General features: G+C 42.3%; 1 pseudogene; it reads left to right on the top strand.

The window, feature by feature from the left end:
• Positions 1 to 47,046: 47,046 nt before the first annotated feature.
• LOC147436061 (omega-hydroxypalmitate O-feruloyl transferase-like) lies at positions 47,047 to 138,974 on the top strand (annotated as a pseudogene).
• Positions 138,975 to 144,179: the final 5,205 nt, after the last annotated feature.

Raw genomic sequence — 144,179 nt, 5'->3', positions numbered from 1 at the left:
CCCGGAACCTTAACAGTTTGCCTCTCTATAGCCTAGGATAATCACTCCACCCCAATTCACTAGAGTTCACCTTCAAAACTCACACAATTGATGGCAATCCACACAGGTTTGGCTCGTTTACGATCGTGCCACGACACATACCACTCTCTCTTTCTCTCTCTCACACAGAGAGGCCCAAGGAGGCATGCACATCTCAAACACCGACACCATGTTGTCGGAACGGAGCAAAGAGAAGAGGGGGGGAGCGAGGGAAGAAACGACACCCAAAATTGGCATGCTTTGCTTCAATCGCGACGAAAACCTTTCTACAAACGCCATAAAAACTTGACTACAACCTGCTCGGCATGGAACCTCGAGCATCAAGAACACTGGCAATCCCGGCTTCACAGCTTGTGCGACTCTCCTCGCTGAGAGCACGGCAAAAGAACCTCTTTGATGACACCTCTGTTCCAAAAAAGAGTGTTAACCCTCACAGCTCACGGACACCCCATCACCTACGACGGACGTGTATTATGTATTTGGTAGAGTCAGGTACCGGGCTTGTCGGACCAATAGGAAAAGGGTAAGAGTGATCGCCGATGAGAGGTGCACTCTAACTGGTACATTCAAGGGATTAGTTGGCTAAGCATGGGCACCCAAGTGTGAATGGGGTGAGCTCATATAAAAGCCAACCAAACCTAAAATTCACTCATTCTCTCATTTGTGCAATAGAAGAGTGCTCTTGCTCCATCTGCATCTCCATCTCCATCTTCTTCTTCTTCACCTCCTCGTGTGTGTGTGTATGTGTGTGAGAGAGAGAGAGGGAGAGTGTGTGTGCGATCGAGCATTACGAAGGCACGACGGCGGCGAAGCGGTTGAGCGTGGCACGACTGCAGCTTCTTCTTCATCGCGGCGAGGAATCCACCACGAAGGAGAGCGTAGAGCGGTGAGTGACACACCCTTTGCTCTCTTGAGCTTGCTAGATTAGTCTTGTTGTGTGCTTGGAGCCATTTGTGGCTCGCACACGGTGTATCGGCAAGTCCCTTGCTTCGAGAGTGCGGCAAGGAGCGCACATTTTTGGCACCACTGCCGGGGAAACGCCCTGCACTAAGCCCAAGAGGCACTTTGTGCTTCTCCTATGAGTTGTTTGTAGTAGGAAAGAAGAGGAAGAGGAAGAGGAAGAGGAATGAGTTGTTTTTCTGTAAGTTGTTAATTTCTGTGTTGTCTGCAAGTTCTGTGATTTCTGCATAATGTTGTGTTTTCTGTTTGCACACAGTCTTTGCACAATTAGTAGTCGTTAGCTTGTTTGCAGTGAATGAATAAGTAGGAAGGCAGTTAGCAATTTCTGCTTGCACACAGTCTGCACACAGTTTCTGTCAAGGTTTGCCTGCACACAGTTTTTGCACAGTAAGGTAGTGAGAAAGGAAGTAGGTGGACAGTTAGCTCACTGTCTGTAGGCAGTTAACAGATTAGTTAGTAGATTAGTTAGTGGGTAGCAGCACTGTTAGTAAGTAGATAAGGTAGTGAGCTATCTGTGAGCTGTGAGCTGTTGACTGGGAGGTTAGGTAGGTGACAGCGTGTGTGGCCAAGAAAGGGTCACCAAAACCGCACGCGATCGTCGCCACAAAAAAAAAAAAAAAACCGAAAATATTTAAGTGTGAGTGACTGGGGGGCTACACTAAAATTTTGATCGGGATCGGGATCATTTCCCCAAGCCCAAGCCCAGGCCTCAGCCCTCTGATATATACTAGACTCACTCTTATATATACCCTACCCCCTCAAGAGGGAATGAGAGCATGTGGGGCAAGTCCTCCACTCTCCTCCCTTCTCTTCCCACTTGCACCCTTAGACTTTCTAATTCGGGCCTCGTTCCCTACTAGAAATTGACGGTTTTAGGGATTCCGAAGGCATAAAGTGACCAAACGGAGGGATGTAAAGCACGGCACGTCCCTCTGACCGAGACGCTCGTTTTGAGCTATCATACGTTCTATTCTATAGCTGGGTCAGAAAAAAAAAGGACCAAAAAATCAAAAAATAAGAAAAGACTTGGGTTGCAAAACACCCAAAATTACTAGGTAACCAGCCTTCACGGGCCCTCACTGACACTTCTAGGGGATCCAAGTCATATGAACCTACGCTCTAGATGAGTGTTAGAGCACGAGCATATTGGTAGTGCCTCCATTTACGCGAGCACCCATTATTCCTCCACCCTAGGTTCTGGACCTTCGGCCGGGACTCAAGGTAGCGCGACCCAAGATCCTCATATCGCGTCTAGTGATTCTTCCTCTGACTACGAAGTCATGGAGGGGTATCCTACACCAAACCCTGATAGTTCAAGTCAAGATATGCATGTCATGGGCCCAAGGCCCGGGTCTAGCGTGTTTAGCCGCTTAAAAGAGACCCTTAGTAGAGCTACTCGCTCCGAACATGCGGTTAATGAAATAAATGAAGGGAGTGGGGAAGTAAATTCGTCATTCATGCCTAAAATGGACCCTATGCTTCTTGAGAGTGTGCATGTGAATGTTCCATCCACTGCACCTCCTGATCCTTTAGGACTATCTCCCTCTGAGGTTTTACTACCCGATGGTAGGAGTCTTGCCGAAGTGCAAGAGATCGAACGCTATATGCAAGCAACAAGGGAGAGGGAAATTGAGAACCTACGAGGGCTAGAACAAAGTCGAGCCCTGAAAGCAAAGGCTCCTATGACAACAATCATGCCAGCCGAGCAACCGAGTGCTCCCAAGGTAGCAGTCACGGAGGGGCAAGCTATGGGGAGCAATAATGCTTCCACTTCAAGGGAAACCTCCAGCACGCCAGGCCTAGATGGGATATTCCTAAACAAAAATTGGGAGTATGACCTACAAGCAGAGGCTTTAACTAATCGGTACACAAGACACACCTATCATGTGGGTTGGTTAGATGTTCTACAATCCACATCGGGTGCTACTAGCATAGATGAGCAACAACAGAAAGTCTGTGATGTCCTCCATAGGATTGTCGAGTTAGAAAGACAGAACACAGGGATCAACATGCCTTCAACAGGCCTAATGAGATTCTTGGATACGAGAAAGGCCAACCAACCAACCCTGTCACAAATGGAGACTCCCTCAGTGAGCCCCATTGATCCTCCATATGTTGTTTCGCCAGGAGCCTCAGTACAATCTGAGCCCACAAGTGGCAGCTTTACCTTCCCAGATCTAGCTCATCTTTCTCTTAATGACACTACGGCTACCATGCATATCCAGTGGTGAGCATGACAAGAAGTACACCATGGAGTTCATTTGTTAATACTGCGCCGATGCCTAGTAGCACAGTGCCCCCAACTATACCTACATGTATGTATCAATCATGTGCACCTGTCGTACCTCAGCCTCATGTAGCTCCTACACCTCCGATTATCCCAAGAGCTTACAATCCACAATGGAATTATCCAAGCTCTTATACAAGTGGAGCCATGCCATTTAATAATAACATGCCATATCAGGCACCCCCTATGCCTAGGGCCACGCCAGTAAACTTTGGACCACCCTCCGGTACACCACCATACAAAATTTGGGACCCAAGAGCCGTGCGTATGCCAAGGCCAAGGCCAACTTCCATCTCACATGTGGTTCCAGGAGCACATACACCCATTATACCTGCTCAAATAGGAGATTTGGCAGCATTTGCTCAAACTATCGGTCGCTCTATTGCGGAAAACATACGTGGTGCACCTGATAGAGAGCCTAGGAGCAAGGCAGTTCAAGTAGCTAAGCTCACACAGAAATTCAATGGAGACGGAGATGCTAGAAAGCATATGGAAGTCTTTGAACATGTGTGCAATTCCTTGGAAGAGCACAATGAGCTACATAAGTGTAAGGCTTTGAGTTTGACCCTAAGCGGAAAGGCTGGAGATTGGTATAGAACCTTAAGAGTAGAAGAAAAAACGATCTACTCTACTCTTAGGAGACTGTTCTTAAAAGAATACATACGAGAGGGAGTACTTTGGGGTGTAGCCTCTCAGCTCCAGAAAGCCCAACGAGAAGAAGGTGAATCCACGAGAGACTTCATTAGTCGCCTAAAGAATTTGAATTCTCGATGCAATCCAAACGAGCGATTCAACAACAACCAATTGCTCGATAGATTCATTAGGGGACTACGACATGAAAGTATCTATAATGGCCTAGTCATTAGAGGTATCACTACTTGGGAAGCAGTCACCATGAATGCAATCCAATTGGAGGATAATTTAATGATTGCAGGAGAAAGAGTGTCTGCCGAGCCGAAGTCAAGTAGCTCGCAAGCATCAGGGCATGAGCCAATGAAGATAAAGCCAATCGTGAAAGAGCAAACGATATCTGAGATGACTTTGGCAGATCTCACAAAGGCCATCCAAGAAAGCCTTAGGGGTAATCGTGCTCCACAAAACACTCATATATATCCAAGAAGGGAGCAACAATGGTGCTCAATTTGCTTGGGCCCACATACTACGAGTGAATGCCCTACTTTCAGAGTAAAGTTTAATGGGACTTGTAACGCGTGTGGTAGGTATGGCCATCAAGCGAAGGATTGCCTAATGCTTAAACGCATCATGGAAAATAGACCGCCTATAGCTTGGGCAGACTCACCTCGAGTTCCTGCATTGATGCCTACCCCACCCATGGAGCAACAGTTGCCATTACAACACATGGTCCCTAGAACCCAAAATGTGGTCCAAACCACACCGTTGCCACCTCCAGTGCTAGGACCGCAACCCCCTCATCCAAGAGTTACACCTATGAACCAAATAGGTTGTGAGTCATCTAATACTTATGTAGATTGCGAAGAGGACATAGACTCTAGTATCACCTATGGAGTCGACATGCTTGAGGAGTGTCCCATGTACTATATGGAAGACCATTGGGGACAAATCAAACCGGTATATCAAGCTACTGCGCTAGCAGCAAGAGGCCAAAACATTAATAGTTTTACCAAGAGACCACCTCTTCAGTGCTACGAATGTGGTGGACCACATCGAGTAGCTGAGTTCCCCATTAGAATGCAAAAGAATGCCGCACTAATGCAAACAAGTCAAGGGAGTGCATTGGAAATGCCAATACTCACTTGTAATCGTTGTGGCATAGATCATTTGATCGCACAGTGTCCTAACAATCCAAACGCACCGAAAATCACACCATTGAACATAATAGAGATTGTTGATGGGACACCACCAACTATAAACATAGCACCAGTGTATGCACTCACACGGTCGATGCTCCAAAAGCAAAATTACATCCTCGAAGAGAGAGATGCTGCATCCATTGGCCGAGCGAGAAAGAAGAAAACACGAAGAAAGAAATCCCTTAATGCTTCTAGCTCAAAACCTAGTTCAAAGACTAACATAGGGACAGGAAAGGATCCCGTGTATATGAATGACCCTGAGGATGACTCAGATTCGATAGAGACCACGGAGACCAAAACTATTACTACAAAGGAAAAAGCCAGTGAGGAGGATCACGAGAGGGAATTACCACGAGCACCAAAAGAGTATTCAAAGTTAAACCACCCAATTGCGAACCCCCAAGATAAGCCACGAGAGACGAAAAATGAGGATTGCAAGAGAAAGATTGGAACCTATCCAAACACAACAGTGGAAATTGAACGAGTCCAACAACTGAGGGGTTTGGTGAAAGAAACTCAACGAACATTAGAACCTGAACCCAAACATATCCAGATGTCGGACACAGTGTTTCCCACACAAGTTCAACCTCACAAGAACTACAGGCCGTTAGCTATACCCAGTATCATTCGGGAAGAGAGTGAGGGTAGGACATCTGAAAGTGGACACACACCTTTCCTACTAGAGAGAATGTTTGGTGAGGGAATGCCCGACCCCCTTGAGTAAGTGGAGATTCCATCTTCACCATTCTCTTGTCAGGGTCCTACGTCCCACAAGATGCCATTAAATGTTGCCAAATTGATGGATTTCATGTCTTCAGAAGTTAGAACCACCATCATGTCCAAACTATATAAAGACCCCGAGCTAGTCTCAGCTCTTCGAGCCTTCCTCAATGGAGAATTACAGGCCGGATTAACACAGTTTGCACATATGAACAAACCTGACTCGGTAATGAATGATGAGGAACATTTAGCACCACCATCTGACCTAGCAGGACATGAATCTGTAATTGAAGTACCCGTTAACAAGTTGGGGCAATACTTTGAAGGTGATGAATCTAATGCTACTCTGCCAATCACTACTAAAGGATTAACTGTAAAGGGAGTCCTTGACGGTGGTGTGGGAGTCAGCATGGTGACAAAGAGTTGTTGGGAGTCTATGGGGCGACCTCACCTTGAAGCCACAAGCGTAGTGGTAAAAATGGCTAATGGATCTATTGTTACGCCTATTGGAATGCTTAAGGATCTCAGGATCAAGGTCTTGGGACACAAGGTAAGGCAGACTTTCATTGTTATGGATTTTTCCAAGCATCCTATGTCATTTGAGATGATCTTAGGGCGTCCATTCATGAGGGAAGCAAAAATGGTGCATGGCTGGTCCAAAAACCACGTCTACTTACAGTTCCAAGACTCTGTCATTCGAGTTGATCTTTTAAGTGGTCGAACGCATCCTCTAGGAAATAAATTCATCATTGATAATCGATCAGACACAACAATTCACTCAGCTCCATTACAGTATTGTTACACGTGTAACGAAGACACGGATATTGGGGAGAACTCTCCTTATATGGATATCCTACCCGGAATGGCTGAGTCAGACAATGTCGATTGGCTACACCTAGCGGCAACTATAGATACATGGGGAGCTAGAGGAACAACCTGGCTAACACCAGATGGGGAAGAGATACCACACATTGCACCAGTAAACATGTTAGGTGTAGCGCATGTACCATCCGATGATAAGAAAGAGACACACCTACCTGAGAGTGAAACCGATGATTCCTCAAAGGCTTCAGGCCAATACACATCAAAAACGGAATCTCAAGGAGAAATGGATTCAGAACCTGAGGAAACATCGAGTGAGCCAAGTATAGAAACTGAACACTGAAGGTCTAGTACGACCATCTATGGTAATTTATATGAGAGTGAAGAAGATACAAGCGAAGACCTATCAAGCGAGTCAAGTTCAAACATTTACCAAAATCAAAACCTTAACAAGAAACAAAGGTCATATAAGAGACGACGATATCGAGCAAATGTGAGAGCTAGGATAAACAAGGAAAGATCTACTGCAGAATGACTTAGCTATCTAGGGGCATGTGATGCTCATCGAAAGCTAGTAGACAATTGGGGTGAACATCTCCAGAGTGTCATGTGGTGCAGCCCGCGACCCATTGACCTCGCTCAATTGGAGGTTACAGAGCCGAAATTGAGTCGAACTATAAGAAGACGTCAAAACTGAGAGTTAGCACAACAACGAAAGGAGGCAGAACTAAAAGAAAGGTCTCCGTCAGGACAAGAGCCTGCTGACTTACATACGGCTCCTGAACATTTTAAATCTTATACCACGGGGGAGCGAAAGGTTGTGTATGCCAAGGCCCAACGAATACCTACCAATGAAAGCAATGGAGTCTATGATGGTCCAGCGATAGTTAAAGAGATAGAATTAGCAGAACCAGGTGAGGAGTCTAAACCAGTCTTTATTGCTCAAGACCTTACCGAAACTGAAGAGGCTGTACTTAAGGAGCTCCTCAAGGAATACAAGGATATCTTTGCTTGGACATATCATGACATGAAGGGCGTTCCACCTTCTGTGGTGCAAGATATAATTCCCATGATCAATACTGCTAAACCCGTCCAGCAACGATCCTATCCAATGAATCCTAAGTACGCCAAAATTGTACAAGAGGAGATTGAAAAACTTATCCAATGTGGATTCATATACCCTATTGAGCACTCAGAATGGGTTTCTCCAATAGTCATTGTGCCAAAAAAGAATGGAAAACTAAGAGTGTGCGTGGACCTCAAGAAAGTTAATGCAGCTACTAGGAGAGATCATTATCCCTTGCCATATTCAGAACATGTGCTTGAAAGAGTTGCGGGCAAGGAAGCTTATAGCTTTTTAGATGGGTACTCTGGTTACAATCAAATCACAATTGCATTAGAGGACCAAGCTAAAACTGCTTTTATCACAGAGTTTGGAGTGTTTGCATTTCGTGTTATGGCTTTTGGCTTAACGAATGCCCCTGCTACATTCCAACGATTAATAAACACTGCGTTTAAAGAATTTCTAAGGGAGTTTTGTGAAGCTTTCCTAGACGACCTTTGTGTTTATTCTTCTTGGGAGAAGCATTTGTTATATCTACGAAAAATATTTGAAAGGTGCAGATTTTATCGCATCTCATTGAACCCTTTCAAATGCCAATTTTGGGTTAAGCATGGAGTCATTCTAGGGCATATAGTGTCCAAGAACGGGATATCCACAGATGAGAGTAAGATTAAAGCCATTGCCGATTTTCCACCACCTACGAACTATAAAGGAGTTCAAAGATTTATGGGCCATGTTGGTTATTATCGAAGATTTATTTTAAACTTTGCCGAGATAGCGCGTCCATTGTACAAGCTTCTTATCGAGTTTCACTGGACGGAAGAATGTCATCAATCTTATGAGTTATTAAAGAAGGCCCTAACAAGTGCTCTAATCCTGCGAACACCCAATTGGAATGTACCTTTTCATGTGCATATTGATGCATCAAATTTTGCTATTGGGTGTGTTCTAACTCAACCAGGAGAACATAAATTGGACTACCCTATTAGCTTTGCAAGTCGCCAATTAAATGATGCCGAGATGAACTACACTACTACAGAGCGCGAAGGTTTAGCTATGATTTACGCAGTAAAGAAATTTTGCTATTACCTTCTTGCTACCAAGTTTGTGTTTTATGTTGATCATCAAGCATTGCTATATTTGGTAAACAAACCGTGTTCCACAGGTCGAATTACACGATGGTTGTTAATTCTTCTTGAGTTTGACTTCACCGTTGTTGTGAGGCCTGGGAGGAGACATGTCATGGCGGATCATTTATCTCGTATCCCTAATGGCGAAGCTCCTATAGGGGTTGATGATGAATTGCCTGATACTCCTTTGTTCATTGTTGAGACAATGCCTGAATGGAGTGAAAAGATTGTTAACTTCTTAGTTAATGGTTTTCCACCCAAAGAACTGCGAAAAGATATAGCTCGAAAATTAATCAAGGAATGTGAACCCTATTGCTTACTGGCTGGAACTCTCTATAAGAGAGAAAAAGATGATGTTCTTAGACGCTGTGCCCGCGAGGATGAGTATTTATATATTCTACAAGAGGCACACATGGGCGTAGCTGGTGGTCACTTTTCAGGAAACTTGACTGCCCGAAAGATCTTACAGTCAGGCTATTGGTGTCCCACTCTGTTTAAGGATGCATCACTTTTTGCAAAGGGATGTGATGAATGCCAACGCTTCAACAAGCCACAAAGAAGGGATAGGATGCCTCTACATCCCATCAAGGTAACCCAACCATTTGAAAAGTGGGGCTTAGACTTTGTAGGACCGATTAGTCCGGCTGCACGTAACACGCAATCACGATATATCATTGTGGCTACCGATTATGTAACCAAATGGGCTGAAGCAAAAGCAACACGAAAGGCGGATGCAAAAACAACAGCTAAGTTCCTCTTTGAGAACATTATCACACGTTTTGGATGCCCCTTTGAACTTGTGAGTGACAATGGAACTCATTTTATAAATGAAGTAATAAAAGAACTCACATCAAACTTCATGATATCTCACCACAAGTCTACACCCTATTATCCCTAAGCAAATGGCCAAGTTGAGAGTACCAACAAAACTCTCATCTCCATTTTGACAAAGACAGTTGAGGCTCATCGCACTGATTGGGACCTAAAGCTTACATCATCTTTATGGGCTTATCGTACTTCGTATAAAGTTTCTATTAATTGCACACCGTTTAAGATGGTGTATGGCCAAGAAGCAGTTATGCCATGGGAGTTTGTCATTCCTAGTCTTCGAGTAGCTTCTCAAGAAGGTTGGGATGGTAACCCCTTAATGGAGCGATTATATATCCTGGAAAGGCTAGATGAAGAGAGGCAATTAGCTGTGCGAAATGCTCTAGTGGAGAAGGATAGGAGAAAGAAGTGGTTTGATAGCCATTTAAAGGATAAAGACATCAAAGTTGGTGATAAAGTTCTTATGTACGGGGTACGTAATGAAAAGAAGAAATTGAAATACGCTGGTAAGGGGCCATATCGAGTGTGTGAAATTACCCCGCAAGGTACTATTCGTGTGGAGACTCTAGATGGAGTTGAAACCATTGGATTCCTTAATGGGAGTAAATTCAAAAGATATTATGATCCTCTAAGCCAGGAAGAGTTGCAAGCCATCCATCAAAAGAAGGCTGCCAAGAAACAAGCAGAGCTTTAAAAAATCCAAGCAAGAGTTGAGGCTTGAGAACGACAACAACGTCTTAGACGCCAACGAGAGGCTAATCTGGGAATCACGCAAGCATTTTTCGAGGACACAGATAACGACTCATTAGAATCTGAGCCACCCCTACGATACCCAATTGAGCTAAATAGCCCCTATGGGAAAGTACTATACAATGCCTTATTAGATACGGGAGCTAAACACAATTTGTTATCTTATGGAGTTTGGTGTCAATTAGGGAAACCGACCCTATCCCCGAGTACGATGCAAGTCAAGGGAATTAATAAAAAGAAAACTGCTATCCTTGGAGTCCTTCAGACCCCTGTTGTCTATGAAAATGGAAGCATAGTGCAGAGGTTTCTAGTCATGCCCGCGGGAGCTATGGAAGGCAACGTAAACCTGGGACGCACGTGGATGTTGGCAACCAAATGCACTATTGATTGGGATACTGTTAGTGTCACGACGTGACCACCGACTCTTACCCCTATCATTCAAGCAAATTCACCTACGTTGCAAACTCTAGCAAAGTTGAAGGATAGCCAACATTCACAAGCCAAGGTGGTTAACTCGTCTTTGCCAGCTACCCATGAACCTAGCACTTCAACACTTGTAGTTGCAGCAAGCAGTAATATTGCAAGTCCTCATCCACGACCTAAGAGTACATATCAATGGGTCCCCAAGGCCTTACTTCCAACTACCTCAACCCTCCCATCCATTCCAAGAAAAAATTTCCTGGGAAAACCAAGAGCGCGCCCTAGGAGAGTCAAGACCAAATCACGATGGATTCCAAAACAACTATTAGAAGCCCAATGCTACTATGATGGAAATGAGAAAATTTGGGTACCTAAACGTAAAATGTGTCCTTCCATATCGACAACAAACCCATGTGAGTCAAACAGTGTAACGCTAAAGCCAATGGCAGACTGTGGGAAGGGAAAGATCACAGAATGCTACACACCTAGTCCAGAGCTAGTTTGGCCTTCAAGGCAAAACCAATTTATTCCACCTAGCTCAGGAAGGGGGGAGTTCCATGAAGCTTCTAGCTCCTCATGTAATACATCCATAGAGGTAAAAGCTTCTACACAGCCTCCATCTATAGTAATGGACCTCCATGAAGCTACAAAAGAATCCACACCTCCCAGTGTTCAAGAATCACCTGATGAACCACTTCAAGTTCGATCCTGGGAGAGTACCTTACCACCCTTGCAACTTGACGAGGCACCTAGGGTAATAGAAAACTACTGGCAAAAATCCTCACCTATTACCAACTGGAAGGTTTCAAAGGGTGACGACATCATTTCAAACGGTATGATCTACCCAAGGAAGGGGGGAGTGTTTGTGGACATCCATCATTCACTTGCTTCCCTCTCAACCTTTCTCCCTGACCTCTTAATCTCCGATCTGAGGGAATGTATATATAAAGCCTTATACTCACAAAAACAAGATAAAAAAGTAAAAGAGCAAGAGCCATAACACAAATCATAAAAACAAATTATGCACAAAAACACGACCCTTGTAATATTTGCACTCTAACCATCATTTATTTGCGTGTATAGATATGGCTAGTACGCTAGAGTCATCCACTCCTGCCTTGGGTGAGAGGTACCCTCGTTACTTTTCATAAATATTTCACATGGTCTTTCCAGTGCTTGCATGTGAATGGGATTTGATAGGTACGCTAGCATGTGAGAGGAATTTTGAGGAGTTAGAATGGCTGATATGTCTCTTGACCACGTCTGATCCATACTTAGTAGAGAGGTTTCTCCCATTGCACAAGCCTACCCTTTTGACCAAGATGACTATAGGCGTCTAGTGACCTTCTTAGTAAACATGGGCACCTATGATGAAGAAGAAAATTTACACGACTACACGGATGGCACATATGGTCTCATGGATGATGACTTTGTTTATCTCGACGACGAGGATAGGGGTTTAGCCTTAGGGTTTCCCCCCAAACTCTACAATATCCTATTCCCTTGACTCTCTAGGGGGAGTGCAAATAATTAGGTTAGGGTTCCTTATGTTTTTTGTTGTGTTCAATAAGTGTTGGTACCTTTTTTCACTAATGTGCCTCCTGGAGGTATTCCTTTTGTTTCCTGGTGTGTACAGAAGCGTGTTGCTATTGGTAGGATTTGGACCTTCATGGAATCTTTATCTCAACTCACTCTTCAAATCAAGCGTGACCATCGACACAAACAGGTGTTTCTTGTCCATTAGCATTGCCCCTTATCTTTTTTGCATCTATGATTGTCAGCTTTAATTGTGATTGGTAGCCTAATATTCACCGCATTTGCTTAGTATCAAACATTTAATTCAATGTAATTTTTTGTCATAATCACTTGTTTAGGTTTAAAAATCAAGCAGTCCAACAAACTAGTTTGACCAAGTTAGGTGTTAGAAATCTTCTCTTAATACCATGGGGAATGCCTTCCTAATAATTAATGGTTACTTAGGTTCTTAATCCGATTTAGGCAGCATTGTGTGAAATGTACTAGGGCTTTCTAGTGGGCTTGACCCTATTGACCTTTAGCTTAAGTATTATAAAGGGAGTTTACTAGTGTGATGAGCCTGGGGAGGTGTATCAGTGTTATATGACCCCCCAAAGTTACAAAATTAAAATGCGGAAAATGAACAAACAAAAAATCAAAGTGCCACACTGTAAAATCTTAAGCTGGAAGAGAAATCTCAGCTTGATTTGGTACTTCACTCACATGTATTGCCTATGGTACTAGAGCCCTAGAGGTTCCAAGTATGGGCGCTTTTACTTGAAAAGCAAAAAACCCAAGGCATACAAAATAAGCACACACATCAAAATTGAATCACTGTGAAAAGACTTTGGGGGGTCAAAGAAAAAGTAATCAGTCAGGCGATGATTTCGTGAGAAATTCCTTTTATGGTAGCTTAACTACAAGGTCTTCTAGATATAGCCTCTAGTCAGCCCTCGAACATGAATATTTGGCTCTCGCGATTAAACAACTTAATTGACCACAGAAAATTAAGAAGCTTACCCATGGTATTAATATTCGATCTCTAGTGCCTTTCGACCGTCAAATTAGCGACCCCAGACTTGTTTAATTTTTTACCTTTATATGTGTTTATGCATTTGATTACATTGCAATTTAATGTTCATTGCTGACAAATTGTTGTAAATTATTTTACCAATCAATTTGTCTACCTAAAACTGCATATGCTTTTTAATCACTTATGAGAATGCAATTATTGTGCCAATGTTGTTTGATTTTGCAGTGATTGAAGAAGGCTAAGGACATTCATCTCAAATGCTCTTCCACCTCAACGAACGAGCTTCAACTCAATAGCTTTCGAGGACGGAATCTACATCAGGAAGGGGGGCATGTTAACCCTCACGGCTCACGGACACCCCATCACCTACGACGGACGTGTATTATGTATTTGGTAGAGTCAGGTACCGGGCTTGTCGGACCAATAGGAAAAGGGTAAGAGTGATCGCCGATGAGAGGCGCACTCTAACTGGTACATTCAAGGGATTAGTTGGCTAAGCATGGGCACCCAAGTGTGAATGGGGTGAGCTCATATAAAAGCCAACTAAACCTAAAATTCACTCATTCTCTCATTTGTGCAACAGAAGAGTGCTCTTGCTCCATCTCCATCTTCTTCTTCTTCACCTCCTCGTGTGTGTGTGTATGTGAGAGAGAGAGAGAGAGGGAGAGTGTGTGTGCGATCGAGCATTACGAAGGCACGACGGCGGCGAAGCGGTTGAGCGCGGCACGACTGCAACTTCTTCTTCATCGCGGCGAGGAATCCACCACGAAGGAGAGCGTAGAGCGGTGAGTGACACACCCTTTGCTCTCTTGAGCTTGCTAGATTAGTCTTGTTGTGTGCTTGGAGCCATTTGTGGCTCGCACACGGTGTATCGGCAAGTCCCTTGCTTCGACAGTGCGGGAAGGAGCGCACAAAGAGCTTGCCCTCTTCCTGCCTTGAGATCTCGGGAACACTCCCTCCGAGGCCTTCTCCTTCGATCGAAAGCCTCTCCTTTTAACGTAAAAATAGGGGCCTCTTCTTCCTCCTTGGCTCTCTCCAAGGAGCTCTTCCCAAACTGTTCAAAAATTGCCCCTTTGGGCATGAGAGCGCCTCCCAATTTAGCACACCCTTCCTATTTTTGGCCTCTACATGTGACCACCCCTTTTCTATTTCGGGCCTGGCCTTGCCTTGAATCTCAAGCTTCCACATGAACCATCCCTTAGGAGGGGCACTGACAGCACCGTTGGTGCTCCCCATCTCTCTCTCAAAAAGCATTTGCCCCTATGGGCACAGGACAATACCCCAACGGGGCGCCGCTTCAGCAACAACCTCACGCCATTAGCTCTTACTCAAGTTGAATTATCACCATTGATCTCTTGCCCATGTGATGACATATGGTCGACAATCCTGGATCCTTAGTTACTTGCAAGCTAAAATCATACAATAATTTTATGTGTAGCATGTTATCGTCTTCTTTGTTGCACTTCATGCTCAATTTAGTCCTTGGTTGAAGTCAACATCTACTTTTGTGTAAAGGGATGTAACCTTAAGCAAAATTTCAAAATGATATAAAATCTTACTATCTTTGGGTATTCTCATGTGACATTAAGGATTGCCAATGATATGTAAGTTTTTCTACTTGATTGGATGGTATTGCTTATTGCTTGATTTTCTATTCACTCGAAAAATCTCGCTCGATGTTTATAATCACTTCGTTGGAGGATTAGTGCAAGCGATACACCATTGGACTACCATCACCGTTGCAGGAATATTGCATGTCCAAGCAAGTCTCAACTATGCAAGAGCTTATAGACCATGCTGCGGTCGGCTACAAATTAATGAAAGGTAAACTAGAGTTTACTACAGAAGTAACTCCGGCCAATAATCAAAACTCTCGACATCAACGAATAAATTCTCGAGATTCTCATGAAAGTCAACCGCAAAGGCCTCATTTGACGCCTCAAAAACAAGACACCTTATTACAAGAAGGCCGATTCTTTGGATGTTTTCAAACATTGCATAACTATTTTGGTTGTCCCCAATACAGTGACAAACCAGTGGAGCTGATGTCCATACCGACGTTCAATAGAATCCCGTGACCATCTCCATCCAAACGAACTAAAGCAGCCATTATACTTGTACTTGACATCTATGGCATACACCTTGAAAGCACAAATGAATTGTGTCGAGCGTATGGCAAAGTCAATGGCTTGAAAGACCTAATTTTCTTTGACCCAAAAAATTTATCCATCGAGAATTCTTGAAGCAGATGGACTTTGATTATGATCCACAAGGTGGTTGTCCGAACAAAAACTCGAATGAATTATCTGGTTGTTTTAATACTTTTGAACTCTGTTGGACGACGTACTGTTTAATTTTTTTTTGAAATAGATGGTATTTAATATTTTAACTCTGTCTTGGTGCCGATTTGAATTATTTGATTGATTTGAATACCGGTTTCAATGCTTGGTGATATAATCGCGGGTGGAGTATATCACTCGGGTGATATACTCTCGGGTGGAGTAGTAAGAATTGATGTTTGAGAATGCTTGCACATACTCATGGCTCGGACCCTTGTGGTTATGTATAAAGGGAGTATTGAATGTTTGAAAAGTGTTGTTTTTACTCATGGCCCAAACCCTTGTGGTTATTTGCGGAGAGAGTATTGATGTTTGAAAAGTCTTGTTTTTACTTATGGCCCCGATCCTTGTGGTTATTTACGAGGGGAATATTGTTGTTGTTACTCATGGCCCAGACCTGGATGGTTATATACGAGGGAAGTATTAAGAAGTCTGAGAAGTGGTTACTCTTAACACCTCTAAACAACATGGGTTGCAGCCTGAGGGGCATTTGGTTGTAAAAGACCTCTATATCTCATGGCCCATACCTTTCTAGGTTAGTTGCGAGAGGAGTGATGAGGGAGTCGTGGAACAACTCATGGCCCGGACCAAGATGATTTTTTGCAAGGGGAGTGTTCATCGGTGGCTTTATGTTTCTATGTCTTGTAACATGCACAAGTGATGTGCCAACCATTGAATATTCCTTATTGGACGACATTGCACTTTTATGTAATTTTAGTGCATCAAGACACCCATTGGAGATCAGCGTGGTCAAGATGTGATGGCTAATTTTACTAGGCAGGAATATCAAGACCTCCAATCTAGAATGAGAATATACTCTTTATTGGATGAGAATTTTTTAGAGAAGCCAATGACCCAGGATATCAAGAGATTTAATTTGGAATGAGAAAACTAATTTTCCCTCGGAATGACCCTCGAAAAAAATTTGAGCTAACTTGAACTGGTTTGCCGATATGTTGTAATCGCGGACGATTACTTTCTTTCTAGAAGGGGAGATGTCACAAACTGCCATTGTATCAAGCCACTAAAAGATCATAGTCAACTTGCAGATCCCGGTCGAGGATCTTAAACCCTAAGAGAAGAAGCAATAGGAGAAGCAAAAGCAACAGAAGAAGTTTTACCAACTTGTAAAGTCTTACCGAGTGGCCTAATTTTCAAGAAGTTTCCACCAACTTATGGAACCCCATCCGATGGGGCCCAAGTGACACAAGATGTCAAATAAAATGACACACACACACACACACACACACACACACACACACACACACACACACACACACACACACACAAAAATCGCGTGGAGCATGATGACATGGCAGCTATATGGACTTTCGCGAATCGCACTGCTGATATGGCAGGTGTACGGATTTTTGTAATTCACGCTGACAGCTTTTGGGCGACAGCTTTTGGACCATATGTTTATAAAACTTGAAAAGCTTTTCATTGTAACTTCTTTTAGAGTCCAAGGGACTTTAAATATGAGCCCTTTGGCAGACTTCACTGTGGAGGTGTAGAGTTTGGAGTACCAGCATTGTACTAAGTTCAAGGAGTATAAAGAAATACCAAAAAAGGCGCCAATGTTTGAGGCCAGTCCTCTCTTAGGGTGGAACTCCACCAATCCCCGTCTTGTGTGTCGTGCATCTCTTTTAGCTCAATGTTATTTGAATTTCTTAAAGTTGTTCACTTTATTGTTTTCCGTTGGCACATGGTGCTCGTCCCTGTTTACACCCTGGCAAAGGCACACTCCAGCCAAGTCGTGGAGGAAGAGGACAAGAAGATCTTGTCGTAGGGCTTGATGTGTTGATAACCAAGCAGAAGATGACCTCACACCTTACCAAGTCTACAGGTTGCGCTGCAATGAAGTTGTTCAATGGTGTTAGAAAGCGACAGTGGCAGTTAATCAATCAGTCTTTGGAAAGCGCCACATATGGGGTCTTAAAAGTGAGGCAGAGTTGCTTAGATTAGCTAGTGCTTAGGATGACATCAAGTCTGAGAACTGCACAACGTGCAACAATATCTAACAAGTAAAGAGGGGCACTAGCAATATTTAATAGCTCTCTCTCTCTCTCTCTCTCTCTCTCTCTCTCTCTCTCTCTCTCTCTCTCTCTCTCTCTCTCTCTCTCTCTCTGCCCCCGCCTCTTCCATGTCTCTCCCGCCCCCTCTTCCCTCTTTCTCTTTGCCCCCCACCACTCCCTCTCCCAATCTCTCTCTCTCTCTCTCTCTCTCTCTCTCTCTCTCTCTCTCTCTCTCTCTCTCTCTCTCTCTCTCTCTCTCTCTCTCTCTCTCTCTCTCTCTCTCTCTCTCTCTCTCTCTCTCTCTCTCTCTCTCTCTCTCTCCCCCCCCCCCCCCCCCCCCCCCCCCCCCCCCCGGCCGTTTATAAGTGACATGGGGTCAAAGTAAAGGGATTGACGGCAAGGGAACTTTATCACCGACGCGAGGAATTGGGACCGTCGGATCGATGCAGCAGGGGGAACAGGATTTTTATAGCGCAATAGTCGCATATATTTCAACGTATCGCGCTTGGCAAGCTAGATAAGATGTGAGAGCGTGTAGTGGCAGGTCTGGGGTTCGAGACGCGAGCGGCGATGGTAGGGAGCCCTTTTTTTTCATCCCATGTAGATGGAATCAACGGTGGATTAAACCCCCATCGCTAATCCCTCTACTTTGGGCGTGTCACTTATAAACAACAACCCCCCCTCTCTCTTACGACGTTAAAATACAACGTCATAAAATATTCATCATAAAATACGCCCGAAAAGAAAAGCATTAGTGTCAAAAGCATAGTACCCCAAAAGCTCACGCTGAAGGCTACAAAAGTTGCTCGTGTAATTTTCAAAAATCTGTACAGTTCTCCCATGTTAGCAAAAAAACTTTAACTTAAAAAATTATACAATATTGTTACATCAGTAGTCCGTACAATCTGCCACGTTAGCATGTCAGCGCATTTTATGAAAATCTCTTTCAGGGTTTACGCTTTTTCCTTTTAGGGTTTCGGGCCCCACGATCGGTGCTTCATAAGTTCTTCAAGTTAGTCCATTCAATTTCTCTCATAGGCCAATTCTCTTTCAGTTGGTCATGCCACATCATCACTTTGTGACATTTCCCCCTTTTGAAAGAATTGTGATCGCCCTCGATTACAATTTTGCAAGTGTAATCGCTCTCAGTTGCGCTTGCAAAAACATGCCACATCATCACTTTGTGACATTTCCCCCTTTTGAAAGAATTGTGCTTGCAAAAAAAAACCATAGAAGAAACTTTCTTCAATAGAAACTGACTCTATGTACTCATGCACCAGACTCCACCAATCCAACAGTTCTACAAAGACACTAATCAATGATCAAGCACATTTCTCTCGAGGGTCTCAAACACAAATCCTGATGATTGTAACCATTTAGTAATCACGTCTAGACCACACTAATCTTTTCTCGGATGTCTTGATCTACTAAATCTTCTTACAATTAGATTCATGTCCTTTCACATTTCAATCAACCAAACCATGCCCATGACAATCTCCACAAGAGAATACATCCACATAGGAAGTTCACAAATCATACACTTAGTTCACATTTGTTGGAATTAGGGTTGCAGAGAAACACACACAGCTTGGAGAAGATGAAGGAAGCTCAAGGCACACAATAGAGAGTGTATTACTTAGTGTGCAATGGAAAGATAGATAGCCCTAGAGTGATGGGCGTATGTACAATGCTCGGGGGAAAACACCTCCTAAAGAGGGAAAAAATGCCCCGGCGGTCCTAGTGTGTTCACACACATCACTACCACATGTATATGGTAACAAATCCCGCCTGGAGTGATGCAGTGAACGAGAGTTGGCACATGAGTAAAGGGAAGTGCCATGCCCTGAGGACAGGATCAATCCACAAAGGGGAGTAAGCCCAAAGCTTTGCGAAAAGCTTCTAGCTTCTCACAAGACAATGCCTTTGTGAAAAGATCTGCAATGTTGTCCTGTGTTGACACATAAGCCAAGCTGATCTCTTCTGCTCAGACCCTCTCCCTGACATAGTGGTAATGCACCTCAATGGGCTTTGTGCGAGCATGAAAAACTGGGTTCCCCGCTACTGCCAATGCGCTCTGACTGTCAGTGTAGATAGTGTTGGCAGTGTCATGTCCAACACCCAAATCAGCCATAAGGTGTCTGAGCCATACACACTCAACCGTAGCTGAGAAGACTGCCCCGTACTCAGCCTCACAACTTGAAGTGGCCAAAATAGGTTGCTTCTTGCTCAACCATGATATACATGAACTGCCAAGCATGAAACAAAAACCACTTGTGGACACTCGCGTGTCAAAACAACCAGCCCAATCTGAGTCCAAAAAAGCATGTAAGTCTGGCGGCAATGATCCCTCCTTGGGATAAAACAAGCCAAGATGTAAAGTGCCACTAAGGTAGCGGAAAATCCTCTTGACAGCTTGCCAATGCTTAGACCCTGGGCTATGCATAAATCTGCTGACCTGTGAGACTGCAAACTGAATATCCGGCCTCGTGTTGCATACATAAATGAGGTAGCCAACTGCAGTTTGATAAAGAGTAACATCAGCAGGATCGCCACCATCATGTAGACTCAACTTCAAACCTCTTTCCATGGGAGTGGCAATAGGTTTGCAATCCTCAAGTCCAAACGTACATAGCAATGTCTCTATGTAACTTTTCTGACACAAGGCAATACCACCATCACACTGCTTAAACTGTATACCCAAGTAATGATGCAACAGCCCCAAATCTTTCATCTTGAAAGTAGCATTCAAATCAGCCTTAAATTCAGCAATATGTCTCTCATTTGGTCCAGTGATCAACAAATCATCAACATAAAGAACCACAATGAGAAGTACATCACCCTCACGCTTTACATACAATGTGCTTTCTGTTGGACTGTTACGAAAGCCTTGTTTGACCAAATGAGTGTCAGCTTTCTCATACCAAGCACGAGGAGATTGCTTCAACCCATACAAAGCCTTGTTACATTTTGCACACTTTGTCCTCTTGTCCTTTTATGACAAAACCACGAGGCTGCGTTACATAAACTTCCTCAAATATGTCACCATTCAAGAAAGCAGTAACAATGTCTGATTGATGTACATCCCAACCAAAATGAGCTGCCAATGCACATAGAAAACGCAGAGTAGTCATACGACAAGTGGGTTTAAAAGTCTCTTCATAATCAATGCCTTTTTGCTGTGCATAACCTTTTGCAACAACTCGAGCCTTATGCCGATTGATCTCACCATCCGGTTTGCGTTTCAACTTGTAAACCCACTTCGTACCAATGGCCCATCTGCCAAGAGGCAAATCACATAATGTCCATGTGTCATTTTCTATAAGTGCATCATATTCTGATTGCATGGCAGCCATCCATATTTCTGAATTCTGTGCTTCATCAAAAGATAGAGGCTCCTCAGCATCATGTAAACTAGACACAGCCAAACCATAACAATCTGATGCATAAGATGCATGGCGAGAGCCTGAACGAGTATGACTAGACAAAGGTGCATCCAATTTACTGTCATGAAAAGTGTGCACCAGCCATTTTGGCATACCTCTAGCCTACTCATTTTCAGCCCTTTCCTTATCAAGTACATCATGTACATCTGCATCAGTAATAGGCTGATCTAAAACATTTCCAGAACCCCCATAGGCTGTACATTTTCCTCATTGGAACTTACATTCGTATTTCCACCAGTGAAAAGAGGCAACAAAGTGTCATAAATGTCCTGTGAGCTTACATTATTGTCTCTAGTACATGACAGCAAGGGCTGAACAGAATCTTCCACAAACACTACATCCCGAGAAACCAGAATACGTTTTGTTTGCGGATGATACAACCTGTAACCTTTGCTTTCAGCACTATAACCAACAAAAATACATTTGACAGCCTTATCATCCATTTTTCTGTGCTGCACTTTTGGCACCAAAGCAAACCCTAAACAGCCGAAAACACGCATGTGCTCAATAGAAGGCTTTCTATCATGCCATGCTTCATATGGAGTAATAGACTGCAAAGCTTTCGAAAGACACCTGTTAAGTACATAAGTGGCACACATGATGGCCTCAAGCCAAAAAGAATGTGGCAAAGCTTGACTTTTGACCATACATCGTGCCATTTGCATCAATGACCTATTTTTCCTCTCAGCAACTCCATTTTGCTGAGGTGTATAAGGCACTGTACATTGGTTTTTTATCCCATGACTAGCCAGAAATGCATTAAATTCCTGAGACATATACTCCTCCCCTCAATCGGAACGGAGGGTGCCCGTAGTACATTTCGAGACATTTTCAGCCATAGCCAGAAATTGTTTGAAGCACATAAAAACTTCGGACTTCGCTTTAAGCGGAAATACCCATGCATGCCTGGAGTAATCATCAATGAAAGTCACGAAGTACAGGTAATTGCCCAAGGACGGAGTTTGCATGGGCCCACAAACATTACTATGCACAAGCTGCAACCTGCATGTGGCCCAAACTGAACCATCCTTTGGAAATTTAGAACCCTGCATCTTACCCAAAATACAGCCTTCACAAACATGTTTGACAGGTGCTTTAAGAGGCGGCAAAGAAGCAACCATATCAGATTTCTACAAACGCAGCAAACTGGCAAAATTCAGATGACCAAAACGTGCATGCCAAAGTTTTGCATCTGAAATAGCCCTTGAATCTGTAACAGCATTTACAAAATTTTTTCCACACTTGTCATACAAAGTGAGCTTATACAGCCCACGGCACAAAAGGCCAGATGCAACAATTTCAGCACCAAAACTGAGATCATGAACTGTACATCTGTCATCCACAAATTTGACTACAAGTCCAAGTCTAGCAAGTGCGGATACAGACAAGAGATTCTTCTTATAAGGGCAAGGGAACTGACATGCTCATCACCACCCAGCCATGCCCTATATAGGCCCTTGGCCTTCTAAATATAGGGACCCCCTTGACTGCATGTCCATCCTGGCCCTTGGCCCGGACTGGTCCTACCCTTGTCCTGACATTACTCCCCCCTTGGAGAAGCGTTTTTGTCCTCGAAAACACAAGTGGTAGCATCTTCATAAGAACACTAATGTTTTCCAACATGGCAGACATAGTTATTTGAAGCATGGCTTCTCTTGAGTAATTTCATAGCACAAAGGCAAGGACAAAGGGCCAAATTTTCAAAGGCAAGGACAAGGGCCAAATTTTCAGTATCTCAAGGAGATAGGCATGCCAAACTCCTTGTCACTGTTTCTACAACCCGACATAGGATGCTTGCCACACAATACTGATTCATTTCACTTGAAATTGCTCGACAAGGTCGATTCTTTTGGTCATGCAGTTTTGCAGCCACATCCGTTGGCTATTAGCACTACCAAATTTAAGTGAAGCAAGGCTTCTATTTATGCATCTTACATAGTGACTCACCACGTTTGGCATATGCTATGAGCATATAAACTTGGGAAGGCTTTGGAAAATGGTTTACAAATTATTTCATTCCGTATATGACGGATGTATAGGATACAAGAGGGCGTATATCCATATGCGACAATTCTATCTCGCACGGCAGATTTGGCTATGAGCCACCTTTACGCAAGCTTTCCCTTTGGCATCTCATGACAACCGGTTTGCAACAACAACTACCAGGTTAGCCAAGTTTAGGTTTTTATTGTTTTTTCCATGTTTACACTTTGCTCTGGCAATTTTACAGGAAGCAAGGCTTCTCCCTTGTGCCAAGGTACTGCCCAATGACTTGGACTCAAGGGTATTGGCACACAAGTTTGGGTGGCGATTCGCTCACGGAGTCCCTACCAGTTTAAATTGTGCAAGGCACTTATGCTTGTGGCTCTCACATTTGAGGCCATCACTTTTGCCAAGGGCTTAAAATTATGTATGCACGGCATGCTTTGTCAAAGACAAGATACGTTCTGCATTGTTTTTGGGTTGCTGTCAACATACAACTACACTTATTTCATCGGCAAAGTGCCAATGCTAAGTCATTTTCATACTATCACGACCCCTGCAAGGAAGGTAGGTCAACATGTGGTTGTGTTTTTCTGTTACCTCTCTCGTTGAGAGACTCATAGCAGAAACTTGTTGCATGCTTATAGGATAAGCTGCACGTTACGCATAAGATGCACAAGAGCATGCCAATCAACTATACAAGTCATAGTCGTTTAAGGAAAGTTCCTCAGCCCAGCATGCTCTTCTTCTCTCGTTCTCTCTTTATCTAAGGGAAAAATGAAAATCTTTTAAGAAGTTTTTGATACGTGTTTTGCTCATGAGTCAGCCTGAGCCAAGGTGCTCTAACTCGCAGCTAAAACGTGGCTACGATGCTACTCAAATTAGTCTTCATCGGTTCGTCCATTGAACACTAATTTGCACAAGGGCTATGAGCCCCTCAGGCTAAGAGCCATTGTCGGGCCAAGGGTAAGACCCAACTATTGGCATTCTTTGGGTGATTGTTCTCAAGATTGAACAGATCTACCCAGGGGAGTACACATCGACATTAATGGACAAGCAAGAGTCTTGTCATTACGGATGTTTAGGGTGTCATTTTTGCACTACATATTTTCAATGCGACACTCAAGTTGAGTTTTTTTATAATCTTCAACTCACATCAGCCGATCTCTACAAGGAAGTATAGATGCAGCCATCAGTTGCGACAGCATGGCTGACCATCAGAGCTAGGCAGTTCACTTGTGTGAATTCCCTGCTCTCTCTATAGCACCACGGAGTGTCTATGGACATATTGTTTGGGGTACGACCCGGCGGGTGACTGCTAAATCACCCCATAGGCATTGAGAATCACAATTGATTTGCATTGAGGATCACAGTTTGATCTCTCCCAGTTAGCCTTTCAAGGAAAGAATTCCGCAATCTACCACGCGGTAGCGGACACACTCAACTTTTCAAGTTCATTTCAATCATTATCTACACAGTTAACTATGTTGGTTACTGTTGCCTGCTAGTTTAGCAATTTTTACAAAGGGTCTTACCAAGGGGTTTGACTGCGTAAATTTTAACCAAAGGGGTTGGATTGCGAAGGCAACGCCCACGGTTTCCAGTGCAATATTGTTTGTTTTTTCAGGTAGGAGACGTGCTCCTCTACGCTTGAAGACGGGTAAGTGAACATTACGTTCAAATTTCCAGGTACGCATCTATTGATTTGGTGTTATTTCATTTTTAGTATGCTTTGCTCGGTTTTTTCAAGACGTATACGTATGCTTGAATGTTACAGAGCCATGCCAAGAGCATGACGGCACAAAGTATTTTGGGCCAAGAGTCCAATCTATCTTTCTGTCTTTTGCTGTTACGAACCTACTTGTAGGGTTCGATTTGGCACATGTTGTCACATGGGATACAACATGGTCTAGGAACTCAAGGAGTTCAGTTTAGCCAATGTGGAGCATGATAATGAGGGTCCCTCTCACTCTTGTCACAGAGTGTTTGTATTTACCTCCACACACAAGTACCAGCTCGTACTTGATGGATGTCTCTTTTCTTGATATCCTTGTTTGAGACATATTCCACATGTGGAGAATATGAGTCTCTGGGACTGACACTGGCGCTGATGGGGGCTTTTCACAAGCCAAGCTCCCATACCCCTCTTCTCTCGTCCCCACCCCATGAAAACCCCTCTTAGGGAGGGAGTGATAAAAGACATTGGAAAAACGTAAGAAAAAAATAAAGTATGATTATGTAAATATATGAGAAAGGTAAAATAGGCCACCTCATGCCTGCGGGGTAGCCCATCCCCACCTTGCCTCTTTTTTCTTCACTGTTGCCCCGCCGTGTGTCCCTTTTCCTCTCCTCCACTCAAAAGGTCAACCCCCTCTCTCTTCCCCTTGTCCTTTCTCCTTTCTCTCTCCCCTCAAGCTACCCCACCTCTCACCAATAATGCATTATAACTCACCAATAATGCACCCTAACTCACATGCAACTTATGCTATCTTCCAAAACAGTATACCCCACCCCCCTTTTCTCTCTCCTACACTCTCCCATGATCCAAATACCCCCCTCTCTCTCTAAAATTCGAAATCTCTCTTGTCTTGTAGCCAGATGGCCTCCCCCACACTCACACACACTTAGTTTCACTGAAAAAGGTGCCCACAGACCCATCCCCACCCAGTGGTTACCTGATTTTCTTGTGTTCACACACATCTGCACATAGATTCACCTCTTAACACACTCCCCTCTCTCCCCTCTTGTAATTACTTTATTCTCCATGTCACCTCTCACTTTTTTTCATCAACCCATCTCTCTCTCTTAGTCTCTCTCTCATGAGACTGCTGTTCTGGCACATATACACACAGCTAGACAAGTCGGGCCCATAGTCACATGGCCTATGTAGATAATGATTTCTTCATTTCTAAATTCTAGAATTTCTCCCCCCCCTCCTCCCCTATATAAAGAGGGGTCACCATCACACAAACACACACAACATCACCAAAGAACACACTATTCACTGTGTGTGCCTAGTGCACACACACACACCCACACCATCACCATCACCGCAATCACCATGCTTGTCTTGAGCATGACCTCTACACCCTTGGCTATGGAAGATGAAGGGCAACTAAATGAAGGATGATGGCCATAATCCTCATGCGAGTCTTCGCCATCAACTCCCACCTATCCGCCATGTGCTCTACCACTCTCTCCCTTCTCATTCGCCTACCCTATGCTCCCCATTTCATCGCCTAATTCTCTAAATAAAGCTTGAGGTTTTGTGAGTATGTTTTCTTGCAATGTTTTGCCCATGTGAGGTGTGCCGAATCGCCACCTAGTCTTGTGTTTTGGAGTGAGCTTGTGTATGTGTGAAGGGTGTGCGGATTCGCCATCCTTTTGTGATGCCTAAGTACTAAGCCGCTATACCCCCTCCCTCACTCTCTCTCTCTCTCTCTCTCTCCCACCTTAATCTCATTCCCTTTCCTTTTCATCATTACTCCCAAGCATCCATCTCTCTTGGATGAAAACTTTGTTATGGTGGTGTGTTGTTTGCGTCCTAGCCGCTGAAGCTAGGTGGTGCCCCCTGTTTGCTTTACCATGACAGGCTCGATGCGCGCCATTCGGTCCCCGGTGTTTTAGAGGCCATCGGGGTTCGGGGTTCGCTTTGCTCCCGTCATTTGGTGCCCCCACGGAGGATCTTTTCATGAAACCCTTCAGTTTACAAGACTGAAACCCTTAAACTATTTTGAATGGATGAATGGCTAGCAGGATTTGCTAATTGGACGACAGAAGAAGAAGAGCTCCAAGCACAACTAGACGAACTTCGCATCTCCATCGAAGCTCGAGTTCCAGGCGTAACGGTAATCGATTTGCAGTGGGAGAGTCAACCAACACGCCAAACCCAGTGGATATACATAGGCCAAGTGCCAAGAAGAAGAAGGAGAAGGGCGAAACCATGTCCGCAACCTACAACCAACCCACAACAACAAAATGGAAGGAGCTCTACACAATAGAGGATCAACACTTTCTACTTTGAGAATCGGGTAACTCAAGTCACCGAGGTAATTATCACAGTCAGTTTTCAAGTCGCACCTGATGATGCAGCATAGATAACGGAATCATTGGCTCACACTCTCACTAGAGAAACTAGGGATCTACTGAGTTTGTTTCAGGAAAGAACACCACCCTCTCCCACAAGCTTGGACAGTGACTAAGCACCTCTAAGCTTCACATGAATCAGTACAACCTACCTCAAGACAGATCACACATACTAACACGTGTATGCTCAATCAAGGTAATACTGGATTTGAAGGCTCACTACCAGCACGTCATTGACACTATGCTGGGTGGGGAGCGATTTTTTGAGGTTCTGGCATCAGATCAACCATTTGTCTTACCTTTGGTACAAGGCAATGTACCGTTTGAAGTTTTAATCTATGTCTAGTATAAGAGGGTATACACGCCTCCTTGTAAAGGAAAAAAAAAACTTTTGCAAGTTAAGCAGTGTGTCTTTCTAGCTCTCTCTCAGTAATCATGGCAAGTGTAGCATTTCCAACATTTAAAGGAAAGAAGGGGGAGGATTTGGTAACAGACTTCCTAGATGACTTTGAAGTAGCATGTGTAGTGAGCAACAAAGATACGGATGAATCCCGGGTTAGAATCTTTAAGCATCTCATGAAGCTAGAAGCTAGATCATGGTACAATGCACTTCCACAAGCAACCAAGGATGACTGGGAACCCTTAAAAACCGCTTTTAAGAGGCGCTTTGGGGGAGGTACCACTTCAGAAAAGTTGTGGGACAAGTTGAGAGACTTGAAGCAGGAGGGTCTTTTAGAATATGTCACCTATGAGTCCAAATTTGTGGATTTGTGGGAACGGTGGGTTGAGTCACTGGCTAGGGGGGAAGTTGCACCCGATTTCCTAAAAAAAGATCGGTTCACGCATGGCTTATGGCCGCTTCTCAAGGAGAAGGTGAAAGGTAGATTCCCGGCTACGTACGAGTTAGCCGTTGAGATTGCTCGCCTTAAAGACAAGAAGCTGCGAATGAAAGCCAAAGAAACCGAGTCAACAGAATCAGGAACATCGCGTCGACCAGCAACTACGACAACCACCATTCCACCCCCACCACCGGCTCTTGGGGTAAGAGATGACCAACAAGATATGTTGGCCCATATTACTGACCAACTGCAGAATTTGTCTGTCCACTTAATACAACAAGGGAGGAGTCAAGAAAGAGATCAAGACCCTGGAAGAGCACGACGACAAAACAGGGAGTATCATTGCTACAACTGCGGAGAAGACGGTCACGGTATGTACTACTGTCCCAAACCACGACAAAACTATAATAGAGGAGGTAGGAGGAACCAATTGTCACCCCCTAGAGAAAGAACACCCCTACCCCGAGCACCACCCCCACCAACACAAATTCTACGTCCACCCCAGACACCACTACAAGCATCCATCCCACCTCTTCCACCAACCCCACCACTTGATCGCCCTGTAAACATCATAAGGCTAGAAGAGAAAAGAAAAGCCATAGTAGTGGATCCACCCAGAGCAAAGGAGAGGGACAAGGGTAAGGAGAAGGTAACCTTTTTAGAACCACTTGAAGCCATGACTGTGAAAAGAGCTAGGAGGGAGAAAGCTACACAATCAGATGATGAGAGAAGCATGAGAGGAGAAACTAGCAAGAGGCCATCCAGGCCACGACGAAAATTGGGCATCACCGACTTCCAGCTAGGGGAAAGTTCTAAGCCCTATGATCTAACATTGGATGTGGCAGAGCAAGGACCGAAGATTACATGGCCACAGCTGCTACATCTTGCACCAAAAGTAAGGCGACAATGGTCTAAAATGGTAAGTACAAGACGCTCCAAAACAAAGGTAGCCGGAGCAATTTCGGGATGCAACATGGATGACATCCTTCCAATTGTCGATGTAAACATAAAAGGAAAGAGGGTTGGAAACACCTACATTGATGGAGGTGCACAAATCTGTGTAATGAGCGAAGCTATGATGCTTCGATTAGGGCTCGAGGTTGACAGGCCTTCTCCATGCAAGGCAAAGATGGCAAACAATGCAAAAGTAAAGTGTGTGGGTGTGGTAAGTGCCGTGAAAATCAAAGCTTTCAACACTGAGGTAGAGGTAGATGTTTTTGTGATGCCTACTAAGGGGGAGGGCTATCCACTAATTTTGGGAAGGCCATGGTTGATGGCCATGAAGGCAAAACAGGACTGGGGTACTGGCCTTCTACGCATGACCGGTAAGAAAGGGGAGACAATCTACTACGACATGAGGATTGGCAAGCAGAAGCAAATGAATTTGGAAACATCGGCAGATGAAACCACTAGCGAATCTTCCAGTTCTAAGGAGGAGACCACATCCACCGACGAAAGTGACAGTTCCATTGATGTGATGGGTATAATTATGAAGGATCCACAAAGGGTAAGCACAACTGGTGATCCATCACCAAAAGGGCAACCCAATGAAGAGGAGAGCAAATCACCTGGCCTAGGAGGAAGTAGGTTGAAGGGTATGTTGTCTACGGAATTAACACTTGAGGAGAAAGATAGTTTTTTGCAAATGTTGATGGGATTTCCTAACCTGTTCATTGACAACTATGAAAGAATCACAGGCATTACAGTGGTGGAACATCATATTAAGCTGAAGGAAGGGGTAAAACCAGTTGTGCAAAAGCTACGACGACTGGGGGTCATACAAGAAAAGGCACTCTTGGACGAGGTAAGGAAAATGCTGGAGGCGGGATTCATCTATCCTGTAGAAAACTCAGAATGGGTGTCACCCGTAGTGGTGACGCTTAAAAAGAATGGTAAGTGGAGGGTCTGTGTTGACTACAAACCACTAAATGCAGCTACAAAGAGAGACCACTTTCCTCTCCCTTTCTTGGATGAAATTCTGAATGAAGTAGCGGGTTTTGAATGCTATACCGTCTGTGATGGTTATTCTAGATACTTTCAAATACGCATAGGCTTGGAAGATCATCTAAAAACCACTTTTATCACGCCATGGGGTTGTTTTGCATACAGGGTTATGCCATTTGGTCTCACAAATGCACCTGCCACATTCCAGAGATATGTCACGTATGTTTTTCAACCGTTCTTTGGAACATCCATAAGAGTGTTCATTGATGATTTTTGTATATATAGCTCCCGTATTTCACATTTAGAAAAGGTAACTGAAGGTTTGGCCAGGTTGCAGAGCCTAGGTGGGCAATTAAATGTGGATAAATGCCACATTGGGGAGAGTAAAGTCATTCTACTAGGCCATGAAATTTCAGCAAAAGGTATCAACGCCGACCCAAGTAAGGTGTCCGCACTCATAGCCCTACCTTCACCAACGACCGCACGTCAACTGGTCTCTTTTCTACAGAAGGTGAGGTACTTAAGTAGATTCATACATCTACTATCACAACTTGTTCTACCACTGCAACAACTCACTCAAAGATCAACTTTCACTTGGGACCAGGAAAACGAACATCACTACAACAAGGTAAAGGAGGTCTTAGCCATTCTGCCAACTATCTCACCACCTAAGTGGGATGAAAAATTCTATGTCACCTCAAGTGTTGGTGATGACTCATTGGGGGCTGTGCTACTCCAAAAGGATACGACAACATCTTTCATGAGGCCAATCTACTTCTCTAGTCGAATGATGACAGCAGGAGAGAAAGGTTTCACCCATGTGGAACACTTAGTCCTAGCTCTTAGATTTGCAACTACAAAGTTTAGGTCATATTTGCTGCCTAAGCAATTTGTGATTCTAACCACGGATGAAATATTTCCCTATGTTGTACAACACATGGATGTGTCTGCTAGAATTACTAAATGGCTAGTTCGCCTGCAAGAGTTTGACTACACGGTACAGGTAGAAAGCACGACAAGGGCAAGTTTGGGGGGACTCATGACCTACCAAGTCTTTGAAAGGAAGGAGAAGCAATCTAAGGAAGGAGAAGTCCGATTACCTCCAGTACCACCGATGGTAGAAGGAGCATACTCTCTCTACTTTGATGGAGCCTACAAGCGAGCGTCCGACAAAGCAGCTGCAGGCATAGTGGTCTTTGATGACAAAGGGGAAAAGGTATTTTCGTTGGGCCAATTGTTAGATTCACATTCTAACAATGAAGCTGAGTATGCAGCACTAACCAAGGGTCTACAATGGTGCGTCTCGCAAGGTGTACAATGCCTTAATGTATTTGGGGATGCTCTACTTCTGGTAAGGCAAGTAAATGGAGCATGGACATGCAAGAATCCTAGTTTTAGGACTCACTTAAGTGGTGTAAAAACCTTGTTGGGTAAGTTTGAAGAAGTTCAAATACACCATATCCCAAGGGCTCAAAACCAAGAAGCAGATGCCCTAGCAAGTGAAAGACTACAGGAAGTGGTGGTTGGAGCAATAAAACTAAAGCTCCCTCTATTTCAAGGAAGTGATGCCTTGCCTAACATCATGCATTTTTTGGAAACAGGGGAATGCCCATCAGATTTAACAAAGGGACAGAAGCAATGGCTGACGCGGAAGGCCACAAGGTATTGACTCATCAATGACGGTTTGTACTGTAAGGGTAAGGACCAAATACTCAGGAAGGTCCCTCTCTCTCAGGAAATCACGGGAGTAATTGCTAGCTGTCACGACGGGGTTTGTGGTGGTCACTTTGCCCTAGACATAACAAGTAGGAAAATCTTGCAGGCAGGCTTCATATGGCCTAGCCTCAACCGTGATGTACACCACTGGTGCAAAACATGTAATTTGTGTCAAAAGGCCGGCACTAGGTCACTTATGCCTGAACCACAGACACCTATTCTCTCATATGGCCCATTTGAAAAATGGGGTATCGATGCCATTGGGCCATTACCTAGGGCCAACTCAGGAAAATTCTACATTATCATGGGGGTCGACTACATGACTAGATGGGCAGAGGCTACAGCCACCACTAGAATCACAATGGTAGAGGTAGCTAAATTTATCTACGAGCACATATGCTGTAGGTTTGGCACACCTTTAGAGATCATCTCTGATAGAGGGCCAGGTTTCAGAGCAGACTTGGTAGGAGAATTAATGCAGAAACTGGGCATTACAAGGAGGCACTCTTCACCATATTACCCTCAATGTAATGGCCTAGTTGAAAAGGTAAATGGAATGGTTTCTAAAATTATTACCAAGCAGGTAAACAATCATCCTGGAGACTGGGATAAGTATCTACTACCAGCTTTATGGGCCTACAGAACTTCATTTCGTACATCCTTGGGATTCACACCGTATCATCTAGTATTTGGTAAGGAAGCAATCTTGCCCATTGAAGTGCAACTACAAAGTCTCAGAGTAATGGCAAGCCAGCTTCAACAGCCCAACATGCATTTGAGAGATCACATCATCAACTTGGAAAGACTGCAGCTAGACAGAGAAGAAGCAATAAAATATTATGCAGCACAAGCAGAGCATAGACGGCTTAGCTTTAACCAGCATCTCCGAAAAAAAGAATTGAAGAAAGGAATGTTGGTGCTCCGCTACGACAATCGCTTCGACACGCGCAAGGATAAGAAACTCCTACTCCGATGGGAAGGTCCTTTCATCGTCAGGAAAAAGTATGCCAATGGAAGCTACCAGCGTATGGAGGCTGATGGAAAACTTCATAAAACCAGGGTAAATGGTTGGCGACTTAAACCTTATTTTCTTCGATTTGACCAGGCTCCACCTATTGACATTCCAAATGAGGACACACCATCAGCCGCCACCTCCGACGATAATGATCAAACAGATGAGCTAGAGACATGAATGCCTCTAGCCAAAAGGGGAGGGCTAATGATGGGGGCTTTTCACAAGCCAAGCTCCCATACCCCTCTTCTCTCGTCCCCACCCCATGAAAACCCCTCTTAGGGAGGGAGTGATAAAAGACATTGGAAAAAAGTAAGAAAAAAATAAAGTATGATTATGTAAATATATGAGAAAGGTAAAATAGGCCACCTCATGCCTGCGGGGTAGCCCATCCCCACCTTGCCTCTTTTTTCTTCACTGTTGCCCCGCCGTGTGTCCCTTTTCCTCTCCTCCACTCAAAAGGTCAACCCCCTCTCTCTTCCCCTTGTCCTTTCTCCTTTCTCTCTCCCCTCAAGCTACCCCACCTCTCACCAATAATGCATTATAACTCACCAATAATGCACCCTAACTCACATGCAACTTATGTTATCTTCCAAAACAGTATACCCCACCCCCCTTTTCTCTCTCCTACACTCTCCCATGATCCAAATATCCCCCTCTCTCTCTAAAATTCGAAATCTCTCTTGTCTTGTAGCCAGATGGCCTCCCCCACACTCACACACACTCAGTTTCACTGAAAAAGGTGCCCACAGACCCATCCCCACCCAGTGGTTACCTGATTTTCTTGTGTTCACACACATCTGCAAATAGATTCACCTCTTAACACACTCCCCTCTCTCCCCTGTTGTAATTACTTTATTCTCCATGTCACCTCTCACTTTTTTTCATCAACCCATCTCTCTCTCTTAGTCTCTCTCTCATGAGACTGCTGTTCTGGCACATATACACACAGCCAGACAAGTGGTGCCCATAGTCACATGGCCTATGTAGATAATGATTTCTTCATTTCTAAATTCTAGAATTTCTCCCCCCCCTCCTCCCCTATATAAAGAGGGGTCCCCATCACACAAACACACACAACATCACCAAAGAACACACTATGCACTGTGTGTGCCTAGTGCACACACACACACCCACACCATCACCATCACCGCAATCACCATGCTTGTCTTGAGCATGACCTCTACACCCTTGGCTATGGAAGATGAAGGGCAACTAAATGAAGGATGATGGCCATAATCCTCGTGGGAGTCTTCGCCATCAACTCCCACCTATCCGCCATGTGCTCTACCACTCTCTCCCTTCTCATTCCCCTACCCTATGCTCCCCATTTCATCGCCTAATTCTCTAAATAAAGCTTGAGGTTTTGTGAGTATGTTTTCTTGCAATGTTTTGCCCATGTGAGGTGTGCGGAATCGCCACCTAGTCTTGTGTTTTGGAGTGAGCTTGTGTATGTGTGAAGGGTGTGCGGATTCGCCATCCTTTTGTGATGCCTAAGTACTAAGCCGCTATACCCCCTCCCTCACTCTCTCTCTCTCTCTCTCACCTTAATCTCATTCCCTTTCCTTTTCATCATTACTCCCAAGCATCCATCTCTCTTGGATGAAAACTTTGTTATGGTGGTGTGTTGTTTGCGTCCTAGCCGCTGAAGCTAGGTGGTGCCCCCTGTTTGCTTTACCATGACAGGCTCGAGGCGCGCCATTCGGTCCCCGGTGTTTTAGAGGCCGTCGGGGTTCAGGGTTCGCTTTGCTCACGTCAGCGCCAACTAGCTAACAATGTGTCGCGACGAAGTCCCTAGGTGTTGGTCGCATCCATGGATTCGACCATTTTGAGCACACAGTATCAGGAGCAATTTCAGTGGCCAGAAATTGTCGGGTGCTAAGTACAAACTTGTTACGATTACAAGTGTAGTGAAACCACCTTAACGGAGGGTTGTTTCTACATATAGCTAAGTATGCTATGTCCATTAGAATGTCTCATGGTTGGTACCTAGGTGTGACCGGGTTGTCACATTCTGTTATGATCCAAAGTCTCGTCATGGAATTGCGGCTCGGATATGTTTGTGTTAAATGCATGCACACTAGGTGTTATGGGCCCTAGTGTTTAACACAAATTTATTCGGAGCGGCATGCAACTTCATGGACATTATTGTTTCTGCAATTATTTGCACTGCCAGTGCAATCTCTCTTGCAGACTTAGTATGAGTTTACATCCTGCCATACAAGGTGATGGCTGCATATGGGTGTTTGTGATTGGCTGCTTGAAACTCCAATCTGCTTTCAACCTAGTTGGTTGTCTCCATTCCATATTGAGTATATGGCTGGATACTCAATGATTGATTTATAGTTGTCGTCAGTCGTGGGCGACTGTCTGTAAGTGGTAGGGGGAAAGCACCTCACTCTTACTGCTGCTATGCATCCTGCGTAGGATGGGCAATTTACAAGCATTCTATTTAGTACTAAAGGATATGCAAAGTGCATACGTTAGTAAACCACGCTAAAGGATATGCTAAGTGCATACGTTAGCAAGAAGTGAAACAACTGGATCGGTTGCCTTTCTGGTTTGGAGTTTACTTACTATCAGTTAACGCATGTTGCGACTAGGTAGTCTCTTCATGTATAACTCAGGTTCTCAACCTTGAACACTCGTTAGGGTGGGTTTGTTTACTGATAATGAAAATTGAGACAAAGTCAAGGACTTAAAATTGGCTGATAAGTTATGTCAACGTGCTACTTTCATGGAAAGTGACAAGAGGTACTCTTTTTGGTACACCTGTGTTGTGATAAACTTGTTTACCATGCTCATGAGTGTTCTAAATGGAGTCTACACACTACGTTTGAATAGGGACCGGTACCATCAGATGGTTATAAATGGACGACAATGTAGAAAATCAAGATGTTACTCTTGGTTTCATTGAACCTCCTACTGAACCGGGTTTCGATTCAATGAGCCGTTGGATCCATGAGGGATGCCACGTTGGAAAACATTAGTGTTCTTATGAAGATGCTACCACTTGTGTTTTCGAGGACGAAAACGCTTCTCCAAGGGGGGAGTAATGTCATGACAAGGAGTTTGTCATGCCTATCTCCTTGAGATATTGAAAATTTGGCCCTTGTCCTTGCCTTTGAATATTTGGCCCTTTGTCCTTGCCTTTGCGCTATGAAAGTACTCAGGAGAAGCCATGCTTCAAATAACTATGTCTGGCCTCATTGCCAATAAATGCTATTGATGACAGATGTCATAGGGAATAGAGTCAATTGTGTCGACCATACACAGATAATGGACCTTGTCCAATTGCACCTTGTATGGAAGAGTAGAAAAATACTGATATGCATACCTGCGTAACTGAATCACTGAAAGCAAAGAGACTCCTGTCTGTTTGGCAGGCTATGACAAATGGTCGGCCATGCCGAGCACTTGTGCCTGCTGTGCAAAGAAAAGATAAGCAAATCATAGGCATTGCCTACAGTTGCCATACGATAATGAAAATTTGTCTGATGCACTCTCATGAAATGGGCATACCATACAGTTGTAAAAAAATTCCCAAATGGATATGCTCCTAGCATACTCCAGATGCTAGCAGGACAAAAATGAAAGCTTTGTTTCGGGCATTGCCCTTGTAAGTATATACATGCCATGCATGATAAAAAGTCGCAACGGTTAACTCTGGAGTGGTGTACTCAACACCACAGTGGTGTATGCACTTAATGAGCCTTGCTCAATGAGCAGAACAACACGTTGAAGAGACCAAGTGAGCCGTGCTCGAGCATACATTTAACAGTTGCATATTGAGAACGAATTAAACAAGAAAAGTCCAACAATTATGCATACCTTGTCTTTGAAGTTTAGAGATGAATATTATAGATGCCATCATCGTCGCAGCTTCTTGAACGCAAGAACTGCATCACCAGTGATGCTTCGGCAACTCAAAAAGCTTACAGAAGTTTCTAGAAAACACGACCTTGTCGTGCGTAGTGTGCGGTTCCGTTTCGTGCATGGTTTATTTGCCGATGGCGAGGCGAAGCTTGTACGAGATGCATGCGTGCCATACGGTAGGCCTTTCTTGAGGCGGCCCCCTTGGGTGACCCCTTGGGCCAAGCAATGGTGGGGCGGCCCCCTAAGCTGGGGTGGCCCCCTTGGTTATTGGAGGGCGCCCATGACCACAGTAAAAAAATAAAAACTAAAAATAAAAAGGCTGTCGAACCTGGCTATGGCGGCAAACAGAGCCGCAAGGAAGAGCTAAGGGAACCAGTCATCGCGCGATGCACAAAAGCATGCCGTGCAGTGACGACTTCGACTCCCTAGCCCAGCGCGAACCCGATGACGGCATGCATGCACGATTTGGTGCAGGTCGTCGTTCTTCCCCATCCCGACACACGGGTTGCTTCCCGCGCTGCGCCTTTCTTCCTCGGCTCTTGCACAGGAGTCTTTTCCTGCGGCCATGCCATTTTCGAGCTCCAATTCCTGTGCATACATGTACCTTGCATGCATGTTGCATATCTTGCACCGCCTGTTCCTCCCTGGCTTGAGAAAGCCTTCCAAGGCAGCACCTCTTCTTCTTCTTCTTTGAGATAGAGAGATCGAGAGAGAGATCTTCGAGAGAGAGAGAGATTGAGAGAGAGAACGAGAGAGAAGGCCCTGCCTCTTCCCCTCCTCCATGGCTGCTCCTTCCCCTGATCTCTGATACCAATATAAGGGCAAGGGAATTGACATGCTCATCACCACCTAGCCATGCCCTATATAGGCCCTTGGCCTTCTAAATATAGGGACCCCCTTGACTGCATGTCCGTCCTGGCCCTTGGCTCGAACTGGTCCTACCCTTGTCCTGACACTTCTTGATCCCAGGTACATAAAGTGCATCAGCAAGTGTGAAGGAACTGCCATTAGCAGCAATGAGCACAATCTTTCCAACTCCCTGAACTGGATAAGAGGCATTGTTGGCACAAGTGACTGAATTCCCATGAGGGACAGACTCGAGAGAGGTAAACAATTCACGATGTGAGGTAATGTGCTTTGTATCACCACTGTCAAAATACCACACATGTGAATCTGTAGCAAACTGAGAAGCATGCATCATGGGCAGCAGGATTGTAAGTGCACTCTGTACTAAAAGCCCATTCTGCATCAACATCAGCATCACAGTCTCCTTTCACAGAAGACTCAACAATGGCTGCATTTGTAGTGGAACCAGCATTTGTAGTGGAACCACCCTCTTTCTTCTTAGCCTCTTTGGCTTTCAACTTAGGACACGACTTGATCAAGTGATCATTAGCTTTACAATAATGGCAACGCATCTTCTTTTTGCCCTTATCACTTAAATTTCCAGACAAATTGCTGGCAGCAGAAGCATTAGGAACAGAATTTTTGCCACTCGCAGCAGAACCATAAGAAGTGGCTGCATTACTGTTACCCCCCTTTCTTTGAGAAGCAATAAAAGCCTGTTCAACTGTACGCTGCCTGGTCTTGTTTTTTCTGGAAAGTGACTCTTGCAACAGCAATGTGCATAATGCATCAAACTTGACAACTTCTGGATTTCCTTGGGTCATAAGTCTCCAAGTACTAACAAAATTTTGGTAAGAATCTGGTAAGGCATCAAGAACAGTCTGCACAAGTGAACTGTCTGAAATGACTTCACCTGTAGAAGTAAGTTGCTCATTGATATCCTTGACACTAGCAAGGAAAGTGTCCATTTCATCTTCCTCATGCATAATCTTCGACTCCAGCTCTTTACGCAGCAAAGCAATTTTAGCCTCATTGCGGCTTGCATAAAGACCTGCTAGAATATCCCAAGCCTGTTTTGCAGATTTTGCTGAACGGATGTGAGGAACAATGGTGCGCTTCACAGACAACGCAATCAATGCATGAGCATGTGCATCCTTTACATCCCAACGAGCTTGTTCTGCGGTAGGCAAAACAACTCTAAGAGCAGCAATCCTTGCAGCAAGACCTGCAACATCCTCAGCATCGCCTACATCCTCAGAACTAGGATGTACATCAATGCCTTGAACAATGTTCCAGACACCCTTTGACACAAGAACATGTTGCATCATATAAGCCCACATAGGATAGTTTTCCCCATCTAACCTGTGCTCAGCAGCAAACATCTTGAACACATCTGTGTTGTTGTTGTCAGCCATGGTAAATGCTACACCTGATGTGAAAACTGCCCGAAAATAGGAGAAACGGAGCGGGAACAACCTGTGCTATATAGCACAAACCGTAGAAGACTATAAGGCACCTGTTATGCAGACAACGGCACTGACAGTAATTCTGCACAAAATGACGAAGTAGCCTGTGCAGTACTGCCTGTAGTGGAAACGGAGGCCGAAAATAGCCCAAATCAAAAATCTGAGCAGACCAAGCTCTACAAGTCCCCCCGAAATATTTGTCGACCTACGAACGCTCGCCAAAGCTCACTGAAATCGGAGAAAGTGAGCAGGCGTGTGCTGGAGCAGCTAGCGACTAAGCCCGCGAGGACGTAACCTGCTCTGATACCAATTGTTGGAATTAGGGTTGCAGAGAAACACACACAGCTTGGAGAAGATGAAGGAAGCTCAAGGCACACAATAGAGAGTGTATTACTTAGTGTGCAATGTAAAGATATATAGCCCTAGAATGATGGGCGTATATACAATGCTCGGGGGGGAAAACCTCCTAAAGAGGGAAAAAATGCCCTGGCAATCCTAGTGTGTTCACACACATCACTACCACATGTATATGGTAACAACATTGAACACTTGTGCGTTGATCATTCAATCTAGCCATCTCATTCCATCCAGAACTCTCCATGCACCTAGATCACTGTGTAGCCATCTCATCCTTCCGGAACTCTTGATGCACTCGCAATAGTATCTAGTCATCTCATCTACATAGACATCTTGATACACTAGAATTTCATTCACTTAGGCATACATCCAAATTTCATCGATCCCTAACAGTTATCTAGATGCACTAAGTTCAAATCGTTCATCAGATAAAATGTTGTAGACATTTCATATTTCTCTAAATGTCTTTAACAATACACACATGAAAGAGCACAAGTTCATTTTAGGAGTTCCCATTTCAAAGTACTTCTTTCATAAAGTCATACAGCAGAATAATGTCACCCCATCAATATCCTTGGAATCACAAAGGAAGTCGGTGACTTTATTCCATCTGGGTAATTTGAGACAAAGGAGAGGAGGAACTCCCCACGTGCAGACCCGACTACACCAGATTCAACCTGCTGATCATTGAGAACTCTTGGAATAGTCAAAGCTAGAACAAAAGCCTCAAGGTAAAGTTCCAAAATTTGAGGAGTATCTGCTAGGTCTTCCTCCTCCATCCACTTCGCATCCAATGTCGGATAGTTCTTGAATTAACTAAGAACCACGGTATCACTCTCCTTTCCTTGTGCCATGGGACCTGTGGGGAGCTTCACTAGCCTCCCTTGTCCACTGGCACATCAGTCTCAATCGCCAGTACCGCAAGATGCATTATCATTTGATCCCCTTTCTTCTCCAAAATTCTCGCATGAACTTGCATATGGTTCCCTTATTTCGTCGGAACCCTTGGATGCGCTACCATCAAATTCTCTTATTGCTCCAAAATCCTGTGAGACGAGCCGTCATTTGGTTCCCCATATTCATTCTCTTTAGTGGCACACTTTTGCCCTGTTGAGGTGGATACTATCCTATCTGTAGGATAAGTCAATTAGTTGGCATGCATTCCAAATCCTTGCGCAGCATATCCCATAAGTCTTTGAATAGAGTCATTTGGTTTAGACAATACTCTTGAATCTCTTTTGGCAATCCACAGCAAAACCGCTCAATTTGGTCTCTCAAAGTAATCTTTTGAAACAAAGACACTGGTAAATAAGTATCCCAAAAGCTCTGGCAGTAATCATATAATGTATCTTTCTTAGTCATTCTCAAGAGATGATGACATCTCTTTCATATTTGTCTGATATCCAAGTCGACATGAATTTTTTTAAAATTTTAACCACGTCATATGTGCTCATCTGCGTAACAACAGACTAGACCACCATGTCTGTGCAATTCCTTTCAAATAATATACCGCCCTTCATACCTTGCAGTGTTCTGTGAATCAACCTTGAGAGAAGGTGATGTTGGATCAGGGGAAAGGAGAACACACCCGGAACCCTAATAGTTTGCCTCTGTATAGCCCAGGATAATCACTTCACCCCAATCCACTAGAGTTCACCTTCAAAACTCAAGCAATCGACAGCAATCCACACAAGTTTGGCCCGTTTACGACCGTGCCACAACACATACCACTCTCTCTTACTCTCTCACACACACAGAGGCCCGTGGAGGCATGCATATCTCAAACACAGACACCAAATTGTCGGAACGGAGCAAAGAGAAGAGGGGGGAAGGAAAGAAACGACACCCAAAATTGGCATGCTTTTCTTCAATTGCAACCAAAAACCTTTCTACAAACGCCATAAAAACTTGACTACAACCTGCTCGGCATGGAAACCTCGAGCATCAAGAACACTGGCAATCTCAGCTTCACAGCTTGTGCGACTCTCCTAGTTGAGAGCATGGCAAAAAGAACCTCTTTGATGACACCTTTGTTCCAAAGAAGAGCTCGCCCTCTTCCTACCTTGAGAGCTCGATAACACTCCCTCTGAGTCCTCCTCCGGTCGAAAGCCTCTCCTTTTCACTAAAAACGGGGGCCTCTTCTTCCTCCTCAGCTCTCTCCAAGGAGCTCTTCCCAAACTGTTCAAAAATTGCCCCCTTTTGGGCGTGAGAGCACCTCCCAATTTAGCACACCCTTCCTATTTTCGGCCTCTGCATGTGACCACCCCTTTTCTATTTTGGGCCCTGCCCTTGCCTTGAATCTCAAGCTTCCACATGAACCATCCCTTAGGACGGGCACCGACATCACCGTTGGTGCTCCCCATCTCTCTCTCAAAAAGCATTTGCCCCTATGGGCAGGGGACAATACCCCAGCAGGATGCCGCGTCATCAACAACCTCACGCCATTAGCGTCGCCTCAACCGCCTACCACGCTGGCAAACCGCCCAGAGCAGCCCTGCAGCTCACGTACAGCGCCGCCACAGGCCCGCCATAGCCCACGTCAAGGGGAGCTCCCCTCTTTCCTGTCTGTCACTATGGGCTCATGCCCCGGAATAAATACCCCATAATCGACTAGCCCGCATACGCATATGGGATCACCAGAGCCACCACATGGCACCCCATCGCTGCCTGGGCCTCAAAAGGCCTCCAAAAACCTTTAAGGGAACTTTTTTTTCCCCTTTAGACCTTTACCCTGCAACTTCCAAGCCCTTCCATTTGAGGACCCAACCGACCATTCATAAAGTCATGCCCGCAGACCCGGTTCCAGACTTCATCTTCGGCAAGCACCACCCCAATCCGACTTTGTCTGGCCTGTCAACCGATGCACTCAAAACGAAGAGAATTCTATCTGGCATCACACCTCCTTTACTTTTGGCAGAAACTTCAACTCCCACAACAACTTGCCCATCCGGAATCCGTTTGATGCACTATAACTTCCTGTCTACTCCATACGCCGCATAGAAGGCATAGAATCCTTGGCAAAGCTCCAAAATTATCAGATGGCACATCTACCAAGTCGACCAACCCCAAACCTAGCCCCCGGCAAAACTTCCATCGGCCGTATCTTGGCATTCATGACTTGATTGCCGATCTGAAGAGACTAGCAAGCTCCATAAACTAAGCACTACACACCCATAACTTTACAATGGCTCCGAACACCTGTCATCACCGAGCCTATCCGTCTTAGATCTGCAGCCATCTCCAAGTTCAAACTCAAATATCTTGCAGTCTACAGCTCCGTTTGACAAGCCATCTGGACTTGTTCCTTCAGCACTTCAAGCTCTACATATCCAAGCCAAGAACCAACACCTCGGACATTTTTCCCCTATCACCCTGTCAGGCCCTATCTGGAGCCTTTTGGCCTTTAAAACCACATAAAGCATACGTTTTTGTTGCCACTTGCCCGCCCAAGTTCTTCCCATCTGCTCTAGCCCTCTGCCATGCATCTATAAGCATACACATCACTGTCTGTGCCCTCTGCTAGGGTCGACACACTTTGGCTTCACCATCATTGCCCTACCCCCTGAATGTTCAACCAAAAAGCATCTTTATTCTTCTACCAACTGCAAAAAAACTGGCAAACTCTATTCAAAACTATGAGCAAACCACAAAAAGTCTATCATATCTACATTATTGCCAAACCTCAAGTGGGTTTTCCCACCCCCTGCATCACATAGTCTCTACCTAAGCCTTGACACTAAGTCCTTCCATCCATCTGCAACACCCTCCAATAGTGCTTTACCCATGTCCGCAACCATCCATGCACACAATATGCCCAAAGCACTTTAACATTTCATCGCACCTTTACCTGCCTCATCAACACACGTGGCTCTATAAGCATGCCATCTGTATCGACCAACAATTTTGACCCTCCCTCCCAACCAAGTAAAGCAGAGTTCATCTCCATGGAACTCTGTATCTGGCAGATAACATACCTCACTGCTACTGCACTTATAACCATACACTTCATCCATGAATTGCATACCTCTTTAAATAGCTTGGACTCACCCTCGACCCCTCTTTTCTTGTCCATAGAACATGTTTGATGCACTGGACTCTCCACCCGTAGAGGGGCTAACCCTCGCATCATCTACACCCTGGTCAAAGCCTTATCCACAAGAACTTGCATCTCTTTGTCCATGGCATCCTCAGCATCATCAAAGTCTCAATCAAATTCACTTTCACAGCATACCTGATCCAAAAGGCCTGCATCTATAGAATCATCATGGCGATCCATAGGTACCGCTAGCTACTCTTCTCTTTGGTCAGCATCCATCACATCATGAGCTTCAGAAATATGCCCAACCCCCTCGGTTTCATTTCATCATCTCCTTGTAGACTTGGTAGGCCAGCTTGGCTATCCATAGACTCAGATCTATCCTCCCTTGCAGAGCTTTGAACAAAGCGTACTTCCACAGCAATTTCCATTGCTACCTTCATCAGCATGGCTCATCAAACTCAGTCTCCTCACCACAGGATGTGGGCTCATCCGGCCCATCTTCGTCGCTTGTCTCCCAAAAATTGAAATTGGTCTCTCCATCTTCATCAGCATCATACATTGATTCATTATCAGCATCTTCAACCGTCTGCTGCTCCACAAAAGCTTGACCATCATCTAGGCTTTGCACACTTTCTTCATCTACTTCTGAACCCTTGGTTTCTACAACTTGATTGCAATCTGCTACCTTCTCATACAAGCTTTCCACAAGAGTAGGCTCTACTCTTTAATCTTCTCTGGAAACTCAACACCTGTTTCTTCTTTGGCACACTGGCTCACTTCATCAAGGGGCTTATCTTCTTTGACAAGCTCGTCCATCACTCGCACATGCAAATCATAAACTAGAAACCTCCAAGGAACATAATCAATTGTTGGCCTTACCTGAATGGGCTTTGCATCTCGCACAACCGGCACTACCTTTGACTGAACCATAGAATACTCTGCTAGCTTCACAACGGGCACATAATCTGCCAACTTCAACAAACCCAGCTCCAGCTTCCGCTTCACCTTTCTGCTTTTAATCTTGGCCAGATACACCATGTCGTCATAGGTATCAGCACCGTCTTCCACCTTATTTCTGATCCTCGGATGCAAGCATTCAAGAAATTTTTACAGCTTCAAACATTGATGACCTTTCACCCCAGTGGCAACCTCTAACTGCTTCCAACAAGCTTCAAACTGCTCAAGAAAAATAAAAAAATCCTTACTTACATCTTGGCGTACCGCCTTCAGCTTTGCACCAGCCTCTGTAGGGGTGATCACTTCTCAAAACCGCTCCAGAAACTGCCTCTTCAATTCTGCCATGAACTTTGACCATCATCCTTCAAATCATCGTACCAAATCTTTGCACATCCGTGCATCAGCAGCAGCACCGTTTGTAGTTTTTTCGCGTCCATCAACATATGCATTGAAATCATCCATAATTCAAAATCTGCTAACCAATCTTCAGGGTCTTCAACACCTGTAAATATAGGGCCAAAGCTTGGCTCCATCATCTCTGCTATCTTCAAACACAACCTCCAAATATCTCGACCATCTGTTGTTAGCTTTCAAACACCGCTTTAACCTTCAAATCGGAGCATCAGTGCTCCTCCATGGGGGCACCAGAAGATGGAGGGGGGGAAGGGGAACACACTGGGAACCCTAACAATTTGCCTCTCTATAGCCCAGGATATTCACTGCACCCCAATCCACTAGAGTTCACCTTCAAAACTCACGCAATCAACAGCAGTCCACATAGGTTCAGCCAGTTTACGACCGTGCCACAGCACACACCACTCTCTCTTTCTCTCCCACACGCACAGAGGCCCAGGGAGGCATGCACATCTCAAACACCAACACCAGATTGTCGGAACATAGCAAAGAGAAGATGGGGGGAAAAGGAAAGAAACAACACCCAAAACTGGCATGCTTTGCTTCAAATCGCGACCAAAACCTTTTCTACAAACACCATAAAAACTCAACTACAACCTGCTCGGCATGGAAACCTCGAGTATCAAGCACACTGGCAATCCAGGCTTCACAGCTTGTGCAACTCTCTTCGTTGAGAGCACGGCAAAAAGAACCTCTTTGATGACACCTACATTCCAAAAAAAAGCTCGCCCTCTTCTTGCCTTGAGAGCTCGGGAACACTCACTCTGAGTCCTTCTCCTCCGGCCGAAAGCCTCTCCTTTTTGCTAAAAAACCGGGGCCTCTTTTTCCTCCTCGGCTCTCTCCAAGGAGCTCTCCCCATATTGTCCAAAAACTGTCGCCTTTCGGCATGAGAGCACCTCCCAATTTAGCACACCCTTCCTATTTTCGGCCGCTACATGTGACCACCCCTTTTATATTTCGCGCCCCAACCTTGCCTTGAATCTCATGCTTCCACATGAACCATCCCTTAGGAGGGACACCGACGGTGCCGTTCGTGCTCCCCATTTCTCTCTCAAAAAGCATTTGCCTCTATAGGCATGGGGCAATACCCCAGCGGGGCACCATGTCATCAACAACCTCACGCCATTAGCGCCGCCTCCATCGCCTATCACGCTGGCAAACCACCTAGAGTTGCCCTGGAGCGCGTGCACAGCGCCGCCCATAGGCCCCGCCGTAGCCCACGCCAAGGGGAGCTCCCCTCTTTCCCTTGTGTCACTATGGGCTCATGCCCCGAAACAAATACCCCATAATCGACCAGCCCGCGTGCGCATATGGGATCACCAGAGCCGCCACATGGCACCCCCTCGTTGCCTGGGCCTCAAAAGGCTTCCAAAAACCGTTAAGGGAACTTTTTTTTTCCTTTAGACCTTTACATTGCAACTTCCAAGCCCTGCCATTTGAGGCTTGAGGACCCAACTGACCAGTCGTAAAGTCATGCCGGTAGGCCCAGTTCTAGATTCCATCTTGGGCAAGCACCGCCCCAATTGGACTCTGTCTGGCCTATCAACCGATGCACTCAAAATGGAGAGAATTCTTTATGGCATCACACCTCCTTTTCTTGGTATAAACTTCAACTCCCAGCAACTTTCCCGTCCGGAATTCGTTTGACGCACTGTAACTTCCTATCTGCCCCATATGCCGCATACAAGGCATAGAATCCTTGGCAAAGCTCCAAAATCATCAGATGCCACATCTATCGAGGTGACCAACCTGGCGCAAACTTGGCCCCCGGGCAAAACTTCCATCGGTCATATCTTGGCATCCAGGACTCAAATTGCCGATCTAAAGAGACCAGAGCAGGCTCCACAGCAGGCTCCATAAATCAAGCACTACACACCCATAACTTCACATTGGCTCCAAACATGTGTCATCACTTGGCATGTCAGTCTCAAATCTGCAACCATCTCCAACTTCAATCTTAAATATCTTGCAGTATATAGCTTCGTTTGACGAGCCGTCTGGACTTGTTCCTTTAGCACTTCAAGCTCTACATATCCAAGCCAAGAACAAACACCTCGGACATTCTTCCGCTATCACCCTATCAGGCCCCGTCTCGATTTTTTTTGCCTTTAAAACCACATAAAGCATACATTTTCGTTGCCACTTGCCCGCCGCCCAGGCTCTTCCTATTAGTTAAAATCAATTTATGTCAGATCTTGTCTCACAATGTGCTCCAGCAGACTGGCAAGCTGAAATCTCAGAATGGGTTCAAAGCTTGGTATGTCTAGCAATTTCTATACTGGACAACTGCTCCAGAAGCTAATTTCTAGGTAAGGATGGCTTGGAGTCTAAAGCCCATTCCAGCGACTAACAATGTAGAGCTGTCTTCAGACGAAGAGGCTCCAGGAAATCAGTTGGCTCTAGCTGGACAGAAGAGGAAGTCCACACAGGTGGTGGCCAGTGGTTCAAAGAAACCAAAGATTACGTTGGCCAAAATTCGTGATTTTTATGTTAACTAAACTATTTTGTGTCCTTTTCTATCATTGCTTGTTTCATGAGCTCATGCTCTCCCCACATGTGGTGGACACTGTGACTCTGTGTGTGTGTGTGTGTGTGTGTGTGTGTGTGTGTGTGTGTGTGTGTGTGTGTGTGTGTGTGTGTGTGTGTGTGTGTGTGTGTGTGTGTGTGTGTGTGTGTGTGTGTGTGTGTGTGTGTGTGTGTGTGTGTGTGTGTGTGTGTGTGTGTGTGGGCATGCACACACGTGATCACCATTTTTTCCATAGCCTTATAGAGCTCACCGTTTTCCCACTTAAGGCACCCAAAGTTAGTCTTTAGGGTGAAGTTAAAAAAAAAATTAGTAAGGGAAGGTGCCCACAGCCGGCATCCATCCCCCCCCGACCCCACTTTCTCTCTTTAGCTACAAACTAGGCTAGCCTCCAAGTGAAGGTAGCCAAGACACTCTATGACGAAGGGTAGCTCTCTAATTGATGCAAATTCAAAAAGGATTCAGAGATATCCAAGCAATTTCAAACGCCCATATTAGTTCAAAATTAAAGCAGTGCTTTACTAAAGCAACTAGAGAGTCAGGTCAAGCCCTTGCCTACTGAAAAGTCCTGAACAGGCCCCTCTGCCATGCATCTATAAGCATACACATCATTGCATGTGCCCTCTGCTAGGGTCGACACACTTTGGCTACACCAACGTCAAAATGTTGTACAAATTCAAGGTCTTGATGGGTATCCTGGTATCCTGAAAACGTCTCAAACATGACGGCCTGACCCCCTTCCTTGAACTCCTTGGTCTTCTTGCTCATGTGCTCACTGTCAGAAGAGGACAAGATCTCCTTCTCCGAACTGCTAGATGGCCTTGCATGCCTTCTAGACTTTTTCAAAAATTTTCTTTTCTTGTTTTTTATGTGCTTCCGCCTTTTCTCATCCTCTCTAGAACTAGAGGACGAAGAACTCTTTGAAGACGAATAAAATTTGAGTCATCCTCGAAACAAGCACGCTTCTTGGATCGGCTTGCCACCTCGAAACTCATCTTCCTGCCCAAACAGCCGGGGAAATCCACCGATTTCCTCTTCTTTTGAGAGTGCTATAAGCCTTTCATTATCTGGATCATCTTCTAGTCAAGAGCTTTTTCCAGCTCTTTTTGTGAGTACAGCTTTCGCTTTTTTGCACTTGTCTATCCTTTCATCTTTCCTCCCGACCTAGAATCAATGGCCTCCCCATCTCGAGTGAATCTCATCAATCAGGTAATTCTTCGGGTCTATAGAGTACTTGGTTAGTTTTTTCACACATGTGTCAACCTATAGTTGACATTTGTACTCTGCTCTAGCAAACTTCCCCATCAAAAATTTGCCCAATTCTTCATTCTTTTCTTCAGTTCTCGTGCCGAATTTCAACTTTTCTTTGCCTTCCCACTGAGAGGTGTTATCTCTATCAGATTCTCCGTGTGAACCCATGTGTACTCTTGGGTTCTTTATGGCTTATGCCTCTTAAGGCAGAGCAACGGGAGCGTGCCCAATGCACGATGGACTAAGGGTGGGAGTTGCTAATAAGTCCGAGGTTGGGACACGGAGATTCTTTCACAAAAAAAATCTTGTATGTTCTGTCAGATTCTCCTCGAGAACCTGTTGTGTTGTAGGAGGGATCGGATCCTCCGTAGAAGAAGAATCTTTCTGAACTTTGATACACACACACACACACACACAAAGTCTTCTAGAACCAATTATCCACACTACAAGAGGTTCTTCACACTTGTGACGGCTTTAGCAACAAAAATACATGGGATATTTTTTTCCCAACGTCACTATATGCGTCACTATAAGCGTCGTAAAGAGAACGTCACTATGTGTGTTGCTATATGTGTTTATATGCAATGCTATATAGCAAAGCATATAGAGAAGCATATAGCAACTCTCCAGTTCCCAATTTAGCAATGCACATAGAGACATTTCAGGTCCAAAAATAGCGATGTATATAACGACGCTCAAGAATAAATTTTTTGGGTGATAGGGCATACATTTTCCTACCACCCCATCAACCATATTGAACATAAAGTTTTCAAAAATAAGATGCAAAACTAACAAAGGTATGTCGACCAAAGTGAATTGACAAAAGTAATACACTCACAAAATTATATACATCATAGGCAAAATAACTTGATTGTTAAGCTTTGACAAAAATGTACTTGTTATAGCACAATTGTCATTATTGGAGCAATACATCGTTGGCCAATAGTTACAAAATTGACGTACACACATCATCTTCTGATACATGCTATGAAAAGAAAAAACTAGCGCTATCTAGCTACAGCTAGTCTAACATCGACTAATCTGACGTCTCATCGCGTCCCAGTGGCGTATCTGTCGGATTCTGCAAAAAAAACAAAAAAAACAATAAGACTTTTTGTAAGTATAAACATATAATTACAAAACAATCTAATTTTTATCTTATTATTAAAATACAACAAACGTAAAAGAGTAAAGTTAATTACTAACCAAGTCGGAGCAAGAACTCAAAATGTCCATAAGGGCGTTTAAGGCTTTTCTACCCGCATATTCATGCTCGTACGGTGTGGAGTCACGTCCAGTCATCGACCACTGTTCAAAATATACAAAGAAAATGTTATGTTAGAATTTAACATAGCAAATATCCTTAACTACCAAACCTAAAGGGCAATGCAAAAACGCTTACAAAGTCGGCTTCAAATAACGCCCATCCTCCCAAGTGGTGCGAGCTCCTTGCTTCTACTCGCGCTCTTGCTGCCTCCTTTTGTTGCTTCCACTTGTGGGGATTCTCGTGCGCTGCTCGCTTTGCATTCTTTTAATCTTGTTTGGCCAGCCAATCCGGCCTGCTCCACTAATGCTTTATTTCTTTTTGCACTTCAGAGCGCTTGTGCTTGTAGTACTCGTGCATCTGCACTTTCATCAAGTCTTCATTGAAGCGCTCATCCCGATTTCACACGGGAAACTCGTCATGCAGCATGTAATGCCTCTGTGTTTTAATTTATTCAGCACTTCACTCTAGGTGTTTAGTATGTAGTGCCGAAACACCTGAGAGCAAAGGCCCCGCATGCGCGAGATCACCTTCTTGCCGTTGTCATCCGAGATGATGATGCCGCTGATGTCGATCGAGTATGACAAGCCCTCTCGTCTGTGACGTGTGAACCTGGGTGTTGTTGTAGGCATTTTGGTAGGGGTCTTGAGTGGCGTCTCGATGGGGGTTTGAGATACAGGTGTCTCCAATGGAGTTTGGATCCCGAAGTGAGGAGTGTCGAGTGGGGTGAGTTCCGGAGGAGTAGCTAGTGGTGTGTAGCTAGGAAGGCCGATAGCCATGCAAAACCTAGAGTAGAGGGCAATGTTGTGGCTGGTGTGGGGGCAGGCAAAGAAGGGGGAGGTAAGGAGCCTCGATTACTATGAGGCAATGTGGAAGAATCAGCGGCGCCTCCTCCACAGCAACCATCGCCATCACTAGAGCGTCGGTGCTTAGAGGAGTGTGTAGATCATCTAGTTGACACTAAACTCTTGGAGTGCATTGATTGCTCCGAAGTAGATGGAGACTCTAAAGAAGTGGGACAATGCGACTGTGTACCGGAGCGATGGTGGTCCTCATACCATCTCCTCTACTCAGGGTCCAAGGAAGCAAGAAACTGATCATCATCCATACCTGCATTAAATGCAAGAACACATCTCAATGGTGAATGGAGAAGAAAATTCGAATAAGTTATAATTTGATCCACAATTTAACTTTCACTGAATAGGCAAAACTGTAGGTGAATACAATATATATGACAAAAGGGAGAAAAATTGCTCAGATACAATGTCTATTGCTTTAAGAGGTCTCTCTCTCATCCTCGCATAAATTAGCATAACTCCCTATGTCTATAAATATCTCTCCATCTAGGCAAATGTCCCTTGAATCATTTTGTAGGTCCTTCATCGCATTGTTGCTCGCTTTTCAATTAGTTGTGCAACCATCTTAAGCTCATGAATGTTGGTAGACTCTCAAGACCCACCGGATAATGCATCAATAGTCGTCTTCCCCGTCTCCACTCAATTCATGCCCTTCCTCGCTCTTGCTTTGCATCCTCGTATTGTAAAATCCACTTTTACTACCATATCAAAGGTGAATCACAACATAACCAAGTAGCTCGGACAGTAGTCCATATTGGAGACAAAGTCACCCGAGATTGAGTCGGAGCAGCTAGCTCCACAATAGCTTGCTTGTCTTTGCCTTTTGTCATAGAGCCAACAACACACACCCTTGCGAGTGAAATCCTCACACTCTCAAGGTACAGACAACCTTTCACTAGTACATACACACACCATAAACGCACACTTGTACCAATGCTAAGTGAGCATGGAAGCTCACCTTTTATAGGCTTTGGTGCCAGTAGCCACATTCCCTTTATAGCAGCCCGTCTTGAAGAGGGCAAGGCAGGTCCATCTTTAAGAGGGGAAAGAACCAACAGTGTTGCCTCGTACAGAAAGAGAGAGAGAGAGAGAGAGAGAGAGAGAGAGAGAGAGAGAGAGATTGAGAGAGAGAGAGAGAGAGCTAGAGATTCTCTATAGAGTAGATGTCGCAAGAGGGAGCCACTGCATCATCGAGCATATGAGGACACATTATACAGAGTTAGGCCAGCTCGTCTAAAACCCAACATCTTCCTTAACTCACAAGGTGCAACCACCCACAAATTTCCTATTAAGAACAAAAGCTTTCCTAGGTCAATACAAGATATTGAGGCTAATCCCCAGTTACTTACACCGAGGCCGTGGCAACAACCCACTCCTATATTCAGAAGGAGATTAATCCTTGTATTAACAGCAGCATGTGTGTGTGTGTGTGTGTGTGTGTGTGTGTGTGTGTGTGTGAGAGAGAGAGAGAGAGAGAGAGAGAAATGGGAGGGGCGGGTATACTTGTTTCGCAAAGAGCATCGAAACTCTGATCTACAGATCTAAGTTTTTAGCACTCTTGGTCGGCGTCTTTTTAAAAGGTCGGCGTCGCTATAAGCGTCGCAATGTAGCAAAGAGTATAGCGACGCCTATAATTTTTCACATTTCAGTGTCGCACTACAAGCATCGCTATGCTAAATAACCTATTGTAGTGCCCACAACACCTCTTCCCTTCCAAGTTAAAAATACCAGCATCAATAAAAGATTCTATCTGTTGATGAATTTTCTAAAAATATTGGATGCATACTCATTCTTTTAGGCCTCAAGGCACCAAAAGAAAAAGTGGGCAGCCAATTTGGTCAAACTAGTATGGGTAAAAAGTGCAAAGTTGAAATGGTTGTTCTTGTCAAGAGTTCCAGATTTTGCAACACATAAAGTAATCCCGTGTTTAAAAATAGCAATCAAGGCTCCTTCTACAAATTTGCTACAAAATTGAAGTGTTAGAGTTAAGTAGCATGGCAAGTGAAAGGAGGAGAGAAAAAATGGAGAGAATGGTGTGTCTGTAACAAGGCACTATCCCCAATATGACAACATGGAATGATGCCCCTTCTGTAGCAACGCCAAAGTAATCTCCACAAACTGTCGAATGGAACCACCTATAGTAAGAGCATAATCCCAAAAAGATTCTTACAAATAGCCTCATTGTTGTTACAAACAACTTTTTCTTCGTTCAAAAATTGAGTGTCACCTAAGTAAGAATGATCAGAGGCTAGAGAATGTTATGCCTTTCTATGCGACATCCTATCCCGATTCATCAAACAATTAGCGGATGCCCAAAAGATGGTAACCCAGACGTTAATGTAGAAGTGTGTGTATGTGTACAAAGCCGTGTTCAGTTACAACAACATTTATCCAATCTCATCGTACATGTTTCATGGATATGAGGTTGTGATCACACTCCCTTGATGTCAAAAAGTGATGATGTTGAACGACCAACTGGAAGAGAAATGGCCGAGTTAGACGAGAGAAACTGAACGGACTAACTTGAAGAACTTATGAAGCACCAATTGTGGGGCCCAAAACCCTAATAGATAGAAGCTTCAATGTTGAAAGAGATTTTTGTAAAATGCATTGACATGTTCACGTGGTAGATTGTACAAACTTTTGTCGTGGCAAGACTGTACAAATTTTTGGATTTAACGCTATTGTGCTGACATGGCAGAACTGTACGGATTTTTGTGATTACGGTGGCGGCTACAAAGCCTTCAACACTAGCTTTTTGGGAACCAAAGGTTTTTGGGGGTCTGCTTTTTGGGCATCCCTTGGGCCTCTCAAGCATTTGGACACAAAGTTTAGGAGCAAAGGACCCTCGGGAGTTGTTCCTTGACATGATCAGTGTAGACTCTCTCTCTCTCTCTCTCTCTCTCTCTCTCTCTCTCTCTCTCTCTCTAAGTTTTGTGATTTTGAAGTTTCTATTTGTCTGTTGCTATCGACTTCTTGCTTGGAGTGTCCAAGTGTGCATGCATGCATCACTCCATGTAGAGGTGGGATGCAGGTGTTGAGAAGGTGAAGGTGCAAATGAGGGCTATGGGGAGGAGGAAGGAGGAAGGGAGGGCAGCCCCCAAAAACAAAAGCTTGTTTCATTGAGCTCGCTCAAAGACCTAACTCTTGCGTTACATATGCTTCCTCATGCAAATCACCACAGAGTCTTTATGTCCAACTAACATATTCCCTTCTCTTGAGCATACCCTATTGCCACAAGTCTAGCTTCATAGCAATCAACACTACCATCAAGCTTACATTTTAGCTTGACACCCACTTAGTACTAATGGCCATTTTGTGGGGAGCCAAGTCACAAAGACCATGTGCCATTCTTCACAATAGCATCATGCTCAGATTGCACTACAACCAACCATTTTTTTGAATTTTATGTTTCATTAAATGACAAAGGCTTCAGATTGCACTGCAACCAACCAATTTTTTGAATTTTACACTTCATTAAATGACAACAACTTTTCCTTATTGTACATACTCGACACAACCAAAACATAACATCTTATGCATAAGAGGCTTGTTGAAAACCTTATCAAATATGACTAAGCAAAAGTGCACCCAATGTACTATCATGCAAGGTTTACACCAACTATTTTGGCATACCTCTAGCCTACTCATTTTCAACCCTATCCTCATTAGTTACAACTTGTAAATCTACCCTATCCTCATCAAATATATCTAATAAATCTGCATTAAGAAATGGCTAATCTTTGACGGATCGTGCAATACATGCATCATGAATAGATGGATCATAGTGACATTGAGTACTAAAAGCCCATTGTTTAAAAAAAAAACATTTGCCAATTCTACATTTAAAGAAGAATCTACAATGGCTGTATTTTCTTCTTTCATACAAGCTTCTTCAACCTTAACCTTAGGAAATTCTTGATGAGATGCTCATTTACCCTATAAAAATGACATTTTAGCTTCTTCTTGCCTTTATTACTAAACTTCTCTTACTAATGTTGTTTAAAAAGGTAGTAGTTATGGGAGCAGATTTGCGACTTGTGAAAGCATTGGAGATGGCAATAGCGCTATTCTTCTTTTGCTATGCTTCCATACTATTCAATAAAATGTGGCATAAAAGGGAGGCATAGTGAGCCTACAATATACACAAAAATAGCATGCTATAAGTACATAACCAAACATGGATACCTTGAACAATGACCATGGTGATGCGATAGATAGAGACAGAGAGAGAGAGAGAGAGAGTACATGGATGAGAGAGAGATAGAGAGTATGAGAGAGAGAGAGAGTACATGGATGTTGGTGCGCCAATAAAAAGATAGAGAGATCTTTGTGGTTCGCAAATGGTGTAGCAAAGAGTTTGTGTGTGTATGTGTGCGTGTGCACGTGTGTGCATTTGTGCACGTGCATGCCTCCATTATCATAAAGCTAGATTTAATAGAGAAGGGGTATTTTCAGAGGTGTGGATAAGGGTCGAGGGCGATGTTTACAACAAAATTGGGATTTAGAGGTGTGGATAAGGGTCGAGGGCGATGTTTACAACAAAATTGGGATTTAGAGTATTTTTTAATAACTAAATTGCAAAATATTGAGTAAATATTGAGCTTACCTTGAAGGAAATTAGTAAAATTCACAAGTTTGAGTGTAAATACCCCAATTGCTTCAAACTTCAACCTAAAAGTAGGAAATTTTGAGCGGGGAATTGTCGATTTCAACCTACACATGGAAATTTTGAGAGGTAGATAATTGACTATATTTGAAGGAATGTATCTACATTTTGTAAGTATTCTCGACTTCAATTTTAAAATTTAGAGGTAAATTTTAAACTTGTATGTGGAATTACATCAAGCCTAGTTTTTTTTTTTTACCATTGTCCCAAATGATTGTGTAAGCCATAGTCGATTGCACCTTGCTCTTGGAAAATCATGGAGATGTTTTGTGCCTCCTCCTACCAATGATTCATTTACTTCAGCCTTAGATCCATTAGTTGGCATGTATGCTTGAAGTCAAATTCTCCAAGTTTCACAAATTTCCTTGAAACTCTTTTTGAGGTATAAAGCCACTAGCCTCGCAGTTTCATGCTCATTCTTGATAACCATGTAGTAGTAGACAACCCTCCCCCCACACACACACACACACACACACACACACACACACACACACAAGGCATGCATGTCCAAGACACAAGAGGAATTAAGGACACATGTCAAGCACCTAGTTGAGTTGCCCCCATTCAAGCCTAATTCCTATTGGATGGCAAGGACCAATGAGAATTAAGCTTGAGTAAATTGAACTTAAACAATTTAGAAAAGGGCTATTTAAAGAACCAATGAAAATTAAGACCCCTAAATTCCTATTGGACAGTGTACCAAGGGGTCCAATAAGAATTAAGCATCCCATAAGCTAGCTTAATTCCTATTGGCCAATAGACCTAGGGGTCCAATCAAAATTTAGCTTCATTTAAATAACAAGCTAAGCTCTCTCTCTCTCTCAAAAGGGGAAAGGGGGACACTTGTCGCAATTCTACACCCCGTGCTAGTTATGAAGGCATCCTCTCATTGGCTAGCTCTTGGGATGGACCAATAGTATGCAAGCATGAGTTAGGAGAGAGAGAGGGGTCGACCAAGATGGAAGAAAGGCCCTCATTTTTCATTGACAATTCACACACACTCATGTGTTGAGCAAGAAGTCCATTTCCTTCTCCAAGCTGTGTGGAATGCAAATCCAAGAAAGAGTCAAGCTTCAATGGCATGCTCATCTTCTCTACCATCTACATTACTATGCTAAGCTAAGCTCTAAGAGTAATCTATGGTAAGGAGAATACTTTTTTCTCATATTTTGCATCTTATTCCTCTTCAGTTTCCTCACTCCTTGCTAGCTCTCTTCACCTTTGAAGGTGTTTGAGGTCTTGGGATTGAGGCCGGGGACAAGTTTATGCTATTGTAAGTAACTTTAATTGTTGTTTTGGGCATAATATTGGTGCATGAATCTTTCCATCTTCATGGCATCAACAAGGTCTCAAGGAACACAAAGAATGTATTGTACCAAGTCTCTCTTTATGGGAGAACATATAATACAAAAGGCTATTGGAGGGGGGACCGGCTCCAAGTAAATCTGGTCCTCGAATATTGTCAATTTCTCTAATTCTCTCTCCTTTACAAGTATTGTTCATGCCAAGCTAACTAGGTGTCATGTTTATATTGCTACTTTAATCAAGTATCCCCTCTCTATCTTCATTAGAAATTCTCTTAATGAAATGCTAATTATGCTACAATCAATGTTATTAGCCCAATTCCATTTAAGATAAATCCTCTCTTATATTCCACACGTGCACCACCATCCATCTTCTCATTTTTTGGACTCATCCCACATAGCATACACGTTTGTATTTCTTCTTGTCTCCCAAAGATCTTAGCATACAGGGAGCATACATGACCTTGTGATGATCGTCCCTTGTATAGTTTGTTTGTGAAAGAATACAGCATAGTTGGAACTGATGCCAACTAAGTTCTCGTTTGTCTTTATATGTTTTTTCTCTTTTTTGGCATAGTACACACCTTGTTGGGGTAAGTCTATCCTTTGACAAAGTTGGAATGCCTCTGAGTTGCCTAGACAATGTAGCCTTACAAAGAAACTTATTGTCTTCAACTCTGAAAAACAAATTCACCTCTTCTTTCTCATCCAAATGGAATCTACTGCATGCCTTAATTCACTAGTAGAAGCATGCTCATCTGAATCTAGTGCTTCGCCCACCTTAGTATGATATTCCTTATCTGTATTAGAGTCTTGTAGATCTGAATTTGCATATGTGTCAAAAACACTCTGAGAGGCCCAAGGAACTACCCTAGCTGGATTCACCACCCAACCTTCCTTATATAGCCTATGGCTACTGAATCCCCTGTTCCACACTGGCAGAGTCAGCCACCTACTAGCCCACGTCCGTCACCTACCCTAGGTATGCCCTTGGCATGACATTACTCCCCCCTTGGAGAAGTGTTTTTGTCCTCGAAAACAAAAGTAGGAAACTTCGTCTTAAGAACACTAATGTTTTCCCAAGTGGCACCTTCTTCAGGTCAATCTTTTCCACTTGATTATAGCTTGACGACGTACATGATGACGCATACGTAAATCATGATAGTCAAGAATTCGCTCACATTCATGTGGTGGGGTAGGAGGTTCGACGAAGTCAACCAAAATTTGTTGATCGACAACATTGGCATCCCCTGCAAGGGTTTACGTAAACGGCTTACATGAAATACCGGATGGACACAAGAGTGTGTCGGTAACAAGAGTTTGTAAGCACGATCACCAACTCGCTTGAGTATCTTGACAAGCCCACAATATCTTGGAGATAATTTAGGTGGTTGTCTAGTCTTCAAACTTTTTGAATGCTCTGGCACATGCAAAAATACCTCTTTCCCTTCCTCAAAAGTAACTTGCCGACATTTCTCATCAGCGTATTTCTTATACCTATCCTATGCTTGTCAAGCATTCTGACGAGCAAGTTTCAGCATATCCATATGGTCTTGGATAAAATCCTTAACTTGCTGTATTTTTTCAGTTTCCAACCTCATCGTAACGGGTGACCTGGGTTGAAAACCATACATTAACATGAAAGGACTAAATCTAGTTGTGACATGCTTAACATTGTGTTGTAAGCAAACTCAAGATGGGGTAGATACTCTTCCTAGTCTGTTTGTTTCTTGCTAATGTATGCTCGTAGCATATCCTCTAACACTTGGTTAACTTGTTTAGTTTGACCATTCATTTTTGGATGATCTGTTGTATTGAGGTTGAGTTGTGTACCCAATCGTTTAAACACAACCCTCCAGAAATGACCTTAAAACTTGGGATCATGATCATTGACAATGCTACTTGGCAATCCATACAACTTGTTGAGATTTTCCACAAATAACTTAGGTAATTCTGGAGTCTTTATGGTCGACTTGGTTGGAATAAACTTGCATAGTTTAGTCAACCGGACTACAACCACCCATACCGATCATGACCTTGTACAGTGGTTGGTAAACCCACAATAAAATCCATAGAGATACTTTTCCATTTCCCATTGGGAATCTCCAAAGGATGTAAGAGTCCTCCTACCTTCAGGTGCTCTGCTTTGTTAACTTGACATTTTTGGCAATGCAAGACATAGTCTTTAACAAATCCATGTAAACCTGGCCAGTAAAACTGTCGTTTTATGAGAGCATAAGTCTTTTAATACCCGAGTGCCTTGCACTTGGACTATCATGACATGCATAAAGAATTTGGCGTCGAATGTCTGTATCCGTCGATACACAAACTCTCCCCTTGTGGAGTAGGTACCCATTATCGATGGAAAAGTTCTATCATCTTTGTGGCTCATCACTTGACTGAGGAGAACCGTGTGTGGAGGTTAATGACACACTACCAGCATTGGAGTGAGAAGGATCCTTATTTGCACATGGCTCCTCACTTTGGGGTATGCGTCATCATGCTCATATTTGCCCTTCAGAGAATCCAAAAACTCACTACGTAGTTCCGTGAACAAAAGAGAATTGATCTCAGGCATATGACTAAGAGCATCAACCACCACATTGTATCATTCTTTACGATACCGGAGCTTTGCATCATACTCCTGAAGAATATCAGCCCACCTGGCCTTTCGACCCTTCAAGTCTGTTTGTTGTGTAAACCATTTTATGCTTTCGTGGTCAAACACAATCTCAAATTGAGCTACATACTCATAATGCCGCCATGTCTTTAAGGTAGACACTATTGCGTAGAGTTCGCGTTCATAAGCAGAATAATTCTTCTATGTTGAATCAAGCTTCTTGCTTTCACATGCAATTGGCCTCCCCTCTTGTAGAAGGACTGCTCCAACAGCACGGTTATTGGCATCCGTTTCCAAAACAAATGGCTTCAAAGGATCCACAATAGCTAGAATAGGTGTTGTAGCTAATGCATCCTTGAGTGTATCAAAACTTTGTTGTTGAGTGGCACTCCAGTGAAAGGTTTTCCTTTGCCCTTCAGCTTGTCCGTCATTGGAACAGCAATATGAGCATAAATTTTTAAAAAACCATTGATAAAAATATGAAAATCCCAAGAACATATGTAACTCTTCCAGATTTTTAGGAGAAGACCACCTCTGAATGGCATCCACTTTGGAATTGATCCATGTGTAGCCCATTAGCTGATATAACATGCCCTAGATAGTAAATTTTCTCCTTGAGAAAATCACACTTTGATTCTTTGGCATATAAATTATTTTCTCTTAGCAATTCAAACACCTGCCTTCAGATGTTGCAAGTGCTCTTTCGGAGAAGCACCGTATACGAGAATGTCATCGAAAAAAAAGATAACAAACTTGCCCAAATACAATTTCAAGACGCTATCCATGAGTGTCATGAAAGTAGCGGGCGCATTGGTTAACCCAAAGGAATAACCAAAAACTCGTAATGTCCAAACCTTGTTTGGAATGCAGTTTTGAGTATATCAGCAAGTTGAATACGTACCTGGTGATAGTCTGACCGCAAGTCGATCTTTGTAAAAGTACGAGCATGAGTGAACTTGTCGAACAACTCATCAACTCGTGGTAATGGGTACTTGTTCTTAATAGTGATCTCGTTTAACCCACGGTAGTCTACTCACATGCACATACTACCATCTTTTTCCTTCACCAATAGGATAGGAGAAGCCCATGGTGAAGAACTTGATTGAATGAACCCTCTGCTAAGATAGTCAACAAGCTGATGTTCCACCTAAGCAGCCTCAAAATGACTCATTCTGTAGGGTGGTTTACTGACTGGTTTACTACCTGCAACCACGTCTATGCCATGTTGCACAGATCGTGTCAGCGATAATCCTGATGGTAAATCATTAGAATAAACATCTTGAAATTCTAGTAATAGATCTTTTAAGTCACTAGCAACCTTTGCTTGTTGAGAAGAGAGAGAAGTAGCCATTGCTGGAAGAGAAGAGAGAGAAGCATGCAGCGTTGAGGAATGTTTAACAGATTCAACACTTGAAAGAAAATGACACAATGAGTAACACAAGAAAACTTCTTCTATTTCATTATGAGAAGTGAGCTTCATAAACTTTGTTGTACATATCAGTGGTGAGAAAGGCACATCCTTCTCTCCTAACAACAACACATGTGCGCCATGGGATTCAAACATCAAACTGTTGTGCTCATAGCTATGCTTCAATGATGGTCCTAGGCTATGCAACCACTCTCTACCAAGGACCATATCTGCCCGCTCCATATTCATAACCTGGAAATCCAAGGATGTGGAATAGCCTTGAATTTCCAACGGTATAGCTCTGACTTGAGTATCCCATACTTCGACATCATAGCCGTTTATCATTTCTACCTTTTAGAGGTGGGAACTACGGGTTTGGGGAAATCTGAGTCTTTTCACTAATCCGTAGTTAACAAAATTGTGAGTTGCACCATCATCTACCAAGATATGCACCTTGTGCCCTTGAAGACAGCATATGCACTAACTCTTGTGGACCAAAGGTCTATTGCCACATGGAAGCTGTGATACAGCATTCATGCACCACCTCGGTGTGTGTTACCTCCACCTTAGAGAAACGCGAGGAAGACTCAAGAGGTAGCATCTGCGCCATGTGCACTGCTTTCTGCTTGCCTTGAGCAGCAGATTTCCCCTTGGGACAATCCTTTTTCCCATGGCTGCTTCCCAAGCATTGAAAACATAACTTCTCTTTTTTAGCCTTCTCAAATTTCTCAGGAGAGAGAGGCACTCGAGACCCCTTGGGTTTTTTAGCTGCTTCTGAATTTGCTACTATAAATTTTCTTTTATTGTTCCCATGCTCTGTGTGTGCATTACCATGTATACTAGCATGCACGTGTGTACTATGTGATTTCTTCTCATCTAGATCATCATGAATGTGAGCTTTTATATGGACTCCTCAAGTGTTTTAGGGTCCTGAGTTTAACGTGCTTCTTAAGCTTTGGCATCAGACCACGGATAAGCCCACGTACTTTTTGAAAGCTGTCTAACCCTTCCAGCTTGAGGATAACATCCCGATAGTGCGAAATACATTCAAGCAATGATGGGTGTTGGCACATGGAACACGTGTCCCAAGCCATCCAATTTCTATCTGCCTCATTCGTGGGCAGGAACTCTTTTCTAAACATAGCCTCAAAAGTTGTACAACTCTGTGGTATGATATTCTTCTCCTTGAGAGACATCCACCAAAGTTATAGGCCTTGCCTTTCAGAGTTAGACTTGTTTGCAGTGCCCTGACTACATCCGGAGTACGCCGTAAGGCGTGAGTTCCATCCCACTTGCTGAGAATGATATTCACTTCATCCTTATTGTGCTCTCGGTCCTCTCCCTTAAATGTTGGTGGCTTTGTATTTTTCAACAACTCGTTCACCTCCTTCGTAATGAGAGAGTGTAGAGAATCCGGAGATGGACCTTGTCCATGACCAGGCAGGCCCTGCCCCTTATCGGCTCCGTGCTCATGCATGTGTGTGTCAGCACAACCCTTGGCCTGTTGTTGCATAAACTGTATCACTAAAGTGGATAATTTTCTAACATTTTCATTTAGGAATGCAAAATTCATTTCCATCATCGACGTACGTGCTTCAAGTGCTCAAAATTCTTGAATATCGAGCAATTGGTAAGCGTCATCTCCTCCGTAGCTTTGCGGGTACCCTCCGAGAGAGTATCCGACTGCGAGCCATCAGGGGGAGGATCGGGTGTATTGCGCTCGAAGTCAAAAGTCATGTTGATATCCGAATCCATGACGATGGTGGAGTGATAGGAAGAAAAAGAAGAATACCCGGAGATCAAAAGATTTGATGCCAACCCGTTGTATCCGTCGTCAATACCGAAAATCACCGCTAATTAGCCATGCTAATTATGTGATTTTTAGGTAAGGTCGTCCCTTCACATTTATTGCAGAACTTGTCTACTCGATTGTCGAATTTCAAACCGTTGTCAATAGGTCGAGCTTTGAACACTTTGCAATTAGTTGAAATGAATGAAGAACTACGATCGTCTCTAGTCGAAAAACTGAGAATTTTTTGAAACTTCAAAAGTTTCTGCAGAAATTCGGTGACTTGCTAATGAATTTTCTTGCCTCGATGGACTGTGGCCGAGGTTGTTACCATGTCCACTGTCAAGGAGAGCGAAGGGCTTTAGCTATGGGCACTTTCCCTAAGGGGAGAGGTATACTCTTTTTTTAAATTTTTCCTAAGACCAAGGGCCTTTGGGCACCTTGGTGTGAAAAAAAACACCCACATCACGGCTATGGCGCAGCAGGGAGCTGAGGGGGCAAGAGATAGACAACGTGTGTAGTAGGTTTCTCCCCGACGTGAGCAACTCTGTCAAAATCTGCTGCTCTCGGCCTTGCACACCTATCAAGACCACCTGTGCGGTGTTTGGAGTTGGTCAACAACTTGTCTCCCCTCGCCTCAAGAGGCTCTGCACATGCGACTCGACTTTGACCCCGCCTGTCAAGAGTGCTTCTCCACCGTTGAGAATAGCATGAGCATGCAAAAAGGCATGCAAGGGAAGGTCCATGACCCCCAGTTCCTAAGAGTATACCTGATACCAATGAGAGGCCCAAGGAACTGCCTTGGCTGGATTCACCACCAAACCTCCCTTATATAGCCCCTAGCTACCGAATCCCTTGTTCCACACTGGCAGTCGGCCACCTACTGACCCAGGTCTGTGACCTACCCTGGGTATGCCCTTGGCATGACACACTCCAATGGACCAAGGCTGGGCCCACCATTTCTTGTTCTCTTTACCTTTTGGCCTCATATGTAAGCATCCACATGTTTCTTGGGGCACTTTGCAATCCTCTTTGCAAGGCTCCAATGACCTTCTTATCGATTGAAACACAATCATAGTCAACGAAATTTGCTTCTTGCATGTCCTTGTTCAGATTTAACCCTCTCCATATATGTTCCTATTTTTTGCAAGCTCTTGTGAATGCACAATATCCTCCTTGCATTCAAAATGGACAAGCCTATTCAAATTGCCTATGTGTTGTGAAGCATGTCCATCAAGTCATAAGTATGCTCTTTGCCCAACCGTACTTTTGACTTTGCTGATGAATATTTCAACCGCATGTGAGCCAGTGAGATGTAGAGGGCACTTCAAACTTTGTTTAAAGTCTTTGAAATACTTCATTAGCAAGACCACAAAATGGCAGGAGATTTGCACATCCAAGAATGCCTCCTTGCTAATGAAGTTTGTTGATATGGTATACATTAGATGTTGTAATATCCAAGATCACCAAATCTAAAAGAAAAAGGTACTTTTGGCTATTAAATGGACTCTCTCTGCCAATTCAAGGGTGGAGATAGGAAAATGCCAATCCAACAATTTCAAGGTATGCTTGTGTCCCTACCATACTTTGCTCTTTTCTATGATGCCCATTGTTTGCCAAGTCTTCTAAACACCATTGCACCTGTCTGCTACATATCCTTTTAGTTGCTTTTCCCACTTTTGATGATCATGTCACCCGATATCGCCTTCCCTAAGCATATTTTTGTCAACAACAAAGAAATTATATACAATTGTAACATGATTCAAGGTAATCCATACATCACCAAGAGCCAACTGACACTTTGGTTTATGTGTACTTTAGAAAGCACAAAAATTTCTTGAGGAGCTTCCTTGGAGATTTTTGTTTGCAAAGTAGACTCCTAAAATGTGTTGATTACAAGACATGCCTATATGAGTAGGGGTGCAGGAATCGTTGGGTTGTTTTTAGTAGATGGGAAGTGACAGCATCTCTCTAGATTCAATCACCAATGCTTGTATATTAAAGGTATATTAAAGGCATGTGGCACAACACAAGATGATGATATGGGCAAAAGAATTCAAAATGGTATTGTTAGTCACGAGTTGATGGCAATGCCTTGATTGACATGTATGTCAAACGTGGTGTACTCTAAAAAGCACAAAAAGTGCTTGAGGAGCCTCTTGTTTGGATTGTCTCCTCATGGAATGCATTGATTGCAGAATATTCCCAACAAGACGGTAGGGACACAAAGCTCTAGGTTGTTTTTAGTGGATGCAAAGTGAGGGAAACTCTCCAGATGCAGTCAAGCATGTGTTACTACACAAGATGTTGATATGGGCAAAAGGATTCACGATGATATTCTTAGTTAGGAGCTACTGCATTGCCCTTATCAGCATGTATATCAAATATGGTGTACTTCAAAAAGCCCAAAATGAGATTCTTCTTGAAAACGTTGTCTCTTGGAATGCATTGATTGTGGGATATGCCCCATAGGAGCAGGAGCAAGAAGCTTTGGGCTGTTTTCAGTGGGTGCAAAGTGAGGGAATCTCTTCAAATGAAATCACCTAAGCTTGCATCTTGATTGCATGTGGCACTACACAAGATGTTGATACGGGCAAAAGAACTTTGGATGATATTGCTATCAAGAAAATTAAAGTTGCATTTGGCAATGCCTTGGTCGATGTATGCCAAATGTGACGCACTTTATAGAGCACCAAAAAGTGATGGAGGAGATTTTTGTCAAACATGTCATCTCTTGGAGCACACTGATCACATGAAATGCCCAAGGCTAGGAAGCTTTGGGCTAATTTTAGTAGATGCAAAGCAAGGGTATCTCTTTGGATGCAATCACCTACACTATGCAAGATGTTGATATGGGAAAAATAATTCACAATGAAATTGTAAGTAAGGGGCTAGAAGGTAATACCTTCAATGACACGTATTCCAAATGTGATTTACTTCAAAAAGCATAAAAAGTGCTTCAGGAGCTTCTTATCTGGAACATCGTCTCTTGAAACACGCTAATTGTGGAATAGCCAACATGAGTAGGGGCAAGAAGCTTTGAGCTACAGATGGGAGGTGAGAGCGTCTCTCCATATTTAAACATTGATTCTTGCATCTTAAAGGCATGTGGCACAACACAAGGTGTTGATATGGGAAAAAGAATTCAAGATGACATTTTTAGTCCGTGTTGATGGAAATGCCTGGGTTGACATGGATGTCAAATGTGGTGTACTTCAAAAAGCACAAAAACTCCTTGAGGAGATTCTTGCTCAAAATGTCACCTCTTGGAATGCACTAATTGTGGAAGATGCCCAACAAAAGCGAGGACAGGAAGCTCTAGGCTGTTTTCACATGGATGCGAAGTGAGGGAAAATCACTTGATGCAATCAAGGATGTGGTACTAAACAAAATGCTGATATGGGCAAAAGAATTCACAATGATATTCTTAGTTAGGGGTTGTTGGCATTGCCCTCATCAACATGTATGTCAGATATGGTGTACTTCAAAAAGCACAAAAGGAGATTCTTGTTCGAAACATCATCTCTTGAAATGCATTGATTGTGGGATACACCCAGCAAGAGTAGGAGCGGGAAGCTTTGGGTGGGTGCGAAGTGAGGGCATCTCTCCGGATATAATTACCACGCTGTCAGGAGTTTTTTGGAGCAAGGGATTGCGCATATGTACATACACATGCATGGTGCATCAAATAAAGGATTGCCCATTTTTCAAAGCCAGGTGGTTGCGTGGGGCCCACATGTGTACAGCTAGGATAGCATGTACATAGTGCATCGATTTTCACTATTACCAGTACCACTGTGTTTTTTCTACAATGAGGAGGAGTTGGTAGCACGTAAAACTTCTCGAGGAAGCTATCCGCGGGCCGACGACATGAGGTAAGCAGGTGCGTCAGATGGCATCGAGTGGCGTCAGGAGGCCGAACAGGGTCAGTACTTGCACGTGGATAAGTACAGACACAACGTGGGTGTTTTCTTGTGAGAGTTATGCAGAAAGGTCATCATTAGGACCACTTTTTGGGGCCACTTCACGTGGTTGCGGGATGCATTATTGAAAAGAAATGAGTGCCAGGTGTGCGTATGGATGCAAAAAGGTGACAACTATGCACTGCGAGGTCAGTTTTTGGCCTGTTCGGGGTCCGTTTGAGGTCATCTAAAAGGCCAAGGGTGCCCAAGTAATAAAGCTAAGTGTGGGAACTGAAAAAACTGAGAAAAGACCAGAAAAAACGTGGAGAAGAGAGGAGGAACAGCCGCAGCTGTGTTTTTGCTCATTTTGGAGCCTATTTTGGCCGTAAACTGCTCATCCGAGGTCGGATTTGAGCACTTTGACATTGTAGACTGGGGTTTTGGGCCGTTCCGGACGCGATGGCGCTGTCCATTTTGCCAAATTCCTCACTCTTTTCCTGCTGTTTTTCTGTGTAAGTTTCTCCTATGAGCGAAGTTTCTGCTCTAGTTTGTGATTGTATCTGGCTTATTTTACCCATATTGTGTGAGCTATTTGTCCCATTGGTGTTGGCCCAAGCTCAATTGTATCTAAACATCAGAAATTCTTCTCTTTTGAGCTGAGTTTTTTGGGTGTGTGTGTGTGTGTGTGTCTGTGTGGAGTGGGCAAGTGGATAGTCTCTCTCCTCTCACTCTAGAGGTGTGTTCCCTGTCTCGGCCAGGTGTGTTGTCTAAGCCGAGTGGTGCCCCATAGTGTGTGTGTGTGTATCTTCCCAAGAGTGTGTGACGGGTCGTTATAGAGGCGTTGTGTGTGTTTTCATCCCGCTCACATTCTTTTGGCGCCCCCACGGAGGATCTTCTTCGAGTACCTTCTGCTTCGAGCTTCAAGCTTCGAGATTCGGGATTACAGGTTGCAGATTACAGGTTACAGGTTACAGGGACAGGTACAGGTACAGGTGATTCACACAGGTACAGGTAGCTAAAGTACAGTGATATACTAGCATTGGTGTCACTTGCAGTTGTTGTGGGTATGCATCACTTGGCGCCTGTTTGAGCGCATTTTTTATTGGATTGTACGTTACTTGTGGAAACTGTCATGGTACGCCTTTGTGGAGCCATATATGGTTTTATTTGGCAGCCCCGACCATTTCTGAGACTTGGTCTGGAAGATAGTCATTTCTGAGACTTGACTATACGCAATTTGCATTAGCCTTCGTGTGAGGGTCGATAGCGTGAGGTTTTTATTGAGCTGGGGGATTCTCAAATGTGGAGATCCTTTCGGTGATACAGGTAGCTGGAGCACCCTTTTTGTGACCTCGCCATAGGCTATGTACTAGTGAGTCCTACTTGATGCTCGGGTTTTATTGTTGGCAGTTTATGCATACATATACGGTCTATATTTTGGGTTCTCACTGCTCTACTTCTGGGGAAACTCTGCCAAAATTTTTCCGAGTTGTGATGGCTGGTTTTTTGGTCTTTTGAGCCATTTATGCTGTTATGCTGCTGAAATTTTGGCAAAATCAGAGGTTGAGTCAGGTGTGCCTTCTTGGGAGCTTCATGGTTGGCTTTAATGGATGATCAAAATGGCCCTCAGTTCACTCCTTTTCATTTAACTCAAAGAATTCAGATTAATGTTCATGTGTCCAGGAAGATCTTTTTCCAGCAGCGCATAGTCTTTATGTTTGGGCCAAGAAGATTGAGAGAGATCCTGGAATGTCCTTTGCCTGTTGTCATTCCGATGATTAACTATGAAAACTCATTTGATGTGCATGTGTTTGTCCTTATCTAAAGTTGAGCTCCATTGAATTTTCTGGGGATTGAGTAGTGAAAAGTTTTGGGTTCTTGCACGTGTGTTCAAAGAGGTTCTCAAAGCATTGAAACTTGGGTAGCCATGGCTTTCTCTTATCCGGAATTTCATGGAAGAAGTGGTGAAGATGCGGAAGACTTTCTGGAGCAAGTCGAGGTGGCATGCATAAGCAACAATATGTGTGATGAGGAGAAGATTTTGAGGCTATTTGGATTGCTTTTGAAAGATGAGGCCCGTGTTTGGTTCATGGATTTGGAAGCTAAAGAAGCAGTGGCTTCTTCTTATGGTTTGAGTCTTGACAAGTTTATAGAAGCTTTTTTAGAGCGTTTCCAGGTTTTTGAAGATGCAAATGCAGTATGGAATGAGCTCAATGCTCTTAAGCAAGGTTCTTGTCAAGGTGTTGATGCCTATGTACAAGGTTTTACAGATTTATGGACTCGTTGGTGTGTTGCTCTTAAGGATGAGACCCCCCCTCGTTCATTGAAGAAAAGTTTTTTTGTTGATGGTTTGTCACCTTGGTTGCGGTTCGAAGTTGAGTTGAAGACGCCCGAGTCTTTTGAAGATGCGGTATGCATTGCAAAGCACAAGGAATGGAAGTTTAAGCGTCTTGAGGAACATGGTATCAGTACAGGTATGCATGTGCAAGATGGATTTGACATGGAAGATGAAGTTAAGCCTAAGCAGGTGAAAAGTAGCCTATCCTATGATGTTTCTCGTTTCTTCCCAAGGTCTATTGTGAAGCGTAAAGAGGTCTTGCAGGTTGACAGGTTTATGGAAGAGCCTAAAGAGGTGAGTAATGCTTTGGATACAGGATTGAAAAGTCGTGAAGAGGATGCATTGGCTACTTGTGTACCTTGTGATTCTGGGTGTGAGTGTGAGGTCGAGGTTATTGATGATGAGCACATATCTTTGGATACTAGTTCCTTGGAAATTAGGGAAGAGGGCAAGGTTGAGAGCCATTTTGTGGATTTGTTGGATGTGGAGCCTGTTTTGAAGCCATATTTTGATGTATGTGCAGTGATTGAACCGATTTGTGAGCATGATTGTGGTTTAGAGCAGGGATCTGTATTCTTGGAGACTGATGAACCCATGCTAGAAGCTATGGATAGTGGTGCTAGCCATGATTATGATGTGGATAAAGTGATGTGTGATGATGAGTATGCTTATGATGATGAGAAGGGGTTTGGCATATATGAGTCCAATCTCAGCTATGTGGATGCCTATGCTAGGGATATGTGTGTTGCGGGGATACTTTTGTGCTTTGGATATCAAAAACTTTACCTTCACACAATGCTTTTAGCTACTTGGGTGCATGATTTGCAGGTTGTTGTTATGGCTGGTGAAGCCAAGATGCTAGGTGATGAGTCACTTGAGTTGTCTCCATCGGTTGGGTTGAATGTGGCATGCAATATTTATGATTCTGGAACTCCAGACAGGACGGATGTGTTACTTGGATATGCCTATGGTGCATTTTGGTTGATTGTTGACAAATGTAGGTGTGGTGTTATGATGCTTCTTGTGAATCAGGCGATATGCCTTTGGCCTTTTGATCCAGGTGGAATGAGCATCTACTAGTGCTGCTGCTGAGCATGAATGCTCTAGCAGGCTAGGGGGTGGGCAAATTATGTCAGGAGTTTTTTGGAGCAAGGGATTGTGCATATGTACATACACATGCATGGTGCATCGAATAAAGGATTTCCCATTTTCCAAAGCCAGGTGGTTGCGTGGGGCCCACATGTGTACAGCTAGGATAGCATGTACATAGTGCATCGATTTTCACTATTACCAGTACCACTGTGTTTTTTCTACAATGAGGAGGAGTTGGTAGCACGTAAAACTTCTCGAGGAAGCTATCCGCGGGCCGACGACATGAGGTAAGCAGGTGCGTCAGATGGCATCGAGTGGCGTCAGGAGGCCGAACAGGGTCAGTACTTGCACGTGGATAAGTACAGACACAACGTGGGTGTTTTCTTGTGAGAGTTATGCAGAAAGGTCATCATTAGGACCACTTTTGGGGGCCACTTCACGTGGTTGCGGGATGCATTATTGAAAAGAAATGAGTGCCAGGTGTGCGTATGGATGCAAAAAGGTGACAACTATGCACTGCGAGGTCAGTTTTTGGCCTGTTCGGGGTCCGTTTGAGGTCATCTAAAAGGCCAAGGGTGCCCAAGTAATAAAGCTAAGTGTGGGAACTGAAAAAACTAAGAAAAGACCAGAAAAAACGTGGAGAAGAGAGGAGGAACAGCCGTAGCTGTGTTTTTGCTCATTTTGGAGCCTATTTTGGCCGTAAACTGCTCATCCGAGGTCGGATTTGAGCACTTTGACATTGTAGACTGGGGTTTTGGGCCGTTCCGGACGCGATGGTGCTGTCCATTTTGCCAAATTCCTCACTCTTTTCCTGCTGTTTTTCTGTGTAAGTTTCTCCTATGAGCGAAGTTTCTACTCTAGTTTGTGATTGTATCTGGCTTATTTTACCCATATTGTGTGAGCTATTTGCCCCATTGGTGTTGGCCCAAGCTCAATTGTATCTAAACATCAGAAATTCTTCTCTTTTGAGCTGAGTTTTTTGGGTGTGTGTGTGTGTGTGTGTGTGTGTGTCTGTGTGGAGTGGGCAAGTGGATAGTCTCTCTCCTCTCACTCCAGAGGTGTGTTCCCTGTCTCGGCCAGGTGTGTTGTCTAAGCCGAGTGGTGCCCCATAGTGTGTGTGTGTATCTTCCCAAGAGTGTGTGTCAAGTCGTTATAGAGGCGTTGTGTGTGTTTTCATCCCGCTCACAACGCTTGCACCTTGATGGCATGTGGCACTACGCAAGATATTGCTATTGGCAAAAGATTTTTTGATGATATTGCTAGCCAAGGCCCATTAGCATTAACTTCATTGAGATATATGTCAAATGTGGTGTACTTTAGAAACACAAAAAGTGCTTGAGGAGATTCTTGTTCAAAACGTCGTCTCCTAAAACGTAGTGATTGCATAGGATATGTGTAGCATGAACAAGGGCAAGAAACTGGCAAGAACTCTAGGATGTTTTCAGCAGATGCAAAATGAGGGCGTTTTCTAGATGCAAATTGATGTGCTTCACTTAACACACCAAATTGATGTGCTTCACTTAATGTCATCACCATCAATTTTTTGACATCTAGGTATGTGAGTCTTGTGCCAAAAATTAGCCATTAGCCTTGTAACTCGTCAACATCAAAGGCCCTGCCTAATTCATGCCCATGTCCCTCATGACCATTAAAGAAACTAACAACGGGGCCTCTCACCATCTCTTGGGATTTTGCTTGCAATATCAGCCCTAACAGACAATGACACACTCACATTGCATCCTTGTAGGCAAGAGTAGGTGGTGATATTGGATGGATTTTTGTTGAAGAGCATGAAGAGGAAGGGTGTAGTATGAAGGGTTGCCTGCCTGTGGAGTTGAAAAATTGTAGTGTGAAGTGTGTAGTATGATGGATTGCTTGCCTGTGGAGTTGAAACGTTGTAGTATGAAGGTGAACGTGCTTGGGTGAGAGATAACATACAAGCCTCGCCATTTGCATCGTCATTGTGCAACAAAAAGCTCTATGCACCACCATCGCAGTTGTGATCCAACCAGATCAGGATCAATTTACTATTAGTTAAGCAAATTGCGAGATCGTACTCGATCTCCCATTGTGCATTTGATGTACACAGTGGGGAGGTATGTCCATTCCTTGGGCACTTCTGAACCACCTAGCTAGGAGCAAAAGAGGAAGACCAGCTAGTGTATATAAAAGTGGTATGCCTAGCTGTGACATCATAGAGAAGGAATTTTTTGGGGGTCATGTAGGATTCAAGAGATGGGGACCCTTCCAAGGATATTCATGAAGATCTTTGGAGGAATCTTGACCAAGCGAGTGCAAAATTTCGTCTACCAAATCCATCGTGTGAAAACACCTGCACCATCTACCCTACTTCATAATTCTCACACTCTATCATCCTCTACAAAACATTCAAAAAACATATGCAGATCCCATCATATTCATACGAGAGAGCAAGGGAATATTTGAACTTGAGTTTACTTGTGTGAGTTTGAGAGCATACTACTCCTTTCTCATGGCCGACATAGTATTTCCATGATGCGATGAGTGTTGTTGTACTCGCACCGTTCACAAAACCAACCACAATCACCAAAGCTAAAAACCACAAAAGAAAAGGCATGTTTTGAATTCCCACCTCCCACTTCAATAAAGAGAAAGGAGGGAAACATAGTCGTGTGTGCATTAAAAGCAAGTTGGTATTATAGATTTGAATATCAAGATATGTTTCGGAATAATCACGTTGCAGCTCAGAGAACCAAAAATATTTCCAAGCTTTCTACCTAGATCCATTGCTTCAAAATTTTAGTTCTTCTCCAACTTGAAACACTATACCTACTTCTTAATGTTTTCTATGGAAGTTGATGGGAGCTTTATCTATACTAATAGATAATGGGGGAAGGGATTCCGGCCCTCCTCCCGGACACGTGGCGAGCTTAGCATGATCCGGCACCTTTAAAGGAGTGCACTCTGCTGCCGGCAGCGTGACAGTGGCCCGATTCAAAAACAGCGTGACAGAGGAAGGGATTGAGTTCCAACATGTTGCGAGACTGTCCTTAGGTCTCCTACCGGCGAGTGCTCTCTGAAGCTAGGCGCTCGGCGCTGGAGAGGGAGCAGTTGATAGACACCGCGAGAGAGAGAAAAATACTCAGAGACTGTCATTTATTTTGGTTGGGTTATCGGAAAGGCCACCGACCCTGCTGCAGTGATGTTGCTTCCCCATCCCGTGGCCGTTGCTTACTGCATACCGCCGTAGAGAGAGAGAGAGAGAGAGAGAGACCCCTTAGATGGCCGTCCGCCACACACATAGAGAGTGAGAGGGAGAGAGAGACCCCTCATAGGGCGCGTGGGCGAGAGAGAGAGAGAGAGAGAGAGAGGACTCGACATCCTGGCTTCGTTTTCTGTACGAAAATTTCCAAAATACCCCTCAAATTTCAAAACTTCCAAAATATTTTGTCACAAATTCCCAAAATGCCCTTCAAAGTTTTAAAAATTCTCAAAATACCCTTGATCGTTGATTATAGCTTTTCAGAAGAAGAGTGATTCTCTCTCTCTCTCTCTCTCTCTCTCTCTCTCTCTCTCTCTCTCTCTACCAACTTACCAAGGTAGCTACAAGTCGACGAGCTCCGAGAGTTTCAGAGTGGAGCTCCAAGATTCAACGAGAGAGAAATGAAATGAAATGTTATATTAACGTCTTTAGACGCCCAGATTGACCTATGAGACCAGAAAGTTACAATGTGGTGAATCTGATATAAAGTCAAAGTAACAAAAATGACGAGAGAGAGAGAGAGAGAGAGTAGTGCCCTTATCGAGAAGCTAGAGAGAGAGAGAGAGGTATATATATATCTATCTATACAATTACCCTCGGGGGAGGGATTTTGCCCCCCCTTGCCACATGGTGCAACCTCCTTTATCCGTACTGTGTGCCATGAGCATCGCATGACAGTGGACTTAGCGCCCATGCGAGAGAGAGAGAGAGAGAGAGAGAGAGAGAGAGAGAGAGAGAGAGAGAGAGAGAGAGAGAGAGAGAGAGAGACGTCTTCTGCCATGGGTGAAAGCATTTCAATTCTGAAGGTTGCCTGGCACGCCAGAGAGAGAGAGAGAGAGAGAGAGAGAGAGAGAGAGAGAGAGAGAGAGAGAGAACTCAAAATACCCCTGATCGTTGATTCAATTTTTCTAGCTTTTCAGAAGAAGAGTGATTCTCTCTCTCTCTCTCTCTCTCTCTCTCTCTCAAGCTCCAAGAGTTTTAGAATGGAGCTCCAAGGATTCAACGAGAGAGAGAGAGAGAGAGAGAGAGAGAGAGAGAGAGAGAGAGAGATCTGGGGGAGAGAGAGAAAGAGAGTAGTGCCCTTATCGAGTAGCTTGAGAGAGAGAAAGAGAGGGAGAGGTATCTATGTCTCTAATTTATGGAAACTTCCAAAATACCCCTCAAATTTTAAAACTTCCAAAAATACAACCAATATTTTGTCATAAATATCCTTCAAATTTTCAAACATTTCCAAAATACGCCTGATCATGGATTACATATCTCTAAAGATAAACAAATTTGTAGCCTTTCATAAGAAGAGTGATTATCTATCAACAGAAGATATTGATATCCTCTCTCTCTCTCTCTCTCTCTCTCTCTCTCTCTCTCTCTCTCTCTCTCTCTCTCTCTACCAACTTACCAAGGTAGCTACAAGTCGACGAGCTCCAAGAGTTTCAGAGTGGAGCTCCAAGGATTCAACGAGAGATCCTCTCTCTCTCTCTCTCTCTCTCTCTCTCCCAACTTACCAAGGTAGCTACAAGTCGACGAGCTCCAAGAGTTTCAGAGTGGAGCTCCAAGGATTCAACGAGAGAGAAATGAAATGAAATGTTATATTAACGTCTTTAGACGGCCTGATTGACCTATGAGACCAGAAAGTTACAATGTGGTGAATATGATATAAAGCAGAGTAACAAAAATGACGAGAGAGAGAGAGAGAGAGAGTAGTGCCCTTATCGAGAAGCTAGAGAGATAGATAGAGAGAGAGAGGTATATATATATCTATCTATACAATTACCCTGGGGGGAGGGATTTTGCCCCCTCTTGCCACATGGTGCAACCTCCTTGATCCGTACTATGTGCCATGAGTGTCGGCATGACAGTGGACTCAACGCCCATGCGAGAGAGAGAGAGAGAGAGAGAGAGAGAGAGAGAGAGAGAGACGGCCAGTTTTGAAGGCAATCAGGCCTCATGAGCCTGGGCCCACAAGGTGAGAGAGAGAGAGAGAGAGGCGGCCTCTTTTGCAATCGGTAAAAGCATTTCAATTATGAAGGCCGCCTGGCACACGTGCGAGAGAGAGAGAGAGAGAGAGACTATTCTGACGGCAATCAAACCTCATGAGCCTGCACCCACATGAACATAGAGAGAGAGAGAGAGAGAGAGAGAGAGAGAGAGAGAGAGAGAGAGAGCCTATTCTGACCGCAATCAAACCTCATGAGCCTGCACCCACAAGGGGAGAGAGAGAGAGAGAGAGAGAGAGAGAGAGAGAGAGAGAGAGGCCATGCCGCCGCCGAAGGCGGCGCCGTTTTACTAGTCAATATTAAAAAAGCACCTTCCGTAAGTACATATATATGCTCTAAAATAAATCCTTTTGTGAATAAATATTTGTAAGCCAAATATTTTTTTTAATTCCTTTGATTGAATGCACATGATAGCCAATTTTTTTATGCTAAGTGAAACCCCCCCCCCCCCCCCCCCCCCAAAAAAAAAAAAACATTTCCCACATAAAAGCTTCAAAATCAACATTTATGGCCATATTTGGCAAACACACCAACACCTATTGTCCCAAATCTACAAAAACGTGCAAACACTCTCTAATTCCTGATTTTCCACCCGTGCCCACAAAGCAACATGACATTAACCCCCTCTAACCCTGCAAATCCTTTAGCATGTGCCAATTGTATTGAATTTTACAGCCATAAAATCTATAATCATTCGCTATTGTTGGTGACTTATGCTCCAATCTGTTTATTTGTAACTTGTTATTAATTGCCTTAGTTTTATTTGCGTTAATATTCACTCTAATCCATGCAGTCAGTCTTATTTTGCTTAATTCCTGTATTAGACAAGTATGTGTTTCATGAGAATTGGCAATCATTATAATTTTAACTAAAAATTGTCAAAGTTTTGTTTGTAAAAAAAACCACAAACCATTCACAACGAGCCTCAAGTAACCACAACGAACATGCTCAAGCTTCCCTGTACATGAATGAAAAAAAGTAAAATGTATTCCAGCTTAAAACTGCCCGCCTCTTTATTGTTGTTAACCCACCAAGGAACATAATCATATCACATTAAGAAGTGCTTTCCCTCTTTCAAAGAAAATAAGTAACCGATGTAGTGTTCAACATATACCCTACAACAATTATCCACAAAATACCATAAAACTAGATTCTAAAGCTTACATCAAAAAGTGTGCGTTCATGTACATGTGTGTGTGTGTGTGTGTGTGTGTGTGTGCACGCATGCATGCGTGCGTGCGTGTGTGTGTGTGTGTGTGTGTGTGTATCAGATGGAGTCAACCCAATCTTCCAAAAATCTCAGCCAATCGGGACATTTTGTGTATTATGGAATCCCGAAGTAGCTTATTATTGCTTACAGTTATGCATGCACCAATCAGCCCCATACATAGGATCAGAGATTTCGGAATAGCTAACCAAGTTATCTTTATAGCCTAGGGTTACCTTTTCTGCATAAGGTTATGTATGCACCCAATCAGCCCCATATATATAATCAAAGACTTTAGAACAGCTAACCAGGTTATCATTTTTGCATAAGGATATGTATGCACCCAATCAGCCCCAGATATAAGAGGTGTATCTCAAGAGTCCAAGCTAACCACCAGGTTCTGAATAGATAAATTATCAAGCAAACTCCCTATGTTCCTTATTTCCTTTGAAAAACTTATCATTATCTAGTTATGCATTACGAAAAAGACCAGGCCATTTATAATTTTTATGATGCATTATCATGCAATCTGCTATCAATCAATATTACCCAGACCATGCCTAATTGTGTAAAGCAATAAACACATATCCCTTGTGTATACCAACAATCTGGATAGTCATGCATCTTAATCATCACTCTTGCAGTTACAGACCACAGTGTATGTGTGTGTACACCTTTAGAGGTGCATTTCAAGACTAAAACCAAACCACAGGGTCATATATAACAAGATTAGGAACCTTTCAAATCAGAAACAACCACCAGAATTCCCCACATAAGCATCAGTTTTAGAGTTCACCATACTACTAATCATCATCTACTGGCCATGTATTAGAAAAATAATCAAAACCATATGCCATTTGTGATGAACCCATGCACTCTACCACCAGGCAAAAAGCCATAATCAATATTCATACACTCCCTTTATGTGTATAACCCAAACTTGACCATCATGTTTCTCTAGCCGCAATCATTATTACGACTATATATAGAAATGTAATTGTGTACATGTTTATAGGTGCTTGTTCCCGAATGAAAGCACATCCACCATAGAGCGGTTATTCGGATCAATAACTCTGATTTTTTTTACCAGATATGACCTAAAAATTTACTCCCATAATCTACCATTTCTACACTCCCCATTCCATTCATTACCATTAACTATGTATTCCAGGAATCTACTGAAATTGTCTAATGTTAGGATGACCGCCATGCCATTTACCATCAGACATAATACCAAAAGCAAGCATGCTTGTGTCTACTCATATCCCCATCATATTGACTCAACATATTGTATTGCATGTGTGTGTGTGTGTATGTGTTCTCCTTTATGCGTGTTTACATTGAATTATGTAGGAATAGGATTTTTGCTCCTTTTGGATTGTATCACATTGCCATATACCACCCTATTATCAATTACCAAATTCCCCAAACAGGCTATATATTCCATAGATTATTGGAACAATTATGCTGATGCATGCCATGCACCATTACCAAGCTAATCAATGCCATACAAATCTGATTAGCACAATATCTTAATACAAATCAACATTCTCAAACCATGCAATAGTGTGTGTGTGTGTGTGTGTGTTTGTGTGTGCGCGCGCATGCGCGCTTTCCTTTAGAAGTAAAGAACAAGAATGAAACCAGTCCTCAATAGATCACAACAAGGATCTACCTGTACAAAAGCCATCATTTTCACCGTGCTTGCGTTTGGAGGCCCGAAGCTGCGAGCCACATCAATGACGCCCGGGTGGAGCGTGAGTGTGTGTGCTTGATGAGATAGCTTGCAAGGCCAAGCCCAACTATGCGTGCACAATGAACAGAGTGAAAAGCCGTGTGCAATAATGTATTATTCCCAAGCTTACAAGCTTTGATGAATCCAAGTAGTATGGCCTAATGAAAGCAAGGCCACCTGTCCATATTAAAGTGAGCTCACTAAGCAATCTATTTAAGTGTACTCGATGATTATCTCACCACATAAGGCCACACAAATTGTTTAATGCCAGCATGTTCCTAGGAAGAGATATGGACTAGTTCCCATGAAACAACTCAATTAAACCAAGTAGACCAAGTTCGCATAATGGCATCACACTACATTATTTCTTATTGAAACTATCCATGGGTACAATAGTAGGCAAAATCCTCTTTCCATGTCACCGTTAGGATACCCAAAAACTTTATACAATCATTTCCAAAACCCGAAAAGATCTACTAATGGCTTATGATAGCCCACCACTGCTATCCTTGCTTGAAGAGAAATAGAAAAGTTAAGGAATTGAAGTGAAGCGCAAAAAACTCCATCAGGTGTTATGAACTCTTGTAAAGAAGTAGGTTCAATTTTTAGGCAGTCAGGATATATATGGAAGATTTCATCTAAGAAGGCCTTATTGTTGATGCTAAGTAAGTCATGCATGTATCTGTAAGTGTGTCCAAATAGTGAAAGTTTGTCACTTTTACATTACATGGCTTTGAGAAACCATTTGTTTTCAAAGAAGGCAAGGTATATATTACACATAAGTGGAGAACAGGAGAACCCCATAGGGATGCCTAGACTTTGGTTGTAACAAAGTTCTTGAGAGAGGATAGTACAATTATTAAGTACCCATGATATGTATTGACATAGCTTCTCTTCATTGAAATGTAAGGGGTGTTCTGAGTGAGTCTTTTTTATCCATTTAGGTTTTTTGAACAGGGATATGTAAAAGAGACGCTTCTTTCTAGCATTAGTAAAAGCTATTTTGATGACCTTTGATAGTACATTTTTAAGGCCAAGATTACCATATAGGGGAATATTCTCATAATATTGAGTAATATCAGCTGTAAAGAGATGGAAGATTTGTTTGGGGAGGTTAAGAGAAACCTCCGTATAGTTTTTTGTTATCCAGAAGGGGTTGTATTGGATTTGTATAAAGTTGGGGCAAGTTTTTTGTTTCAGGCACAGATAACTTCAAACTCGGCTAATATAAGATCAAGACAAAGACTAATATCTTTGGTGAAATCTGTAAAGATGCAATTAGAGGCATCTGATATCCATCTGAATTTATGTTTATGAATTTTATAGGTGGGAAAAAGTAACGGTAGTTTAGTGTCTTGTATACCATAACCTAAACTTTCTAAGTATCTCGAGATGTTATTGGTAACAGTTTGTAGGGATGTGTTAATTCTAGAGAATTCCTTCCCGAAAACCCTAAAATGAGCAGTTTTCCAAGCTAGGTTTTTGCAAATAAGGGTGTAACACTTAGAGCTTTTATCCAACCCGACTATGAACCAATTCTTAGCTAATTTTTGAAAATCATGAGCAAGTTGTGGTGTTATCTAGGTGAAAGGGCGGTGGTAATGCATGTGCTAGTCTCCACCCAACCGTGCTAGCTTATAGCCTCCCCCTAGCGTACACACTGTCCGGCCATGCCGGTGGCCTTGCCCATAGGACCCATGTCCTTACATTACCCCCCCCCCCCTTTGGAGAATCGTTTTCGTCCTCCAAAACGAACGTAGGAAAACGTTTCTTAAGTGTGGAGACATTCTCCCATGTAGAACCTTCTTCAGGTCTATCTAGCCATTTTACCAACACCTGTCGTCTGACATGATGTCTGGTGCGAAGCTCATGAGAATCCAAAATCTTTTCGGGCTCATGAAGAATTCTTGGCAGTGCGATAAGGTCAACCAACACACCTGTGTCAATGACATTATCATTCTGTCTTAGCTGTTTTTGTAAACGGCTAACATGAAAAACACAATGAACTTGTGAGTGCTCTGGAAGAGCTAACTTATAGGCCACTTGACCTATACGTTTCAGAATGGTAAACGGTCCACAATAGCATGGTGCAAGTTTAGCAACTTTTCTCGTCTTTAGACTTTCTGAATGCTTTAAAACTTTGAGGAAAACCTTGTCTCCTTCTTTGAAAGTAGCAAGACGACGATGCCTATCTGCGTACTTCTTATATCGATCTTGAGCTTGCTTAACATTTTGTCGAGCAACTCGAAGCATGTCAAAATGGTCTTGGAGAAAATCCTTTGCTTATGTATCTTCTTCTTAGCCAACCCCACCGTAACGGGTGATCTAGGTTGAGATCCATACAAAAGCATAAATGGACTAACCCCTGTAGTCACATGCTTTGAACTATTATAAGCAAATTCCAATATAGGTAGTAGGTAGTCCTACTACAAAATCCATAGAGATCAACCCCTTGAACTACCGTGTCCCATACTTCTTTATCATTCCCAGACATCTGCTTAACCACATACTTGTGAGAGCAGGGAGTCTGTGTAAGCTTCAATTTCTTGACTAGCTTATAGTTCAAGAAGTTATGAATTGCACCATCATCCACGAAAATACAATCACGTTATCCGTTAATAGTGCCATGCATGCTAATCAAATCATGGGGGTCAAAGGTGGGCTGCCACATTGAAGCAGGCACACAACACTTGTGCTTTTCTTCCATATGAAGAATCTCTATAGCACAATATTTAGGAGATGAATCTAATGTGAGGCATTGCACCATGTGCATGGCCTTTTCTTTGCCTTGCAAAAGAGGACAATATTTCTTGTTATGTTGGTCCGAAAGACATCTAAAACACAAATTGTGTTTCTTTGCACACTCAAAATCAGCAGTGCTGAGAGACCCACGTGGAGTATCTCGTGATTGCTTAGGCTTCTTAGCCTCTTGTGGGCATGGAGAGGTAGATTGTCTCTTATTCCTCTTGGAACGTGTGGGAGATTTACCTCGCTATTGGCTCTTAGCAAAAGTATTCTTAGAGTAGGGAACGTTTCCTTTCCTCTCTTGGTCATCATCATATCTTTGGGCATGACTGATGGCTTCTTCCAAAGTTTTTGGATGTTGGGTCTTAACATGAAGATGATAGTCTTTGTCAAGACCCCTATTAAAACCCTGTATCTTTTGGAATTCAGCTAGACCTTCTAGTTTTAATATGATTTCCCGATACTTTGAAAGGTACTGTGTGAAAGAGAGGCCAGGCATGCGGCATGCATCCCATGCTAACCAATTCTTATCTTCTTCATTAGAGTCCAAAAACTCTTTGGAGAAAGAAGCTTGAAACGCAGCCCAAGACGGAGGACGAGCATCTATTGAAAATGTCATCCACCACTTATAGGCCTTGCCTTTAAGAGATAAACTTGTTTCCACAGACGTCTTTATATCCGGGGTGTGTCTCAATCTATGAATATCACTCCATTTGTGTAAGAACGTATTGATCGCATCCTTGTTGCAATCACGCTCTTCCCCATGGAACTCAGGAATGGTGATATTCTTAAGTAATGCATTGCTACCTTCTGCATCTTTTGCACACTTGTCTCTTGGACTCCTTGAGTCGTGCGAGCTTGGTTCCCTTGAACTGTGCCACTTGTGGCTCCTTGAGTCGTCTATGAATTCAGAAATTTCACAAGTAACTCCGTAAGATTGGTAACATTTGCATTGAGTGCAGAGAGGTTGCTTTCAAGTACGCTTTGGCGATGTTCCAAAGTATTGAAAGAAGCCATATCTACAAGCCCATGATCTCCTAGATCATCATCATCATGCATATTAGTGTCAGCAGCACCCGTGGTGCCCTGATTTTGATCTACGTGCTCAAAATCAAACGTGTGTGTAGGTGGGATATCCTCACTGGCCATGGTAAACACACACTAATGCAAAGAGATAGAAGTCTTTGTGTTTTGTATGCTCCGCGATTTGCGTTGCATGCGAACCTCGCCTTGCGGGAATTTGAGCGCTTCACGTGTCGTTCGTTGTAAGAACACCTTTGATGATTCTTCACAAAATGAAGGTACCTCCTTGAGGAAAAAAGAATTTTTGGAGGAAAACTTGCCTTCCTCCAAGAAGTGAATAAGAAGGGTGAAGCTACTTCCTTGAAGTTTGAAGCTTTCCCTTTCCTTCTAGTTTTCCTTTCAACACAAGTAGGCTATCTTTCCTTGTACAAAAAGGGTCAATAGCTTGATGGTAAAGTGTTGGCCTCTTATCCTCATGGGGTGGGTTCAACCCTCCTTCATGCAAGGGTTAAGCGGGCCTTCCTATGTGCGCACCCATTAGCGCCAACAGGAGTCTCGATGCCGTTGAGTTTGCCTTGGTCGTCCGCTATGGAGGGCGTAGATGGGGCCACGATCGGCTATCGTTGTCTGTCTAGGCGCGTTGCACACAGAAAATTGTATCCGTCTTCTTTTTGTTGCACAGCAGGGACGTCGTTGTCTGTGTAACGTGGGAGAGAAGTAGCACGTTGCACACACATGCAACCCGGTTTTTGCCTCCTCCCAAAAATAGCTCGGATACTAGTGAAAGGGTGGTGGTAATGCGGGTGCTAGTCTCCACCCAACCATGCTATCTTATAGCCTCCCCCTAGCGTACACACTGTCCGGCCGTGCTGGTGGCCTTGCCCATAGGACCCATGTCCTTACACCAAGAGTTATCAATAGATAACCATTTTCTAGGTATTTGTGAGATTTTTTGAAAGAAACTATCTTCCACTACTTTTGTTAAGTCCAGTAGGATTGTCTTCTCCAGTTGGAGAGAACTAATAAGGTCAGTTAAGCAGCTAAGTAAAGCTAATAGAGCGAGATATGGGTTTTTGGGAAAGTTAGGTATGTGATTAAGCCCATTGGCCAAGATCCTTCTTCCTTTGCTATTTTCAATGAATGCTAAGATTGCAAGTACAAACATGCATCCCATATGTATCAAAGTTTTTACAAAAAGTGATAAACTGATTGCAAATACATGTAGGAATGGATTCCTGATGAAGAAAATATTGTAGACCAAGTTTTTTATGGGTTGTTGATACTTCCAACCAATACGTACATTGTCTAGTAGTTTATGACAGCCAAAAAGTAGGTCAAAGCACTCACAAAAAAGTGTTTTAGGTTGTATCCAATCGAGAAGTAAGGATCTTAAGTCTGCAGTTTTCTACAGTAGAGGCGGGGAGATTAGCAAGGTAAACCCAGGTTTCACTTAGAATTGGTGCTAAAAACGCTTTGTTAGGAAGACCCAAAGCTGATGGTCTACCCCAAAAGATTCATTTCAATCTACCTAACAGGTAGGAAAGGAAAAACTTTAGAGATTTTTGGTACCATTTCTAAGAGGTTAGAGTCATTGAGCCGAATCAAAGATTAGTTGAGATGCATCCAAGCTGTTAACACATCTGAGGACAAGAGAAGTTGCCACAGAGAGGGGTTCAGAGGTCAATTCCAATCCTTGCGAGAGAGCAAGGATTTGCAGTATACAAAAAAGTTAGTGAGGTTAAGACTACTTTTTGTAGTAAGTAATACAATATTTGGCTTTTCTAGCCAGGAAAGGTCAGGTTCTAACTGCCAATGTATTTTTAGGGTTATGGTCATTAAGGTACAACTTAATCTACTCTAGAATTGTAAGGTTTCTAGTTTCTGAAACCTTAGAAATTGTACAAAGTCTGATCAAACTAACTTGGTTGTTAAGAAAACACTGTAGAATGATCCAACTATGGCAAATATTGGTATTTTTGGAACCATAACCAGAGCTTTACTAGGGTTGGAATTTTTCAGAACCGAATTCTGATAAAATCTAGAAAAGTTACGGGCTCTGAAAGGTTACACCATGAATCTAATTAGTTAAGTAAAATTGAATGGTTTCAGTAATTATTATTGCTAAAGACTTTTTATCCTAAGGTTCTAGAAATTGCAGATATTTCCAAGTTTAATCATTAAAAGTTAGGAAAAATAGCAGAAATTGATTCTGGAAGTTGTGGGGTATTGATGAACTTTCCCATACAAGATTTAGCAACAAGGGACGTTTTTGGAGCTGTAGGGCTGCTTGGGATGCAAGTTACTGCCGTTTTCCAGCCTGTGAATGCCCAGAAACCTATAAATATGACCCTTGCTTCACAATTTCGGACAGACTCGGAGCCTTGGCACATTCTCTCTCATCTAGAGAGACTGCTACGCAAAAATCACTAGAGATCAAGCTCTAGTTGGTTAATTAAACGATAATTAGCCTAATCTTTCTTAATTAGGAAAGCTAGGTTAACCTATTTTCTTAACAAATTGAAGATTAATCCTATGTATACTCAAAAATCTTCTCTTAATTAAATATTCTTTGCTGATTATTGTGATTAAGCTTAGGGATATTAAACTAATTAATTATTATATCATATTAGGGCTGAAATTATCCATTTTAAACCATAAATTAATGGGAATTATATTAAGTACGTTTAGATTAAGTTGAGATAATTATCAGAGCTGTGTTAGACTGTCATGAAGCTAGGACAATTATCAAAATTATATTGTTTTTGAGAGAAAAATAAAGTGAAAAACGATCAAATTAAAAATGCTTTAAGATAATTATCAGAGGTTAATCACATCTTATGGAACAAATGATAATTATGTTAACCTCAGATAATTAGTTTACCTAATTATCTTAGCAGAATTACACTATTTTTAGGACAAATTAAAAGGGGGAAAATAGCAAATTCATTCAAAATTCTTTGAGATAATTAAAAATGGTAAATCACATCTTAAGGGACCCGTGATAATTATGTCAACCTCAGATAATTAGTTTACCTAATTATCTTAACATAATTACACTACTTTTAGGACAAATTAAAAAGGGAAAAATAGCAAATTGATCCAAAATGCTTTGAGATTATTATCAAAGGTAAATCACATATTAAGAAATACGTGATAATTATTTTAACCTCAGATAATTAGTTTACCTAATCATCTTAGGAGAATTACAATATTTTTAAGACAAATGAAAAGAGGAAAAACAGCAAATTGATTCAAAATACTTTGAGATAATTATCCGCGGTAAATCACATTTTAGGAAACATGTGATAATTATGTTAGTCTCAAATAATTAGTTTATTTAATTATCTTAGTAGAATTACACTGTTTTTAGGACAAATTAAAATGGGAAAAATAGCAAATTGATTCAAAAGGATTTAAGATAATTATCAGACGTAAATCACATTTTATAAAACCCATGATATTTATCTGAACCTCAGATAATTAGTTTAACTAATTATCTTAGCATAATTACACTATTTTTAGGGGAAATTAAATAGGTGAAAATAGCAAATTCATTGAAAATATTTTGAGATAATTATCAAAGGTAAAATACACCTTAGGAAACCCATGATTATTATCTTAATCTCAGATAATTAGTTTCACTAATTATCTCAGCATAATTATAGTATTTTTAGGGAAAATTAAAAGGGGGAAAATAACAAATTCATTAAAAATATTTTGAGATAATTATCAGAGGTAAAATACACTTTAAAAAAACTTGGGATAATTATCTTAACCTCAGATAATTAGTTTAACTAATTATGTCAGCATAATTACACTGCTTTTAGGGAAAATTAAAAGGGGGAAAATAGTAAAGTGATTCAAAATGCTTTGAGATAACTATCAGAGGTAAATCACATCTTATAAAACCTCTGATAATTATCTTAACCTCAGATCATTAGTTTAACTAATTATCTCAAAATAATTACACTATTTTTAGGAGAAAATAAAAGGGAGAAAATAGTAAACTAATCCCAAATGCTTTGGGATAATTATCAGAGGTAAATCAAATTTTAATTAACCCGTGATAATTATCTTAACCACAAATCATTATGGTAGATAATTTTCCTAGTAGAAAACCACTATTATTGAGGGTAAAGAGAGCATGATAATTATTTATCAGAACTAGATTATAGGATAAAGAGACCATGATATTTATTTCAAATTATTAAATCATGCTATATGATTACATGCTATTTACCATAGCTAGATTACATGATGGAAAGGCCGTGATAATTATTTCAAGGTTAGAAACTTAGCATAGATATTTATTTAAGTCAAAATATACTAATTTCGGCTAAAATTTAAAGGGGGAAATTAGCTAATCATGTTATATGATTACATTCTATTTATTAAAGTTAGCTTACATAATAAAGAGGCCGTGATAATTATTTCAAGGTTAGAAAAGTAGTATAAATTTTTATTTAAGTCAAATTATCCTAATTTTAGCTAAAAATTGAAGATGAAAATTATATAATTAAGTTGGAAAATAACAAGATAATTACCAGAGGTCAAAAATATCCTTATCTACTTGTGATAATTATGCCATAATTTATTAGTAAGTTTAAAAATTTATAATTGACTAAAAGTCCTATTTTTTGCCAAAGATTAATTAAAATAAATAGACTTTGCGGTCAAATGTTTTAGGAAAATTATAGTAAGTATAATCCTATGATATAAAGTTGAAAAAATAGAATCTTTAAGAGAAAATAAATAGAATAAATATTAAGCTCAAAATAAGAAGATTCCAAGCTTAAAATTCGATGAAAAAATTAGGAAAATTTTAAGAAAATTAGGAGAGCTTAGAAAATCCTTAGGGAAGCTGTGAAAAAAGTTTTCATGCCTTTATAGACAAATAAAAAATTACTAGGTCAAGAATTTATCAATTAAGACTACAAATTTAACCTTGGATGGGGTACGGTTAAATACAAAGGTTAAGTCTAGATTTCAAATAATTTACCTAATGATTAGACGTCCTTTTTGTAGGGATAAGAAGTTATGGTACCTAAAAGAACCCGATCAAATCCTACATCTGATGATAAGGATGTAGCTCCAAAAAGAACTAGAACGTCGCACGACGACAAAGCTGGGCCTAGTGGTAGGCCTACGGTGGAGAGTCTTCACGCGCCAGCGCAGCAGCAGATGGCCAATCAATCCCAGGTGGATTTTCCATTATTCAATTAAGTCTTTAAATAGTTTAAGTTCTTTCATAAGTTAGCATTGCACACATAAGGAGTAAGTAAGAATAGGAAAAAAAATAATTGACCAAAAACGGAGGGTAACTTCCAACGTGCATTGTTTATAATGTAGGAAAGAATTGTTTGGGGTTAAAATTGGTTGAATTAGGAAAGATATGGTTGATCATCCTTAAGACAGCTTGTCTCACGACACCTCCGACTCCTTGGTATATTTTGATGATAATGATGGCTTTCCAGCACGGATAAGTCGGTGACCTCCATGAACGTTGAGTTTCTACTCCGTGTCATGTCTTGATGTTTCTACATAAGTTAGGATACCGTTTTTTATCCTAAGGGAGCCGCCCGGTTGTGTGGGCAACTGGTTTGGTATATGGGCACCCGGAACCTTGGGTGGGGGTTTATCCACTCCGGATTATGAATAAGGAATGGGTGCCGTTTTTTCACCCTTAGGTGGTCTTGAGACAAGAAGAGTACTGGTCATGGTTATTATGGACAATGTTTTGATTGACAGTACCCTGTCTTAAGTTTAAAGATGTTTGTTTGCTAAAAGAATGTTTTCAATATTGTTTTCAAGGGTTGTTTTAATAAAATCTTGTTATGAAGAATAAAAGGAATCATTATTTTAATTGTGATAAGAACGTGGTAGTAATTAAATAATAAAAGAATCATGTGTGAGTGCGGGGTGGTAAGTGGGATTGACTAAGGTTGTCAATCATGGACGGGTGGACCTGATTAGTCAGGTAACTATCCATCCCTGCACACTAAAACGTTTAGAAAACTTCTTCACTTGGAAGAGAAGTCCACCAATGGCTGCGCCCTCACATCTGTTAGGGGGAAAAAAGCGTTGGTTGAGGATACCTTAGCCCAATTGTGGCAGTTATAGGGCTGAAATAGTTTTTTAGACTTTTAATACGTTGTCCCGTTTTCGCTGCGAGACATGACTAGGTCTTCTTTTAAGGCTATATACCCAAGCCATTCTCAATGGTAAAGGTCTATTCCTTGGATTTTTCTTGTTTAGAGAGTTTGACTTTTATCAGACCTAGAGACCTATCAAGGATCCTATTCCGATCTTGGTATTGGCGGGTTGGGGATCTCACTAGAATCTTTGTAAGATTCATAGGGTTTTGTTTTACTCTCATGCGGGCTGTCATTTTAGAGTGTTTGTGGTCTTGTAAGGAAATTTATAAACATAAATAGGATTACTAACAATAATTTGGGCCTGCAATCCTTAACCAGCAAAGTCAAAGACTATAATAGCCGTGAGCAAGAGACTAGAAACATAGTGTATAAAGGACCACCTAACACCTGTCAACCAATCAAGGGATTACAGACTGTGGGTCCACCTTAGAACTAAGTTTCAGAATTAGTTTCCAAAGCTAGCGTCCTAGTTTCTCCATAAGAATGAAGTAACCCGATCCTTCCTACTTTCTTCAAGTTACAAACTCCCATCAAAGTGATGAATGCAAATATAGTTTTCCATTTTCCCATTTTATTAAAAATAGGTGCCAATATGTAGTGTAACTGGAAAAAGGCCCATAGGGTCGCCCAAAATAGTGTGTTTTAGCAGGCAGTGTACGATAAAAAAGAATTTCCAAAGTACACCAAACCATAGGTTTTTATACTAGTTTCCATAAGCAATAGTTTTTTCATTTTTAACGAAGTACAGCGACATTACCAATCATAGAAGACAATAGTCATCCAGGGAACACCCTCATCCCAAAGCATCATATTGTAATGATACCAATACATCCATATGCAAGAAAAGACCCCTCTGGGGTATACCCAAAGCTCTAATGTGGGATGCTTACCTTCTTAGTGGGAAAAGCTTTTACCAAACCAGTGAGCCAGTTATCACGGAGCTCAACAGAATAGATTTAAGTATAAAGCAATATCAATTACCATCCATACCATTTAAGTATAACCTTGCCAAAACGTCTTTGTTAAGTGCATCCTTGTTTAGGCGCTAACCCGCTGAGGGGTTTGGCCAAAAAAATCCTTTAGTTAGTGCCATTAATTGTCAGAGTAAAGCAACCATAAAGTGGTTTTTGATCAAAGAACGTGGCAGGTTATGTCCCTCCATATTCTAAGCAGTGTTTCCAATCATTGTCCTGTAACTGAAACCAGTAATCATCGGGTTAGACCCATAGATTTTTGTCGTTCAGTCTGCATAAAAATATATACTACACGGTTCAGCTAGGTGGTAATACCCTAATATCACAAGCAAATGAACAGTTTTCTCAGTGCAGTCAGAAAATCAGTAAGTTAAGTCACTTGTTAACCATATGATGTTATGCATAGCCAATAAAAAATGGGGCTATAGCAATTTACCAATACCCCTTAGTTGTGTTACCAATGCCATCCCACACCATGGTTTTTTACCAATCAACCAACTCATAGCCTGCTCTACCAAGCCGAGTCAAACCACCCATACACAGAGAAATACCAAGTATGTAGCAGTTATGTCCCCCTATCTTAAGTTGTTACCAAGCAATGTCATGTGATTGAAACCAGTAATCACAGGGTTAGACCCTTTCCCTTCTTTTTTTTTCGTATAGTTTGCACAAAATACATACTGCATGGTCCAGCCAGGTGGTAGTACCCCATTATCACAAGTAGCTAAACAGTTTTCTTAGCATGGCCAAAAAAACAGTAAATTAAGCCCAAAAAATCAATTATTAACCATATGATGCCAAGCATAGCCAGTAAAAAACGAGGCTATAACCTTTTAGCAATACTTCTTAGTGGTGTTATCAAAGCAATGCCATCCCACACCATGGTTTCAACTCATAGCATGCTCTGTCAAGCCGAGTTAAACCACCCATACATAGAGCACTACTATAACAATAATCTCAAAAGAATAATTGTAACGCAATCAGTGAGACCAAAACATGGTAACCAACCTGTGTTGCAGCAGTTGCAAGCTCCATTGTAGGTCTAGTATGAAAAAATTATAACCAGTCCTCACACTTTACGCAAGCAAAACTCACACAAAGCTAAGTGAGGGGCAGAGTGCGCCCTCACCTCTTAAATAGAAGAAGGAGGAAGGCTGCCATCCTTGAATGTGTGTAGCATGTAGGTAGTACTGAGTGGAGCGAGCCCCTCCTGGGGATTTGATTAAGCACGGCCGCCTATGACGCGGTTTTGTTTATGGCAGATACAACCATAGCGCCTTCACGACAAGTTTTAGAGAGGGCAGTAAACCGCTTATTATGCAAGCTAAGGGTTTTTCCTAAAGAAACTTATTATACTTATAAGGACAATATCCCACAGTGGATATCAATAGGATAAAGTAGGTAGCTAGTTTAATAGAATTTCTATTTGTGCTACAGAATCACAAAGGTAAGTACCACAGTGTGTGTGTGTGTGTGTGTGTGTGTGTGTGTGTGTGTGTGTGTGTGTGTGTGTGTGTGTGTGTGTGTGTGTGTGTGTGTGTGTGTGTGTGTGTGTGTGTGTGTGTGTGTGTGTGTGTGTGTGTGCACGCGAGCGCGTGTGCGCACGTACGCTCGCTTGCCAAGACGAGTCAAAAGTGAAAAGGGGGCAAGATGTTCAAGTTTAGCAAGGCTAGACAAGTGTTAAAACATACATTAGTTGCATTATGGGTGCTTACTTCTCATTGGTGCAAGTGAAGGACGGGAAATGGCAAAGGCTTGTGGGATTTCTCTCTCTCTCACCCTCATTATCTCATTCTCAGGTGCCCCTTGTGGCCAAGCAAACTCTCTCTCTTGCTCCCTCTCTCATGGATGCTCAAGAGATGCTTATATGCTCAATAGCTTGGCTATGGATGAAAATCCAAGCAAGTGAAAGATCTCTTCTTCTCCTTGTCATAGTGCAACTTATCCCTTTCTGTCCCTAGTCACGTCTCTCAAAAGTCGGGTAATTGTGACCCTTTGGTCTATGAAAATTGGTTTTGGGTACCCTGAAAGTTTGTAATTAGGAAACCTGTCAAATTTGGGCTTTTATCTTGGCTTAACGTGACTCAAATTGGAGTTGTGTAGCATAAGTTAGAGCAAATGTGGTAAAATGCACTTGAAATAGCACTCAAAACGGTATCAAGACCAAGACACGGGAACTTTTTCTTGTACCTTGGTCTTTAGAGGGTATTTTTAGCTCAAAATTGAGATATAAGATGTACACAAGTATATCTACAAGGTCGTCAAGTCAAATATCCCCACTATGAAGAGGTACATGGACCACAATCCATGACCCTCTATCAAATTTTGCCTTTAAATTTTGACAATATCTAGACAAGGTTATCTATAGGCTCTGTACCAATTTTCACCATTTCTTGAGGCTGGAGGACATGGATCACGATCCATGTTCCACCACATCTAGACTTGATCACTGGAGAGCTTATTACATTGTATGTCTACAAGCTATATCTCAAATATTTTTGAATCTGGACTTGTTTTGATAGGTCAAATGCCAAACCCTAGGTCTGCTCTACGATTTTGAGTCTATCTTTTATTTCGCTATTTGCTCATTTTTTTCTAAAATTAGACTTGGGGATATGTTTCCTTATATATGCACTACAGTCTGGAAAAATTTAAGGTCAAGCTATCACCATGGGGACATGGATCGTGATCCATGTTTGGAGGCCAAATTGAGTTTTCTTGGTACTATTAGGATCACCATCATTACTAGATGCTATGGTATCAAACTTCTTGGGTTTGGACTTCTGGATTAGCATGTAGATCAAAGTGGCTAGGTGTTGGCTCAAAATCTTGGGAAAGGTACATGGATCGTGATCCATATTTGGAGAGAATTTGATCCCAAATTAAATTGCTTATAGATGAAAGTATTTCTAGGCTATCCCCAAAATCTTTTGGAATGTGGACAAGATTAAGTCACCCAAAAGTGAGATACTAGGTCTATTTTAGCGGTTTTTAGCTATCTTTTATTTCATGCCTTCTTCGTCACTTTTTTCAACCCTTTTTGCAAATTTGATTTTGGAAATATGTTTTTCTATGTCTTTCTACTCATTGTTTAGTTTTCAACCAAAATTTCTAATGAGGTGCATGGATCGCAATCCATGTTCAACCTCTTTTTGACATGAAAATTTGTCAGCTTATAGCCTCTGCTATCTGGAAGCTATTCCGAAAGCCTTTTTTTATTCAAGTAACAAAAGTCAAAAAAAGTCCTAAATTTTGCTCAAACAGAGTAACTTGATGTTTTCTCATAGTTTCCTTCTTTTGAGTGTCTTTTTGAGCTCAATTTGATCCCAAACTTTGGTTTCAGTAGATTGAAGTCTGAATTTATAAGTTGGTCTCAAATATGCCAAGTTTCTGTCTCAGGGGTACATCCATGTTCCATCACATATGAATCTACAATTTTCATAGTTGCACTGATTTTCTTTAACTAGTCCACTTGGTCTTTTGTGACTTGGATCTCGGAATCTCAAGATATGTCCAATTTTGTGTTTGAAACCCCTATTTCTACAGTTTTTGCCCTATCAGCAAATTTTGATGTGATTTTTAAAATTTTCTTGCAACCAAAATTTCTCAAAGCTATGATATCCCCAACCCGCCAATACCAAGATCGGGATGGAATCCTTGACAGGTCTCTAGGTCTGATAAAAAATCAGAGTTTCTAAACAAGAAAAATCCAAGGAATAAACCTTTGCCATTGACAATGGCTTAGGTCTATAGCCTTAAAAGAAGACCTAGTCCTGTCTCGCAGCGGAAACGGGACAACATATTAACAATCCAAAAGTCTTTCGGCCCTATAACTTCCACATATTGGGCTAAGGTATCCTCAACCAACGCTTTTTTCCCCCTAATAGATGTGAGAGCACAGCCGCTAGTGGACTCCTCTTCCAAGTAAAGAAGTTTTCTATGTTTTTAATGCGCGGGGATAGATAGTTACCTGACTAATCAGGTCCACCTGTCCATAATTGACAACCTTAATCAATCCCCACTTACCACCCGGCACTCACACATAATTGCTTTTGTTTTCTAATTACTATCACATTGTTTTAACATTTAAAATAATGGTTTCTTTTAACATTCCGTCACAGTAATTCCTTCAATCAAATATTAAAGACAGCATTGAAAAGCATTCTTTTAGCAAACAGACATCTTTAAACTTAAGACAGGGTACTGTCAATTAAAACATTGTCCATAATAACCATGACCAGTACTCTTCTTGTCTCAAGACCACCTAAGGGTGAAAAAACGGCACCCATTCCTTATTCACAATCCGGAGTGGATAAACCCCCACCTAAGGTTCCGGGTGCCCATACACCAAACCAGTTGCCCATACAACCGGGTGGCTCCTCTAGGATAAAAAACGGTATCCTAACTTATGTAGAAACATCAAGACATGACACAGAGTAGAAACTCAACGTTCATGGGGGTAACCGACTTATCCGTGCTGGAAAGCCATCATTATCATTAAAATATACCAAGGAGTCGGAGGTGTCTTGAGACAAGCTGTCTTAAGGATGATCAATCATATCTTTCCTAATTCAACCAGTTTTAACCCAAACAATTCTTTCCTACATTATAAACAATTACACGTTGGAAGTTACCTTCCATTTTGGTCAATTATTCCTTTCCTTATTCTTACTCACTCCTTATGTATGCAATGCTAACTTATAAAAGAAGTTAAACTATTTAAAGACTTAATTGAATAATGGAAAACCCACCTGGGATTGATTGGCCATCTGCTGCTGCACTGGCACCTGAAGACTCTCCTCTGTAGGCCTACTACTAGGCCCAGCTTCATCGTCGTGCGGCGCTCTAGTTCTTTTTAGAGTCCTGCCCTCATCATCAGATGTAGGATTGGCTCGAGTCCTTTTAGGTGCCATAACTTCTTATTCCTTATAAAAAGGACGTCTAATCATTAGGTAAATTATCGAAAAGCTAGACTTAACCTTTGTATCCAATTTTACCCAAATCTAGGTTAAATTTATAGTCTTAATTGGTAAATTCTTGACCTAGTAATCTCTTATTTGCCTAAAATAGGCATGATAACTTTTTCCACAGCTTCCCTAAGGGTTTTCTAGGCTATTCTAATTTTCTTGTAGTTTTCTATATCTTTTCCTCATTTTCCCATCGAATCTTAAACTTGAAATCTGCTTATTTTGAGCTTAATATTTATTCTCTTTATTTTCTCTCAAAGATTTTATTTACTCACCTTTATATCACAGGTTTACACTTACTATAATTTTCCTAAAAACTTTTGACCGCAGAGTCTATTTATTTTAATTAATCTTTGGCCAAAAATAGGACTTTTAGTCAATTATAATTTTCTAATAAATTATGGTATAATTATCACAAGTATATAGCAATATTTTTTACCTTTGGTAATTATCTTATTATTTTCCAATTTAATTATATAATTTTCATCTTCAATTTTTAGCTAAAATTAGTATAATTTGACTTAAATAAATACCTATACTACTTTTGTAACCTTGACATAATTATCACCAGCTTTTTATTATGTAATTTAACTCTGATAAATAGAATGTAATCATATAACATGATTTACTAATTTCCCCCCTTAAATTTTAGCCAAAATTAGTATATTTTGACTTAGATAAATATCTATACTAAGTTTCTAACCTTGACATAATTATCACGGCCTTTTCATCATGTAATCTAGCTTTGATAAATAGCATGTACTCATATAGCATGATTTACTAATTTCCCTCTTTAGTTTTTAACTAGAATTAGTATAATTTGACTTAGATAAATATCTATACTAAGTTTCTAACCTTGAAATAATTATCATGGACCTTTCATCATGTAGTCTAAATTTGATAAATAGTATGTAATCATATCACATGATTTATTAATTTTCCCCTTTACTTTACCCTCAAAAATATTGTTTTTCTACTCAGATAATTAGCTAAACTAATTATGTGTGGTTAAGATAATTATCAAAGGTTTTTTAAGATGTGATTTCTCTTTGATAATTATCTCAAAGGTTTTTAGTTTAATTTTCTATTTTCCCCTATTAATTTTTCCAAAAATAGAGTGTTTTTCTACTGAGATAATTAGTTAAACTAATTATCTAAGATTAAGATAATTATAAAAGGTTTTTTAAGATGTATTTTTCCTTTGATAATTATCTCAAAGCATTTTGGATCAGTTGCTATTTTCCCCTATTTATTTCTCCTAAAAACAGTGTGATTTTGCTAAGATAATTAGTTAAACTAATTATCTAAGGTTAAAATAATTATCAAGGGTTTTATAGAATGTGCTTTTTCTCTGATAATTATCTCAAAGCATTTTGGATCAATTTGCTAATTTCTTCCTTTTAATCTCCCCTAAAAAATAGTGTAATTATGCTGAGATAATTAGTTGAACTAATTATCTGAGGTTAAAATAATTATCACGGGTTTCATAGAATGTTTTTTTTCTTTGATAATTATCTCAAAGCATTTTAGATCAATTTTTTCATTTTCCCCTTTTAATTTTCGCTAAAAACAGTGTAATTGTGCTAAGATAATTAGGTAAACTAATTATCTGAAGTTAAAATAATTATCATGGGTTTCCTAAGATGTGATTTACCTCTTATAAATATCTCAAAGCATTTAGGATTAGTTTGATCATTTTCTCCTTTACTTTTCTCTCAAAAATAATGAAATCTTGCTTAATTAATTATGAAAATTACTTAGAAAATTACAAGATAGTTTTCTAGCATAATGAGAGTCTAACACAACTTTGATAATTATCTCATCTTAATCTAAACTTAATTAGTATAATTATCATTAATTCATGGTTAAAATGAGTAATTTCAGCCCTAATATGATATAATAATTAATTAGCTTAGTATCCCTAAGTTTAATCACAATAATCAGTAGAGAATTTTGAATTAAGAGAGGATTTTTGAGTATACATAGGTTTAATCTTCAATTAATTAAGAAATTTGTAAATAGGTTAACCTAACTTTGCTAATTAAGAAAGGTTAGTGCTAATTACCGTTGATTAACCAACTAGAGCTTTGCTCTCTAGTGATTTCTGCGTAGAGGTCTCTCTAGATGAGAGAGAATGTACCAAGGCTTCGAGTCTGTCTGAAATTGTGAAGCAAGGGTCATATTTATAGGTCTCTCGGTACTCATAGGCTGGAAAATGGCAGTAACTTGCATCCTAAGCAGCCCTACAACTCCAAAAACGCCCCCTGCTACTAAATCTAGTCTGGAAAAGTTCATCTTTACCCCACACAGCCCCCCAGATACACAGAATCGATTTTCTGTTAGTTTGTTGACTTTTAATGATTAATTTTGGAAATATCTGCAATTTCTAGAACTTTAGGATAAAAAGTCTTTAGTAGTAATAATTACTGAAAGCATTCAATTTTACTTAACTAATTAAATTCATAGTGTAACCTTTCAGAGCCCGTAACTTTTCCAGATTTTATCGGAATTCGGTTCTGAAAAATTATAACCCTAGTAAAGCTCTGGTTACGGTTCCAAAAATACCAATATTTACCATAGTTGGATCATTCTACAGTGTTTTCTTAACAACCAAGTTAATTTGATCAGGCTATGTACAATTTCTAAGGTTTCAAAAACTGGAAACCTTACACAAAGCAATGTTTTACTAATACAGAGTATCACTGACAACTCTCCTGCAAAAAATGGCCTCTGGGGTACATGGATCGCGATCTATGTTCCTCCACAGATTCTGCTAAAAATTTCCAGTTTGCTTCTAATGAATTTGTTGAGGCCCTGGAGCACCAACTTCTTTGTTTTAGATTAGCTTTTAGGTCTTCAAATTTTCAAAATTTCAGAGCTATGGTCATTTCATCCATAATATGGTTTTTGGTCCTCTTTGCCCTGGTCCTTTCAGCCCAATTTGATGGTGATGGTTTCTACTCTTATGTAGTGGAAAGAACCATGAAACAAGAAGGAACTAAACAATCCGAATGAAAGTCGTAACGAAAAACGGAACACTCTAAAAGTAATGAGAAATTGACGAATGAAATGCTTCTGGTTGTCTCACTCACAATTCTCTTTACCTCTCAAGAATATAACTAGCAAGTCCCCGACTTCCACACTTTATCAAGTATTGAACCCTCATTTAGCTACTTTGCTGCTAGTGTAATGGAATGGAAGACTAATCTTTAGAAAACAAACTCACGCACAAAGTCACTCACCACCTAAGGATCATTCCCCTGCAAAATGGCGCTAATGTTAGGGGGTTGCCGCGATAAACTTCTATAGCATCACTATCTTACGCTAACATACTCATGTCAATTCTCAGGAACATGACTCGAATGGGGCATAGATACTCTTTGAGAGTGTCAGTCTCAAGAAGTGAACTTAACAAGCAAACACATCAACTCAACAATCAAATCCCAACTCCCAGATCGGAAAATTTGCATAAGTCCTATCTCACCGCTCTTGGTCATCATGCCATTTTAATGAGTAAACAAACTTGGATAGCCACAAAAATTTAAGAGAAGCTATATTAGGTCGAAGTGGACATGTCTACAAAGTCTAGGAGTGATATGCTGGCAGTGATCTGACAAGATACCAAAATCACAATCCATCATGTACTAGGACACAAAAACTGCAATAGAACTACATAAGCAGGTCACCCCCCTAAGGTCTAATAACACTCTCCTATGGTTTAATGACACTCTTTGATGGTCAAATGTCAAAAAATAGTGATTCAAGCACTCAAAATTGATGATAAGACTTGCAAACGTGTAGTCACAAACCACAACAGAACTCAAAATGCTTACACTTGAAAGAAAGAGAATGAGAAGAGGACACAATGCAAGTTTCATAATCAAAATCGGATTATTGAATCATTAAAAAAGTGAATTACAAGTTAGAGCTACTTGGCCCTTGAGCGTACGTACACAGATATCTCTTCATTCTCAAAAGAGATAAGCCTCCTTTTCACACTAACATTATTATCTTTTACACCTCTAGGGCTTTCTAAATGGCCAATGGCCAAGCTCACATGGGCCTTTCCAAATATTATGAAAGAATTACAACTCATAGAATCGATTTGCTACTCTAGAATCGGGATTTGCACATAGTATAGACACACTAACTTAAAAAAATAACAAAGCATCGATATATTAAAATGTGGTGTCTGGCTAGGTGGGTGCCCATATGTTGAAATGGCCAAACACGCATCCAAAATCTTAGAGAGTTATTCATAGCTCACAAGTGATCTTTAATGAATCAAAGATGCACAAATAGCCCATGAAAGATGTCGAGGATCACAGAGTGAGATTCAAGGACTTAGCCTTTATTCTAGTTACGCAAATAGCTCAATCTACTAGCAACGTATCTACCGCTAGTAGTGCTCCAGAGAGGGCTAGTGATGCTCTTGAGAGAACAGATCCATTAGCCACACAATCAGGAAATCTACATGTGTATCTCGTGCCCCTAAATGGTTTTAGCCAGGATTAAACTATCTATTGGCCACTAACTGCATAGAGCCTACGTCATAAAATCTAATATCTAACCAACCCAAATGATTTTCTCATATTAAACTGATCATTTAATGTGGGATAATAAACAGGAACAAGGGTTAGAATATAGACATGTGCTTACAGATCTATCTCAACACAGGGCCAATGGTAAAGGGGTCCAAATGAGAGATGGTCTGTCAAAGAGCAATGCAACCTAATGGAGCTTAAAAGACCTTAGGGTTAGCTTCATTAAAGACCTCCAAAAGTTAGTGTTAAAAAGTCCTTTGCCCTTACGCAAGCTAGGGATAACCTCGAGGTGGGAATCGTACCCAAGCATGAGGTGCTAAGACGCTTAAAGTGAATGTGGGAACCTTGTCTAAACCTTGAGGTGATTTTTATGCTTAAATGATTAAGGTTTTTGAAATGTTCAATTCAAAGATAAGTTCTCAAGAGGCATGATCGTCCATGCTTGATTGAATAAGTCCTTGAACTATTCCATTCAACCAAATGACTTAACGAGCATAAAAGATACATGCTTGCTTGATTGAATAAGTCCTTGAAGTATTCCATTCAATCAAAACTTAATAAGCATAAAAGACACATGTTCAAATGATCCTCCACATGTGGCCCTCATGATGTGCTTGAATGCTATTTGTTAGGTTTCAAAGGGGTCCAATGAGAATTTAGATATATAAAAATAAATAATTAAGTTCTTTCTCTCAAAAGAGGAAAATGAGGACACATGTCCAAAGGAAATAATAAAATAATACGAGAGAGAGAGAGAGAGAGGTGTGGACCAATCATGAGAGGGGGGGGTATACTCTCCCACACACACACACACATTCTCTCATTGTGTGGATTGCAAAATGCAAGAGCTCCATCTCCTTCTCCAAGTTTGTTGAGAAGTGGAGAGCCTACACCAACACTCTTGGCTATGGAATGCAAATCCAACCAAGAGCCATGCTTCAATGCTTAATCTTGCCATCTTCTTCATTTTCATTACTATGCTATTATGCTATGCTAAGCAAGAAGAGTGATGATAAGTGAGGAACTATTTCTTTCTCATATGGAATGTTTCTTCTTCCTCTTCCCTACCCTCATTCCCTGCTAGCTCTCTCCACCTTCGAAGGTGTTTGAGGCCTTGGGATTGAGGCTTGGGATAGTTAATGCTTTTTGCAAAGCTTATGTTAAGCTCGTGATGCATGAAGCTTTCCATCTTCATAGCATCACCAAGGTCACAAAGAACACAAAGATTGTATTGTAACAAAGTCTCTCTTGATGGGAGAATCTATAATACAAACGCCTTTTGGAGGGGGGACCGGCTCCAAGTAAATTCGGTCCTCATCTATTATCATGTTCTCTAATATTCTCTCTCCTGCGAAAGTATTGTTCATGCCAAGTTAATGAAGTACTATGTTTATGTTGCTACCATCAATTAAGTTCGCCTTTCAGCTTCTCAAAGTAATCTCACAAAAATGCTCACTCTAATTCTCTTAATTCTGCTATTCTCAAAGTTCATAGGCCATTTGCATTACAGCCTACCTGCTACAAAGAGGCTATTGAAATGGAAGATAGCATGAAGTGGGAGCAAGCAATGCAATTTGAGTATAAATCGATTATGGCAAATGGGAGTTGGAAACTAACACATTTGCTAGAGAGAAAAAAAGATTTGCCTTGCAAACAGGTGTACAAAAAGAAGTATACAACAAAGGATATTGAGCCTAAGTACATGCTAGATTGGTTGATAAGGGTTTCAAGCAAAAGAAAGGCATGGACTTTGATGAAATGTTTTTCCCAGTGGTCACAATGACTACATTGTGTCTCATGCTTGGACTAGTAGCCACTAAGGACATGTAATTGGTCCAGATAGATGTGAAGACAACATTTCTTCATAAGGATCTTGATGAGGATGTCTGCATGAAATAGCAAGAGGGTTTTAAGGTCAAAATTGAGAACCCTAAGAGGGCAAAACTGGCGTGTAGATTGTGAAGACATTGTATGGCCTAAAACAAGGCTCAAGGTAGTGGTGCATGAATTTTGAGAAGTACATGCAATCCCAAGGCTATGAAATGAGCCAGGAAGATCACTGCTGGTATACTCAAAAGTTGATCGCTCGATGATTCACTTATCATCTTGATACTTTATTTCGATGATATGCTCATTGCCAAGAAGTCCAAAGAAGAGATCACCGTATTGAAAAGGTCACCTTGCACCTTGGGGGGTTCACCTCTTTGACATGTAAGTTACCACATGAGTTCAAATGAACGGGTTTTTTTAATGCCAAAATATTAAAAATTTAACTGGATTATATTAACAGAAGGAGTTTTTAAAATTGCTTTTAGAGAAAACCCCGTAAATTTTTGAAGAAAAAGGGGTCATTTTATTACCTTAAGCATATAAATAAGAGGGGGGGGGGGGGGGGGGGGGGGGGGTGTTAAATACCCTTTGAACACACGTTATATGAATAGTTTCTTAAAGGTGCACCCCCCGAGCTTAGCATACAGCTTGCTATGAAGGATTTGGGAGATTCGAATCACTTTCTTGGTATGTATCAAGAGGAATAGAAAACGTGGAGTTTTCGGATGAAATGTATAACCACAAGGTCTTGCAATGTTTTAATATGCAAGGGGGAAAGCTTCGTTGAGTACCCCAACATAGGCATATGCAAAAGTTAGCAAAAATGATGCTCCCAAGTTTGATATTGAAAAAGAAAAATTGGCAAAGATGCCATATGCTTTACCAGTTGGAAGCCTTATGTATGCCATGGTAGCCATTGGACCGGACATTGCTTTTGCAATGGGAGTGCTTAGTAGATTTATGAAAAATCCTAGTAGAAAGTACTCAGAAGCAACAAAGTACATCTTGAGATATCTAAAAGGTATGACAGACAAGTACTTTTGCTTTGGTAATAGTGATGTATCCATTGTCGGCTACACAACGCGGATCATGAGGCTTGTGTGGATAGTCATTGATCCACGTCTAGCTATGTATTCCTCCTATTTGTTGGAGCAGCCATGTCATGGACATCATGTGTATAGGATTGTCCTTCATCTTCCACCACATAGGCAGAATATGTGGTAGTTTCTGATGCTAGCAAGGAAACTGCGTGGTTGGCCCGCCTAGTGGGAGATCTTGGCATTACTTAGAGTCTAGTGTTGCATTGTGATAATCAAAGTGTGATTGCATGAAGCTTTCCATCTTCATAGCATCACCAAGGTCACAAAAAACACAAAGATTGTATTGTAACAAAGTCTCTCTTGATGGGAGAATCTATAATACAAAGTCCTTTTGGGGGGACCGGATCCAAGTAAATCCGGTCCTCATCTATTGTCATGTTCTCTAATATTCTCTCTCTTACAAAAGTTTTGTTCATGCCAAGTTAATTAAGTACTATGTTTATGTTGCTACCATCAATTAAGTTCCCCCTTCAAGTTCTCAAAGTAATCTCACAAAAATGCTCACAATTCTCTTAATTCCGCTATTCTCAAAGTTCATAGGCCATTTGCATTACATTGGTATCAGAGCATTTGGTTTCTCTTTTCTTGCTTAAGAAGAGAGGTCCTTAAGTAGCCTATTAATGGTTGATTTTGTTAATTATATTAGGGTAAGTGGAACTGAGATCTATTATCGTTTTTGTTGAGCCCACCATGTGGGATATGGTGCACACCTCGGGAGCTTTGGTCTTAATAATGGAGTCTTCTTAGACTTGCCTACGGCTTTACCATTAGTGAGCCATAAGAAGTCCGAAAGGAGCTATCCCTCGGCAACTTCGCTATGTTAGACCCACTCCACTACTCTCTATACTTAACCAATTCGAGCCGTGGGTGTAGATACTTAAGTGCCTATTTTCAAAGGCTAAGAGGAGTAGCAACTAAGGTTTTGAATTGCCAAAGCATACACTAAATAAACACATAAGTTTAATTAACATGGTTGACAATAACCAAGAGAGTAGAATGAACATTGACAACTTTGATTTTGCACATGAAGGTGCTAATGATGATGCCCCCATGTTTGTTAATTATCTTGTTACTAGGTTGCAACAAGCTATGGGCAACCCTGCTTTGCAAGCCGAAGTTACTCAACAACTTCGTGCTTATGGGATTTCCTTTCCTCTCCAAGAGGAGAGAGAGCTTAGGACGCCTCTTGATGAGACCCCCAAAAGAAGACTCTCTCCCATACGAGAGGAGGAATTCAAAGATTAAGAAAGTAATGAATCCCTAAGTTCCTCTGAAGATGTGGCTCCACAAAAAACGCACACTAAACGATCGCCAACTCCTCCCAACAGGAAACGGGTAACCCATAGTCCTTATCCTTGTCACTCCAAAAGGGAAGAGAGGAAACAAAGGAAGAAAAGGGCAAGAAAGAGATCGCCCTCTTCTCCTTCTTCTTCACCTTCGTCCTCTATCGATGAAAGCTATGGCTATTCTCCTAGAGAATACTGTTGGAATTAGGGTTGCAGAGAAACACACACAGCTTGGAGAAGACGAAGGAAGCTCAAGGCACACAATAGAGAGTGTGTTACTTAGTGTGCAATGGAAAGATAGATAGCCCTAGAGTGATGGGCGTATATACAATGCAAGGGGGAAAAAATCTCCTAAAGAGGGAAAAAATGCCCCGGCAGTCCTAGTGTGTTCACACACATCACTACCACATGTATATGGTAACAAATCCCCCTTGGAGTGATGCGGTGAACGAGATCTGGCACATGAGTAAAGGGAAGTGCCATGCCCTGAGGACAGGATCAGTCCACAAAGGGGAGTAAGCCCAAAGCTTTGCGGAAAGCTTCAAGCTTCTCACGATACAATGCCTTTGTGAAAAGATCTGCAAGGTTGTCTTGTGTTGGCACATAAGCCAAGCTGATCTCTCTTGCTGAGAGCCTCTCCCTGACATAGTGGTAATGCACCTCAATGTGCTTTGTGCGAGCATGAAAAACTGGGTTCCTCGCAACTGCCAATGCGCTCTGGCTGTCAGTGTAGATAGTGTTGGCAGTGTCCTGTCCAACACCCAAATCAGCCATAAGGCGTATGAGCCATACACACTCAACTGCAGCTGTGAAGACTTCCCTGTACTCAGCCTCACAACTCAAAGTGGCCACAGCAGGTTGCTTCTTGCTCAACCATGATATACATGAACTGCCAAGCATGAAACAAAAACCACTTGTGGACACTCGCGTGTCAAAACAACCAGCCCAATCTGAGTCCGAAAAATCATGTAAGTCTGGCGGCAATGATCCCCCCTTGGGATAAAACAAGCCAAGATGTTAAGTGCCACTAAGGTAGCGGAAAATCCTCTTGACAGCCTGCCAATGCTTAGACCCTGGGCTATGCATAAATCTGCTTACCTGTGAGACAGCAAATTGAATATCCGGCCTCGTGTTGCATACATAAATGAGGCAGCCAACAACAGTTTGGTAAAGAGTGACATCAGCAGGATCACCAGCATCATGTAGACTCAACTTCAAACCTGTTTCCATGGGAGTGGCAATAGGTTTGCAATCCTCAAGTCCAAACATACATAGCAATGTCTCTATGTAACTTTTCTGACACAAGGCAATACCACCATCACACTGCTTAAACTGTATACCCAAATAATGATGCAACAGCCCCAAATCTTTCATCTTGAAAGTAGCATTCAAATCAGCCTTAAATTGAGCAATATGTCTCTCATTTGGTCCACTGATCAGCAAATCATCAACATAAAGAACCACAATGAGAAGTACATCACCCTCACCCTTTACATACAATGTGCTTTCTGTTGGACTATTACGAAAGCCTTGTTTGACCAAATGAGTGTCAGCTTTCTCATACCAAGCACGAGGAGATTGCTTCAACCCATACAAAGCCTTGTTACATTTGCACACTTTGTCCTCTTGTCCTTTTATGATAAAACCGCGAGGCTGCGTTACATAAACTTCCTCAAATATGTCACCATTCAAGAAAGCAGTAACAATGTCTGATTGATATACATCCCCACCAAAATGAGCTACCAATGCACATAGAAAACGCACAGTAGTCATACGACAAGTGGGAGCAAAAGTCTCTTCATAATCTATGCCTTTTTGTTGTGCATAACCCTTTGCAACAAGTCCAGCCTTATGGCGATCGAATCTCACCATCCGGTTTGCGTTTCAACTTGTAAACCCACTTCGTACCAATGGCCTTTTTGCCAGGAGGCAAATCACATAAAGTCCACGTGTCATTTTCTATAAGTGCATCATATTCTGATTGCATGGTAGCCATCCAATTTTTTGAATTCTGTGCTTCATCAAAAGTCAGAGGCTCCTCAACATCATGTAAGCTAGACACAGCCAAAGCATAACAATCTGATGCATAAGATGCATGGCGAGAGCCTGAACGAGTACGACTAAACAAAGGTGCATCCAATTTATTGTCACGCAAAGTGTGCACCAGCCATTTTGGCATACCTCTAGACTGGTCATTTTCAGCCCTTTCCTCATCAAGTGCATCATGTACATCTACATCAGTAATAGGCTGATCTAGAACATTTTCAGAAACCCCCATAGGCTGTACATTTGCCTCATTGGAACTTACATTCGTATTTCCACCACTGAAAAGAGGCAACAAAGTGTCATAAATGTCCTATGAGCTTACATTACTATCTCTAGTACATGACAGCAAGGGCTGAACAGAATCTTCCACAAACACTACATCCCGAGAAACCAGAATACGTTTTGTTTGCAGATGATACAACCTGTAACCTTTGCTTTCAGCACTATAACCAACAAAAATACATTTGACATCCTTATCATCCAATTTCCTGCGCTGCACTTGTGGCACCAAAGCATATGCCAAACAGCCAAAAACACGCATGTGCTCAATAGAAGGTTTTCTATCATGCCATGCTTCATATGGAGTAATAGATTGCAAAGCTTTCGTAGGACACCTGTTAAGTACATAAGTGGCACACATAATGGCCTCAAGCCAAAAAGAATGCGGCAAAGCTTGACTTTTGACCATACATCGTGCCATTTCTGTCAGTGACCTGTTTTCCTCTCAGCAACACCATTTTGCTGAGGTGTATAAGGCACTGTACATTGGTGTTTTATCCCACGACTAGCCAAAAATGCATTAAATTCACGAGACCTATACTCCCCCCCTCGATCGGAACGGAGGGTGCCCATAGTACATTTCGAGACATTTTTTAGCCATAGCCAGAAATTGTTTGAAGCACATAAAAACTTCGGACTTCGCTTTAAGCGGAAATATCCATGCATACCTGGAATAATCATCTATGAAAGTCACGAAGTACAGGTAATTGCCCAAGGACGGGAGTTTGCATGGGCCCACAAACATCACTAAGCACAAGCTGCAACCTGCATGTGGCCCGAACTGAACCATCCTTTGGAAATTTAGAACGCTGCATCTTACCCAAAATACAGCCTTCACAAACATGTTTGACAGGTGCTTCAAGAGGCGGCAAAGAAGCAACCATATCAGATTTCTGCAAACGCATAAAACTGGCAAAATTCAGATGACCAAAACGTGCATGCCAAAGTTTTGCATCTGAAATAGCCCTTCAATCTGCAACAGCATTTGCAAAATTTTGTCCACACTTGTCATACAAAGTGAGCTTATACAGCCCACGGCACAAAAGGCCAGATGCAACAATTTCATCACCAAAACTGAGATCATGAACTGTACATCTGTCATCCACAAATTTGACTACAAGTCCAAGTCTAGCAAGTGCGGATACAGACAAGAGATTCTTCTTGATCCCAGGTACATAAAGTGCATCAACAAGTGTGAAAGAACTGCCATTAGCAGCAGTAAGCACAATCTTTCCAACTCCCTGAACTGGATAACGGGCATTGTTGGCACAAGTGACTGAATTCCCATGAGGGACAGACTCAAGAGAGGTAAACAATTCACGATGTGAGGTAATGTGCTTTGTAGCACCACTGTCGAAATACCACACATGTGAATCTGCAGCAACTGACAAGTATGCATAATGGACAGTAGGATTGTAAGTGCACTCTGCGCTAAACGCCCATTCTGCATCAACATCAGCAACACAGTCTCCTTTCACAGAAGACTCAACAATGGCTACATTTGTAGTGGAACCAGCATTTGCAGTGGAACCACCCTCTTTCTTCTTAGCCTCTTTGGCCTTCAACTTAGGACACGACTTGATCAAGTGATCATTGGCTTTACAATAATGGCAACGCATCTTCTTTTTGCCCTTATCACCAGAATTGCCAGACGAAGTGCTGCCAGCAGAAGCATTAGGAACAAAATTTTTGCCACTCGCAGCAGAACCATAAGAAGTGGCTGCATTACTGTTACCACCCTTTCTTTGAGAAGCAATAAAAGCCTGTTCAACTGCACGCTGCCTAGTCCTGTTTTTTCTAGAAAGTGACTCTTGCAACAGCAATGTGTATAATGCATCAAACTTGACAACTTCAGGATTTCCTTGGGTCATAAGTCTCCAAGTAGTAGCAAAAGTCTGGTAGGAATCTGGTAAGGCATCAAGAACAGTCTGCACAAGGGAACTATCTGAAATGAATTCACCTGCAGAAATAAGCTACTCATTGATATCCTTGACACTAGCAAGGAAAGTGTCCATATCATCTTCCTCATGCATAATCTTCGACTCCAGCTCTTTACGCAGCAAAGCAATTTTAGCCTCATTGCGGCTTGCATAAAGACCTGCTAGAATATCCCATGCATGTTTTGCAGATTTTGCTGAACGGATGTGAGGAACAATGGTGCGCTTCACAGACAACGCAATCAATGCATGAGCCTGTGCATCCTTAACATCCCAACGAGCTTGTTCTGCCGTAGGCAAAACAACTCTAACAGCTGCAATCCTTGCAGCAAGACCTGCAACATCCTCAGAACCAAGACGTACATCAATGCCCTGCACAATGTTCCAGACACCCTTTGACACAAGAACATGTTGCATCATATAAGCCCACATAGGGTAGTTGTCCCCATCCAACCTGTCCTCATCAGCAAACATCTTGAACACATCTGTGTTGTTGTTGTCAGCCATGGTAAATGTTGCACCTGATGTGAAAACTGCCCGAAAATAGGAGAAACGGAGCGGGAACAACCTGTGCTATATAGCACAAACCGTAGAAGACTATAAGGCACCTGTTATGCAGAAAACGGCACTGAAAAAAATTCTACACAAAATGACGAAATAGCCTGCGCAGTACTGCCTGTAGTGGAAACGGAGGCCGAAATGAGCCCAAATCGAAAATCTGAGCAGACCAATCTCTTCGAGGTCGCCCAAAATTTTTGTCGACCTGCGAACGCTCGCCAAATCTCACTGAAATCGGAGAAAGTGAGCACGCGTGTGCTGGAGCAGCTGGCGACTAAGCCCGGGAGGACGTGACCTACTCTGATACCAATTGTTGGAATTAGGGTTGTAGAGAAACACACACAGCTTGGAGAAGAGGAAGGAAGCTCAAGGCACACAATAGAGAATGTGTTACTTAGTGTGCAATGGAAAGATAGATAGCCCTAGAGTGATGGGCGTATATACAATGCACGGGGGAAAAAAGCTCTTAAAGAGGGATAAAATGCCCCGGCGGTCCTAGTGTGTTCACACACATCACTACCACATGTATATGGTAACAAATACAATAGAGGAGGACATCGCAAATCTTACCTTGCATGGCGAAGGTGACAAAAGCTAAAGAAGTTCAAAGAGTGAGGAAAGAGTATCTCTTTTCTCACCTATGATGGCACCTTTGGTGCTACCGACAAAGTATTGGCCTTCATCCAACAATTTGATGCGGCCTCTGGAGACGAGGGCTTCACGGAGTCCTCCAAGCTACGCCATGTAGCTATGCACTTCCAAAAATTGGCTCGTCAATGGTGGGCTAGCCTTCGTGGCAATGGCGAAGCCCCAAAGACATGGAAAACTCTACGAGTTTCCATCATGAAGCAATTCCTTGCTAGCGATGCAAAGGACAAAGTGCTCATCGAATGGCAGAGTTTGAGGCTTCTCTCCCATGAGTCTATGCATAAATATGTGGACAAGTTTTGGGATTTACATCTCAAGGCTACTGTGTTTCAAAAGATATACTTTGATGAGCAAAAGCAACAATTCTGTGCGAGATTACCTGAAGAGATGGCCGAGTATGTCAACTCTCAACGGCCTAGTTCTATCAGCGAAGTAATCCACCATACCATGGTTGCTTCGCGCATAAATTTTCAACAAGGGGCTAGACGGAATGTCAAGCCCATGGAAAATAACAACAAAAGTGATGCAAAGGGAAAAATTAATGCCCAAAATTCTTCCCAAGGCCATTCCAACAACAACAACAACAATCGTTCCAAGGAGAAAGGAGTTTACAAAGGTAAAAATAAACTCTCTCCTAAAGAGCTTGAAACTTTTCGTAAGGATCACAAATGTTTTAAGTGTAGGGAGCAAGGACATGGTTATTGTTCTTGCCCCAAAAGAAATGCTTGCAATGAGACTCTTAGAGCTTCCACTATTGAAGCTCCAAAAGAGGATGCTCATTGCAACGGATCACCTCTCTGCTATGCTTGGGGAAAGGTAAGGGAGTGTGAGCCTTCATCTTGTTTGACACTGGATCTACTCACAACTTCATATCAACGGAGTTGGCCACCAAGTTGGGCATTCAAGCTTTCGAGATGGGAGATATTGTAATGGCTAACACAGCTTTCAAGGGACAGTGAGCCTCCGTTGCTCCCTTGATTAGGAAGTTGAGGCTTCATGTCCAAAGCTATGTCGACAAAGAAGACTTTTTCATCTCTCCTCTCCAACATGAGGATGCTATCCTAGGGGCGCCATGGTTTGATCGCATGGCTACCAACATGAAGTTCCCTGAAAGGAGAATCTACTTCACCTACAAGGGAAAGAACATGTATATAGATGCTAATGAATCTGGTCATACTATACCACTTGTAAATCTGCTAGCTTTTGATAAGTCAATGAAAAGCTCGATTTCTGCATTCATGATTTTTCTCAAAGACTCCACTAATGACGCTAATGGTTTATCAAGTGAAAATGGTAGGAATCAAGAAGAGTTAGACTTGTATAACTTTCTAAAAGGATTCCAAGATGTGTTCATTGATGATATTACTATGGACTTGCCTCCAAAACGAGGGGATGATGACCACCGAATTGAGCTCCTATCAGGAAGCTCACCGCCTAACAAGCCTCCTTATCGAGTTTCCCAAGCTCAACAAGAGGAGATTATGAGGCAAGTACAAGAATTGGTAGACAAAGGGATGGTGAGGCCTAGCTCCTCTCCCTTTTGTTCTCCAGTCCTTTTAGTGCAAAAGAAAGATGGTACATATGGCATGTGTGTGGACTATCGCGCACTAAACCATATCACTATCAAAAATAGATTTCCCGTACCTCGGGTAGAAGGTCTGTTTGATAAGCTACAAGGCTCTACCTACTTCAGTAGGATTGACCTTAAAAGTGGCTATCATCAAATAAGGATAGTGGAGGAAGATATCCTAAAGACTGCGTTTCGTACCACGTTTGGTCTTTATGAATATCTAGTCATGCCTTTCGGCTTGACCAATGCACCTGCCACATTCAATCGTTTGATGGAGAAAATATTTAGACCCTATCGCAAGTTCACTGGAGTGTTCTTTGATGATATCATCATCTACTCCAAGTCCTTGGAGGAACACAAGCAACATCTCCAAGTGATTTTTCAAGCATTGAGGGAGAACAAGCTTTTTCTCAACCAAAATAAAAGTGAATTTTTCCTTCAAGAGATTCAATACTTAGGTCATATTATCTCTCAAGATGGTATCCGTATGGATCCATCAAAGTTAGAGGTAATAAAAGCATGGCCTAATCCAAGGAATCTACATGAGCTAAGAAGCTTTATTGGTATGTGTGCATACTATAGACGCTTCGTAGCAAAATTTTCTCAAATAGCAGGACCACTACATGACTTAACAAAGAAGAACGTTAAGTATTCATGGACTGCTAAAGAGCAAAAATCTTTTGACAAGCTCAAAGAGAAGCTTACCTCTCAACCAATCCTCATGCTTCCGGATCTCTCAAAGCCATTTGAGGTCCAATGTGATGCTTGTGGTGATTGCCTTGGAGCAATCTTGCGTCAAGAAGGGCATGCCATAGCATATGAGAGCCGAAGGCTCAATACGGATGAATAGGTCTTGGGCATTTATGAGAAAGAGCTTTTAGTTGTTCTACATGCCCTAAACACATGGAAGCACTATTTATTGGGGACTCCATTCATTTTACAAATAGACCATCAAAGTCTCAATACTTCATGACGCAAACAAAGCTTTTCGACAAACAAATGAGGTGGGCAAATTTTCTTTCGCAATTTAATTTCCACATTGCTGGTAAGCATAATCAAGTGGCTGATGCACTTTCACGACGACCAAAAGTTAATGTTGTGTCTATAACAACTCACAATGGTCTATCTTCTATGATAGATGAGTATACTACTAACCCTGACTTTAAAGACATAATGTCCGCCCTTGCTTTGGGGAAGAAAGAGGAACCATTCACCTTGCAGGTTGGTTCTCTTCTCATAGCAATAGGCTATGTGTTACACACTCCCTTAGTGAGAAAGTCATGTATGAATCCCATGCTCCTCCCTATGCGGGGCATAGAGGCATTCAACCTACTCTTCGAGGAGTAGAGATGTACTTTTATTGGCCTACCATTTTAAGTGGACATACAAAAGTATGTTTCAAAATGTGTGGTATGCCAAAAGACCAAGTATGATAGAGGGAAGCAACCTGGATTACTCCAGCCATTGCCAATCTCTAAGTCACCATGGGAGAGTATATCCATGGATTTTATCTTTGGATTACCTAAGTCTATCCATGGGAATACGGGAATATGGACAATAGTCGATAGGTTTAGCAAGCAAGCACACTTTATCCCTGTCAAGAAGACTATTAAGGCACACCAAATGGCAACTCTCTTTATATCCCAGATTTTCAAACACCATGGATTGCCAACATCCATCGTATCAGATAGAGATCCTAGAATGACCAGTAATTTTGGAAAGGTCTCTTCGAAAATCTAGGTACAAGATTGAATTTCTCTTCGGCTTATCACCCACAAACAGATGGCCAAAGTGAGATAGCCAATCTTACGATTCTTGATCTAGTAAAGACCTATGTTACAAAAGTAGATCAACGCTCACAATGGGAAAAGTACTTACCTCTTGTAGAGTATGCGTATAATAATACTATCCATACTTCTATGGGAAAAGCACCTTTTGAAATCATAGAGGGAAGACCAAAAAGTCCCTTGCTACTTAAAGTACATGGGTAGATCTTCGTTGCCGATGGTATAGCCGCGACCTGCAAGCATCTTTTCAAAAGATTAAGGAGGTTATATCCATCTCTCAACTAAGGCAAAAAGCTGTTGCTGACAAGCACAGAAGGGCCTTAACGTTCAAAGAAAATGATTGGGTCTTACTTAAGTTTCCTAAGGCTCGATTGAGGCAAACGACGGGCAAAAATCCTACGGGCCATCAAAAGTATTATGCTAAACTAGCAAAAAGATACTATGGTCTTCAAATTTTGAATCCAATCAATGAGGTGGCTTATCAACTCAAGTTGCCTAACCATTGGCTCATACACAATGCTTTTCATGTGAGCTTACTTAAGCCCTACAAAGAAGAGCCTCCAATGAACCAATTATTGAAAACCCTCCCAAAATCAAAAACCAAGAAGAGGTGCTACAACCCGAAGCTATCCTTCGGCATGAAGACAAGGTACTACGACATGGTAAGATTATCCGATGGTATCTTATTAAGTTCAAAAATTATCCTTTTGAAGATGCTAGATGGATGCAAGGAATCAAACTTAAGGATAGTATGAACCTTGTCAACGCTTACAATGCTACATTAGAGTAAGCAAATGTACATGTTTCTTTTAAATGATCAATGTTTTTAGCTTATAAGACTAATTCTCCCTTTATTGTGCACAAATTTAAGTAGACTGCATACTAAGAATCATGTTTGTGATGACAACGTCTCTCAAACACCATGTAGAATTTGTCACTCTACTTGGGAGGTTGAAATGGACTAAAGAGCAGACATGCTTGCGGCAACTATGTCACCCAAGCACCAAATGGATTAGTCATCCATCTTGGAATGATATCGTAGGGTAAAAAGGGATCCTCTACCCGCTAAGACAAATTGACTAATGACTATGGCTTTATTTCTTTTACCTCATAGTCGAGGATGACTATGATTTCAAGAGAGAGGTAATGTCATAAAATCTAATATCTAACCAATCCAAATGATTTTCTCATATTAAATCGATCATTTAATGTGGGATAATAAACCGGAACAAGGGTTAGAATATAGACATGTCCTTACGGATCTATCTCAACACGGGGCCAATGGTAAAGGGGTCCAAATGAGAGATGGTCTGTCAAAGAGCAATGCAACCTAATGGAGCTTAAAAGACCTTAGGGTAAGCTTCATTAAAGACCTCCAAAAGTTAGTGTTAAAAAGTCATTTGACCTTATGCAAGCTAGGGCTAACCTCGAGGTGGGAATCGTACCCAAGCATGAGGTGCTAAGACGCTTAAAGTGAATGTGGGAACCTTGCCCAAAGCTTGAGGTGATTTTTATGCTTAAATGATTAAGGTTTTGAAATGTTCAATTCAAAGATAAGTTCTCAAGAGGCATGAACATCCATGATTGATTGAATAAGTCCTTGAAGTATTCCATTCAATCAAATGACTTAATAAGAATAAAAGACACATGCTTGCTTGATTGAATAAGTCTTTGAAGTATTCCATTCAACAAAATGACTTAATAAGCATAAAAGACACATGTTCAAATGATCCTTCACATGGGGCCCTCATGATGTGCTTGAATGCTATTGGTTACGTTTCAAAGGGGTCCAATGAGAATTTAGATATATAAAAATAAATAATTAAGTTCTTCCTCTCAAAAGAGGAAAATGAGGACACATGTCCAAAGGAAATAATAAAATAATACAAGCGAGGGAGAGAGAGAGAGAGAGAGAGAGAGAGAGAGAGAGAGAGAGAGGTGTGGACCAATCATGAGAGGGGGGGGTATACTCTCCCACACACACACACACATTCTCTCATTGTGTGGATTGCAAAATGCAAGAGCTCCATCTCCTTCTCCAAGTTTGTTGAGAAGTGGAGAGCCTACACCAACACTCTTGGCTATGGAATGCAAATCCAACCAAGAGCCATGCTTCAATGCTTAATCTTGCCATCTTCTTCATTTTCATTACTATGCTATTATGCTATGCTAAGCAAGAAGAGTGATGATAAGTGAGGAACTATTTCTTTCTCGTATGGAATGTTTCTTCTTCCTCTTCCCTACCCTCATTCCCTGCTAGCTCTCTCCACCTTCGAAGGTGTTTGAGGCCTTGGGATTGAGGCTTGGGATAGTTAATGCTTTTTGCAAAGCTTATGTTAAGCTCGTGATGCATGAAGCTTTCCATGTTCATAGCATCACCAAGGTCACAAAGAACACAAAGATTGTATTGTAACAAAGTCTCTCTTGATGGGAGAATCTATAATACAAACGCCTTTTGGAGGGGGGACCGGCTCCAAGTAAATTCGGTCCTCATCTATTATCATGTTCTCTAATATTCTCTCTCCTGCGAAAGTATTGTTCATGCCAAGTTAATGAAGTACTATGTTTATGTTGCTACCATCAATTAAGTTCGCCCTTCAGCTTCTCAAAGTAATCTCACAAAAATGCTCACTCTAATTCTCTTAATTCTGCTATTCTCAAAGTTCATAGGCCATTTGCATTACAGCCTACCTGCTACAAAGAGGCTATTGAAATGGAAGATAGCATGAAGTGGGAGCAAGCAATGCAATTTGAGTATAAATCGATTATGGCAAATGGGAGTTGGAAACTAACACATTTGCTAGAGAGAAAAAAAGATTTGCCTTGCAAACAGGTGTACAAAAAGAAGTATACAACAAAGGATATCGAGCCTAAGTACATGCTAGATTGGTTGATAAGGGTTTCAAGCAAAAGAAAGGCATGGACTTTGATGAAATGTTTTTCCCAGTGGTCACAATGACTACATTGTGTCTCATGCTTGGACTAGTAGCCACTAAGGACATGTAATTGGTCCAGATAGATGTGAAGACAACATTTCTTCATAAGGATCTTGATGAGGATGTCTGCATGAAATAGCAAGAGGGTTTTAAGGTCAAAATTGAGAACCCTAAGAGGGCAAAACTGGCGTGTAGATTGTGAAGACATTGTATGGCCTAAAACAAGGCTCAAGGTAGTGGTGCATGAATTTTGAGAAGTACATGCAATCCCAAGGCTATGAAATGAGCCAGGAAGATCACTGCTGGTATACTCAAAAGTTGATCGCTCGATGATTCACTTATCATCTTGATACTTTATTTCGATGATATGCTCATTGCCAAGAAGTCCAAAGAAGAGATCACCGTATTGAAAAGGTCACCTTGCACCTTGGGGGGTTCACCTCTTTGACATGTAAGTTACCACATGAGTTCAAATGAACGGGTTTTTTTAATGCCAAAATATTAAAAATTTAACTGGATTATATTAACAGAAGGAGTTTTTAAAATTGCTTTTAGAGAAAACCCCGTAAATTTTTGAAGAAAAAGGGGTCATTTTATTACCTTAAGCATATAAATAAGAGGGGGGGGGGGGGGGGGGGGGTGTTAAATACCCTTTGAACACACGTTATATGAATAGTTTCTTAAAGGTGCATCCCCCGAGCTTAGCATACAGCTTGCTATGAAGGATTTGGGAGATTCGAATCACTTTCTTGGTATGTATCAAGAGGAATAGAAAACGTGGAGTTTTCGGATGAAATGTATAACCACAAGGTCTTGCAATGTTTTAATATGCAAGGGGGAAAGCTTCGTTGAGTACCCCAACATAGGCATATGCAAAAGTTAGCAAAAATGATGCTCCCAAGTTTGATATTGAAAAAGAAAAATTGGCAAAGATGCCATATGCTTTACCAGTTGGAAGCCTTATGTATGCCATGGTAGCCATTGGACCGGACATTGCTTTTGCAATCGGAGTGCTTAGTAGATTTATGAAAAATCCTAGTAGAAAGTACTCAGAAGCAACAAAGTACATCTTGAGATATCTAAAAGGTATGACAGACAAGTACTTTTGCTTTGGTAATAGTGATGTATCCATTGTCGGCTACACAACGCGGATCATGAGGCTTGTGTGGATAGTCATTGATCCACGTCTAGCTATGTATTCCTCCTATTTGTTGGAGCAGCCATGTCATGGACATCATGTGTATAGGATTGTCCTTCATCTTCCACCACATAGGCAGAATATGTGGTAGTTTCTGATGCTAGCAAGGAAACTGCGTGGTTGGCCCGCCTAGTGGGAGATCTTGGCATTACTTAGAGTCTAGTGTTGCATTGTGATAATCAAAGTGTGATTGCATTAGCTAAGAACCCCACGTTTCACTTCAAGTCAAAACATATAGAAGTCTATTATCATGCAATACACTATATATTGGCTAGCAAACGTATTGAGCTAGTCAAAGTTCATACGAATGAAAACTCTATAGATGCTCACATGAAGAGCCTACCCTCACACTGGTTTGCACGTGGAGATGATGGGTGTATGGTGAAGCCCTAGGATTGATTCACATTTGTAGAGATGTACATACTTACACATATAGCCACTTGGGCCAAGTTGGCCTTCAAGTGGGAGATTGTTAGGGTGAGGTCAACGAGAGGTCAACTAGCCAGAGACCCATCACATTGACCATACCAACCTTATCTATTTTTTTGGTAATATAGATCAATAAGGATTAGTGAGGGGTGAATGATCATGCCGAGCTCCACCATCATTGTGTGCACTCATCTCCTTCTTCACCTGCACTTTGCATGCACCAAACACGCACTCACACCTCCTCTCCTCTTTTGGCTTTAGCACTATCATTTCCTCCCTAGATCATCTCTAAGAATTTCTTCTTCTAATTTGCTAATATGATTTCCTCTTATCATAAACTCTCTTATTAATCTCTTGCTTTCCCCTTCTCCCTTGATCTGGTATCAAATAGTTAGAATCTATCACTACTTGCTACAATGATACAATAATAGGAATTGGAGATTTTCCATAAAATCTTTTGCTTTCCCCTTCTCCCTTCGACTCATATCATATAGTTAGAAACTATCAATACTTGCTACAATGATACAATATCAAGAATTGGAGATTTTCCATAAAATTTCTTCAATCTAATTCCATGGATAGGTTTATCAATGGACTCATATTATCCATTGACATCAACAATAGTCCCATACATATCTTTCTATCTAAATGCTCCTAAACGAGTTCTAAACCAAAATCTTCAATAATCTTGAAAGAACTAAAGTGTTTGAACTTCAACTTGCATTGATGTTGCTCTAACTTGGAATTATACAACAATGCCTAGTCATTGATTGCAAATGCCTTAAACTGAATATTCGTGTTCACCTAAGGTATCATATCACAGTTTGAAGGCTTATTCTCTCTCACACATAGAACATGTTTCTTAGCAAAGGTGTGAACATCTTGTTGGCTACCACAACCCTGCTTGTAAGATCTTTTTCTCTTGAGAAATTCCCTTGAAGAGGAGGAGCTGGGAGCACAGCGCAAGAGGAAGACGCATCAACACTCACCACCATGGCCACACACACAAGTTGGAGGGGGAGAGCCGACACACACTGTGTGCCCCCTTTTTTTCTTCTCTATCTTATGCACTAAGGCACAATACACATTGTACTTAGTGTTAGTGGCTCACACAAGTGTATAGTTGTACACTTAGGGTTAGTAGCAGTTAGTTATGGGCGGTCAATCACATGGCCATTAAACCTAACATTATCCCACTTGATGGCCAATGTGGGAGACCACAAGAATGGAAGAGAACCACTCTTCACCCAATGCCCATCAACTCACGACAGTGCTGAAACAGATGGCTGGAGAGAGACTTTTAGTGAGTGCATTCGTTGTGTTCTTTTATGTAGGAATCTTCAATAAATCAAGGCTCTTGTTTGCTAGGCATTCACGACTGAAGTGATAACACACATCAATGTGTTTTGTTCTGGAATGAAGCACTGGATTGTTAGCCAAGGCCATTGCACTCAGACTATCACAATGAAGAACATCACGTAGCACAGCATACGACAAAGCAAGGCTTGCTCTTACGCATCCCGCCCTTCTTCACGATGCCATGCTAAATAATCCTTCGCAATGCGGAAATCATCAAACCAGAGGAAATATCTTTTCCACATGCATGGTCCAACCTCACACTTGATGTCAGTGTAAGGTGGAGGAATAGAGGGAGGCAAAAGGCCTTGGGAAATGGGGCCGCTCATGAACCCTTCCTCAGCCCGTACATCCTCTCCCGCGTCCAGTGTCGACTAGAGAAAGAGAGAGAGACATACTACTCCTGCAACTACCTCAATCCTCTACTCTCCAGCACCATGTCCACCTCACTCTACATCGTTCTCTCTGAGTTGTGCATCTGTGAGACTGTGAGCCCACAGGGAGTGCCACAGAGAGACAGCGAGAATGACCACAGTGTTTGGTGGCCAAGATCAGGCAGCACACAAGCATGTTATCACAGGAAGGAAACGTCCATATCTCTCTCTCTCTCTCTCTCTCTCTCTCTCTCTCTCTCTCTCTCTCTCTCTCTCGGGAGAAGAGGGGGGAGATCGACCGCTTAAATTATTCAACACAAGCTCCCAAACATCACCATCAACCTGTCCACCTCTTCTTCCAATTTCCAAGCACACACACTCACACCTAGACTATGACACACACACACACACACACACACACACACACAGTAAACATAGAATTGACATAGACATGCTTTTAAGAGAGTGTAAGAGATGTGTAAGAGATGGAGACTAGATTAGAGAGTACATAGCAAATAACCATAGCATAAGAGAGTAGAGAAGAGAATCTGCAAGAGAAAGGCCTAAATCTAGTCCCAAACTCCAAGGCACCTCTCTTGTGGAGTTGGTATTTAGTATATTATTTTTGAGTTTAAGGTGCCAAAAATTGAGGCCCCTCTTTTTACAACCACTTCACTTTTATAAATGAGTGAAGCTCATTAGTTCTTGCATGACCCATAAGGGGAGTTCCCACTACAACTATTTACAGAGCCATAGTGGCTTATTGAAATGATATTCTAAAATACTGTGCAAATATAAAATGGCCAAGAGTAATTGCCGTTGCCTCTTCATCAACTCCCCGCATTCCACTCTACAAAATCATCATCAACTCAATTAGTAAAATAAATAGACAGCACATAATTACCCATTACGCCAGCTATCCCAATTGCAGCTAACCACTACAACATGAGGGTGCCCAGTCTCGTAACATCCCTCCCACCAGGGATAGCAACTGTCCTCAGTTGCTCAATAGAGAAATCAACTGGACCGTGAGTGATGGAAAGTGTGGAGAAGGTCGGGAAAGTTGCGAAAAAACTTTTCAGGCATCCATTTTCCTCTCTAGGGTGGCCCTTGAAAGTCAAAAGGTAAGGGTTATAAACCATTCCAGTGCGTGTAGTGGTGGTCTCATGGTCAACTAATTTGTCAGGGATGAGTTGCTCTTCTTGGTCTACAAGTGAAGGTGGGTCTTCATAAATGTGGTGTGTAGGTAGGGGTCCTCGGAATGGGCGTAAAAGACTGATGTGAAAGGCATTGTGAATGTGCCAATGTGCCAATGTGCAGGTAGTGCTAAACGGAAAGAAACATCATTAATGACAGCTGAAATTTTGAAAGGTCCATAAAAACGAGGAGCAAGCTTAACAAAGACATTAGTATCAACACTTTTGATCCTTCGTTTTTCGATGTGAAGTAAAACATGATCACCTTCTTTGAATTGGTGTGCCTTGCACTTTAAACAAAGTGTGAGGAGATATAGGAGTACCTGAGGATGGGTTGTCATCGTCATCATAATCACGATCATATCCCTCACCGTAGTTAGCTTCCACTTCATTGTCGTCGGGTGTAGCATCTTCGATGAAGTTAAGAGTAGCTCCGTTGGGGCGGTTGTTGTTGAAGGGTTTTTGACTTGAATTTTTGTTGACTCCATTGGAATGGCCATTGGATTGACCATTGGATTGACCATTTGGACACTTATCTGCATATTGACCATATCGAAAGCATTTAAAACACTTCACCTTTTTGTTACCATTAGAATTTGGAGGAGAATGTTGCTTGAAAGAATTTTGGTTGCCTCGTTGCTGGGTGTTGTTGTTGTTGTTGCTCGTATGAGGTTGAGCAGTTGTAGGAGGGTTGTCGAATCTACGTCTTTTGAAAATAGTACGGCTTTGGTGTTTGTTTCTGTCAAAGTTAGTAGAGAAAGGAGGTCTCTTGTTGCGGTTAGTGTTAGCAGGTTGATCAGTGTGAGAGGAATGTCCACCTTTCTTCTTTTCTGCATTGAGATCCAAATTAATAGCCTTTGACAGAGAATCTTGTTCGAACATATCTACCTCAGCACTAATTTGTAGTGCCAAGCCTGATATGTACTTTCACTTCAATTTCCTACGACTAACATGCTCAATAGCTTGCAATTGAATTAAACAATCCCAAAAACGGTCAATGTAACCCTGTACATCTTCATTTCTACCCTATCAAATTAAATCCCACTGACATCGTGCTTTAGCTTTGTACTGTGTGGACAAAAATTGGGGTAAAAACACTTTTTTAAATGCATGCCAGGTGCGTGGTCTTCTTCCATGTTGTTTGGTGGCGTTCCACCACAATGCAGCGCTGCTAGTGAGATGATTTGATGCACACTTTACCATTTCACACTCGGGAAAGTCTTCATCATGAAAATAGTCATCTAGTTGACTAACCCATGCTAGAACCGTGCTAGCATCTTTAGTGCCATCAAAATCTTTGAAAGTGAAGGCTTTTCTGCTAATTTTGTTTTTCTTGGGTGCCGGTGCAGATTCGGTGCGTGCAGAATGCAATAATTTATCTTCAAGTTCTTGCCTCCGCATGCATTCATATGTGAGTGATTGTTGCAGATTTTGAAGTTGTTCCGCAATCGTGGGTGCCTGAGGAAGGTGTGCCATGATTGCGTGCTTTTTATGTTTTTTCTCTTTTTTAAAAAAAATATTTTTTTAAAAAAAAATTAAATGGTAATGCTTAAAAAGGCTATTTGATGATATTCACAGATGCAATATGCGGAATAAAAGAGAAAAATAAATAACAGAAATGTAATATACTTAGCTGAAAATTTTCAGTGGCGTCCAGTCCGGAATGGCGATGCGCTAGGAAATTGCCAGAAAAGTGGACAGTCCGACGGTGTGTCGCCGAGCAGGTTGAATTTTGTAGCGTCCGGTCTCCCTTACCCCCAAAATAATAATACATTGACAATTTTACGATATGGTCACTGCTTGATTCGTGCCCTATGTCGTGGCGGATAGTCGCTAATTATACGCGGCCTTTGATCGCCTCCTGTTTTGATCTTTGGATGCGTTTTATTCAACAAAAATGTCCATCGTGGATCAAGATTAGTTCAATCAATAGCTTTGAGTGTTTTGCTAGATGCAAGGAATTTTGGATCGTTCAAATCATACTCAATTTCGCCTTGTTCAAATCGACAGCTTTGACTGTTCAATGGCCAATTAATGATAATGTGTGGGTGTCCTCTTGAAGTATCAAGAGTGGTTGAATTTAAAGGGCTTGGAGGGTTTTGCAGTGGGCGGCCGAGTAGAAACAGTGGACGGCCAAAGTTTTAAATCACACCTTTTTTTTTTCAAGGGTGTGTAAAGGCTTATTAAAGCCTTGTATGGAGTGCAGGCAAAAGAGCCGACAGCGCGAGCAGGAGGAGGGCTCAGAACTCCGTGCAGGGTCACCTTCAGTCCGCGAGGAAGAAGCGGCTATTGTCCAGGGGTCCTAGGCGACCATGTTGACAGCTGCTACAAGTGTTTTCGTGCAGGTCGATAGCACGGCTTGGTGGCCCTTCCCACGGCAGAATTTGAATCGTCTACACTGCTAGGCAGCCCTTCCCACTGTAGGTAGTGTCAAAAGTTGTGGATGCACTGTGGTTGACTTGAGGAAGCACAAGGCAAGGGAGAATAGTGGACTTGAGGCTTTCAAGCAAGAGAATTACGGTAGTTCTCCGATGGTTTTGATGGCTCCTTCCATCCTTCCTTCTATCTTCAAGTCTTCGTGGCAAACTTAAAATTTCCTCCTCTCTTCTTCGATCCTTCTTTCTTTCCTTCAATCTTCCTCTCTAATTAAGCTTTCCGATATCGTCCTTCATGACAAAGCAATTGCTCGATTGCAACTAGTTTTCGAAATCAAGAATCTTCCGACTCTCCAAGCTTTTCTGCTTTCTTCTTGCCTTCACAATCCGCAATGATTATGCATTAGAATTGAAGGTGAACACTCGACACACCATATTTTGATCGTTATGAAGCCGAATTGGAAACCAATTGCCGATTAGCCACCAATTAACAATCGAGTTTTCTTCTGCAAATTCAATCAATTATACTTTGAATTTCCACGAGTCCTCGAATCCTTGAATTGCAACGTCGATGAATTGCAATTTGGAGTTTGTCGATTAGAGGAACTCCTTCTTAAGATTGAAATCTGGTGCCGATTTATCCTTGAACTTGAAGCTCTGATACCACTGTTGGGAGAAGAGAGGGGAGATCGACCGCTTAAATTTTTCACAACAAGCTCCCAAACATCACCATCAACCTGTCCACCTCTTCTTCCAATTTCCAAGCACAGACACTCACACCTAAACTATGACGCACACACACACACACACACACACACTCACAGTAAACATAGAATTGACATAGACATGCTTGTAAGAGAGTGTAAGAGATGTGTAAGAGATGGAGACTAGATTAGAGAGTACACAGCAGATAACCATAGCATAAGAGAGTAGAGAAGAGAATCTACAAGAGAAAGGCCTAAATCTATCCCCAAAGTCCATGGCACCTTTCTTGTGGAGTTGGTATTTAATATATTATTTTTGAGTTTAAGGTGCCAAAAATTGAGGCCCCTCTTTTTACAACCACTTAACTTTTGTAAATGAGTGAAGCTCATTAGTTCTTGCATGACCCATAAGGGGAGTTCCCACTACAACTATTTACAGAGCCATAGTGGCTTATTGAAATGAGATTCTAAAATACTGTGCAAATATAAAATGGCCAAGAGTAATTGCCGTCGTCTCTTCATCAACTCCCCGCATTCCACTCTACAAAATCATCATCAACTCAATTAGTAAAATAAATAGACAGCACATAATTAACCATTACACCAGCTATCCCAATTGCAGCTAACCACTACAACAGGAGGGTGCCAGTCTCGTAACTCTCTCTCTCTCTCTCTCTCTCTCTCTCTCTCTCTCTCTCTCTCTCTCTCTCTCTCTCTCTCTCTCTCTCTCTCAAAGAAGGAGCGAGCTCGAATCTGCAGTGCAACACACACCTCAAAATGGAACGCCTCCTGTCAGCACCAGAAAAAAAGTTCTATCTTTCCATACCCCTTCTCCTACACATGGAATCTCCTTCTCTCTCCCTCTCTCTCCTCTCCAGCTGTTGTTCTTGACGCCGCATGGCATTCCCATCTCTCTCTCTCTCTCTCTCTCTCTCTCTCTCTCTCTCTCTCTCTCTCTCTCTCTCTCTCTCTCTCTCTCTCTCTCTCTCTCTCTCTCTCTCTCTCTCTGTCTCCCCCCCCCCCCCCCCCCATGTGGGCCATTATCCGGCCTTTTTCCCCTCCAAGCCACAGGAGGCATCTTCAAATATTCCATCTAATAAACCAGACGCAGGTGGATGCAAGCTTCTGCGGGCATTAGGTCCTCGAGCCCCTTCGCCGTGCTAGTGACAATGCTGCCCCTACTTCTGCTTCGATGCCGATGCAACATAATTCATTTTTTGAAATGGTTAGCACATATCTGGCTATAGCATGTGCTCCTCGCTCCCCCTTCTCATGATGCTTCGCTTCCCTCCCCATCACACCATTTGCTCGCCTTCAGCTGGGGGGGGGGGGGGGGGGGGGAGAGAGAGAGAGAGAGAGAGAGAGAGATAGAGAACGATAAGCTTGGAAGAGAGAGAGAGAGAGAGAGAGAGAGAGAGAACGATAAGCTTGGAAGCAGGGGATTGCGTGGCTGATATCTAGTCCCTTCAATCACTATGGTACGCCGTCAAACACCTCAACCTCCACTTAGTCTGAATGTGGCGTCGCACGCTCCACCATATGCCCCTGGTCTGCTGCTGCAACCCTTCTGCACCGGCGCGGACTGGTTCCAGTAGCAAACCAGTGAGGGTAGGTTCATTTTTTAAAAAAGGGAAAATTACCAAAATACCCTTCTAATTTATCGAGATTCCCAATATACCCCTCAAAATTCCCAAAATACCCCTAGTCCTGAGATGAAATTTCTCTAAAGATAAAAAAATTTGTAGCTTTTCATAAGAAGACTGAATGTCTATCATTACATGATGATAAACTAGAATTTGAGGGCTTTGGGATGAATCATTACATTATTTTTAGACATAATCGCCTTTTTGGCGAGGTAATTTGTGACAAATTACATGCTAACCACTCAAAAACAGTTATCAATTGTCAAAAAAGAATAAAGATTAGAACATCTTGAACAATCCGACCAAAATAGATACAAGGGTATTTTGTGAATTTTTGAAATTTGAGGGGTATTCTTGGAATTTCCACAAATTAGAGGGGTATTTTGGTAATTTTCCCTTTAAAAAATAACATTTGCTAAAATGAGTTGGATTCCGAATAATATATCTTTTGATGTCGTTTGTCTCACTCACACGGTCACACCTACAACTGCTGTGTTTTGCCCATTTGTTGCTTCTTGCCCATAGAATCATGCCAGATAATCACGCCCATGCAATCCGGCTCATGCTAAATATAAGACAAAGGGAGACAGAGATAGTAGAGAGAGAGAGAGAGAGAGAGAGAGAGAGAGAGAGAGAGAGAGAGAGAGAGAGAGAGAGAGAGAGAGAGAGAGAGAGAGAGAGGAAAAGGGAGAAGGGATTGGAGAGTAGCCCATTGGAGGGAAGAGTGGGAGGAGAACCGGCGGCAATGAGTGGTGGTAGTAGGAGCTAGGAGGAGTGGCAGATGGTGGTAGTGAGCTAACACCACCAACCATCGGTGGTGGACTAGGGTGTTGGTGGTCATGGGTGGTAAGGGGTGGCAATGGGAGGTAGTGGTGGTGGGGGGGGGGAAAAGCCTCTCTAAAGCTCGCTCCACTGAGCTCGCTCCATAACCACCCCCAGCTTTCCACCCCCAGCTCTAGGTAGTATCGTTTCTGTCTACTGATCTCACAACAGACTTGTTAGTTAGGGAAGAAATTTTCCTCAAGGAAAGTGGTTCCAAAAGCAAAATGATCAGATAAAGCAACCTTTTGAAGATCCCTGCAAGGCACCTCTTCAAGCTTTATTTTATCCTTAAATTTGCAATTAGGAGGGCTCGAAGAATTAAGAGGCATCTTAGAAGCCAATGTTGCACTAGCTTCCAATGAACTTAAGTGAGACGAGAATTCTTGACTTGACCTTTTGGTAATTAGTGAATTGGAGCTTGAACTTTTGGTAATTAGTAAACAAGAGCTTGTCAATTTTTTTGTCAGCTATTTGAGAGGAGGTATGCCACGTGGAATTGAATTGTATATGTTTCAAGTATGAAGAGATTGCTTGTGTCTCGGGTATTCAATTTTCATACTGGTTCTAAAATCTCATTTTTTGTAGATTGAGTGTTATATTTATGGTAGTGAAAGTAATGTGCATGGCATAATTTTTTCTTTCACCATTGTTGTTATTGTATCAATTTTTGCTTGAATTTGTCTTCGCTCGGTTTTTTTTGCTCGGTAATTAGAAAGCCCCATGAGCTTCACCATGATGTGAGCTAGTCATGGTCTTCCGATGCATCTCCTCTGACAAAAATGCACTAGTAATATCATCGTACTTTAGCGTACCATTAGGAGCAGAGTTACTAACAGTTGTGCAAAAGATATCCCAAGAGGGTGGCAACGAACAAAGAAAAAAGATTGCTTTCATCTTATCATCAATGGTCATGCACTGTGCATGAATCTAGGCAAAAAGAGAATCAAAATCATTGATATGGCTGGCAACACTTGCCAACCGAACTCTTTGGTTTCTCCTCTTTATCATCATGATCTTTGCTTTTATCCTTTGCCTTTTTCTTTGTTATGCTTTCAAGCATAACAATCCTTCTTTATGTGACCAAACTTATCACAATAATGGCATTGAACATTGCGGCGACCACAAGATTTTGATCTACCCTTTGATGCATCTCTATTGCACTCTTTCTTGGACTCACGTTACGAAGAACGGCCCTTACATTGCTTATCATCCCTTTGCACATAATGGGCTTCGCCATGATGCAAGCTAGTCATGGTCTTCCGACGCATCATATCTGACAAAAGTACACTAGTAACATCATCATACTTAAGTGTACCATTAGGAGCAGAGTTACTAATAGTTGTGCAAAAGTTATCCCAAGAGGGTGGCAATGAACAAAGCAAAAAGATTTCTTTCATCTCATCATCAATGGTCATGCGTTGTGCACGAATCTGGGCAAAAAGAGAATCAAAATCATTGATATGGTTGGCAACACTATTTGACTCCTTCATATGAAGGTCGCATCAGGAAAACCTTATTGCTAGCCGTATCCTTTTTGTAAGTGTCGCATAATTTCTGCCATAAAGCATGAGCAATGTCACATTCTAACACTCAAAATTACAGCGACTCACCAAGGTGCAATCTAATCATAGACCTGCATAGCTCATCAAGCTCCTCCCACTGAAACTGAGTCATGTGCATATCTTCAGTTCTAGCCGCATAGGCAATTGGCAAATTTTGCTTCTGTTGGACAAGCACATCATGCATTTGGTTCTTCCAAAGCTGAAAATTAGTACCATCAAACTTCTTTATGTCATAAATTTCACAGTCTTTGCTAGTAGACATGGTGACAAAACTACCAAAAGATTTTGGAAAAATTTTGGCAGAGTTTCCTTTGTATTTGGGACTATGTCAACCAAAATACGAGACAAAATGACCAAGTATGTCACTCACAAAGCATAAAAGAGGGCAATGCCTCTCAAAAGCACACTGTATAGAGACCAACTGAGGCACATAAATTGTCAAATTGACCATAGACCGCCAACTCGGCATCAAAAGCACCTATACCACTCTATACATGTCCTATGGTGAGGCCTCGTAAGGGATGCTCCAGCTACCTGTATCACCGAAGGTATCTCCACATTTGAGAATACCCCAGCAGCTCAATGAAAACCTCACACTATCGACCCTCAACAACGTAGGTTATGTAGCAAAACGTATGCCAAGTCTCAAAAATGGCTATCATCCGGACCAAGTCTCAAAAATGGCCTGGATTGTCGTACTAGCCAAAAGGTGGCTCCATAAAAGCGTACAATGGCAGTATCCACAAAGACGTACAAGTCTATCACGACGCTCAAGTAGGCGCCAAAAGCATGTTCATGCAAAGAAATATCCATCCGGGGAGTCAAACTGCTCTCAAAAGAGCTCAAACACTAGGTGATCGAGCAACGGGAGTATGGCGGGAGCGAGGAGGACAGCAATAGCGGCGGCTTCTTCCTCTCGACGCACGCAAGATTCCCTCAACCGACAGCAGTGCAGGAGGTGAGTGACACACCATCTGTAGTCGTAGAGCTTATATGTGTGTACCGGTTTTGTGCTTGCAACCCTTGTGGCTCGCACACAGTGTTGGCAAAACTCTCTATAGCTGATATTTTTGGCGCCGTTGTCAGGGAACCACTCTGTGCGAAGCTCCAACCGCAGCCTACATGTTGTGTTGAGGTCATTTTTTACATGTTAGAAAGAAACCATTAGTCGAGCCACTCGTTTGGAGCCTACAACTAGTGAAGTAAACAAAGTTGCTGGGGAGGTAGATTTTCTTTTCACTTATCATGTAGACCCTATACTCCCCAACAGTGTCCATGCTGATATCCTACCCCCTGCATTCACTAAAGACCCTACCAAGCCAACAACCTCTAAAGTTCTACTACCCGATGGTAGGAGTCTTGCCAAAGTACAAGAGGTCGAATGATATATGCAAGCAGTTCGGGAAAGGGAAATTGAGAGCCTACGTATAATAGAGCACCGCCAAGCCGTGAAAGCAAAGACCCCTATGAGAACAATCATGCCAGACGAGCGACCAAGTGCTCCCAAATTAGCAGTCACTGAGGGGTCATACCATAGGGAACCATAATGCCTTCACTTCAAGAGGAACCTCCAACACTCTAGGCTTAGAGGGGGTATTTCTCATTGAAAATTGGCAATATGACCTGCAAACAGATACTTTGACCGACCTGTACACGGGCTACACATACCATGTGGGTTGTATAATCCACATCTAGTGCCACAAGTCTAGAGAAATGGCAACGGATGGTATGTGATGTCATCCATGGGGTTGTCCAATCAAAGAGGCAAAGCAAGGGAATTAGAAATCCTTCAATGGGTCCTATGAGATTCTTGGATACGGGAAAGGCGAGACGATTGACCCTATCAATGGAGACTCCCTCAATAAGTCCCATGGATCCTTCATATGTTGTTTTGCCTATATTCTTGATACAGTCTGAGCCCACAAGCAATAGTTTTAAGTTTCCAAATTTAGTTCATCTTTCCCTCAAAGACGCTATGGCTACTAGGCCTATCCTAGTAATGAGCATGGGAAATGTACACCCTGGACCTCATTTGTTAGTAAAACATCGCTGCCTAGTAGCACAGTGCCTACAGCAATACCTATAGGTGTATATCAGTCATATATACTTGTTGGCCCTCATCCCCATGTAGCTCCTACACCCCCAATTGTTTCGACAACTTACGTTCCACAACCACCCTATCCAAGCCCCTATTCTAGTGGAGCCATACCAGCTAGCATTAACATGTCACATCCTATGTCTACTATGCCTAGGGCCACACATATGAACTTTAATGGACCACCACATGGCACAACGTCATACCAAGCTTGGAACCCAAGGATTACCCATATGCCAAACCCAATGCCAACCCCCATTCCACATGTAGTCCCGAGAGCACCTCTTCCCACTATACCTGCTCACTTGGGTGACTTGGCAACATTTGCTCAAGCTATTGGTCGATCTATTGCAGAAAATATGTGTAGCATGCATGACAGAGAGCCTAGAAATAAGGCAGTACAAGTGGCCAAGCTCACACAAAAATTCAATGGAGATGAAGATGTTAGAAAGCATATTGAGGGACAATGTGTACGCTAGGGGGAGGCTATAAGATAGCATGGTTGGGTGGAGACTAGCACACGACATTGGTATCCAAGCTATTGGAAAAGGGGAAAAGTGGGTTGCATGTGCATGCGACACATATCTCCTCTCCCACGATTTGCATGCAACAGGCAGGGAAGACGACGGCCTGCGGCATAGCAAAAGAGAAGACATGCACAACACGAGGGAACAGACAACGAGCACCAAGGTGGGTGACCAAGGCAAACTCAACTGACAACTCTATAGCACGCACGTATTGTATACGACAAGGAAAGATAACATACTTGAGTTGACAAAGAAAGCTAGAAGGAAAGGAAAGCTACAAACTTAAAGGAAGTAGTTTCACCCTTCCTTTTCAATCCTTATAGAAAGACAAGTTTTCTTCCAAAATTCTTTTTTTCTCCAAGAAAGAAGCTTCACAAGTGAACAAAAGTCTTCACAAAAATGACAATTTTTTATGAAGATTCAACGAAGGTGTTCTTACGAAGAACAAGACGTGAAGCGCTACAAATTCCGCAAGGCGAGGATCACATGCAACGCAAAAGTCACCGAGCATAAAAAAACACGACTTCAAGCTTTACAAGGTACAAATTGACGTTTTTCTCTCTCTACATTAGCGTGTATTTACCATGGCCAGTGAGGATATCCCACATACGTACACTTTTGATTTTGAGCACGCACATCAAAATCTAGCAACCATGGACGCTACCGACACTAATATGCATGACGATGATGGTCTAGGAGATCATGGCCTTGTAGATATGGCTGCTTTGAAGACTTTGAAAAAACACCAAAGCGTACTTGAACGCAACCTCTTTGCATTGAATGCAAATGTTACAAACCTTACTGATCTACTTATGACATTTATGAATTCACAGATGGCTCAAGGAGCCCAAGCTCGCACGGTTCAAGGAACCCAAGCTTGCACGGTTCAAGGAGTCCATGTTCACACAACTCAAGGAGTCCATGAGGCAAGTGCTTTAGAAGATGCAGAACGTAGTAATGCATTACTTAAGAATATCACCATTCCTGAGTTTCAGGGTTAAGAGTGTGATCGCAACAAGGATGCGGTCAATACATTCTTACACAAATGGAGTGATATTCATAGGCTGAGACACACCCAAGATATTAAGACAGCTGTGGAAACAAGTTTATCTCTTAAAGGCAAGGCCTAGAAGTGGTGGATGACATTTCCAATAGATGCTCGTCCTCAGTCTTGGGCTGTGTTTCAAGCTTCTTTCTCCAAAGAGTTTTTGGATTCCAATGAAGAAGATAAGAATTGGATAGCATGGGATGCATGCCGCATGTCTGGCCTCTCTCTCACTCAGTATCTTTCTAAGTATCAAGAAATTATATTAAAACTAGAAGGTCTAGATGAATTCCAAAAGATACGGGGTTTCAATAGGGGTCTTGACAAAGACTATTGTCTTCATGTCAAGACCCAACATTCAAAAACTTTGGAAGAAGCCATCGCTCAAGCCCAAACGTATGATGATGACCAAGAGAGGAAGGGAAATGTTCCCTACTCTAAGAATACTTTTGCTAAGAGCAATTTGACTAAGAACTGATGGCGAGGTAGGTCTCCCTCACGTTCCAAGAGGAATAAGAGACAATCTACCTCTCCACACCCTCAAGAGGCTAGAGAAGAAAGAAAGGGGCACACACTGTGTGTCGGCTCTCCCCTCCAACCTGTGTGTGTGGCCATGGTGGTGAGTGTGTGTGCGTCTTCCTCTTTCACTCTGCTCTCGGCTCCTCTCCTTCATTTGGTATCAGAGTTGTTTCATTCCCGAAATCGCTTCCGCGCATGCACTTTCAAGAGTGCAAACAGAGTTATGACTTTGGCATCGGCAAATTCAGCATTCCGAGAGCATTTCCAGTAGGTGTGCTAAGATGTCCGGGGGTTTTACCCCCCTTTCAGAGCCATTCGAGCCATCAAAAACCTCATTCGAGCTACGGTTCAAGAGCTGCATTTTTCAGCCCTCTTTTGGTAGTTTGTGCTACAGAGCTTCCATAGCCATTACAGGTACCATTGTTGAAGTCTCTTCCATCTACGAGAAGCCCACGGCTCATTCGGGAGTGTGTAGCCTCTTTCAGAGTGGCCTCATACACACACATAGAGTGGGAGTTTGACAGCAATGTCTTCTTCGACTATAGGTACATGTACATGTACATATGGCAACTTGGTTAGCTTTCTTTGTGCTTCTCGGCCTTGATTTTGCTTCAACTATGACATCGGCATCGACTCACAGGCTTTAGGCTACTCTCTCTCTCTCTCTCTCTCTCTCTCTCTCTCTCTCTCTCTCTCTCTCTCTCTCTCTCTCTCTCGGTCATAAACAGATAGCCAAGACGAGAAGGCAAAAGCTCCACTTTGTACATTCAAAATAATAAAAAAGAATAGTTTTACAACCTTATCTATGGGTTGGGTCTATCCCTTTCACATACGAGCGCCCACATTCAGCCAATTGGCACTAAACAAGTTTGGTGCATAGTCTAGTGCACCTCTCATCAACGGATCACCAGCCCTAGACTATAGACCTACGGGACCAACAAGCCCGGCCATAACTGGATACAAATAATAATAATAAGGATGACACCCAAAGTTAACATCCTATATCCATACCTCCAAGCCAATTTGGCTCTATCTAAATTGCTTCTATAAGAGGACGTGTTGTTGGCGGTTGTTGAAATTGGACGTCCTTTGGTCGCTTGCGCTTTAAAAATTGTAACTTCACTTCCTCTTGAGCCTGCGCCTGATTAGCTTGAGCTTGCTTCTTCCTTTTTGTTGTGTGGTGTATTTTGTCCAACATTTCCATGGTTAGTGGTAGATGATATTTCTTCAACCTGCACCCACTGATCTAGCTGGATATTTCTTCTCCCTCTAATGTTGCAAGTTTTATAGAATTACTTGATGATATGTCGCTAATCATGAATGGGCCATTTCCTCGCTTTTTTAACTTTTGGAATGTTGTTCTAAGGTGTAGACTAATACATAGTGCAATCAGAATATGATGCACTTATAGAAAATGACAGATGGACCTTATGTGATTTGCCTCCTTGCAAAAAGGCCATTGGTACAAAGTGGGTTTACAAATTGAAACACAAGCCCGATGGTGAAATTGATCGCTATAAGGCTCAACTTGTTGCAAAAGGCTATGCTTAGAAAAAAGGCATGAATTAAAAGAGACTTTTGCTCCCACTTGTCGTATGACTACTGTGCATTGGCAGCTCATTTTGGTTGGGATGTACATCAATCATACATTATTACTACCTTCTTGAATGGTGAGATATTTGAGGAAGTTTATGTAACACAGCCTCGTGATTTTGTCAAGAGAGGACAAAAGGATAAAGTGTGCAAATGTAAAAAAGCTTTGTACGGGTTGAAGCAGTCTCCTCATGCTTGGTATGAGAAAGCTGACACTCATTTGGTCAAACAAGGCTTTCATAACAATTCAACAGAAAGCACTTTGTATGTAAAGCGTGAGGGAGATGTACTTCTCGTCGTTGTTCTATATGTGGATGATTTGCTTATCATTGGTCCGAATGAGGCAAATATTGTTGAATTTAAGGTTGATTTGAATGCTACTTTCAAGATGAAAGATTTGGGACTGTTGCATCATTACTTGGGCATACAATTTAAGCAATGTGATGGTGGTGTTGCCTTGTGTTATACAAGTTACATAGAGACATTGCTATGTAAGTTTGGACATGAGGATTGCAAGCCTATTGCCACTCCCATGGAAATAGGTTTGAGATTGAGTCTTCATGATGCTGGTGATCCTATTGATGTCACTCTTTACCAAACTATTGTTGGATGCCTTATTTATGCCATGCAACATAAGGCCAAATATTCAGTTTGCAGTCTCACAGGTCAACAGATTTATGCATAGCCTAGGGTGTAAGCATTGGTAGATTGTCAAGCGGATTTGTTGCTACTTGAGTGGCACTTTACATCTTGGGTTTTTTTATCCCGAGGGGGGATAATTGCCGCCAGATTTACATGCTTTCTTGGACTCAAATTGGGCTGGTTGCTTTGGCACACGAGTGTCCACAAGTGGTTTTTGTTTCATGCTCGACAGTTCATGCATGTCATGGTTGAGCAAGAAGCAACCTACTGTGGCCACTTCCGGTTGTGAGGCTGAGTAAAGGGCAGTCTTCACAGCTACGGTTGAGTGTGTATGGCTCATACATCTTATGGTTGATTTGGGTGTTGGACAAGACACTGCCAACATCATCTACACTGACAATCAAAGCGCATTGGCAGTTGCAAGGAACCCAATTTTTCATGCTCGCACAAAGCACATTGAGGTGCATTACCACTTTGTCAGGGAGAGAGTCTCAGCAGGAGAGATCAACTTGGCTTATGTGCCAACATAGGACAACCTCGCATATCTTTTCACAAAGGCATTGTCTCGTGAGAAGTTTGAAGCTTTCCACAAAGCTTTGGGCTTACTCCTCTTTGTGGATTGATCATTTCCTCAGGGCATGGCACTTCCTATGTGCCAGCTCTTATTCACTGCATCACTCCCAAGGGAGGATTTGTTACCATATACATGTGGTAGTGATGTGTGTGAATACACTTAGGACCGCCGGGGCATTTTTTCCCTCACTAGGAGGTTTTTTCCTGTGCATTGTATACACGCACATCACTCTAGGGCTATCTTATCTTTCCATTTCACACTAAGTAATACACTCTCTCTTGTGTGCCTTGAGCTTCCTTCCTCTTCTCCAGGTTGTGTGTGTTTCGGCCTGTGGCCATGGCTTTTCCACTTATGGAATGGGCTTCATCACCTGTGACTTGGTGTCAGTGGTATTAGCCACTACCCTTTTGTCCAATGGTGTTTCACTTTCAAGTTTCATTTGATCAATCATCTTGTCCCCTTTGTGCTCAATTTCCCTGTTTTTTGGTGGATTAAGACTTCCGATTTAGGGATGTTTAGTTTCTTTGGCTCCATTAGAGTTTGAGTTGTCTTTATGAACCATTTGCACATTTCTAATCTCTGTTTTTCAACCTCAAGATGAAAATATTTCAACCATCTTTGTTCCAAGGTCCGATTGGTCTTCAATCTAGCCTTGTAAGCTTGTAATAGAGCCTCTAAAGGTTCTAGCACTTTTTCCACTAAGACTGAACCACCCGATGATATTTTGGAAGACACCACTCCTCTTATTTCTTCCTTATTTTCCCTCTCGTGTTTAAGTTGCTCTCTTTTTTGTTGCAGCTTTGTCTCCAAGGCAGTTTTCTCTTTTAGCCTCTTTGCTTTTATTTTATCTCTTTAGGGCAGTTAGCCCAAAGACTATTTTTTGAAAGCTCAAAGAAGAGCTATGCCACGTTAGCAAAAAGACACAAATGATTGCGACTTTAGATCGTGACTTTTCTCTCCCCCACTTTCTCACTCTTTCTTTGCATCCGACGTCAGTTTCTTCTGCTGATAACGCTTTCTAACTTCGCAGGTGGATCGTCAGATGAGCATCTCCATGTACAAGTTACAAATACCTCTGTCGTAAAGCCATTGTGTCCTACTCACAGATTCAATTTCTACCTTTCTCCTTCAAACACCTTCTTTCTGAATTTCAACTACATCAAAAGTGTCCTCTTCTATCCTCTTCTAGCCAATGCTGATTATATGCAAGAAGAAGGGCGTTCTTGTTGCGACATCCAAACCTTGAAATATGGATTGGCCAAGGTTCTCGTGGACTTCTATCCTGTTGCTGGACGCTTTCGCCATAAGAATGACGGCGGTGGTGACAAATGCATCAACATTGTTATTGACTACAATGATGCCGGAGTCGAGTTCAGAGAAGCTTTTGCAGATTATGATTTTTCCGAGCTACACGAGGAGAAGTTTTCCATCCATGACCTCTACAGTGACTTGATTGCACCGACTCCTTTCAACCCATTTGAAGAGGCCTTTCTTTCTATCCAGGTAAACTCAATTCATCTCGGCATGTACCATGGGCAATCTTAGCCTGCTGTATGTCTACATACATGATGCAGAATAATGTTATTCTTCTCTGTTACATACATTTTACATGTAAGATGGGCAATGCTACCTTGTAGTTTGTGTTTATGTATAGATGAATCTCATCTGGTCGAGTTGCCTTATTTCTTCACCAATTTTGTCAGGTTACCACATTCAGAGATGGCTGTGGAATCGCCATTGGTGCAACTGCCAGTCATGCTGTTTTCGATGGTTCCTCTTATTCATATTTTTTAAGGTCTTGGGGCCAATGTTGTAAAGGTCTGGGCGTGTCACTACCTCCATTCCATGTGCGCACGGTGCTTGATCCAAAATGCTGGCTGGATACGTCAAAGCTTGGGAAAGATCTAGCTCTTGAACCAAGAGCTGCTATGGAAATCCCTAATATAAAGCATCCTTCGACGAAGGGTCGACGAAGGGTCATTGCAGAGTTTTGCATTTTGATAGTGCTGTAGTTCAGCAGCCAAGAGGAAAGCAATCTAAGAATCAGGAAATCCTTCAATAAGATCCTACCAAGCCGTGCTTGCGTCAGCATGGAAGAGATTGGTGGAAGCATATGAAGTGTCGTCAGAACAGACGGTAATGAAAAGATTTGATTGTGCTTCCAAGGGCTATATATATACAATTGTGATCTCCTTCTTGCACATTCGCTAACCAAGTTGTGTTGGTGCATTAACAGGTTTGTCTCTATCTAAAGGCAGACTTAAGGCAGCGGGTTGAGGCCCGCATTGACACCTGCGTATTTTGGCAATGCATTGGATGTGGTGAATGTCCGAGCAACGGTGGCGAATTTGAGGGAAGAGAGTGTGGGCGTAGTCGCAGCGAGGATAAGGAAGGCAGTAGATGTACTCGATGATGCAAGTACAATTCTCTCTCTCTCTCTCTTAAATGGCTTGCGATGGAATAACCACTCTGCACAGGCCACACAAACTGGTTGTGATAGCAGTAAACTGTTCGTGAGCAACTCCACGCACATCGAGGCAATGCATTTCAGATCAGGTCGTCAGTTTTTTATGCATCATTTGTAGGCAGCCAGTGGTAAGAACAGCAGTAGCAGGTCAATTTTTGACCTGCACAGGCAGTAGCTTGTCAGTTTCAGGTTTGCACGTGTGTACAACAGCAGGCGACATCTTGCAGCTCATTCATTGCTTCGGCAGCAGTCATTTTTTGACTAAGGAGAGTCATCTTCAGCAGTCGGTGACTGTGTGGGAGCAAGGACATTAGATAAATTTTATTTAGCACACTGTACACTGTTGAATACATCATTTTTCTTCAGATTTGGGTGCTTTGACTGAGCATAAGGCACAGATACAGGTGAAGCCTTTTCTTTTCCGAGAAAAAGATCCTTCCATTAGTTAATTAAACTGCCCATATGGCTACAAACATTTTGGCTGGATCTTGGTTGTTGACGCGGTATTTTGGTGATTTTGACTTTTTCAAGGCTACTCTTCTTGTGCCCCATAATTACATGGGTCCGAAACACATTACAGAGAATCGGTTGATTGAACAACTTGGAAGGCATCATTTCAAATTTCCATGTGTCTTAGTGCGGTCTTCTAGCATAGTAATCCCGGAAATGGTAGATAAGAATGGTTTTATTTCAGCGATGAGTTTTCGCTTACGTTTCACATGCATTACTATCGGCTGCTGAAGTGGATGGTTCCGCTCCCAATGCTGGGGATGTTCTTTGCTCTGCTATGGCTTCATCCTAAAGAAGGCATTACTTCTCTTCCGTCATTCTCAAGGGATCGATTACGATTGGTCCTTTTCCTTATCAGCCTATGCAGATAAAATAAAGTGGAAGTAAAGAGCCTGCTTGATATCCCCTTGCCTCCCCAACTTCAAGCATTGGATGCGTTTGAGGGCATGATGGGATGCCTTCACTTAAGCCTTTGTCTCTGACAAGGATTCTTTGATAAGGCAGCAAGCATCCAGGATTTTGACAATGTCTTCCATGTGTTGCTGTGTCCCTTTGTTGGCGTAATGCAGTGGCAATAGAGTGATGGGGTTTGATGTGTGTGTAGGCAAGATAACCTGTCAAACAGACTCATGGGTGAAGATCACTACCTCCAAGGCCTTGCACATCCAGTCCAAGCTCATCAGATCATGTGATGAAGAGCGATTTCCATGAGTAAGTTTCTTAAGTTGCTCTTCAAGATGTGCCTCCAATGCGAGAGAAAGACTTTTGGCAATGTCTTCCATGTGTTGTTGTGTCCCTTTGTTGGCACAATGCAGTGGTGATGGAGTGATGGGGCTTGATGTGTGTGTAGAGATGAAAATCTATCGAACGGACTTATGGGTGAAGATCACTACATCCAAGGCCTTGCACATCCAGTACAAACTCATCAGCTCATGTGATGAAGAGTTATTTCCATGAGTTGGTTTCTTAAGCTACTCTGCAAGATGTGCCTCCAATGCAAGAGAAGGAGATGGTGTGTTGGACAAGACACGGGACCTTGACGAGTGTGGAGTTGTCAGATTTTTGGAAATCGCCGCAATTGAGTGTGAGTTAATTAGTATGTCTGGCTTACATATGATTAGTTGATTAGATGTACAAATGTTGTGTTCCGTCGCTAAAGTATGTCTTCAACGGAGCATTTAACTAATCCGACTAAATGTAGCCTCCCATTAATATACTAACACGGGACAAGACTCTGGGTTAATTAATTAGGCCATTAATCCTTGAGGTTATCATGATCCGTACAAGGCTGCCCATCATGAGGGAGTATATGGTGTGCCGCAATTCCTTGACCAATTTTCCGTGCTTCTTTAGAGCTCTGAACTGCCATTTGACAAAAGAGTCATGGTAAGGATTCATGTCTGTGGTGATGAATGATCGATGCCAATCAACATAGGCACCAAGAAACTTGAGATCTCCAATGGCATTGTCAGGAAAGTAAGTCAGCCAATATGCTGGGTGAGTGAACCTTGGAATCTCATCTTCCAAGATGCCGAGAGATGACATAATCCTCCATTGATAGGCCTCACCACCAAATTTTGCCTCTGCTTTAGATTTTTGGCTTTTGTACTCTTTCTCTTACTTGATATGGGAAAATAATTACCAACATGAGTATTCGCCGCCTCGGCTTCTATGTGCGAGGCTTCCTTTTGCTACTTCTGTGCATGGGGGCCATGCTACATTTGGCTATTGATCTGCTAAATGTATAGTTTCTTGATCGACGAGAAACTGAGGAGGATTACCAAACTGCTCAATCTCACGCTTCAGCTTGTCTGCACAAGCCTTGATGGGCATGCCGTTGTTGTGGAATCCAAAAGGATTCATAACATTGCAACCGCACAATTAGTAATTAATAAGCAGAGGCAAACATGAGCTTGGAAAAAGAGAAGGCATGGTCGATATGGGGGCATCATACATCGTCTTAGATCCTCCACACATACATCATCTCAGATCCTCCACACAGGCATAAGAGCATAACAAATTGCGATAAGAGCACTTTGAATAAAGTAGAAGAAATTGAATGTCAGGTCAAGAGAAAGAGTGAGAAAGTGGGAGAAAGAAAAGTCACCTATGCTTGCACCTTGAAGGCATGTGGCCCTACACAAGATCTTCACATGGGTGAGAGAACTCATGATGAGATTTCTAGCCAAGGGGTGTTGGAAACACATGTGCCAAATGTGGTGCCCTTGTGAAACAACTTGATGAGGTCTTTGTACAAAATATTGTGTTTAGGAACCAAGGATATGCCCAACATGGTTGTGGCAAGAAAGCTTTGTGGTGTTTTCATCGGATGCGAAGGAAGGGCCTCTCTACAGATACAATCACCTATGTTTGCAACTTCAAGGCATGTGCCCTTGTGTTGCTCAACATGGTGTGGCAAGGAAGGTTCTCTAAACCAAAAAAAAAAAGCCAAGTGTGGTGCCACTATCAAAGTACAGAAAGTTGTGTTGATGAGCTTTCTGTCCAAAATTGCGTCTCTTGGAACATGTTCATTGCAGATTATGTACAACATAGTTGTTGCAAAGAAGCTCCACGATGTTTTAATCAAATGCGAAGGGAACAACTTTCTCCAAATGCAATCACCTATGCTTGCACCTTGAAAGGTTTGTGGCCTTACATAGACCTTCACATGGGTGATAAAATTCATGATGAGATTGCTACTCAGGGGTTGTTGGCAAAACATGTTGTGTTTGGCAATGCCTTGGTCTATATGGATGCCAAAGGAGGTGGCAGATGCAATCACCTATGCTTTCACCTTGAAGGCATGTTTCCTTATGCTACAGAGTATGGTGTGGCAAGGAAGCTCAATGAAGCGGATGCAAATGCCAAATGTGGTTCCTTGTTCAAAGCACAAGAAGTTGATTAACTTTCTGTCCAAAATGTCATCTCTTGGAACACGTTCGTGGAAGGATATTCCTAACATGGCTATGGCAAGAAAGCTCTTGGATGTTTTAAGCGGGCTCAAAAGGAAGGCCTTATACAAGACCTGACATGGGTGAGTAAATTCAAGATGAGATGCTAGTCGGGGGACTATTGGAGAATGATGTTGTGTTTTCCAATGCATTATTGATATGTATGACAAATATGGTGCCCAATGGGACTTGGGGAAAGGGCCCCATGATTGGATTGCAGGTACAATGACAATGCAATACAAAGAGACCAGGATGTATGAGGAAGTGGAAGCAAAAGGGACACTAAGCATGATCAGCCAAAGCAGCGCTAAGCCAGGCGAATTAGAGCTGCTTGCTGGTTTTCTGAAGCCGGATGTGGGTTCACGTAGGTCATGCCACATAGGACAGCGGAGTATGCTACTAATGCAGCCATAGATGGCCGATGGGTCCCCCCTTGACAATAGGAGCATGCATACATGTAATGGACAACATAGGGTTGAGCAAATCTCGTTCAAAACTGCCAGTCTGCACACACAAGGCACTGTGGCAGGATCTATTTATGGTTCGCTTGTTGTTTTAGCGTCCAAAGACTTACCTTTTGTACGCTTGGCTGCTCTAATACCGTGGGTGATTTTCACAAGCTTTCTAAGACAGAGCAACCTTTGGTGCAATGTCGGCCTTTACTGGTGGTGGTGTGGTCATACTGGCCAGGACCAACAAAGATTCAAGTGATGAGTCCTTTACAATAACTGGATTGTAGAAGCATTCATGGGCATGGCTAGCTTCATTGTAGTTGAGCTGCTTGTTATGCCTCGCAGGGCTGCACGGGTAGTCAGAATTGAGATGATTTCAGATGAAAAGCCATGTGACTGCCGTGTTGTTGATGTTTTCAGAGTTGCAGTGTGCGAAGTGTTGCGCCTTAGTAGTGGTTGGCTTGTGAAGGTACGACAAAAGCCATTAAGGTGCTCACTTGCCTGCATGCAAGAGTTGGTAAAGGAAGCAACAAAAGAGCCATCGTTTTGGTACTCAGCTTTCCCTTCACGAAGCTGTTAGAAATACAGGGCCAAATGGTGGATTTGTTGCATTTCAATGTATGCGCATTTGAGACGATTGTGGAAGCTCTTAGAAATGCAGACATGGGCACTCAAGAGGTGATCATCAGATTTCAGCCATATTTCTACTGTTGTTTTCCCTATTCTCAGCCCACCAAGGGCTCTGACATTGATTCCCCATCCTCCCTACACCTTGTACACTGTTTTGGAATCTGTCGGGAGCGTACGAGCACGCTGAAAATCATTGGACAGCAGCGTTTTCATCACCTTGCAGTTGCATTTTTGGGTAAACAACAACCTCTTGGCTTGTGTTTTTCCCAGAGGATGAAGTTACCTCTTGCCAGGACACCATCTCATGGTAGTCCGTACGGTCTCTTAGTGACTGTTGTACACAGTAACTTCGACATCGGCTTGATCATCTATGGGCGTAGAGTCCTTGGGAGATCCATTTATTCCAACCATCATTCGGCGGTTGCGCACTCCAGAGGAGCTGGCAACTTATGGTTTGCTATGGACACACCTATGCCCTCATCAAAGGAGTTCACATAAGATATAGCCATGCTCATGGCATATGGGATTCCTACATTCCCAGAGAAAACACCTCCATCTTGGGTGGACAGACACTTACCCTTTACTTTGTGCATGCTTTGTATTGGGTCTACACAAAACTCATGCACCATGTTATTTGAATAAATCCATGAGCTTTATCTACATGGACTTAGGGAGCTGCATTTTTGGACAACTATATCGTTTTTGCAACAAGAAGGCAGCGCTCAACTTTTCAACCCTAAATCTTGCCTTCCACACTAGCTCATGTTGCCGTCCTGTTCCTCTTTAGATCATCAGATTTCAACTATACTTCCACTGCTACTTTTTCTGTTTTCAGCTCACTAGGGGCTCTGACATTGATTCCCCACTATCCGCACACCCTCTACACCATTCTGGACTCTACCGGGAGCGTACAAGCACGCTGAAAATCAATGGACAGAAGCATTTTTATCACCTTGCAATCGCGTTTTTGGGTGGACAACAGCCTTTTTGCTTGTGTTTATTACATACGATGAAGTTACCTCCAACCAAGAAATCATCTCGTAGTGGTCCATTTGGTCTTTCAGTGATTGTTGTAGTACACAGTATCTTCGTCATTGGGGAGATAAATTCATTCCAACCATAATTCGGCAGTTGCGCACTCCAGAGGAGGTGGTGACTTGTGGTTTGCTATGGACACACCTATGCACTCACCAAAGGAGTTCACATAAGATATAGCCATGCTCATGGCATATGGGATTCCAACATTCCCAGAGAAAACACCTCCATATTGGGTGGATAGACACTTACCTCTTGACCTCGACACATCAGATCACTCGCTTACATAGGATTATCTACATGGAATTAGGGGGAGGATCTTCGATATCTTCCTAGACAAGTTCATGGCTTGGAATCTCCTGGAGAGTTTACCCGCCAGATACAGGACATGAATCATCCCGCGACTACATCCGGAGTCGTCTAGAGCTTGGCTTAGATGGTAGTGCAATTACTCTTCTACATTCTCCATCATCTGGATTCCTACCTCAGAGTTTCTTACACAAAGAATGAAGTTACTTCCTTCCAGAACACCATCTCATGGTGGTCCGTGCCTTTTCTAAGTGACTGTTGCAATACACAATATGTTCGGCATCGGCTTGATCATCTACGGGCGTAGAGTCCTTGGGAGATCCATTCATTCCAACCATCATTCGTCGGTTGCACACTTTAGAGGAAGTGGTGACTTGTGGTTTGCTATGGACACACATATGCACTCATCAAAGGAATGCACACGAGATATGGCAATGCTCATGGCATATGGGATTCCAACATTCCCAAAGAAAACACCACCATCTTGGGTGGACAGACACTTACCACTTGGCCTCGACACGTCAGATCACTTGCTTACACAAGAGCATCTACATGGACTTAGAAAGCTGCGTTTTTGGACAACTGTACCATTTTCACAACAAGAAGGCAACGCTCAGCTTGTCAACCCTAAATCTTGCCTTCCACACTAGTTCGCCTTGCCGATCCTAATCCTCTTTAGAACATCAGATTTCAGCCATACTTCCACTGCTACTTTCTCTGTTTAACAGGAAACGGAGACCTGAAAACGGCCATTCCGTGTTATTATGCCCTCTACACCGTTCAGGACCCTGCTGGGAGCATACCAGCACGCTAAAAATCAATGGAAAGAAGTGTTTTTATCACCGCGCAATCGCGTTTTTGGGTGGACAACATCCTTTTCGCTTTTGTTTTTCACATAGCATGAAGTTACTTCTTCCAGCTAGGACATCATCTCATAGTGGTCCGTTCGGTCTCTTAGTGACTATTGCAATACACAGTATCTTTGTCATTGGGGAGATCCATCGTAGTGGTCCATTTGGTCTCTTAGTGACTGTTGCAGTACACAGTATCTTCGTCATTGGGGAGATCCATTCATTCCCACCATCATTCGCCGGTTACGCACTCTAGAGGAAGGGATGACTTGTGGTTTGCTATGGACACACCTATGCACTCATCAAAGGAGTGCACACGAGATATGGCCATGCTCATGGAGAAAACACCACCATCTTGGGTGGACAGACACTTACCACTTGACCTCGACACGTCAGATCACTTGCTTACACAAGAGCATCTACATGGACTTCGGGAGCTGCGTTTATTGGACAACTGTATTGTTTTCGCAACAAGAAGGCAGTGCTCAACTTTTCAATCCTAAATCTTGCCTTCCACACCAGCTCACCTTGCCGATCCTGTTCCTCTTTAGATCATCAGATATCAGCAATACTTCCATTGCTACTTTCTCTATTTTCAACCCACACCGTTTCGGACCCTGCCGGGAGGGTACGAGCACGTTGAAAATCAATGGACAGAAGCGTTTTTATCACCTCGTAATCACGTTTTTGGGTGGACAACAGCCTTTTTGCTTGTGTTTTTCACATAGGATGAAGTAACCTCCATCCAGAACACCATCTCGTAGTGGTCCGTTCGGTCTCTCAGTGGCTGTTGTAGTACACAATATCTTCGTCATTGGAGAGATCCATTCCAGCCATAATTCGGGGGTTGCGCACTCCAGAGGAGGTGGTGACTTGTGGTTTGTTATGGACACACCTATGGGGCTCATGGCATATGGGATTCCGACATTTCCAGAGAAAACACCTCCATATTGGGTGGATATACACTTACCACTTGACCTCGACACATCAGATCACTTGCTTACATAGGATTATCTACATGGACTTAGGGGAAGGATCTTCGATCTCTTCCTAGACAAGTTGATGGCTTGGAATCTCTTGAAGAGTTTACCCGCCAGATACAGGACATGAAGCATCCCGCGACTACATCCGGAGTCATCCAGAGCTTGGCGTAGATGGTAGTGCGATTACTCTTCTACAGTCTCGATGATTTGGATTCCTACCTTCAGAGTTTCTTACACAAAGAATGAAGTTACTTCCTTCTAGGACACCATCTCGTGGTGGTCCGTGCCTTTTCTAAGTGACTGTTGTAATACACAATATGTTCGACGTCGGCTTGATCATCTACGGGCGTAGAGTCCTTGGGAGATCCATTCATTCCAACCATCATTCGGGGGTTGCACACTTTAGAGGAAGTGGTGACTTGTAGTTTGCCATGGACACACCTATGCACTCATCAAAGGAATGCACACGAGATATGGCCATGCTCATGGCATATGGGATTTTGACATTCCCAGAGAAAACACCACCATCTTGGGTGGAGAGACACTTACCACTTGACCTCGACACGGCAGATCACTTGCTTACACAAGAGCAACTACATGGACTTAGAAAGCTGCGTTTTTGGACAATTGTACCGTTTTCGCAACAAGAAGGCAGCGCTCAGCTTTTCAACCCTAAATCTTGCCTTCCACATCAGTTCGCCTTGCCAATCCTGTTACTCTTTAGAACATCAGATTTCAGCCATACTTCCACTGCTACTTTCTCTATTTAACGGGGAACGGAGACCTGAAAACGGCCATTCCGTGTTACTATGCCCTCTACACCGTTTTGGACCCTGCCGGGAGCGTACGAGCACGTTGAAAATAAATGGAGAGAGGTTATTTTAGTACAATTATCAACATAAAGTCAAATAATACATTCTCACATCTCTCTCTCTCTCTCTCTCTCTCTCTCTCTCTCTCTCTCTCTCTCTCTCTCCACCCAAATGTGAATCCATTGTTTACTTTAAAATAACAATCTACATT

The sequence above is a fragment of the Adiantum capillus-veneris genome, chromosome 18 (assembly GCF_014529385.1).
Source record: "Adiantum capillus-veneris isolate H3 chromosome 18, ASM1452938v2, whole genome shotgun sequence".
NCBI classification, from domain to species: domain Eukaryota; kingdom Viridiplantae; phylum Streptophyta; class Polypodiopsida; order Polypodiales; family Pteridaceae; genus Adiantum; species Adiantum capillus-veneris.
Note: the sequence above shows the minus strand (reverse complement) of the source record. Positions and strands in the feature narration are given on the sequence as shown.